General features: G+C 42.2%; 3 protein-coding genes across 7 annotated transcripts; all 3 read left to right on the forward strand.

Moving 5' to 3' along the window:
* The first annotated feature begins 1,912 nt into the window (after positions 1-1,912).
* On the forward strand, positions 1,913-12,315 carry LOC144427273 (uncharacterized). 3 transcript variants are annotated; one of them, XM_078116176.1, is made up of 9 exons: positions 1,913-2,044; positions 2,311-2,439; positions 3,666-3,794; positions 8,617-8,694; positions 9,068-9,142; positions 9,851-9,928; positions 10,506-10,622; positions 11,025-11,060; positions 11,941-12,315. In XM_078116176.1, the coding sequence occupies exons 1-9, from the start codon at positions 1,996-1,998 to the stop codon at positions 12,171-12,173; spliced, it is 924 nt and encodes a 307-aa protein (XP_077972302.1). In that variant the 5' UTR covers positions 1,913-1,995; the 3' UTR covers positions 12,174-12,315. The 3 variants fall into 3 exon arrangements, with proteins under 3 accessions (XP_077972302.1, XP_077972303.1, XP_077972304.1); XM_078116177.1 differs by having other exon boundaries at positions 3,669-3,794; XM_078116178.1 differs by having other exon boundaries at positions 3,681-3,794.
* A 27-nt stretch (positions 12,316-12,342) lies between these two features.
* On the forward strand, positions 12,343-19,499 carry LOC144427272 (uncharacterized). 2 transcript variants are annotated; one of them, XM_078116170.1, is made up of 9 exons: positions 12,343-13,258; positions 13,562-13,869; positions 14,092-14,250; positions 14,477-14,650; positions 15,171-15,344; positions 16,875-17,048; positions 18,431-18,589; positions 18,909-19,069; positions 19,361-19,499. In XM_078116170.1, exons 1-8 carry the CDS (start codon positions 12,475-12,477, stop codon positions 18,987-18,989), a joined length of 2,013 nt encoding a protein of 670 aa, XP_077972296.1. In that variant the 5' UTR covers positions 12,343-12,474; the 3' UTR covers positions 18,990-19,069; positions 19,361-19,499. The 2 variants fall into 2 exon arrangements, with proteins under 2 accessions (XP_077972296.1, XP_077972297.1); XM_078116171.1 differs by lacking the exon at positions 18,431-18,589.
* A 5,959-nt stretch (positions 19,500-25,458) lies between these two features.
* LOC120331124 (lysophosphatidylserine lipase ABHD12-like) lies at positions 25,459-101,616 on the forward strand. 2 transcript variants are annotated; one of them, XM_078116182.1, is made up of 9 exons: positions 25,459-30,772; positions 31,363-31,581; positions 92,627-92,739; positions 93,076-93,358; positions 93,525-93,664; positions 94,951-95,167; positions 95,446-95,625; positions 96,184-96,318; positions 100,186-101,616. In XM_078116182.1, the coding sequence occupies exons 3-6, from the start codon at positions 92,705-92,707 to the stop codon at positions 95,021-95,023; spliced, it is 531 nt and encodes a 176-aa protein (XP_077972308.1). In that variant the 5' UTR covers positions 25,459-30,772; positions 31,363-31,581; positions 92,627-92,704; the 3' UTR covers positions 95,024-95,167; positions 95,446-95,625; positions 96,184-96,318; positions 100,186-101,616. The 2 variants fall into 2 exon arrangements, with proteins under 2 accessions (XP_077972308.1, XP_077972309.1); XM_078116183.1 differs by having other exon boundaries at positions 94,951-95,108.
* Positions 101,617-102,125: the final 509 nt, after the last annotated feature.

Here is a 102,125-nt window from a genome sequence, read left to right on the forward strand (position 1 = left end):
AATGTTTTTCTTCATCCCACACTGGTCTGGTTCACATCCAGGGTTTCACAACTTCCAGGCTGAACTTCAGAATTCCTATGCTCTTTATGAAAAACTTTTTGACTTGTAAAATTCTTTTCATTGATTTTCCTGGCAGTTTTGATTCATATTATTTTATGACCTTTCTGACCTTTATGATAAATTTCATAAATATTTGTGCGGCATTTAATTTTTTTTCATCATTCACTTCAATTAGAATTTACGAAGGCATCCTCTAAGATGTGTTGGGGTGCATTTTTAATTTTAGTTTTATCAACTTACAAGTTGACATTTGAACAGGTGTAATCCAAGTTTTTAATATGGAAAAATGACAAATAAAATATATGAAAACTAGTTGAGCTAGTTGTGATAGAATTTTATATTTGTGGCATCAAAACTATATTACAGACTATATGGTGTAGAGCAGGGATACTCCATTATTGTGACCAAAGATCTGTTAAGAATGCTTCAAAATTGTTGGCGTCCGCTCATTTCAAAAACTTTATTACTCTTTGCACCCGAATATATAATTTTGCGCTTTGGAGGAAAACAAATAACTTGATTCATGGAAAACTGAAAAAAATAAAAAATTTAGAAATAGTAAAGAAGAAATAGTATTATTTGGCCATGTAATGGCAACACACCAAGGGCTAACATTTTGATAATCCCACAGGAGATAGTGATAATTATTATTTATGCTTTGGCGTTATGGTAGATTCCACGCTTGTTTTAAAATTCCACTGTTATTAATATTATTATTATGTTATAGGCCAATTGTCTGCATGTTTTATGGTTTACATATAACGTGTAAATATATCAGAAAGCATGGAGATAGGTTGTGTGTTTAATGTATAACTAACATCGTACACACCATGCTTACATATCAGAACCAAACAAAGCATAAGAAAAAGTAATTACGGTACTTTGAATTTATTAACTATTGAAGATTCATATATGTAGTCTGTAGAAGAAGCCATGACTGTAAATTTTACATATTTATCTCAAGGGAGAGAAAAGACGGCTTTTCATCCGTTTACCAGTTCGTGCCGGGTAAGGAATTGGTTAGGTAAATATTTTTCCAGATGCATGGACTTTATGGTGTAGGAAGTCGGGACTGACCAGCGTTTACGTCCGTGGTTACTAAACAGAGATCGGCGGACCTTTTTGGGTCCGCGAAACAAATATGTAATATGGCATATTACATATATAATATAAATAAATTGAACATGAATATTATGAAAAATTGAGTGCTTACATTCGCTGTGCATACAGAGGGCTTACAGAGCTGTGGACCTGTGATATCACAGAAAGTTCAATTCATGCCACCAGACTGGAAGAACACATGTCATTAGAGTTTCGCTTTATATTCTTTTTTTCGTTTCACTATATGGCGCATTGTTTTTTTGTTGTGATCTTTTAATGTTTTGTTTTAGTGCACAAGGCCGAGAATCATTAAAAATTTTGCAAGGGGTCCGTCATGGAATTTTTTTCAAAAAGTTTGGGAACCACTGGTTTATGTGGAACACTCTACAGCGACGAAGAGTACAACATTTCAGTGGCGAGCGTATTTCTAACGCTTAGTACGATGAGCCACACCATCGAGGCATACTTACATGAAATGCAATCTGATGGAAATATTAATTTCATATAAGGCAAAACAGGATGGCAGTGAATGCAAAAAGTGTTATCTCTCTGTGTAGCTCTGTAATTTATAATGAACTTGTCAGCTTTAAACTGTCATGTGTAGTCTGGCATTAATTTTTGTTAACATGGGGTTGGAATGCATGCTATGTTTATTTTTAATTTGTTTTCCCAGGCTGAGATTTTTTGTTTTCATTGTTTCTGTAAATATATCTTTCTCTGACTTTTTAAAATTTGTTATTTTATGTTCAACAGATATTAAATATTATATATAATTATACTTGAAAGTAGTACTCGGCAGCATATCTCCCACGCTTCGACTTTTGTCTGCAAAAAATGGAAGATCAAGATCAACCACAAGAGGGAGCTAATGTGAACATTACAGGTATGTATTTGTTATTATTAAATCCAAAAATTTCAGAACAAGCTTGTCATTTAGAACAAAAGTTATGTTTATATCTTTCTGATGTTTGATCTCTAGTTGTACTATTGCTAAATATTTTTATTTTCAGTTTAACGACTCAAGCTCTGTTAGAAATTAATTGAATATTATGATGCAAAGGACGCTTATGATAGTTTGAATCATAAACCTATATTTTTGTTATATCAGAAGAATGCATATTATGGGTTCTTGAATAAACTTTGTTCCAGGGGCACACATCGATGAACTGCATGCAGGACATGTAAATCAGATTGTTGCTCAGGCAGACGTAGTTCAAGCTCAAGCAGAAGTGATTCATGTAGACAATGTGAACCTTCACATGCATTTTGGAGATAATGGTAATTATTTTTAATATGAATGAATAAGGTGTGAACGCCATGTTCATACATAGTTGAGACATACGTACATAGTTAATTGAAAATTGAAGTGAAAATATATTTGTCTTTTTTTTCTCACTCAGTTACTGATAAAAGGGACTATTTGAGGTAGATAATCTCAATTGGATTTGTTATTTGTCGCAAACAAATTTTTTAATACTAGCAGTACACTAAGGCAGTTTTTATTTTTTTATTGGATCTCTGCTCTAGGAGACCCTTGTTTTTAGTCTTTTTGTCTGTGTTCAGCTGTAGCGTCTAAACTACTGTGCCGATCTGGTTGAAATTTCTCACATGGGTTATGCTGTCACCCTGGTTATGTGCGCTTCACTGAAAGGTTGAATTGGTGTTTTATTTTCAAGACATCAGTGAAAAAATGCACTGATCCGCCACCCTGCCCACGTCTAGTTTTTTCACAATTTGTCAACATTATCTTGTAAACAACTTCGAAAATTTAAATTTGGAGATTGCTACTACTCGCTGAAGTAAAAACTTTTTTGAACAAGCCATTTTTTGTTTCGGTAATCCCACTGGTGCAGCTTTAGAAAATTTATTGAACATGATTAATTATTAGCCTCAGTACATCACTCATGAATAGGATACCAATGAGACGTGCAGTGCTAAAATGAACTGGCAGTTTTGTTATCCCAGTCTCTGCAGTACGCTGTCGTTATAGGTGCAATTTTGCTAGATGGTAAGGGTTTACTGAAATGCTGGTCACCTCATGAATCAGCGGAGATCTTGGGCGGCTATCAGCTTGTATTTTCTATGGTTGTGTATGTAGTATAAAAATAATTATGCTTGAGATATCTTTCAAAAGGTTTCCGTAAACTAGTGCCTTTGATACTAGAAAGACATGACCTTTGTTGTGGCGAGTGTTATTGGTAGATTTATCGTCACCAGTCGACAAGTGTTTATGAAATATGAACTGGCGCTTGACTGATTAGTTGTTTTGTGACATGAGTAGGGTTTAAGAAAGACAAATTTAGGCAAATAAAGTTCGTTAAGGTGAAATGAAATTTTTTTTATTACGCTTTCCTCAAACCTAATAGGACAGCCCCGAAATACTAAATGAAAAAACGCGGTAATTTTTTAGAGGAAAATCTGGATGGTAGTTTTGGGTTTGAAAAATTGTATTTTTATCACACAACATAATTCCGGTATTGTCTAACTTTATACTTTAATTTCAGCAGCACCACCTGCAGCAGCACCACGAGCTGAACTACAACATGATGCGCCTGCACCACAACATCAAGTGCAGGATGATGCACCATCGGCCAAACCAAAAATGAAAAAAAAGGGAATTTCCTCTTCTTCAGGTATGAACCAAGAATAATATCGAGTATTTTCACACAGAGCAATATTTGACTAATTTATCCCATCTTAGGTGAAGTGGGGAAACCAAATATATTTAACCTGTGGCACTGACATAGTTTCAATGCTCTAATTCAGAGGTTCTTAACTGGGGGTAAATTGGACTTGCAGTTGGGAGACATTTTGTATGCAATAAATTCACACTTATGTTCACTAGGAGAATATAAGTTTCATTACATAATCAAATGTGGCTTTTGAGCATGTAGAGCAAGTGTGGGCAAGTTACTTTTTTGAGTGGGTCAGTTCCAGATAACAGACTTGCTTATTGGGAAAGAGGCTCAATATGAAACTAGGAATTAAAACAGTTTATTTGCAAAAAACTAGCGTAACAGATAATGTACAACAAACTCTATTGTACCAAATGACACAATGATAAATCGGACTAATGTAGGCTACTGCAGGCATCCAAAGGTTTGTTCAAATCAGGCTTGAAGCTGCTTGTGCTGATTTTTTAGACCACTCGTAGGTTTGAATACATTAGAGGAGATTGATTTTTGCCTTAGTTAGTCTTCATACTTCGGAATAATAATTCAAGTTGCGTTTGAGGTATATGTGAGGACGGACTGGAAGTAGGCACTTGAAAATTAGTTACCTTTTTAGGCATTTTAGAAAAAAGGAAAATGGACATAATTAAGATGATGAATTAGTTGGAAATGTAAAATTAAATGTTGATGTCAGGTCCAGTTGGATAATTTGTTTTAACATCCATATTTACGAAGTGGTATTAGCCGGCTTAAGCAAGATTAGAAATTAAATTAACCGAAATACTTTTGTAAAATTTGTCATTTTGGTATGTTAGCAGGAACCATGGGCAAGATCTCCCGGAATTTGAAAAGTTCATTTAGTGACGCCGGACAACATTTCCAAGAAAAACAGCACAGGTCCCGCGATATCAGATACTTGAATAGTGAAGTGGCATTCTGAATATTTAGTATAATGATAAAATCAAAGGTTATCAGATATAACAATGTATGAACACGCCACCGTTTTTTTTTTTTTTGGTCAACGATCCTGGCTCCCAAATAAAAAGAAAATTATGGAAGGTGTCTGCCCATGAGTCTGGGAGCTAGGAGGAAATTACAAATTTTCCAGAACTTCATTTTATCCTCTGATCTGGTTTTCCGGCTTCAATACCATTGAATTTTGTATGTCATGAAATCTTTGCGAAACTGAAACTCAAATTATAATATAAGCGAGGTATATAGTTACAGTAAGTTATAGTTGTTTCATCATTTCAACCCTCTAGCACATTGGTTCCCAACCGCCGGTCCGCGGACCAGTGCCGGTCCGCGAAGCATTTTTGCCGGTCCACGAGAAATTTCGATATTTTGTTGATTTATGCCGCCTAAATTGCTGTAACGAAGGCGAGGTTGCGTTGGTTTATTACGCAATTTCTCTTTCGACGTCATATTGCGACACAACTTGGCGCAGAGTAATCATACTTTTCAATTTTACGGCACCGATTCATCTCGAATGCGCTCCAATCTCTTTACCGAAGACGAGGTTGCGTTGGTTTATTACGCAATTTCTCTTCCGCCGTCATATTGCGACGTCTTCCGCGACATTTTGGCGCCGAGTAATCACACTTTTTGCTTTTTCGGCTTCGATTAAACGTGAATACGCTCCATCAAATCTCGCATGATTCAGAAACCTAAAAATTGGCACGCGTGCTTTTTCTGTTCTGCATGCTTTTCCTGATTAATATGGCCATACAAATAAAACGTTATGCATATTTCTTTGTTCAAACCAGAAAACAGTCAAGAAAAGTATAATACTCCAGTAAAATACGGCAGGTGGTCACGAGGCGCGCAAAAACGCGTGAGCCGCTGACATCTTTTCCAGTATCTTGAGCAGACAAAGTAGGATTTTGAGCCTGGTGCCAAGTTACCGACGACTTTTTCATTGTAATGTAAATTCATTTCGTTTGAAGCATCGATCAATTGCTGAGGGATTAATATGATAAACCAGATGAAAAAGAAAAAGCTTGATTCAAATTGTGATTCTACGTTACAGTCCAGATTTAAAAAAAGAATCACTGTCACAATTTTGGATATCTCTTGATAACGAATACCCATCGCTAAGTAATCGAGCAATCAAACTGTTGTCTGTATTTTCAACGAGTTAATCATATTTTTATTACTTATATATAAAAATATTTTCATCACTAGCTTTAATTAAAGCGAAGCAAGAAAATTGGCTGCCCGCCGCTGCAGAGCTATACATGTTGCAGTAACTTCCTTGAGGCATCGTCTGCAATCCTATATTGGAAACTAAACAGCAGCAAAATTCTCACTAGAGTTAATTGCGTTTGTAAATGATTTGGCATGTACATATTTTTTATGTGAGATGTTTTATGTGTGCCTTTCTTACACATAATGGCTGCCCAGCACTGCATTTCATTATGCAAATATATGGTATTATGTTATGTTTCACCCATTTCAATTTTTGGCCGCCACATTTGATAGCTTTCTTTGTGTGAGCTTTTGATGTGTCTTGATGCATATTGAGTGCCCGACATTGTATTGTATTACGCAAATATATGTTATTCTTTTCTGTTCCAGTCATTTCAATTTTTTGCCGGTCCGCGAGTACATTTAAATTAAATAATATGTACTCGTGGACCGTAAAAATTGAAATGAGTTGAACAGAAAATAATAACATATAATTGCGTAATGTCAAGCAATCACTATGCTTTTAGAAAAAAAGGCCTACTCAAAAACATTTTACATGAGCAAAAACTATCAAATAATGTTTCGACCAAGTATTGAAATGGATGGAATATAAAATATTAACATATATTTGCGTAATAAAATGCAGTTCTGGGCACCCATTATGCGTAAAAAAGGCACATATCTCACATAAAAAACATATACATGCCATATCACGTACAAACATAATTATTTCCAGTGAGAATTTTGCTTCTGTTTCGTTTTCAATACATGATTGCAAACGGGGCATCAAAAAAGCGTTTTGTAACTCTTAGCTCTGCAGCGGCTCACAGTTGATTTATTTGCTTAGGTTTAATTAAAGCTAGAAGTAATAGGTTGAAAATTCGAACATCAGTTTGATTGCTCGATAACTTAGCGATGGTATTCGTTATCAAGATAGCTCAAGTATAGTGACAGTGATTCCTTTATAAATCTGGACTGTAAAGAAGAGGTTTATCGGGTTCATCATATCAATTCTTCTGCAGTTGATCCACGCCCCCCAAAAAAAAGAATGAATATTACAATGATAAAATCGTTGCTAAGTTTCACCAGACTCAAAATCCTGTTGTGCATCCTGTTGGAAAAGATCTCAGCGGCCAGTGCTTTTATTGTGCGTCTTGTGACCACCTTCATGGTCGCAACAAATTCCGGTTTCGCTGGGTGTCAAGGTGAAGCTCTGGAATTTTATACCGTTCTTGACAGTTTTCGGGTTTGAACGAATAAATATTTATAACCTTTTATTTGGATGGTTATATTAATCAAGAAAAGCATGCGGATCGGGAAAAGCACACATGCTAATTTTCAGGTTTCTGAATCTTGCGAGATTTGACGAAGCGCTTTCGCGATGGATCGTAACCGAAAAAGCGAAAATTTTGATTACTCGGCGCCAAGACGTCGCCAGACCATTAATACCGAACTTATTAAACAGCAATATGATGGCGGAAGTGAAATTGCGTAATCAACCAACGTAACTTCGTCTTATTAATCAAGAAAAAAGCACGCATGCTGATTTTCAGGTTTCGGATTCTTGCGAGATTTGACGAAGCGCTTTATGCTGCCTAAATTGCTGTACCGAAGGCGAGGTTGCGTTGGTTTATTACGCAGTTTCTCTTCTGCCGTCATATTGCGACAACTTGGCGCAGAGTAATCATACTTTTCAATTTTTCGGCACCGATTCATCTCGAATGCGCTCCAATCTCTTTACTGAAGACGAGGTTGCGTTGGTTTATTACGCAATTTCTCTTCCGCCGTCATATTGCGACGTCTTCCGCGACATCTTGGTGGAAGTGAAATTACGTAATCAACCAATCAACCAACGTAACTTCGTCTTATTAATCAAGAAAAAAGCGCACATGCTGATTTTCAGATTTCGGATTCTTCCGAGATTTGACGAAGCGCTTTCGCGATGAATCTGAACCGGGAAAGCGAAAAGTGTGATTACATGGCGCCAAGACGTCGCCGGCCCGAACTTATCAAACAGAAATATGATGGCGGAAGAGAAATTGCGTATAATAAATCAACGCAACTTCATCTTTTCGATATCTGTAAATCGATTGAGACGACAGGAAAACAAAACGACGAAATCTCTCGCGGACCGGCAAAAAAGCTTCGCGGACCAGTGCCGGTCCGCGGACCAGCGGTTGGGGACCACTGCCTAGCACGAGGAGGGATTTATCACATACATGCATTAAACAGAGCGAATATGACTCCCAATCCTATGATGTTTCTCTGTGCATGTTCGTATTCATGAAAATTGTTTAAAAAGATATTATTCTGAAAAATTAAAAGAAGTCATTGAATTATAATTTAAAAGTATGTATCGTCAGTACTGTTTAATTATTTCACCCATCATACTGAATAGGTGTAGTAGGATGAAAAATAGTTTTTTTGTTTCATTTTTTTTTTTAAATTTTTTTTTATCAAATTTTAGTTTTTTAATTTTTTTGCTTTTGATATTTTTTTTTCATTTTAAGCGTGACAACGATAGGCAACCATAGAATACCAAATATGGAAATTTTTCTCTCTATCTTTATACAACATTTATCATATTAAAATTCAGGTTTGTCATCGCATATGCAAAGCAGAGAGCAACGCAACGTAAATTTAAAAATAAGCAATGAAGATGTGCTTGTGGCAGGTGAATGTATTTATAGTTTGTTTTCATATAGTGCTATTGGTTTCCAGTTAATCGAAATTCGAAATGCTACATTTAGTCAACATGGAGGCAACACTGAAGCTTTTATAAAATGTGTCAGATCCGCCTTGCAGTATCACATACTATGACTTTTTTTATTACAAATGAAATCGGTGGAAAGTTGACATGGTAGTTTTTGATACAGAGTGTTATCTCACCTATCTGGACTCCGATATGTTTTCATACTCTCTAAGTTGATAGTTCTCTCTAAACAGCTGCGTTGTCTGTATCACGAGATTTGACATGATGCTGCTTTTTCCACTGTCAATAAATTTCATTTTATAAGTTCATCCCTTTTCATCATTCTTCATTTCAGGTTCTGCAACATATTTGCAAGCAGAGCAAGATGCCAATGTTGATATTGCTTCATCGAACATTTACATGACTGCAGGTAAGCACTTGGTAATTAGATTGTTTGTAAGTTCTTGAACAAATTAGTCCAGTGGTGCCCGGACTTTTTTTTATTGATCCATATTTAAAGAATAAATTTTGTAACATTTCACGTTGCAAGAATATGCTCCAATACTAAACGTGTGTAGTTGCGTGATTGTACATAGGCAAAACGTGAGTTGACAAGTTTTAACACTTTGCTATTTCCCACATTTCAATTAATATTGATAACACTTCAATACAAAATAAACAATTAAATTTCCTAGAAAATAAACTGTATAACTTCTAATTCTTTGTTTTAAATGAAGCAACCCAATAATTCTCATATTTATTAGTCATGACTTATGAGTCTTTTAATTTTATTCAGCAAAGTCTGTTTGGATCAGAACATGCTTGTTTCGGGAGAAGCATAATAGTCAAATAAATTTATTGTTAATAAAAGTAGCAAGAGTTCTAAACAATTCATTAACTCAAGCATTGAAAAAATTGCGAGTCAAAGTTGATAAGAATGTTCGGTACATCTGTTAACTGCTGTCGTTGTAACCCCGGGGTGTTTCTCTAACTTTGTACAATTGGCATAAATCACTAAACGGGTATGTGTATTATGGATGGAGATTGGAAATTTCTGATGCTCCATATTCTAAAATAATCTATGTATCATGTATTGGTGGTATATTATACTTGAGGCCTCTCTATATAAATTTTTTAGGTGAAGCAACGATAACTAAAGGGCAAGGAGCAATCACACATTTTCATGGCCCTGTCAACATCCAAATAGAACATACAGGTAATTATTTTTTTATGGGGATTTGGCCAAGATAAATGTCACAATGCTATTGCTTGCTAAATTTGATACAAAATCAAGCATGGGGGTGTGGCGCATTGTACTAAGCGTTAGGAACACACTCACCACCGCACCTCTGGTTAATCTGCGTTGGTTCGTAAGTTTTAATCTCCTGGAGATATTTATCTGCTAGATCTCCAACTAATTCCATACCGACATTAACTGGTAACCGGTCGAGAAGTCATGGTTGATTGAGCGGCCAAACATGTTTATCCTATCCTAGAGTTTAGGCTAGGGTGGTCCAAGGTTTTCGGCTCCGGGGGCCACAAAATTATTTTTGCATTGCTCACGGGCCACAATAATGCCAAGAATAGGTAAACAGTGCAATACAAAACAAACACTTTTATTGTGCAAACACATTGATCAGTATCAGGTTTTTATCAGGCAAACCAATGCAAAAACCAGTGGTATCACAATCACTGTTCTAATACAGTTTTCTAGTTATGCACATAATGCATTTTTACAATTCACACTATACCATATTTCAACTTTCGTATAATATTTTTTTATTTCTCTCCAGATGCAGCCCCTTCACAGCCTTCCACGTCATCAGTCCCAACTGGAACGCCTGTTCAACCATTGTCAGATACAGGCACAGCCATTGCTCCTGTGTATAAAGGAATTTCATCAACAAAAGGTATGTTTTTGCGAATTAAAATTATCAACCTTGCTAGGTCCAACAAACTTCTTACTAATCACTAACTAATTGTGTCTACAAGATCAAGATGAACTTACAAGTGTAACATATGACTTGTAAAATATTGACGAGTCACGTTTTCTTGATTTATTCATTGTTAAACACTGCAATTTAATTTTTGCATAACAAGAGTAATTATCTGAATCACAGCTCTTCCATGTAACCGCCTCACGATCTTAGGAAAGTTGAAATTTTATGGTTAATTAAGACGAACAACATTCATTTATTCATCATCTTTATATGGCTTGGATCTAAAAAAGTCAATACCACACAAATTTTCATGGTTTTGCCTCTACAAACTATTGTAAATCTATCATTACATTGACATATGCTTTTTTTCAGGCTTCTTCCAGCAAGTTACAGAGAAACTTTTTGGAGGTGAACACCTTTAATTTAATGAAAAAATTATTAATAAACAAAAAATGACGACCCAGAAGGATGTGTACCAATATGGCGATAACTACCGTAATTTTGTTTGCCTAATCTACATCAAGTTGTGTAAATGGACTGAAACCTATGGCTGACCCTAACCTGGTACACATACTTCGAGAGTAGCTTACCCAAAAAAATAGTGTTTCTTATGAACATGTCAAAGTGTTAACTTAACCACTGGTTGGTTATTACTCCACCACTACGTCCATGCATCTGACACAAATAACGTGTCAATTATTCTCATTCTTGACATGGACTGGAAACCGAACGCGGGCTAATTTTCGTAATTTGGCGAAGCTTTAAAACTTTTGTATTTTATGATGAATGTTTTCCGACCCTTAACCATAGAATACTCTTCTTATACCTTTACATTAAAAAAATTCTGACGCTTGTTTTGAGTGTTTTTGCCAGTTGACGATTGCAAAATTGGTTTACGTGTTTCATAACCATAATCTGGATAATTAGCTTTTTTCTAATAAAGAGCACTGGCTCTTTTTCAAATATATCACAGCTATTTTGGACTAATTTTTAATTACTGTGACTAAACTAAAACTACTCGCTGTAGGGTGGTTCACGTGATCACTGGTTGGTTGTGGCTTCCTCCACCATAAAGTCCATGCATACAAAAACAAATACCCGGCTATCAAAATTCATACCCGATACTGACTGATAACCGTATGCCATATGGATAAGCTGTCTTATTGATTTTCCGTTCTTCCCTCCAGCATAAATGTGTAAAACCTATTCTATATGTAAATACTATCCTTTTAATATCTAACTTAAAGTCTCCTTTTAATCAAAATCTTAATAGAAATCTTCTGTTCAGGTGTGAGAAGCTTCATTGATTATTTCAATTGGAGAACATGGAAACAAACAACAGTCAATGTTACAGAAAGCTACAAAGATCAAAACTTGGAAGAACCTGAATTTGAGGTCAATCCCAAGTTAAACAAAGTGACTGGTTTTTACAGAGGCCAGATGGCACCTGATGTCACAGAGTACAGGAAGGAACAAGACGACAATGATGAAGCGTACTGCACGAAGCGTTCTCGTCGCTAATGAACTGGATAACGAATCTAAAGCAAAACTGGGATTGTTCGCTCGGTTGCTCAGGAAACAGAAAAATGGATTCAAATTTGTTCATCACTTGAATTTCAGAGACCTTCTTGTTTCTTATGGTTTAACACCAGAAGAAGCTTTAACTCCGTGTACTCTGCTTTTTGGAAACTTTGCACCCAATCTACCAGATCAAACTATAAGAGCGGGATATGAATGGCTTCAGCTACACCAATCAGAAGCAATTTTATTTATTGATGGCCTGGATCAGGCTATATGGAATCTAGAGGGAAATTACAATAAGATGACATATACTGATAAATCAAGTACAGCCACAATCATGTTTAATATCTTATCAGGCAACTTGTTCCCCCATGTAACATTGGTTATTTCGTCACGTGAACACAGGATGGCATCCCTTCCCCTGGAGCTACGACCTCCATTAATTATTGCTCTTGCTGGCCTTGAACGTGATGACACCAAAAAACTATTTACTGCTGTTGTAGGTGAAACAGGGGAAGAATCCTGGAATAAGATGACATTTCAGTCACCTGCACTCGTGCCATTGTCTTCTGTCCCTTTATTCTTGATTTTCAATGCAATCGTTCATAAATCCAACCCAGAGAATCTGCCTAATACAATGACTGATGTAATGACAAATGTACTTCATATTTTCATGCGTTCCTCACACACTCAGGAGAAAAAATTGATTGAAATAATTCTTCACAATTTGATGAAAATGTCATTTGAAGCCACTCGAGAAAAGCGAGTGATTTTCAACAATACCGATCTAAAAAACGCAGGACTTACAAAAAAAATGGTACGTGATCTCATCATAGAAGTACCTGGAGGCAGCTCACTACTTAATCAACATCTTTTGGAAGGTGACACTCTGATGTTCTTTAGTCATCAAATCCTTCAAGAAATGTTAGCTGCTCTGTACATCGCCAACATGGATCTCGCAACTTTCCAAGCATTCGTCACTAACGAGATCCACAAAGATCACTGGTCCGTTGTTCTACGGCTCCTGTGTGGAACTGTTTTCGATCAAAAAATCAAATCTCAATTCATCAAAGATCTTACAACTGGTAAGAGCAATCAGGACGTTGCAATTATTGACTAAATCAAATATTATCATATTGCGCCAAGAGCTAGGAATAATTTTGCCATAGCTACTCTGATTACCCTACCGCATTCAAGATGGCTAAGTGGTCAATGCAACATCCACCACATGTTTATAGAAAGTAACCATTTAATATAACCGTTGTATTGGTAACAGAACGGGGTGCCGGGATTTGTGACATGAATGAGTCATTTTATAGGTGTTATTTCTCCAATGAGAAATGTGTAAACCCGGATTCTAAATATTTAAATTTTTTTTTGTTTGTCAGAGACTGGACTAGAAAAGCAAAATTGTCTTAAACATGCACTCACAACTAAGATAAATCAATGTACGAAATCCTATCAGAAAGTGGAGTTGTTTGGTGCGTTATATGAAGCCAATGATGCCGAGCTCATTAGATCCCATGTTCAAGAAATCAACTTCGAAAACGAGTCTTTCACTGCAGCAGGAATGTCTGCAATGTCATGTGTCATGCGACGATGTGGCCATCTTGAACAAGTTCGCCTCGTCAAATGTGAGCTCAATGCAGAATTATTGAAAAACTTCGAGTTCAACTTGAAAGGTTCTATAGTGAAGGCAAGTGTTTAGTAAAAAATCTAATTTACATATTATCGTTGACGAAAATAATACAAAGAATACACTTAATTTCACATCATGAGATAAAAAATGTATCTCCCATCTGTCAAACTAACGTATATTTAGTCGATTACCTTAAAATGTTAGAATTATCACAGTTATACGAACATATCTTAACTTTATTTTATACTTCTGATATTAATTTGTATTGCATCCTAACAGGTGTCAGAATTTGATATCAGCTTAAATCCGATGTCCGTTGAAGCTTTTGATATCTTTGGTTCAGTTTTAACAAACATTGAAGTGGAAAAACTCGTTATGCGTGGCTGCTCACTTACAGAAGAAAAGTTTCGTGTGCTTGGAAGACATTCCCATTTACAGGTCGAAATATAAATTTTAAGATGGTTCATTATTCCAATTCCTTATTCCTTGGTTTTATTTTGTTAGTAAGTTTGCTCTGTTTTTTTATTTAAATTTGTTAAATTGTACAAACTCTATTAACATTTCAATATTCCCTAGAAAAGATCTTCCAAATTATATTTAATTGGTCTAGTTACTATGAGGAATTATATTTTTATCAACCTAACAGAAGTTTTATATATTTCAGATTCACATTCTGGATGTTCGAAATATCACCAACATGACGTTTGACTTGTATCTTGCGATTGTCAAGTTTGCATCTGAACATGCTGTCAATAAACTTTTGATGGATCCATGGGATTGCTTCATCGCAAGCAACAAGCAGCTGTTGGAACTGAGTAAATGGGAAGTTTGTGGAAAGGTAAACTAAATCTGAAACATTTGAAATGCCCCACATCCTTTTAACTCACTAATCGATCCTAGTGTTGTTTCTCGCCCAACTATGGCTTACAGGAAAGAGAACTCAACTCGCCTTGCAAACGTTGACTGTATACTTTTAAAAAGCCAGGCCAGTGTTGAAACATTATGGCCTGCATGTAGTACTAATATATTGTTGGCAAATTGTTTCTTTCTTATTATTTTTCTCATAAAACGCTATTTCATGGAATCATGGCTTTCACTATGAACGAGGCTCTGAATAAGCAGCTACTGATATGGAAGGGAGCTAGCTACATTGTCTGGAAAAACTGAAGTATATCGTTTTCAGCATTGTCTGCTCCATTCATTTGGACCATGGTTGCGATGGTGATGTGTTTTGTAAATCAGTGTATCTACGAAGAGAATATCTTAGATAAATCTCAAGTCAGGTTTCACCAGTATAGTTATGCAGCTTTGGGGTTTTGTATTTTTATTCACCTAACAAACAATTTTATTTATCTCAGATCCAAGTTCTGGATGTTCGAAATATCACAAACATGACGTTTGATCTGTATCTTGCAATTGCCAAGATTGCATCTAAACATGATGTCAAAGAACTTTTGATAGATCCGTGGGATTGCTTCAAGGCAAGCGAAGAGCAACTGTTGGAACTGAGTAAATGGAAAGTTTGTGGAAAGGTAAACTAAGTCCAAAACCTTTGATATAGTTATATTCAATTGGTAGTGCTTTTATTTTGTTATAGAAGACCGCAATCGTAAGTAATGTTGAACACAATTATATTATTATAGAAAGACTATTATGACTTTTAAGGTACAATAAGTCATCAGCTAAAATAGTCGGCTATAATAATAAGCGGTGAAAGTGTTTGTTCAACGCAAGGTTCTGAATCATAAAAGAGCATAAATTCCTAAAAGTGGGAAGAGTTCTGATAGAAGAGTTGCAAAGTCCCGAGCTCATAACTAGAAGTGTAAAGTGAAGAGTTCTGATCGAAGAGTTGCTAATTTTCCCAAAGCAAGGTCTCAAGTCCTCAACTGAACTTGTAGAGGATTCTAATTGAAGAGTTGCAAGTTTGCTCAAAGCAAGGTCCCGGGCTCTCAATTAAAATTAAAAATAGTACTGATAGAAGCGTTGCAAGTTTGCTCAAAGCAAGGTCCCCGGTCCTCCTGAACTGGGTCTAGTCTCGGGTTCCAACTAAAATCCCGAGGGATTCTGATTGAAGAGTTGTAAGTTTGCTCGAAGTAAGGTCCTGAGCCCTCAACTAAAGGTGAAAAGAGTTTTTATAGAATATTTGCATATTTGCCCAAGTCAAAATCTCGAGCCCCCATCTAAAATTGGAAAGAGTACTTGCAAAAGAGTTGCAAGTTTGCTCGATGCAAGGTCCCAGGTCCTCAACTACTGGTAATAGCAGAAAGAGTTGCAAGTTTGCTCAAAGCAAGGTCCCGGGCCCTCAATTAAAAGTGGAAAGCGTACTGATAAAAGATATCTGAGGTCCCGTGTCCTTAACTTAACGTGGAAAGAGTTGCAAGTTTGCTCAAAGCAAGGTCTTGAGCCCTCAACTAAAGGTGAAAAGAGTACTGATATAAAGATGCATGCTTGCTCTAAGCAAAGTCCCGAGCTTTGACTAAGTCGAAGAGGAAGTTTACGTCAAAAGAAGTTTACGTCAAAAGATATTTTGATTTGAGAATTGAAGTCCCTAATATGAATGTGCTGATATGAATAATATATAAAGCTCTGAGTACGTCAGTGTTGCTTTGAACAAATTTGTAACCCTTCTATCAGAACTCTTTCCACTTTTAATCGAGTTGCTTGGGATGTTGCTTTTAGCAAATTTGAACTTGAGTCTTCAACTAAAATGGAAAGAGTAACGGTTCTGATAGAAAAGTTTCAAGTTTTGCGGTTGCGTGTCAGCAGAACATACCTAATTTCTTACACCCTGGGTGAGGTGGGGGTCATCAGTTGTTTGTTATTTTGTATGTTTATGTGTGCATACTAGTTTCATATCAAATGTAAACATTAATAAGTTTAATAGTGAATAGAAGAAGGCCTGCCATAGGTATTTGCAGTCTCCTTCATAACCTACTGCAATATCACCATTGGCTATTTTTAATGATATTTGATCGGTCTGGGATAAAATGTGATACCCATAAATTTCCATATTCTAGGAACCTTTATACTTGTAGTTTATCAACAGATGCAATAATTTTCAGATCAATGTTCTGGATGTTCAATCCATCACTCAAATGTCATCTGATCTATGTCTCACCATATATGAGTTTGCAAGTCAAAGGGGAGTCAAAAAAATTCTAATGGATTCGTTGAATTTCTCTAAAGCAAATAAAGAGCAATTAAAGAAACTAGACAAATACAAACTTTGTGGGAAGGTCTGTATTATATCACAAAATTTAATGTGACACCACCCTTACATATTTTCTAGTCTCCAATACACACTGCAAAATCTATCACAACTAGTCTTGTGGGGCAACCTCGTTCATTTTGCGCTATTCCATACTGGTCGGCACGCGGAGTAAGGGAACGATAGCAAAACAAGTTAGCAAGATTTTTTGCAAAATACACGATATATATTACAAAAACATATTTCTCACAGAATTGGTTTAAAGTGGGTGTGACAATACATTTAAATAGTAGTTTCTTCAGAAGTTTACGCGTTTTATCTCACTATTTCTGCAAGAATCAATAATAATACTGTAAGATCACTAGCAAATAAAAGGAATTTTTGTGGCTTGCAACTACTAAAAAGTCTGAATTAAATAAATGTGCGGCCCGTAGCTTCACCCAGTTACTTGTATTTGGCCCGCCAATGAAAAAGGTTGCACACCTCTGGTCTAATCCATTACGGAAATTGATATCCAGAGAAGGTCAACCCCAAACCATCGTCTATCCCGAAGACATTTTCAAATAATATTTCGAATATGGAATATATTTTTAGTTTATATTTTCCATTATTTTAGAATGTTTATTTGATATTCTAGTAATCAGAAGTTAAAAAAACCTAGACTGGCATAAGTGAACAGCAGATACTTTCCATAACATCTGGCATAGATTAGGCAGAATAATAAATTGGTAAATGATAAATTCGCAAAAAGAATATTCAACTTATTCATGAATTGAAGGACTACCGTAATTTAATTATTTATTCTTGTTGGATAACCTAAATGTCAGCAACAACAAGAATCTTGCCAAGGTATCAAACAGGTTAACTTACGTACATGGTCATGCATTGGACATTAACATTTCTTACTTTGCTTGTTGAAGATAGTCCTATTAGGGCAGTGGTTCTCAAACGGTGGGGTACAATGGCTTAGACAATTTTTTGAGAGGGAGTGAAGCCAATTAAAAATAAAAATATTTGTTAGATTTGACCTTGCCCGACTTGTTTTGGATATTTACACTTGTTTATTTTAGATATTTACATTCCATCCATGTATTTTCTACGTATTTTTTTGAATAAAAAATATTTTCGCCTAAGGGTCTGTTATTTGTAGCTTATTGTTTAGCTAGTTATTTTTGAGGTGTTGAAATGTTTTTGAAAGCATTATATGGATGGCATATAATTGAGTCTTCTCATTTATTTTTCAGTGTTTTACGATATTTTGATGCGTGATGTTGATATATATCAGAAAATCAACTTGTGTTAGTGGTTCTAAATTCACTCTTCTGTGTTAGTAGGCACCAGCCTTCGAACATTCAAATGCCAAAATACCCGCCCTCTTTGCACGGATGTTTGTTATCTTTATGTTTTTAGATATCCGTTATTGATATCAGTCAAAACCCAATGGACGAAGAAGCTTTTGATGCTCTTGGTGACCTTTTATCAAAATATGAAGTTGACCAACTCATTGCAAAAAATTGCCAGCTAACAAAAGCAAAACTTGATGCTCTTGGAGGTCATTCTGGATTAAAAGTATGACCAAGTTATATTATAATATCATGCCACTGTTGCTCTTTTGTTGAGTTGGATGGAAAATACACACAAAGCAGCTGGTTTTATGATGTTTGATATTGGTAGATTTGGATAGTTTACACCCCCTCAAAAAATTGTCTGCACCCCACTTTTGAGAACCACTGGTCTAGGGTCGATACAAACAACCACTTTTGTACAAGAAACTGCATTTCTTGATTAGCCAGGGTTTATCAGTCATATCTGTTACAATACTTTTGGATAAGATTTAGATATGTAATCTTATTGATACTTGAAATTCAATTACTTATCTATGTTTCAGTTATCCAGGTTTGACATCAGTGAAAATCCAATGGATGAAAAAGACTTCAATGCTCTTGGTTCTGCTTTAACAAAAATATAAAAGTTAATGAACTTGTCATGCAAAATTGCCGACTGAATAAAGAAAAACTAGATGCTCTTGGAAGTCACTCAGGATTACAGGTTTGGTTTTTTATTGCTGTTTGATATATTATTGACTGCATAATCTGCAATGTATATGTTGAAGGGGTTTGCTATTCAGCATTTCTACTAATGCCTGTTATGATTGCCAGGGAAGATATCTAGATCATAGAAAAATACTTTGCAAGTTAGAACTTGTCTAAATTCAAAGCCAACCAATATAGATTGTAAAATTTTCTTAAACTAGATGGTTTCAAATCCCGAGTTCACTACCAAGTGGTTGTCTGCAAATTTGTTTACCACCCTTAATTTTTTGTAATTTTCCAATATTAGATTTCAAAGTTGGATGTCAGTCTAAATTCAATGAATAAAGAAGCTTTTAATGTGCTTGGTTCACTTTCAAATAGTGTTGGAGTTGATGAGCTCATCATGCGGAATTGCCATTTAACAAAAATCAAACTTGATGCTTTTGGGAGTCATTCTGGATTGAAGGTATGATTTAGATCAGGGGTGTCAAACTTGTCGGTTTTCGAAGGCCTTATTGCATTTTGGGAATTGTGCAGAGGGCCGCAAACAGTTTTTGATATATTTTTATAATGTATACGCCAAGCATATTTTTGAATCGGTGTAGTTTGTGACATTTATTGTGATGTAATTTAACTTCCGAATAAAGTTTTGTTATTTCCCTCAAATTTTAAATGCAAATTACAATGCCAATTATTAATTTCTTGCATTTCACTAATATTGTAGTTTACTGTATTTATTACAAAATTTTTATATTTAACCATCCAAAACATTTTTTAACAAACTTTTGATAAAAAAAGAATAATACATACACCAAAATTAATTTTACATACTGAATAGGGAAATTTTAGGTCTATATAGGGACCTCCAGAAGTATGTGCACCAAGATGGCGCACAACCTAAACCCTAACCTGGTACACATATTATGTTGTCAGCAATAGGATAGGAATTGCATCTTTTTCCTGGGAGAGAGGAAAGCCAATGTAGCGGCTTAATCATATGGCGGACCACGAACTATAATCCGCTGACGCGGATGACCCGCTGAAGCTCGACGATGTCACTAATAGACTAATAAATTGTATTAGAGTATGTCACTTTTAATATTGCTTACTAATATTTATTGCAAATTTCAAAATTTAGTTAGAAATATTATATGAAATCTTGAATATAAACACGGACCTGCGACAAAGTTTGTCATTTTAGATTTATTTTGACGAGAGAGTCATAGTGTTCCAGAGTTTGCTGGCATTGATATGAAATTTTTATCTTTTATTTTCATCGATTTTTGAAATTTCCTCTCTATAATCCTATTCGTTTTACTAGATTTGCTCTCTGGATATTCGATCCATAACCGGCATGACATTCGATCTATTTCTCGCAATATCTAAGTTTGCAAGTGAAAGTGAGGTCAAAGAACTACTGATGGACCCATGGGAAAGGTTTGAAGCCACTAAAGATCAAATAATGGAATTGAGTAAATGGAAAGTCTGTGGAAAGGTCTGTAACATATTCATTGAGACTTGGAATATGATAACGAAATTATTGCCTAATCCATTAAATATGTTGTAAACATTTTGTTGATAAACCTTGGATCTCACTTTATTGTACAGAGTGATGTGAATTCAGGCAATTGATATCCAGTGAAGGTCAAACCCAAACCATTGTCTATTCAGAATACATTAGACAATCGCCTTTTATGCTGATTATGGAGTTGAAATAAACTTATCTTACCATGCTTGTATATCTAGGTGATATTCATAACAGATCTCTCATAATTCGAAGTACTCTATTACAAATACATCTTGAAAGATTATTAACATTATTTACTAGCAAGTTTTTGTCTGCTTTAGGCATAGATGGGATTTTCAATATTATTTGAGGGGTTGAGGGGGTTTCCAAGGTAACTTACGCGAGATACCAAGTCAGCAGAACCATTTAAATACACGATTAATATTTAACTTGTAACACTAATTAAAAAATAGTTTTAAAACTACTAAAAATATTTTGATCAAAACAAGTCAGCTTTTTCATTCATTTCCAAAATTTGATTGCCGGTCCATGAGCCAAATTATTTCGTGTTGCCAGTCCACAGGGTTGAAAGGTTGGGAACAACTATTCTATGTTTTATCCATGCAATGACAGCACTGCTTTTATATCTGAATGATGCGGAGGTTTCTGTAGTTAAAGCAATCTATTTCCATTGCCCACTGCAATAACAACTGTATATTTAAGTCAGCATAAACAAAACGCCTCTTAAAAAAGGCAAATATCCTCTTTTCTCTTTTGTAGGTGAATATCATTGCAATAGAACTTAATAAAATTGGTCTCTGCTAATTGAAAAATCTTAATTATTAAGAAACTTTTCCTGCAGTATATATGTCTTGCAGTATGTATGTCTTAATTAACTTGATTTTTTTTCAATCAGCTATCAGATTTTGAATCAGCCATCTGTTGAATTTTAATAAAAAATTTGTCCATTTTGATCAATCAGTTTTTAAAGTTTGCTTTCTCCATTTCTCATACTTTTATCCACTGTCACAATCACATTTTGTGACCGAGTTCATCTACATTAGTTCACTGATCTTCTTTATTTCAGTTGGAAATACTAGATATCAGTTGGAACGATAATCTTGGCACTTCTGGCTTTGGTGAAGTTGGATCAGTTGTTTCAAAATGTCAGGTGAAGGTATTGCAGGCTCGGCATTGCAATCTGACAGATGAAGGAATAAGAGCATTCAAGGAAAACACTAGTAATGCAAAGGTAAAACCAGTTCACATACCTGAACCTATATTTGCCATAATTTGGTAATGTAAAGTCAAGTTTATTTTTTCAACCAGTAAAAAATATCACAATCATAAATTACGACAAAAAAAATAATTTACTTACTGGGGAAGAGAACAGACTTCTGTGATTCAATGGATATTTTTGTTTATTACCGTAACAATGTCCGATCACTAATAAGTCAACAATAACGCAACAATCGCAATTTGTGCAGCCACTCGGACAATTCATTTGCTCAGACAGATGATCTGCATGGCTGTGAACATTGCCCCATTTTCGGGATTTCGCGTGTTATTTGTCAGTTTTTGGTTCTTTCCAAAAACCTCTTCCGGTGAAAATCATTCTCCCACGTAGTCCATTCCAAATTCATCATTGAATGATTGCCAAACCAACAATAGAAACAGAATTTTGTGTAACTCAAGTTTGCTTCATTGTCTTTAATTAACCGCTTATCGTGATTAACGCTGTGGTGAATAATCGGATTTGTTGGTGTTTAATCGGACATTCGCTGCAAAATATTTTGACCGAAACAACACGCCTGTTTCAAAATTTGACTGCTGGTGCTTGAGCCATATTATTGTGTGTTGTCGGTTCACAGGCGTAAAAGATTGGGAACCACTGTTTCTTCTTTATCCATGCAATGACAGTCCTGCTTATATATCTGAGTGACTGTTCATACTTATTTGATGCAGGTTTTCTGTATTGAAGACAATGCATCCATATCGCCCACTGCATTACCAACTGCATATATAAGTCAACTTCAACGAAATTCCATACGAAAAGTCAAATACTCGTTCACTATCTTTCCTCTATTGTGAGCAAATATTTTTACAATATAATTCAACAATATTTTGATATCAGATTTTATTATGTGACATTATCACATGCATTTTGCTAAGAACGAAGCTTTGTGCAAGCAGCCTTCGGTAAGTTTTACGGGACGGAATATCTCAGGCTCAGCATTGCCCATACAACTCATCACACCCTAAGGTGGTGGTGGGCATGGGAGCGGAATCTGAGAATTTTAAACACTATGATGCAATGGATATGCAATATATGCACCCGCTCAGACTGGGTGAATACTCAGACTCAGTATTCAGCATAGTTGCGAGCATTGCCTTGTTTTCATGGTTTTGCACGTTATTTGCAGTTTTCTGTTGTTTCAAAAAAAAACTTAAACTCATATCACTGGTCGTAATATTTGATTTGCCCCTATTTTTTATTCCAAATTTATTCTTGAATGATCGCCAAAGCAACCATGAAAACGAATATCACTCAAGTTTTAGTCATGGTTTTTAATTGACCGCTTGCCGGGATTAACGCTTTGGCGAATAAACCTATTCTTTTAGTGTTTAATCGTATTTTTGGGTGTTCCCAGTCCGCATGGTAATGATTGGTAATCACTGTTCCAGGCTCTATCCATGCAGTGACAGTCTTGCTTATATATCTGAGTGACTGTTCATACTTGTTTGATGCGGAGGTTTCCTGTATTTAAGACAATGCATTGCTATCGCCCACTGCAATAACAACTGTATATGTCAACTTGGATAAAGTTACCCTTCAAAAAGTCAAATACTGTTTTTTTGTATTTTACAAAATTGGTCTCAAAATTGGTATTTTTGAATTTTACAAAATTGGTCTCTGGTATTCCAAAAAGACTTTTTCTCATGTAGTATATATGTCTTAATTAACTAGGAAAATTTTAATCAGCTATCAGATTTTGTTTGGGTTACATTTCCATCAAATAAATAGAAAAAAAATCAGGAGAAATTCAGGGCTTGGGATTGCAATCTGACAGCAGAAGGAATGAAAGCATTCAAGGAAAACACTAATAATGCAGAGGTAAAACCAGTTCACATACCTGAACATATATTTGCCATCATTTAGAAATGTCAAGTCAAGTTTATTTTTTCAACCAGTAAAAAATAACACAATCATAAATTATGAAAAAAAAATAATTTACTTACTGGGGAAGAGAAGTCGTGACGAATCAAACTGGTTATCGAGCAGCTACACCCAAATGTTTTGGAGATTGCTGTATTATACGACATTATGACATGCTTTACACTCGTAATAAAACTCTGTACAAGCAGCCATTGATGAGTTTGATAAACTGGAATATTTCAGGTTCAGCATTGCCCACACTATTTAACAAACCACGAGGTGGAGGGCATAGGAATGGAATCTGAAAATTTTAATCTGTGATGTAATGGATATTTTTCCCGAGCTTCGATTTTCTTGTTTATTTCAGGAACAGTGAATATTTCAAATGTCATTATAACTTCCTACGAGCTCCAATTTAATGCAATAAAAATTATTCCCAGAAAATCTACGATAGACTGGGCATAAATTAGCTAACAACCTGTTTAGAGCCATCCATGCCGCTAACAGGTTCTCAGCTTATTTAATCCCAGTCTATCGTAGATTTTCTCTAAACCAGTTTGTAAGCGCCATATCTTCAAAACAATCCTCAATTATGCATCACAAATTTTGCAATACTGAAGTATAGGAACAATTTTTCAGAAACATCTATATCTATACAGTTATGACCAACGCTTATTAAAATAATTTTCTAAATTAAATAAATATTAAATGGAAATTTTTTTTATACAAATTCAACTCTGAAATTGTGACATAATATCAGAAATTAACTGTTGAAAAAATAAAACTGAAAAATAATGGATTTTATCATTTGTTTAAAGTTTTTAAGAAAATTATGAATGTGAAAAATAATTAATTGGTCCTGAGCTTGAGTCACTAAATTTTGTGAAAGCTCCGCTTCCAGCTAATATGATAGGCTTGGCTCAAGCTCCAACAAGACATTACAGCTTCAACCCCGGTTTGTAGCGCTTGGCACAATTAGCAAATCATTGAACTGAGTAATTACTTGTGTGATCGTGTGGAATATTTCAATTATTTTAGGTGAGTGAGCACGTACCACTTCTTCTTGGCAAAACCTTCCATCTTATATACCGTACGCTTTATACCTTATCTAAGGTTTTGTTTGCTCTCCTGATTTTATATTCAGTTTTTATTTATTTATTTGTACCAATCATTTTATTTTTATGCTGATAATGGAGTCGAAATAAACTTATACTTATAAGTAATTGCTTTATATTCTCCGGAGTTATAATGAGTGTATGAAGGTTTTATTAGATGAACAACTTTTAGCCTGGAAGGCAAGAGAAAATAATACAATTATTATTTTTGCAGTTTCACAAATTACTTGAGGCCGACTATGTGAAAAAATTTATATTTTATTTGCGGTCTATATTTTTGCCATTTTTCTATTCTCTTATAACACTCCGCCCTGTTGATTCTGTTGAAGTTGGATTGCTATTCCACAATGTCAGATGAGCGTTTTTTGTACCTATATATCAACTCATAAATATTATATGATAAGAACATGTATCATTTCAGATCAACAGCTTGGATCTGGGTTGGAACAAAGTCAGCAAACTCGAAGATGAAGGATTATCTACAATCAGTGAAATTGTTCGTAAATGCCAGGTTAAAAAATTGTACATGTGGTTTTGCGACTTCAACGATGATCAGTTGGAAAGATTCAATGAATTGATTGCTGATACTGGGGTTTATTTCCGTCACAGATTTCTTCACTAGTCATAGACGCCGTATCCGAGGATGATTTTATTGGAATATTTGATTTAAAATTATATTAGTTCCACATTTCTTCAGTCTGTCTGTCTGAGATAATCACTTTTCGTTTTGTTTCAAAATTTTTGAGCAATTTGTTTTTATTTATTTTTTTCAATTCTGTCTATAATATTTAGCAAGTATGGTCCGTTTATCGCATTATTTCTTTTGATTTTCATTTATTTCATCAAATATTTCAGTCAGAGATTCCGAATATTTAACTAGTTGCATACAATGAACAATGGAATAACTGTTATCTACAACCTGGCTATTTGACCAGACATTTTTTGCCCACGGATTGCTGTGTTAGACTATTAATGCTTTTATATTTTTATAAGTATGAAAATACGAATTAAAAATTAATTATCGGGCATTTTACGACACTATTTATGTCAATAGATGGCCGTGAAATTAGGCTGGCTAATGCATTTATTTTTAACCATGAGTTATGTTGAAAAAAGCTAAATTAATACGGCAAGGCATTTTAAATGCTGGTATCGGTCATGGATTTGAATATTTTGCTCAACAGAAAATCATCCTAATAAAAAGTCGAAACTTTCAAATATTTGCCAAAAATCGAAAAAAGTATAAATTATATTTCTCAAAAAATCAACTTGTTTTTTCCGACATGGGACAATTTATTGGGTATCGTAACATTTGCAGCTTTATATAATTTTCAAATTTTCGACGTAATGCAAATGAATGCGTAACTAAAAACACTATGTCGCTGGAGAGGCAACTAGCAAAAATTATAAAATACCATTGAGCGCTAAACATGGAGTAGCAACCGAATGCTGGGTGTACGCTTGACATAAATGATATTCTCCAATACATGTACCAATGTCAATAAAAATACTTTAATAGATGGAACCATTTTTGAACAAAGATGTAACATCTCTTCCTCAAGGCTGGTTTCAAGCCGATTTTGCCGCTTTTATCAAATTGGGCCCCGCACCCTGCTCTAGTTTTTTCTGTATTATTTATCTGTATTATGAGGTACAAAATACTGCTGAAAATGTAAAATATAAAGTAAAATAATCTTTCTCATAATATTAATTTGTTATGCATGGTAAATTTAGTAAATCATCGTTATGTCGCGATTAGCAATTAAAAGACTCAACAGTGTGTCAATGCTTCTTCTAGAAAGCAAAATTGCTGAATCTGTTGATTTTAGTTGAATTTTCTAAGAAAATGGCTAGAAAAGTATTTTTCTGAAAGAGTGCTCTGCTCTTTCGTTGTCTACATGAATTCTTTGTCTTTCCGTTATGACTTCAACCCCATATAATTTTGGGAAATTACCCAGACCTCAACTCTGTGCTCAAATCACACAGCTTTTTCTTACATGTTTATACAAAATTTATTTTAATAAGTTCACTTTTCTTCCCAATTTGCAACGGAACTTAACTATACGAAAACCTGCAATTGCCAAACCAACTACGGCTTTGCTCTGTCAAGTTTCAATATTAGTACAATATACATGCATAGCCTTCTATTGTTCATACGCGCTTGCATTTTTTCAAGTACAATTCTGCTTCCCAAAGATAAAATTATGCGTGAGAGGATTGCTGGGCTCCTCGCCACCGTAGGGTGGTTCGCGTAACCGCTGGTCGGTTACGGCTTCCTCCGCCATAGAGTCCATGCATCTGAAACAAATAACTGGCTAACTAATCCCAACATGGACTGGTAAATAGACTAAAGGCTGTATGATCAAGCCATCTCGTCGGCTTCCACCACAGTCCCCCTTGAGAATAAATATCTTATCCATAGGGTGGTTCAGGTAACCGTTGGTCTGTTACAGCAGGGGCGTGCAATCTTTAATACAGGAGGGCCACATACAAATAACTGGGTGAAAGTGCGGGCCACACCCATGGAGGAAACATTTTTTTTATTTAACTTATGGCAATATTAATAGTTTTAGTCCTTACATAAGTGATGAATTAAAACGCATAAATTTCTAAAGAAAATTGCTATTCACACTTAATGTCACACCACCCCGACTTTGGACGAATTCAGTGAGAAATTCTAGGCAAGATTTAGACATAATTGACTGATATGCTGAAACTAAAACTCATTTAGCTTCTGTATCTTTCAATGGTAAAATTTTTCAAACTGCTTTTTCATTTTTTAGGTTAAGTTAGGCTAATTGCCCGTTCTTACTAAATTCTTGGTATCCGTTCTTCACTTTCCTTAAATCGCTCGCTGCTCGGCAAGTGGTAGCTTCGTGAATCGCGATGTTTGCTGAACAGAAGCTAGCTTGTAGGGCATTATAACGTCATAAGTATAGATAATAAGTTGGACTCGGGTATAGTAGGCTTTGCGACGCAAAAGGGATTGGAATTGCTCGAATGTATCAGATTGAACTACATTTTAAAACCTTGTTTCGCGGAACGCCACAATTCCAAAATTGGAACGCACAATTTTTCCTTGAGGACAGCATTTCACCCGCGGGCCGCAGTTTGCACTCCCCTGCTCTAGCCGATAATATGATAATCACTAAATATTCTCTGATTACCCAATGCGGGTTCGCATAACATGCGGGTTAATTATCTGCGAGAGGATTGCTGGCCTCTCGAAGTCGCAGGGTGGTTCATGCGCCCCTAGTCGGTTACGGTTTCCTCTGTAGTCAAGTATTTGCATATGAAACAAATAACATGCCAAATAATCTCTCACCGTTTTGTCTGATAAGGACGAGAATTATTGAGACATCTCATCGGTTTCCATTTCTCCTGGGATAAATATGAAAATACTGTTTAATGAGCGTGTCTGGTGAAATGCCACCAGCGTCAATAAGCGCCATATAAGTCGCAACTTGTATTATTTCGAAGAAATACAATAAATTTAAAAAAAATCGTAATATTCTACGTTAAGCGATAAATTCCGGACACCGAAAACACTAGGTCAAGCGATGATGGAGGAAACTTTAGCCCAGTGATCGGCAACTTTTTCCGAGTGACGCACCGGTAAAGCCTGACCAAAATTTTGGTGGACCACCTGTACACAAACGGATTAAGCCTATGCAATAAATTATACGCATTAGGAAATTTATGTTGACAATATACTAAATACGACGGTGATGCTATTTAGTGCGATATCTGCATTGGCTGGCGATTAACTGTACCAGGCCTTCATTAATAATATTTCGGGAAAGGTGCCATCTGGCCTGGGTAATGATTGATGTTTGTTTTGCCATAACAATTTTTTTTACCCGATGTGCTATATGTGTATAATTATCCGGATTCTGAAGTATAGAATTAGCACCGACTAGGCATGACAGGTTAACTACGAGCTAGTAGTGGACTAGTCACGTTCTTAGCGATAAGTATTTTGTTGGGGATATCTTATACGGACTGATGAAAGACACTCTTATACGGGCGCAGTGGAAACATCTGACCCAGCATTATTGCGACATACTGACATGGTAATTGTTTGTGAAGTCAGACATGCTGCTCAAGTGCGTTGTGTTTGTCTAGTTTGCTGTTTTTGTTCGTAGGGTTTGTGGTTAGATTGTAGATTGCAGAGGTTTTATAATGGCCTTGTCCGTTTTTGTGTCACCTCTCTGCGGACCGGCGATGGGCTGTGGCCCGGTGGTTGCCGACCACTGCCTTAAACGACCGTCGGTTACGTGAACCACCCTATGCTGAACTCTTTGCCATCGTGGGGGGGGGGGGTTCAGATACCGCTGGTCTGTTACGGCTTCTTCCGACATCACGTCCATGCATCGGAAAACAAATAACTGAATAACTATGTCCAACATGGACTGGTAAATGGAATGATAACCGGACGAGAGAGAGTTATATTTATTATTACAAACAATGTCAACATCACGATACATTTGGAGCAACAGAAAATATATTTTAATTTAACAATAATTGGTTGATCATTATTTTGAGGGTCAGTATGCAAGACCGGTTAGGTCACCGAGGCTCCTGGACCGTACTGTACTATATACTATATGAGAAATCAATCAGATATAGCAGGGGTGTGCAAACTGCGGCCCACAAATAAAAATTATGCGTCCCGCGGAAAAGTGCCAATTTTGAATGGTGTGCCGGCGAAAAGAGTTTTTAGTTTTGTTAATCTGGTGTGTGAGAGCAATTCCAATCTCATTGCGTCGCAAAGCCTATAGTAGCGCCTGCGTGCCACTGTCATATTAGCAAAACTAGCTAGCAAAATACCTTTGAAAAAGACACGTTAAAAAAAAGGTTTTTCTCATTCAAATCGTTTAGTCGGTGTGAAAATAAATTTGAAAAGCAGTTTCCAATTTATAAGTTTTAACTAGCCATTTCTGCAAGAACCCCTAACAGTGCCGTAAGATCAATAACGAAAGGAAACAATTTTTTGTGCTTGCAAGTTGCAACTTCAGTAAAAACTTTACCTACGTAATTAATTCGTCCCGGAAGCACCTCCGTCGGTACAAAATTCCATACATAAGTAGGGACGCACACTGCCTGTCAATAACCTATTCCGTTCTAAGCCCCGAAAAAACTGGGACATTATATTTGTTTAAATTATAATAACGGTAAAACCCGTAACGAATACATGTTAGAATTGGATTACTACATGCTAAATAGAAAGGTACACATGGAAAGAAAGAAGAACAGAGAAATAACGAATAAAAACTACGAACTATATACCTATAGACTAGGGTGAGCAACTTTTTTCGGCTCGCGTGCCAAAATCGGCTTAATTTAAAGAAAAAATTGTTCCTCGTGCCAACCAAAATTAAAAACAATGCTTTGCCACTTTCAAAGCAGAGATACGCAATAATAAACCTTTTAAACATGTACAGACAGATTCACTAATTGGGAAAATATCACTCCAACAAATAGATTTGATTACTTTTCTTATTCCATATCAGTGAGACTTCTGCTGCGGCATTACCGCTGATAGAGATTTTACATTGGGTTTATATTTTGAAACTCCCAGAGAAATACACGAACTACTGCTGGTTTCATCTCTCAGGCTACTCTTATCACGAGACTCAATAAAGTTCATAACTGAGAACCAAGATTCACAACCATATATAGATGAAAACATGTAGGGTAATGCAGTTGCAAAGTTTTTAAGACATCAACAATTTTCGGGAATGGCATCCCAATAACGGAATAGTTCATTTTTTGCACTTCTCTATTCAGTTCCTCATGTTATTTTGTGATCTATGGATTCTTGGTTTACGTCACAATTCCGCTGATTTTCAAGATTTACCCAAAAATTGTCTTTGAAGGATTATTCTCAACAGAGTCTGCCCACCTGTATGGTTACTGAAGCTGAACAAACCAGACAAAGTAAGACTTTCTACAAGACGTTTGTATGAGTGAGTGCTTCTGAATGAGTGCCCATAACTTTGCTCAGAGATGAGTCTCCTTATTTGAGTGTGTGCGACTAATTTTGCTCAGAGATGAGTCTTCTTTACTTCTGAGTGATTGCATGTAACTTTGCCCAGAGATAAGTCTTCTTTACTTTTGAGTGAGTACCCGTAATATTGCTCAGAGATAAGTCTTCTTAATTTCTGAGTGACTATATCTGTAACTTAGCTCAGAGATGAGTCTCTTTTACTTATGAGTACCTGTAACATTGCTCAGAGATGAGTCTTCTGTACTTATGAGTACCTGTAACATTGCTCAGAGACGAGTCTCTTTTACTTCTGAGTGAGTGCGTGTTACTTTTCTCAGAGATAAGTCTCCTTTGCTTCTAAGTGAGGGCCCGTAACTTTGTTCAGATATTAGTCTCTTTTACTTCTGAGTAAGTGACCTTAATAACTCCGATCAGTAATATGTCCCTTCACTAATGAGTAATTGCAATAAACCTTGCCTCAACCAGATACCCTTATTATAGTGATCAATTCCTAACTCTGAATTCTCTTCTTTTACTTCAGGCCTACAATCTTAAAGAGAGCAGGAACTGCTATGTGAAGTCTTCGAGTGGAAGTACTTTAGGCGTTTGGCATATTCGCCAGTCACTCAGTACGATACTCCAGAGGTCAAATCAGGGTCATTACAAGACGCTAAGAAAGTCATCATTTATTGTCATGGCAACTCGTTTCATCGTGGTTTCAAGCATCGAAGAGATTTATATTCAGAGCTGCAGAAATCAGGTATGAATAATATGGTCGAATTCTTTTTGTCAAACTCAAAGGTACTCGGAGCCGCAACATTTACTCTAATGTCAGTGGCTATTAAAACTACTGGAAAACCACTTATGATGCAATAATTCAGTTTACGACAAAATAAAAAATAACTTGGAATTAAAAAGAAAAAGTTTGTTTTGACAGATTTGAATCACTTTGATGCGACCTATTGTACCACTCACGACTTATATCTGTTGTCATGTGTAATTAGTGAGTAGTAATAGACTTTATGTCTCCGACTTTCATTGAATCCCCACTGCTTCTAACAAAAACGGCTGTTGCCACTTTGATTCACGAAAGCCAAAGCTCCGAAAACAAAGAGTCGTATGCTGCTGATCGCTGGTTTACCCTAACTAATTGTAAGACAGCGTTGGTAAATTAGTTAGAACTAGAATATGACATCATAAGTGGTTTTTCGATAGTTCTAATAGTATCTGACATTAGAGTACATGTTGCAGCTCGAGTAGGTTTGAGTTTGGCATAGACCGGGGGTGGGCAAGTTTTTTGGACATGGGGCCCAAATTTTGCCCATCTACACTGACGGGCCATGTGGCTCTTTTAATGCCAAATGTTGCCGAATCGTGGCCTAGGCCAGGGCTACTACTCAACTATTTTTTTCAAAATTATTTGAGGTCGGTCTTTACAGAAATTATATTTCGGCATCCTTAAATGTGCACTTGCTCGGCCGGCTGATGATTATTAGCAAATCAAGATTGTTTATTATGATGTTATAGGTATTTTCATATATCGACGCATGAAATCCAAATTGGGCCAAGTCCATTTTTCTAGTTTTGAGAAAAACGCAAAAAACATTTTTTTTTTGTTTCTTTTTTTTGTTTCTCTAATACCTTACATCGAGGATGTCTAGTTTTCATGGTCCACCAAAGTTACAATGAAGGCCATATTTAGATGGTATAAAAAAATTTGTGCTCCGCCCCAATTTTTTTTGGGGGGGGGGTTTGGACTTAACCCTTTTTGGCTCTTAATTTTCTGGACCAAAAACAATTTTATTGGACTTAGGGCCCCTTTATTATGTTATTATAGAGGCTGGTATGGACTTAGCGCTTTGTATTATATTTTTTGAGAGGAGCTATGTCCAAAAAACGGACTTAGCCCCAACTTACAATGCAGTTATCCAGAGCTAAGTCCACTATAGTAGACACAGCTCTGTTTAGTTCTCAAATGCCCTAAAAAAAGCAGGGTTATGTCCATAGCTGTCTTGAGATCTAGAGCACCCAGGGACGGTCGCTGCGCTACCCGCGAGGGAAAATGTATAGAAATATTTTTAGTAAATTAAGAAGCAGATGTTTGTTTGAAGTTTGTTGAAGGACCCGGGTCGTTGCGCCGGACGAATGACGGAAATTCGTCCGGCGCTCTGCCCCCGACACCTCTAGTTCATTAAGAAGTTCAAATACCACGTAATAAACTGATCACCCCTAACCGGAGTCGAATTTTTCCAATTTTAAGGTCCGTGATCACTCAACCGTGACGAAAATTTTTTGACACAAACTAGACCTCAACTACCTTGTATGACCCAAATATGGCATCTCTACCCTTTACCGTTCTCGAGATATAGCGTAAAATCACTGGAGCGTGACTGAGGAGCTGCAGAAAAAAAATTTCTTTTAAAATGGATTAAAATGATTTTTCCAAACATGCCCATGCCTTTACTTTCTTAATAAGTCCCTTCAGAGGCCTGCAATAGGCCAAAATCACTAAAGCGTGACTGGGGAGTAGGAGAAAAAAAATTTCTTCAAAAAAATATTAAACTAATTTTTCCAACCATACCTATCTATTTTATTTCTCAATAGCTCCATTTTTAGGTGCGCAACCTTCTTACGCCACTGGAGGGCGATTGGGAGGGGGAAACACCGATTTTTCGGTAAAGGATATTTCAATTAATTATACTCTTTGAGAATTAGGCAATACTTTACCCAAAATCCCATTCACATGCCTCAGAATTGCCTAAAAACAATGGAACCTAAGTGGGCGTGGCTTTGCGCGAGCTTTCTCACCACAGAGGGCGTGGGGGCACAGCCCCCACCGCCAAAAGTACTTGAAAAAGTTCCCAGAGCTCGGCCAAACGCTTTCTGACCCCGGAAACGCAGCTCAAAGGCCTCTAAACCCCAAAATCATACTAGCGTGACTTGATTGGCAGCTTATTGACCAATAACAAGCCCCGTGCCACTAAAAACCCGTTTTGGCCCACTTCCTTTGGCCCGATCGCTCCCAAAAATTTTCTGTGTCCGTTTGGTAACTGTCCCCCGCTACATGCCAAATTTCGTTCCGATCCGCCCGCCAGTTGTCTGGGAAATGGTAACTCGAGTGGTCTGCCCTACATATCTTCGACTAGCCTTTTCCGACTTACGCGCAAAGTTTTCTGACCATCACTGTGCATACGCACTAAAGTGCTCTTGTGTTGCCTGAGCATCCAGGGTAGACGTCTGCCTGCGGCACACGACGAGGGGGGCCGCGGGCGCACAAACGGTTGGTTCGGACCAGGCCGGGTATGCCCGTGACGCTCTGGCCGCCATCCGTTGCGTCGGACGGATCGCGGCGTGATCCGACCGACGCCATCGGCCCCCCCCTGACATACACAGTTTTCTCCGTATAGACGGTTAATACCAAAATAGGTCGCATTGTCGAAAATTCTAACTTTCCTGATTGAAATATCGACATTGCGACAATTTTGTAGCAATGTCGAAATTTTCGTCCAAGAATGTCACAATGTCAATTTTTCATACCAGATTAGGGTTGTTATGCAAATTATATAGTTTGTCGCAATGTCGATTTTTAGTTTTTGAATTTTCGACAGTGCGACAAAAAAGTATTAGGGTTGTTATGCTAATTAGATAGTTTGTCGCACTGTCGATTTTTAGTTTTTGAATTTTAGTCTGTTTTTATCAATTTTGAGGTCTGTGATCACTCCACCGTGACGAAATTTTATAGGCATAAAGAGTGCCACAACATCTTTCCACTGACCGACTTTGAAGACTCTATCTATCGCAGAAGCTGAGATATAGATTTTTGCGATTTGAACACTAGTGGGTGCTCGGGTTCGGTGGAGGCTTCGAACTGGGAAAGGGGACCAGCAAAGCTTTCGACTGAACGAGTTTGAAGACTCTATCTATCGCAGAACTCGAGATATAGATTTTTGCGATTTGACCACTAGTGGGAGCTCGGGTGCGGTTGGGTCCCCAAACTAAGAAAGAGTAACACTAAAGCTTTCCACTGACCGACTTTGAAGCCTCCATCTATCGTACGAGCCGAGATTTAGCGGTTTAAACATTTGTCCACAAGGTGGCCGGACACGTCCAAGACTTTTTTTGACGGGGTAATTAGTTTAGTTATGCACGTTTTCAAAGTACGAGCCCTCTACCCACACGGGAACCCATATTTCCCATCACAGGCTTCGTAAACACAGAATACACTACCTAAATAGTGTTGCCAGGTTTCACAAAACACGTTTTCGATAATGTAGGCGGGGTGGGGAATCCCCCCCGCCTCAAAAATACTTGAAATAATTTTATCAAAGGCCCACTCGCCTTTCACGGCCCGAAAACCCCGAGAAAACGGCTCTTTTCATAAGAAATCAAAGGATTGCCTTATATGGAACATCATGTGATTGACGAAAATAGGAGAAACGCACTTTGGGAACTTTCGGCCCGTATTTAGGGCCCTTCCCGTGGCCCGATCGTTCTGAAAAATTTTCTTTATTAGTTTGCCCCCGTTCCCCGTCTTTTGACACCTCCGGCTTGTCTCTGCGATTTGCGGTTCTCTCTAACATACCCTAATTGACCGTGCGGATCTACTAACACCTAATCTTCATGGCCGCTGGCTTCTGGTATCTGTTGCAACTACCGTTGCGAGTGGGAAAAGACGGCGGATAGCATCCAGAAGAAAACGTCTGCCTGCGGCACACGACGAGGGGGGCCGCGGGCGCACAAAGGGTCGGCTGGGACCATGCCGGTTGTGTCTACGACGCTCGAGCCGCCATCTGTTGCGTCGGACGGATCGCGGCAAGATCCGACCGACGCCATCGGCCCCCCCCTGACATAAACAGTTTTATCCGTATGGACGGTTCATACCAAAATAGGTCGCATTGTCCAAAATTCTATCTTTCCTGATTGAAATTTCGACATTGCGACAATTTTGTAGCAATGTCGAATTTTCCGTCTAAGAATGTCACATTGTCAATTTTTCATACCAGATTAGGGTTGTTATGCAAATTATATAGTTTGTCGCAATGTCGATTTTTAGTTGTTGAATTTTCGACAGTGCGACAAAAAAGTATTAGGGTTGTTATGCTAATTAGATAGTTTGTCGCAATGTCGATTTTTAGTTTCTGAATTTCAGTCTGTTTTTATCAATTTTAGGGTCTGTGATCATTCGATCGTGACGAAATTTTATAGGCATAAACTACACTCCAACTACCTTCTATAACCCAAATACGAGACCCCTATCTATTACCGTTCTCGAGATATGGCCTAAAATCACTGGACCGTAACTGAAGCATACGGAAAAAAAAATTCCGCTGATACGTGATTGGAATAATTTTTCTGATCATGCCCATGCCTTTAGATTCTCGATAAAACCCTTCATTAGCCGGCAAAAGACCAAAATCACTAGACCGTGACGGAGGCACGGGAGCAAAAAAATTCCTTGAAAAAAGTATTAAACTAAACTTTCTCAACCTACCTATGTATTTTTTTTTCTCAATATCTCAAATCTCAAGCGCAACATTACGAGCTCACTGGACCGTTACGTGGAAGGGGAATCCCCAAAGTTCGGGTGGTAATATATTCTATTAATTAGTCCCTTCCATATTTATACATCACTTTGCCCCAAAACCGATTCCAAGTGCTCCTAATCGCCCAAAAACCATATTTCCTAAGTGGGCGTGGCTTTCTACAAGTTTACTCGTCACTGGGGGGGTGGGGGCACTTCCCCCACCCCAAACACGTTTGGAAAAATTCCCAATAGCCGGGCAAACCGTTTCCCGGCCCGGAAACGCAGCTAAACGGCTTCTAAACCCCAAAATCACTCTTGCGTGACCTGATTGACAGCCTAGAAATGGCAATGTCGCACATCCTTACTTCTGGGCCACTAAAATCCCGTTTTGGCCCACTTCCTCTGGCCCGATTTTTCTGAAAAATTTTCTTTGGAATATTGGGACCCTCAGCTATCTTTTGACACCCCCCGCTTGTCTCTAGGACTTGCGGTTCTCCGTAACATACCCTGTTGGATCGGAGTCTGTGATTGACCTTCCATTAATATCACTGGCCGCTGGCTTTTGTTTTTTGTTGTGGCTATCGCCACCCATCACGAGACGTGGCGGGGTAGCATCCAGTGGTGTCAAAGGTGCGGCCTTTGGCCTCCCAACGAGAGGGAAAAGCGCTCTCGCGCACATTTGTAAAGCTCGACGCTTCTTTAAAAACGTAGCATTCGCGTCTCTATCACCGCCGTGAGTGGCGCCGATCGAATCGCGGAAATTCGATCGGCGCACGCCCCCCAAATTTGAATTGTTCACCACGTTTAATCGATCTATAGGCGTTTTACCACTAGGGGGCGTTGAGGACTCTAGTTCATGAAATAAAGAATAAGTGTCGTTAGTACAACGTGTCGTCCAGGTTTACAGGTTCTACTAACTACAGAACTCCAGATACAGATTTTTGCGTAATGACCACTAGTGGGAGCACGTGTGCGGTAGAGACTTCAAACTAAGAAAGAGTACCACCAAAGCTTTCCACTGACCGAGTTTGAACACTCTATCTATCGCAGAATTCGAGATATATATTTTCGCGATTTGACCACTAGTGGGAGCTCTGGTGCGGTAGAGTCTCCAAACTAAGAAAGAGTAACACAAAAGCTTTCCACTGACCGACTTTGAAGACTCCATCTATTGCAGAAGCCGGAATTTAGCGATTTCAATATTTGACCACAAGGTGGCCGGATCCGTCCCAGATTTTTTTTGAGTGGGTAATTAGTTTAGTTATACACGTTTTCCAAGTATGAGCCCTCTGCCTACACGGGAACCCTTATTTCCGATAACGACACAGACCAGACTGCCGAAATGGTGTTGCCAGGTTTTAAAAACTAAGAAATCCCTTTCTCGTTATCTGGGGCGGGGAGGGGAAACCCCCCCGCCTTGAAAATATTCGAAATAATTTTAGCAAGGTCCCTGTCGCCTCGCGCGGCCCGGTAACCCCGGGAAACAGGAAGAAATCAAAGGATTACCTTATATGGATCGTCATGTGACCAACGTAGTGAAAGAGAAAGGCACTTTCGGTCTTTCGGGCCGTTTTTCGGGCCCTTCCCGTGGCGGGATCGTTCTGAAAAATTTCTCTGCTCATGGGGGGACCGTCAGCTCTCTTCAGACACCTCGGGCGTGTCTCTAGGACTTGCGGTTTTCTCCAAAATACTCGCTGACCCCGACTTTCGAAAGTCACTTCCCAACCACATAGCACGTTACACGTGCACCGAAATCTATCACCTATTCGCGCCTCACGGCGCGGTCGGTTTGACAAACCGTTTTTAGTAAATTAGGAAGCAGATGTTTGTTTGCAGTTTGTTGAAGGACCCGGGTCGTTGCGCCGGACGAATGACGGAAATTCGTCCGGCGCTCTGCCCCCGACACCGCTAGTCCATTGAGAAGTACAAATACCCTGTAATAAACTGATCACCCCTAACCGGAGTCGAATTTTTCCAATTTTAAGGTCCGTGTTCACTCAACCGTGACGAAATTTTTTTGACATAAACTAGACCTCAACTACCTTGTATGACCCAAATATGACATCTCTACCTTTTACCATTCTCGAGATATAACGTAAAATCACTGGAGCGTGACTGAGGTACTGGAGAAAAAAAATTTCTTCCAAAATGGCTTCAAATAATTTTTCTAAACATGCCCATGCCTTTACTTTCTTAATAAGTCCCTTCAGAAGCCTGCAATAAGCCAAAATCACTGAAGCGTGACTGGGGAGTAGGAGAAAAAAAATTTCTTGAAAAAAGCGTTAAACTAAATTTTCCCAACATACCTATCTATTTTATTTCTCGATAGCTTCATTTTTAGGTGCGCAACCTTCTTACGCCACTGGAGGGCGATTGGGAGGGGGAAGTCCCAAAATTCAGGTGGTGAAATATTCTATATATTAGTCCCTTTGAGATTTAAGCATCACTTTGCCCAAAAACCAATTCCAAGTGCTCCTAATAGCCCAAAAACCATATTACCTAAGTGGGCGTGGCTTTCCACACGTTTTCTCACCACTGGGGGGCCACCAATTATACTTGGAAAAATTCCCAATACTCGGGCAAACGCTTCTTGGCCCCGGAAACGGAGCTAAACGGCCTCTAAACCCCAAAATCACATAGCGTGACTTGATTGACAGCTCGATGTCTTGCAACCTCTGAAGGTGCCACTAAAACCCCCGTTTTGGCCCACTTCTTTTGGCCCGTTCCTTCTAAAAAATTTTCTGGGTTCATTTGGCAATAGTCCCCACGTACATGCCAAGTTTCGTCCCGATTGGCCCAACAGTTTCCCGGGAAAGCCAGAATGTTGGGGTCTACTCTAAGTAACTTTGTCCTGGCTACGGGCTTACGCGCAAAGGCTTCTGATCTATGCTGTGCATACGCACTTTCAGTGCTCTCAGGTTGCCTAACCATCCAGAAGAAAACGTCTGCCTGCGGCACACGACGAGGGGGGCCGCGGGCGCACAAAGGGTCGGCTGGGACCATGCCGGTTGTGTCTACGACGCTCGAGCCGCCATCTGTTGCGTCGGACGGATCGCGGCAAGATCCGACCGACGCCATCGGCCCCCCCCTGACATAAACAGTTTTATCCGTATGGACGGTTCATACCAAAATAGGTCGCATTGTCCAAAATTCTATCTTTCCTGATTGAAATTTCGACATTGCGACAATTTTGTAGCAATGTCGAATTTTCCGTCTAAGAATGTCACATTGTCAATTTTTCATACCAGATTAGGGTTGTTATGCAAATTATATAGTTTGTCGCAATGTCGATTTTTAGTTGTTGAATTTTCGACAGTGCGACAAAAAAGTATTAGGGTTGTTATGCTAATTAGATAGTTTGTCGCAATGTCGATTTTTAGTTTCTGAATTTCAGTCTGTTTTTATCAATTTTAGGGTCTGTGATCATTCGATCGTGACGAAATTTTATAGGCATAAACTACACTCCAACTACCTTCTATAACCCAAATACGAGACCCCTATCTATTACCGTTCTCGAGATATGGCCTAAAATCACTGGACCGTAACTGAAGCATACGGAAAAAAAAATTCCGCTGATACGTGATTGGAATAATTTTTCTGATCATGCCCATGCCTTTAGATTCTCGATAAAACCCTTCATTAGCCGGCAAAAGACCAAAATCACTAGACCGTGACGGAGGCACGGGAGCAAAAAAATTCCTTGAAAAAAGTATTAAACTAAACTTTCTCAACCTACCTATGTATTTTTTTTTCTCAATATCTCAAATCTCAAGCGCAACATTACGAGCTCACTGGACCGTTACGTGGAAGGGGAATCCCCAAAGTTCGGGTGGTAATATATTCTATTAATTAGTCCCTTCCATATTTATACATCACTTTGCCCCAAAACCGATTCCAAGTGCTCCTAATCGCCCAAAAACCATATTTCCTAAGTGGGCGTGGCTTTCTACAAGTTTACTCGTCACTGGGGGGGTGGGGGCACTTCCCCCACCCCAAACACGTTTGGAAAAATTCCCAATAGCCGGGCAAACCGTTTCCCGGCCCGGAAACGCAGCTAAACGGCTTCTAAACCCCAAAATCACTCTTGCGTGACCTGATTGACAGCCTAGAAATGGCAATGTCGCACATCCTTACTTCTGGGCCACTAAAATCCCGTTTTGGCCCACTTCCTCTGGCCCGATTTTTCTGAAAAATTTTCTTTGGAATATTGGGACCCTCAGCTATCTTTTGACACCCCCCGCTTGTCTCTAGGACTTGCGGTTCTCCGTAACATACCCTGTTGGATCGGAGTCTGTGATTGACCTTCCATTAATATCACTGGCCGCTGGCTTTTGTTTTTTGTTGTGGCTATCGCCACCCATCACGAGACGTGGCGGGGTAGCATCCAGAAGAAAACGTCTGCCTGCGGCACACGACGAGGAGGGCCGCGGGCGCACAAACGGTCGGTTGGGACCATGACGGTTGTGTCTACGACGCTCGGGCCGCCATCTGTTGCGTCGGACGGATCGCGGCGAGATCCGATCGACGCCATCGGCCCCCCCTGACATAAACAGTTTTATCCGTATGGACGGTTCATACCAAAATAGGTCGCATTGTCCAAAATTCTATCTTTCCTGATTGAAATTTCGACATTGCGACAATTTTGTAGCAATGTCGAATTTTCCGTCTAAGAATGTCACATTGTCAATTTTTCATACCAGATTAGGGTTGTTATGCAAATTATATAGTTTGTCGCAATGTCGATTTTTAGTTGTTGAATTTTCGACAGTGCGACAAAAAAGTATTAATGTTGTTATGCTAATTAGATAGTTTGTCGCAATGTCGATTTTTAGTTTTTGAATTTTAGTCTGTTTTTATCAATTTTAGGGTCTGTGATCACTCGACCGTGACGAAATTTTATAGGCATAAACTACACTCCAACTACCTTCTATAACCCAAATACGAGACCCCTATCTATTACCGTTCTCGAGATATGGCCTAAAATCACTGGACCGTAACTGAAGCCTACGGGAAAAAAAATTCCGCTGATACGTGATTGGAATAATCTTTCTGATCATGCCCATGCCTTTAGATTCTCGATAAAACCCTCCATTAGCCGTCAAAAGGCCAAAATCACTAGACCGTGACGGAGGCACGGGAGCAAAAAAAATCCTTGAAAAAAGTATTAAACTAAACTTTCTCAACCTACCTATGTATTTTTTTTTCTCAATATCTCAAATCTCAAGCGCAACATTACGAGCTCACTGGACCGTTACGGGGAAGGGGAATCCCCAAAGTTCGGGTGGTAATATATTCTATTAATTAGTCCCTTCCATATTTATAACTCACTTTGCCCAAAAATCGATTCCAAGTGCTCCTAATCGCCCAAAAACCATATTACCTAAGTGGGCGTGGCTTTCTACACGTTTTCTCGTTACTGGGGGGGTGGGGGCACTTCCCCCACCCCCAAACACGTTTGGAAAAATTCCCAATACCCGGGCAAACCGTTTCCCGGCCCGGAAACGCAGCTAAACGGCTTCTAAACCCCAAAATCACTCTTGCGTGACCTGATTGACAGCCTAAAAATGGCAATGTCGCACATCCTTACATTTGGGCCACTAAAATCCCGTTTTGGCCCACTTCCTCTGGCCCGATTTTTCTGAAAAATTTTCTTTGGTATATTGGGACCCTCAGCTATCTTTTGACACCCTCCGCTTGTCTCTAGGACTTGCGGTTCTCCGTAACATACCCTGTTGGATCGGAGTCTGTGATTGACCTTCCATTAATATCACTGGCCGCTGGCTTTTGTTTTTTGTTGTGGCTATCGCCACCCATCACGAGACGTGGCGGGGTAGCATCCAGGGTAGACGTCTGCCTGCGGCACACGACGAGGGGGGCCGCGGGCGCACAAACGGTTGGTTGGGACCATGCCGGGTGTGTCTACGACGCTCGGGCCGCCATCCGTTGCGTCGGACGGATCGCGGCGTGATCCGACCGACGCCATCGGCCCCCCCCCCTGACATACACAGTTTTATCCGTATGGACGGTTAATACCAAAATAAGTCGCATTGTCGAAAATTCTAACTTTCCTGATTGAAATATTGACATTGCGACAACTTTGTAGCAATGTCGAAATTTCCGTCCAAGAATGTCACAATGTCAATTTTTCATACCAGATTAGGTTTGTTATGCAAATTATATAGTTTGTCGCAATGTCGATTTTTAGTTGTTGAATTTTCGACAGTGCGACAAAAAAAGTATTAGGGTTGTTATGCTAATTAGATAGTTTGTCGCACTGTCGATTTTTAGTTTTTGAATTTAAGTCTGTTTTTATCAATTTTGAGATCTGTGATCACTCGACCGTGACGAAATTTTATAGGCATAAAGAGTGCCACCAAATCTTTCCACTGACCGACTTTGAAGACTCTATCTATCGCAGAAGCTGAGATATAGATTTTTGCGATTTGACCACTAGTGGGTGCTCGGGTTCAGTGGAGTCTTCGAACTGAGAAAGGGGACCAGCAAAGCATTCGACTGAACGAGTTTGAAGACTCTATCTATCGCAGAACTCGAGATATAGATTTTTGCGATTTGACCACTAGTGGGAGCCCGGGTGCGGTTGGGTCCCCAAACTAAGAAAGTGTAACACTAAAGCTTTCCACTGACCGACTTTGAAGCCTCCATCTATAGTACGAGCCGAGATTTAGCGATTTAAACATTTGTCCACAAGGTGGCCGGACACGTCCAAGACTTTTTTTGACGGGGTAATTAGTTTAGTTATGCACGTTTTCAAAGTACGAGCCCTCTACCCACACGGGAACCCATATTTCCCATCACAGGCTTTGTAAACACAGAATACACTACCTAAATAGTGTTGCCAGGTTTCACAAAACCCGTTTTCGTTAATGTAGGCGGGGTGGGAAATCCCCCCCGCCTTAAAAATACTTGAAATAATTTTATCAAAGGCCCACTCGCCTTTCACGGCCCGAAAACCCCGAGAAAACGGCTCTTTTCATTAGAAATCAAAGGATTGCCTTATATGGAACATCATGTGATTGACGAAAATAGGAGAAACGCACTTTGGGAACTTTCGGCCCGTTTTTAGGGCCCTTCCCGTGGCCCGATCGTTCTGAAAAATTTTCTTTATTAGTTTGCCCCCGTTCCCCGTCTTTTGACACCTCCGGCTTGTCTCTGCCATTTGCGGTTCTCTCTAACATACCCTAATTGACCGCGCGGATCTACTAACACCTAATCTTCCTGGCCGCTGGCTTCTGGTTTCTGTTGCAACTACCGTTGCGAGGGGGAAAAGACGGCGGATAGCATCCAGAATAGACGTCTGCCTGCGGCACACGACGAGGGGGGCCGCGGGCGCACAAACGGTTGGTTCGGCCCAAGCCGGGCATGTCCGTGACGCTCTGGCCGCCATCCGTTGCGTCGGACGGATCGCGGCATGATCCGACCGACGCCATTGACTCCCCCTAACATAAACAGTACTATCTGTATAGACTGGAGTCCTTTTTTATCAATTTTAAGGTCCGTGATCACTCGACCGTGACGAAATTTCATAGGCATAAACTACACTCCAACTACCTTCTATAACCCAAATATGAGACCCCTATTCATTACCGTTCTCGAGATATGGCCTAAAATCACTGGACCGTAACTGAAGGCTACTAGAAAAAAAATTTCGCTGATACGTGATTGAAATAATTTTTCTGATCATGCCCATGCCTTTAGATTCTTGATAGGACCACTCAGAAGCCGGCAAAAGGCCAAAATCACTAGACCGTGACGGAGGCACGGGAGCAAAAAAATTCCTTGAAAAAAGTATTAAACTAAATTTTCTCAACCTACCTATGTATTTTTTTTTCTCAATATCTCAAATCTTAAGTGCAACATTCCGAACTCACTGGACCGTTACGGGGAAGGGGAATCCCCAAAGTTCAGGTGGTAATATATTCTATTAATTAGTCCCTTCCAGATTTAGGCATCACTTTGCCCAAAAACCGATTCCAAGTGCTCCTAATCGCCCAAAAACCATATTACCTAAGTGGGCGTGGCTTTCCACTAGTTTTCTCACCACTGGGGGGGCGGGGGCACATCCCCCACCCCCAAACATGTTATGAAAAATTCCCAATGCCCGGGCAAACCCTTTCCCGGCCCGGAAGCGCAACCAAAGGGCTTCTAAACCCCAAAATCACTCTTGCGTGTCTTGATTGACAGCCTGAAAATGGCAATGTCGCACATCCTCAAATTTGGGCCACTAAAATCCAGTTTTGGCCCACTTCCTCTGGCCCGATTTTTCTGAAAAATTTCTCTGCTGATCGGGGTACCGTCAGCTGTCTTTTGACACCTCCCGCTTGTCTCTGCCACTTCCCGTTCTCCGTAACATACCTTTTGCACCCCAATTATCACTATACTTCATATCAATGTCCTGGCCCGTGGTGCCTGGTTTCTGTTGTGGCTATCGCCACGATAAAAAAGACGGCGGGATCCCATCCAGGGTAGACGTCTGCCGGCGGCACACGACGAGGGGGGCCGCGGGCGCACAAACGGTTGGTTGGGCTCAGGCCGGTTTTGTCTACGACGCTCGAGCCGCCATCCGTTGCGTCGGACGGATCGCGGCGTGATCCGACCGACGCCATCGGCCCCCCCCTGACATACACAGTTTTATACGTATGGACGGTTCATACCAAAATAGGTCGCATTGTCGAAAATTCTAACTTTCCTGATTGAAATATCGACATTGCGACAATTTTGTAGCAATGTCGAAATTTCCGTCCAAGAATGTCACATTGTCAATTTTTCATACCAGATTAGGGTTGTTATGCAAATTATATAGTTTGTCGCAATGTCGATTTTTAGTTGTTGAATTTTCGACAGTGCGACAATAGAGTATTAGGGTTGTTATGCTAATAAGATAGTTTGTCGCAATGTCGATTTTTAGTTTTTGAATTTTAGTCTGTTTTTATCAATTTTGAGGTCTGTGATCATTCGATCGTGACGAAATTTCATAGGCATAAACTAGACTCCAACGACCTTCTATAACCCAAATACGAGACCCCTATCTATTACCGTTCTCGAGATATGGCCTAAAATCACTGGACCGTAACTGGAAGCTACTAGAAAAAAAATTTCGCTAATACGTGATTGAAATAATTTTTCTGATCATGCCCATGCCTTTAGATTCTCGATATGACGTCTCTGAAGCCGGCAAAAGGCCAAAATCACTAGACCGTGACGGAGGCACGGGAGCCAAAAAATTTCTTGAAAAAAGTATTAAACTAAATTTTCTCAACCTACCTATGTCTTTTTTTTTCTCAATATCTCAATTCTTAAGCGCAACGTTCCGAAGTCACTGGACCGTTACGGGTTAGGGGAATCCCCAAAGTTGGAGTGGTAATATATTCTATTAATTAGTCCCTTCGATATTTATGCATCACTTTGCCCGAAAACCGATTCCAAGTGCTCCTAATCGCCCAAAAACCATATTACCTAAGTGGGCGTGGCTTTCTAAACGTTTTTTCGCCACTGGGGGGGTGGGGGCACTTCCCCCACCCCAAACATGTTTGGAAAAATTCCCTACGCCCTGGCAAACCATTTCCCGGCCCGGAAACGCAGCTAAACGGCTTCTAAACCCCAAAATCACTCTTGCGTGACTTGACTGACAGCTTGATTGACAGGTAGCCACGCCAGGGCCACTAAAAGCCAGTTTTGGCCCACTTCCTCTGGCCCGATCGTTCTGAAAAATTTTCTTTGTTAGTTTGCCCCCGTTCCCCATCTTTTGACACCACCCGCTTGTCTCTCGGACTTGCGGTTCTCCGTAACATAGCCGTTGGAGGCCCGAGTCTTTTACTACCCAATCTAACTTCAGGCCGCTGGTGCCTGGTTTCTGTTGCAGCTATCGCTGCGATTAAAAAGACGGCGGATCCCATCCAGGGTAGACGTCTGCCTGCGGCACACGACGAGGGGGGCCGCGGGCGCACAAACGGTTGGTTCGGACCAGGCCGGGTATGCCCGTGACGCTCTGGCCGCCATCCGTTGCGTCGGACGGATCGCGGCGTGATCCGACCGACGCCATCGGCCCCCCCCTGACATACACAGTTTTCTCCGTATAGACGGTTAATACCAAAATAGGTCGCATTGTCGAAAATTCTAACTTTCCTGATTGAAATATCGACATTGCGACAATTTTGTAGCAATGTCGAAATTTTCGTCCAAGAATGTCACAATGTCAATTTTTCATACCAGATTAGGGTTGTTATGCAAATTATATAGTTTGTCGCAATGTCGATTTTTAGTTTTTGAATTTTCGACAGTGCGACAAAAAAGTATTAGGGTTGTTATGCTAATTAGATAGTTTGTCGCACTGTCGATTTTTAGTTTTTGAATTTTAGTCTGTTTTTATCAATTTTGAGGTCTGTGATCACTCCACCGTGACGAAATTTTATAGGCATAAAGAGTGCCACAACATCTTTCCACTGACCGACTTTGAAGACTCTATCTATCGCAGAAGCTGAGATATAGATTTTTGCGATTTGAACACTAGTGGGTGCTCGGGTTCGGTGGAGGCTTCGAACTGGGAAAGGGGACCAGCAAAGCTTTCGACTGAACGAGTTTGAAGACTCTATCTATCGCAGAACTCGAGATATAGATTTTTGCGATTTGACCACTAGTGGGAGCTCGGGTGCGGTTGGGTCCCCAAACTAAGAAAGAGTAACACTAAAGCTTTCCACTGACCGACTTTGAAGCCTCCATCTATCGTACGAGCCGAGATTTAGCGGTTTAAACATTTGTCCACAAGGTGGCCGGACACGTCCAAGACTTTTTTTGACGGGGTAATTAGTTTAGTTATGCACGTTTTCAAAGTACGAGCCCTCTACCCACACGGGAACCCATATTTCCCATCACAGGCTTCGTAAACACAGAATACACTACCTAAATAGTGTTGCCAGGTTTCACAAAACACGTTTTCGATAATGTAGGCGGGGTGGGGAATCCCCCCCGCCTCAAAAATACTTGAAATAATTTTATCAAAGGCCCACTCGCCTTTCACGGCCCGAAAACCCCGAGAAAACGGCTCTTTTCATAAGAAATCAAAGGATTGCCTTATATGGAACATCATGTGATTGACGAAAATAGGAGAAACGCACTTTGGGAACTTTCGGCCCGTATTTAGGGCCCTTCCCGTGGCCCGATCGTTCTGAAAAATTTTCTTTATTAGTTTGCCCCCGTTCCCCGTCTTTTGACACCTCCGGCTTGTCTCTGCGATTTGCGGTTCTCTCTAACATACCCTAATTGACCGTGCGGATCTACTAACACCTAATCTTCATGGCCGCTGGCTTCTGGTATCTGTTGCAACTACCGTTGCGAGTGGGAAAAGACGGCGGATAGCATCCAGAAGAAAACGTCTGCCTGCGGCACACGACGAGGGGGGCCGCGGGCGCACAAATGGTTGGTTCGGCCCAAGCCGGGTATGTCCGTGACGCTCTGGCCGCCATCTGTTGCGTCGGACGTATCGCGGCATGATCCGACCGACGCCATTGACGCCCCCTACCATAAACAGTACTATCTGTATGGACGGGAGTCTATTTTTATCAATTCCAAAGTCCGTGATCACTCGACCGTGACGAAATTTTATAGGCATAAACTACACTCCAACTACCTTCTATAACCCAAATATGAGACCCCTATCTATCACCGTTCTCGAGATATGGCCTAAAATCACTGGACCGTAACTGAAGCCTACGGGAAAAAAAATTCCGCTGATACGTGATTGGAATAATTTTTCTGATCATGCCCATGCCTTTAGATTCTCGATAAAACCCTTCATTAGCCGTCAAAAGGCCGAAATCACTAGACCGTGACGGAGGCACGGGAGCAAAAAAATTCCTTGGAAAAAGTATTAAACTAAACTTTCTCAACCTACCTATGTATTTTTTTTTCTAAATATCTCAAATCTCAAGCGCAACATTCCGAGCTCACTGGACCGTTACGGGGAAGGGGAATCCCCAAAGTTCGGGTGGTAATATATTCTATTAATTAGTCCCTTCCATATTTATACATCACTTTGCCCCAAAACCGATTCCAAGTGCTCCTAATCGCCCAAAAACCATATTACCTAAGTGGGCGTGGCTTTCTACACGTTTACTCGTCACTGGGGGGGTGGGGGCACTTCCCCCACCCCCAAACACGTTTGGAAAAATTCCCAATACCCGGGCAAACCGTTTCCCGGCCCGGAAACGCAGCTAAACGGCTTCTAAACCCCAAAATCACTCTTGCGTGACCTGATTGACAGCCTAGAAATGGCAATGTCGCACATCCTTACTTTTGGGCCACTAAAATCTCGATTTGGCCCACTTCCTCTGGCCCGATTTTTCTGAAAAATTTTCTTTGGTATATTGGGACCCTCAGCTATCTTTTGACACCGCCCGCTTGTCTCTAGGACTTGCGGTTCTCCGTAACATACCCTGTTGGATCGGAGTCTGTGATTGACCTTCCATTAATATCTCTGGCCGCTGGCTTTTGATTTTTGTTGTGGCTATCGCCACCCATCACGAGACGTGGCGGGGTAGCATCCAGAAGAAAACGTCTGCCTGCGGCACACGACGAGGGGGGCCGCGGGCGCACAAAGGGTCGGCTGGGACCATGCCGGTTGTGTCTACGACGCTCGAGCCGCCATCTGTTGCGTCGGACGGATCGCGGCAAGATCCGACCGACGCCATCGGCCCCCCCCTGACATAAACAGTTTTATCCGTATGGACGGTTCATACCAAAATAGGTCGCATTGTCCAAAATTCTATCTTTCCTGATTGAAATTTCGACATTGCGACAATTTTGTAGCAATGTCGAATTTTCCGTCTAAGAATGTCACATTGTCAATTTTTCATACCAGATTAGGGTTGTTATGCAAATTATATAGTTTGTCGCAATGTCGATTTTTAGTTGTTGAATTTTCGACAGTGCGACAAAAAAGTATTAGGGTTGTTATGCTAATTAGATAGTTTGTCGCAATGTCGATTTTTAGTTTCTGAATTTCAGTCTGTTTTTATCAATTTTAGGGTCTGTGATCATTCGATCGTGACGAAATTTTATAGGCATAAACTACACTCCAACTACCTTCTATAACCCAAATACGAGACCCCTATCTATTACCGTTCTCGAGATATGGCCTAAAATCACTGGACCGTAACTGAAGCATACGGAAAAAAAAATTCCGCTGATACGTGATTGGAATAATTTTTCTGATCATGCCCATGCCTTTAGATTCTCGATAAAACCCTTCATTAGCCGGCAAAAGACCAAAATCACTAGACCGTGACGGAGGCACGGGAGCAAAAAAATTCCTTGAAAAAAGTATTAAACTAAACTTTCTCAACCTACCTATGTATTTTTTTTTCTCAATATCTCAAATCTCAAGCGCAACATTACGAGCTCACTGGACCGTTACGTGGAAGGGGAATCCCCAAAGTTCGGGTGGTAATATATTCTATTAATTAGTCCCTTCCATATTTATACATCACTTTGCCCCAAAACCGATTCCAAGTGCTCCTAATCGCCCAAAAACCATATTTCCTAAGTGGGCGTGGCTTTCTACAAGTTTACTCGTCACTGGGGGGGTGGGGGCACTTCCCCCACCCCAAACACGTTTGGAAAAATTCCCAATAGCCGGGCAAACCGTTTCCCGGCCCGGAAACGCAGCTAAACGGCTTCTAAACCCCAAAATCACTCTTGCGTGACCTGATTGACAGCCTAGAAATGGCAATGTCGCACATCCTTACTTCTGGGCCACTAAAATCCCGTTTTGGCCCACTTCCTCTGGCCCGATTTTTCTGAAAAATTTTCTTTGGAATATTGGGACCCTCAGCTATCTTTTGACACCCCCCGCTTGTCTCTAGGACTTGCGGTTCTCCGTAACATACCCTGTTGGATCGGAGTCTGTGATTGACCTTCCATTAATATCACTGGCCGCTGGCTTTTGTTTTTTGTTGTGGCTATCGCCACCCATCACGAGACGTGGCGGGGTAGCATCCAGTGTAGACGTCTGCCTGCGGCACACGACGAGGGGGGCCGCGGGCGCACAAACGGTTGGTTCGGACCAGGCCGGGTATGCCCGTGACGCTCTGGCCGCCATCCGTTGCGTCGGACGGATCGCGACGTGATCCGACCGACGCCATCGGCCCCCCCCTGACATACACAGTTTTCTCCGTATAGACGGTTAATACCAAAATAGGTCGCATTTTCGAAAATTCTAACTTTCCTGATTGGAATATCGACAGTGCGACAATTTTGTAGCAATGTCGAAATTTCCGTCCAAGAATGTCACAATGTCAATTTTTCATACCAGATTAGGGTTGTTGTGCAAATTAAATAGTTTGTCGCAATGTCGATTTTTAGTTGTTGAATTTTAGCCTGTTTTTATCAATTTTGAGGTCTGTGATCACTCGATCGTGACGAAATTTCATAGGCATAAACTAGACTCCAACTGCCTTATATAACCCAAATACGAGACCCCTATCTATTACCGTTCTCGAGATATGGCCTAAAATCACTGGACCGTAACTGAAGGCTACTAGAAAAAAATTTTCGCTGATACGTGATTGAAATAATTTTTCTGATCATGCCCATGCCTTTAGATTCTCGATATGACCTCTCTGAAGCCGGCAAAAGGCCAAAATCACTAGACCGTGACGGAGGCACATGAGCCAAAAAATTCCTTGAAAAAAGTATTAAACCAATTTTTCCCAACCTACCTATGTATTTTTTTTTCCGAATATCTCAATTCTTAAGCGCAACGTTCCGAAGTCACTGGACCGTTACGGGGTAGGGGAATCCCCAAAGTTGGGGTGGTAATATATTCTATTAATTAGTCCCTTCGATATTTATGCATCACTTTGCCCGAAAACCGATTCCAAGTGCTCCTAATCGCCCAAAAACCATATTACCTAAGTGGGCGTGGCTTTCTAAACGTTTTTTTGCCACTGGGGGGGTGGGGGCACTTCCCCCACCCCAAACATGTTTGGAAAAATTCACTACGCCCTGGCAAACCATTTCCCGGCCCGGAAACGCAGCCAAACGGCTTCTAAACCCCAAAATCACTCTTGCGTGACTTGACTGACAGCTTGATTGACAGGTAGCCACGCCAGGGCCACTAAAAGCCAGTTTTGGCCCACTTCCTCTGGCCCGATCGTTCTGAAAAATTTTCTTTGTTAGTTTGCCCCCGTTCCCCATCTTTTGACACCACCCGCTTGTCTCTCGGACTTGCGGTTCTCCGTAACATAGCCGTTGGAGGCCCGAGTCTTTTACTACCCAATATAACTTCAGGCCGCTGTTGCCTGGTTTCTGTTGCAGCTATCGCTGCGATTAAAAAGACGGCGGATCCCATCCAGAAGAAAACGTCTGCCTGCGGCACACGACGAGGGGGGCCGCGGGCGCACAAATGGTCGGTTTGGACCATGCCGGTTGTGTCTACGACGCTCGTGCCGCCATCCGTTGCGTCGGACGGATCGCGGCTTGATCCGACCGACGCCATTGACCCCCCCTAACATAAACAGCTTTATCCGTATGGACGTGAGTCTATTTTTATCAATTTTAAGGTTCGTGATCACTCGACCGTGACGAAATTTTATAGGCATAAACTACATTCCAACTACCTTCTATAACCCAAATACGAGACCCCTATCTATTACCGTTCTCGAGATATGGCCTAAAATCACTGGACCGTAACTGAAGGCTACCAGAAAAAAAATTTTGCTGATACGTGATTGGAATAATTTTTTTGATCACGCCCATGCCTTTAGATTCTCGATAAAACCCTTCATTAGCCGGCAAAAGGCCAAAATCACTAGACCGTGACGGAGGCACGGGAGCAAAAAAATTCCTTGAAAAAAGTATTAAACTAAACTTTCTCAACCTACCTATGTATTTTTTTTTCTCAATATCTCAAATCTCAAGCGCAACATTCCGAGCTCACTGGACCGTTACGGGGAAGGGGAATCCCCAAAGTTCGGGTGGTAATATATTCTATTAATTAGTCCCTTCCATATTTATACATTACTTTGCCCAAAAACCGATTCCAAGTGCTCCTAATCGCCCAAAAACCATATTACCTAAGTGGGCGTGGCTTTCTACACGTTTTCTCGTCACTGGGGGGTGGGGGCACTTCCCCCACCCCCAAACATGTTTGGAAAAAATCCCAATACCCGGGCAAACCGTTTCCCGGCCCGGAAACGCAGCTAAACGGCTTCTAAACCCCAAAATCACTGTTGCGTGACCTGATTGACAGCCTAGAAATGGCAATGTCGCACATCCTTACTTTTGGGCCACTAAAATCTCGATTTGGCCCACTTCCTCTGGCCCGATTTTTCTGAAAAATTTTCTTTGGTATATCGGGACCCTCAGCTATCTTTTGACACCACCCGCTTGTCTCTAGGACTTGCGGTTCTCCATAACATACCCTGTTGGATCGGAGTCTGTGATTGACCTTCCATTAATATCTCTGGCCGCTGGCTTTTGTTTTTTGTTGTGGCTATCGCCACCCATCACGAGACGTGGCGGGGTAGCATCCAGGGTAGACGTCTGCCTGCGGCACACGACGAGGGGGGCCGCGGGCGCACAAACGGTTGGTTCGGACCAGGCCGGGTATGCCCGTGACGCTCTGGCCGCCATCCGTTGCGTCGGACGGATCGCGGCGTGATCCGACCGACGCCATCGGCCCCCCCCTGACATACACAGTTTTCTCCGTATAGACGGTTAATACCAAAATAGGTCGCATTGTCGAAAATTCTAACTTTCCTGATTGAAATATCGACATTGCGACAATTTTGTAGCAATGTCGAAATTTTCGTCCAAGAATGTCACAATGTCAATTTTTCATACCAGATTAGGGTTGTTATGCAAATTATATAGTTTGTCGCAATGTCGATTTTTAGTTTTTGAATTTTCGACAGTGCGACAAAAAAGTATTAGGGTTGTTATGCTAATTAGATAGTTTGTCGCACTGTCGATTTTTAGTTTTTGAATTTTAGTCTGTTTTTATCAATTTTGAGGTCTGTGATCACTCCACCGTGACGAAATTTTATAGGCATAAAGAGTGCCACAACATCTTTCCACTGACCGACTTTGAAGACTCTATCTATCGCAGAAGCTGAGATATAGATTTTTGCGATTTGAACACTAGTGGGTGCTCGGGTTCGGTGGAGGCTTCGAACTGGGAAAGGGGACCAGCAAAGCTTTCGACTGAACGAGTTTGAAGACTCTATCTATCGCAGAACTCGAGATATAGATTTTTGCGATTTGACCACTAGTGGGAGCTCGGGTGCGGTTGGGTCCCCAAACTAAGAAAGAGTAACACTAAAGCTTTCCACTGACCGACTTTGAAGCCTCCATCTATCGTACGAGCCGAGATTTAGCGGTTTAAACATTTGTCCACAAGGTGGCCGGACACGTCCAAGACTTTTTTTGACGGGGTAATTAGTTTAGTTATGCACGTTTTCAAAGTACGAGCCCTCTACCCACACGGGAACCCATATTTCCCATCACAGGCTTCGTAAACACAGAATACACTACCTAAATAGTGTTGCCAGGTTTCACAAAACACGTTTTCGATAATGTAGGCGGGGTGGGGAATCCCCCCCGCCTCAAAAATACTTGAAATAATTTTATCAAAGGCCCACTCGCCTTTCACGGCCCGAAAACCCCGAGAAAACGGCTCTTTTCATAAGAAATCAAAGGATTGCCTTATATGGAACATCATGTGATTGACGAAAATAGGAGAAACGCACTTTGGGAACTTTCGGCCCGTATTTAGGGCCCTTCCCGTGGCCCGATCGTTCTGAAAAATTTTCTTTATTAGTTTGCCCCCGTTCCCCGTCTTTTGACACCTCCGGCTTGTCTCTGCGATTTGCGGTTCTCTCTAACATACCCTAATTGACCGTGCGGATCTACTAACACCTAATCTTCATGGCCGCTGGCTTCTGGTATCTGTTGCAACTACCGTTGCGAGTGGGAAAAGACGGCGGATAGCATCCAGGGGAAGGTCGCTGCGCTACCCGCGAGGGGAAATGTATGGAAATATTTTTAGTAAATTAAGAAGCATATGTTTGTTTGAAGTTTGTTGGAGGACCCGGGTCGTTGCGCCGGACGAATGACGGAAATTCGTCCGGCGCTGGGCCCCCGACTACTCTAGTCCAGTAAGAAGTTCAAATACCCTGTAATAAACTGATCACCCCTAACCGGAGTCGCATTTTTCCAATTTTAAGGTCCGTGATCACTCAACCGTGACGAATTTTTTTTGACATAAACTAGACCTTAACTACCTTGTATGACCCAAATATGACATCTCTACCTTTTACCATTCTCGAGATACAACGTAAAATCACTGGAGCGTGACTGAGGTACTGGAGAAAAAAAATTTCTTCTAAAATGGCTTCAAATAATTTTTCTAAACATGCCCATGCCTTTACTTTCTTAATAAGTCCCTTCAGAAGCCTGCAATAAGCCAAAATCACTAAAGCGTGACTGGGGAGTAGGAGAAAAAAAATTTCTTGAAAAAAGCGTTAAACTAAATTTTCCCAACATACCTATCTATTTTATTTCTCGATAGCTTCATTTTTAGGTGCGCAACCTTCTTACGCCACTGGAGGGCGATTGGGAGGGGGAATTCCCAAAATTCAGGTGGTGAAATATTCTATACATTAGTCCCTTTGAGATTTAAGCATCACTTTGCCCAAAAACCAAATCCAAGTGCTCCTAATAGCCCAAAAACCATATTACCTAAGTGGGCGTGGCTTTCCACACGTTTTCTCACCACTGGGGGGTGGTGGCACTGCCCCCACCCCCAATTATACTTGGAAAAATTCCCAATACTCGGGCAAACGCTTCTTGGCCCCGGAAACGGAGCTAAACGGCCTCTAAACCCCAAAATCACATAGCGTGACTTGATTGACAGCTCGATGTCTTGCAACCTCTGAAGGTGCCACTAAAACCCCCGTTTTGGCCCACTTCTTTTGGCCCGTTCCTTCTGAAAAATTTTCTGGGTTCATTTGGCAATAGTCCCCACGTACATGCCAAGTTTCGTCCCGATTGGCCTAACAGTTTCCCGGGAAAGCCAGAATGTTGGGGTCTACTCTAAGTAACTTTGTCCTGGCTACTGGCTTACGCGCAAAGGCTTCTGATCTATACTGTGCATACGCACTTTCAGTGCTCTCAGGTTGCCTAACCATCCAGAATAGACGTCTGCCTGCGGCACACGACGAGGGGGGCCGCGGGCGCACAAATGGTCGGTTTGGACCATGCCGGTTGTGTCTACGACGCTCGGGCCGCCATCTGTTGCGTCGGACGGATGGCGGCATGATCCGACCGACGCCATCGACCCCCCCTAACATAAACAGTTCCAACGGTACGGACTGGAGTCCATTTCTATCGATTTTAAGGTCCGTGATCACTCGACCGTGACGAAATTTCATAGGCATAAACTACACTCCAACTGCCTTCTATAACCCAAATACGAGACCCCTATCTATTACCGTTCTCGAGATATGGCCTAAAATCACTGGACCGTAACTGAAGCCTACGGGAAAAAAAATTCGCTGATACGTGATTGGAATAATTTTTCTGATCATGCCCATGCCTTTAGATTCTCGATAGGACCTATCTGAAGCCGGCAAAAGGCCAAAATCACTAGACCGTGACGGAGGCACCGGAGATAAAAAATTTCTTGAAAAAAGTGTTAAACTAAATTTTCTCAACCTGCCTATGTATTTTTTTTTCTCAATATCTCAAATCTTAAGCGCAACATTCCGAACTCACTGGACCGTTACGGGGAAGGGGAATCCCCAAAGTTGAGGTGGTAATATATTCTATTAATTAGTCCCTTCCATATTTAAGCATCACTTTGCCCAAAAACCGATTCCAAGTGCTCCTGATAGCCCAAAACCAAATTACCTAAGTGGGCGTGGCTTTCTACACGTTTACTCACCACTGGGGGGGCGGGGGCACATCCCCCACCCCCAAACATGTTTGGAAAAATTCCCAATGCCCGGGCAAACCCTTTCCCGGCCCGGATACGCAGCCAAAGGGCTTCTAAACCCCAAAATCACTCTTGCGTGTCTTGATTGACAGCCTGAAAATGGCAATGTCGCACATCCTCAAATTTGGGCCACTAAAATCCAGTTTTGGCCCACTTCCTCTGGCCCGATTTTTCTGAAAAATTTCTCTGCTGATCGGGGTACCGTCAGCTGTCTTTTGACACCTCCCGCTTGTCTCTGCCACTTCCCGTTCTCCGTAACATACCTTTTGCACCCCAATTATCACTATACTTCATATCAATGTCCTGGCCCGTGGTGCCTGGTTTCTGTTGTGGCTATCGCCACGATTAAAAAGACGGCGGGATCCCATCCAGGGTAGACGTCTGCCTGCGGCACACGACGAGGGGGGCCGCGGGCGCACAAACGGTTGGTTGGGACCATGCCGGGTGTGTCTACGACGCTCGGGCCGCCATCCGTTGCGTCGGACGGATCGCGGCGTGATCCGACCGACGCCATCGGCCCCCCCCCCTGACATACACAGTTTTATCCGTATGGACGGTTAATACCAAAATAAGTCGCATTGTCGAAAATTCTAACTTTCCTGATTGAAATATTGACATTGCGACAACTTTGTAGCAATGTCGAAATTTCCGTCCAAGAATGTCACAATGTCAATTTTTCATACCAGATTAGGTTTGTTATGCAAATTATATAGTTTGTCGCAATGTCGATTTTTAGTTGTTGAATTTTCGACAGTGCGACAAAAAAAGTATTAGGGTTGTTATGCTAATTAGATAGTTTGTCGCACTGTCGATTTTTAGTTTTTGAATTTAAGTCTGTTTTTATCAATTTTGAGATCTGTGATCACTCGACCGTGACGAAATTTTATAGGCATAAAGAGTGCCACCAAATCTTTCCACTGACCGACTTTGAAGACTCTATCTATCGCAGAAGCTGAGATATAGATTTTTGCGATTTGACCACTAGTGGGTGCTCGGGTTCAGTGGAGTCTTCGAACTGAGAAAGGGGACCAGCAAAGCATTCGACTGAACGAGTTTGAAGACTCTATCTATCGCAGAACTCGAGATATAGATTTTTGCGATTTGACCACTAGTGGGAGCCCGGGTGCGGTTGGGTCCCCAAACTAAGAAAGTGTAACACTAAAGCTTTCCACTGACCGACTTTGAAGCCTCCATCTATAGTACGAGCCGAGATTTAGCGATTTAAACATTTGTCCACAAGGTGGCCGGACACGTCCAAGACTTTTTTTGACGGGGTAATTAGTTTAGTTATGCACGTTTTCAAAGTACGAGCCCTCTACCCACACGGGAACCCATATTTCCCATCACAGGCTTTGTAAACACAGAATACACTACCTAAATAGTGTTGCCAGGTTTCACAAAACCCGTTTTCGTTAATGTAGGCGGGGTGGGAAATCCCCCCCGCCTTAAAAATACTTGAAATAATTTTATCAAAGGCCCACTCGCCTTTCACGGCCCGAAAACCCCGAGAAAACGGCTCTTTTCATTAGAAATCAAAGGATTGCCTTATATGGAACATCATGTGATTGACGAAAATAGGAGAAACGCACTTTGGGAACTTTCGGCCCGTTTTTAGGGCCCTTCCCGTGGCCCGATCGTTCTGAAAAATTTTCTTTATTAGTTTGCCCCCGTTCCCCGTCTTTTGACACCTCCGGCTTGTCTCTGCCATTTGCGGTTCTCTCTAACATACCCTAATTGACCGCGCGGATCTACTAACACCTAATCTTCCTGGCCGCTGGCTTCTGGTTTCTGTTGCAACTACCGTTGCGAGGGGGAAAAGACGGCGGATAGCATCCAGAAGAAGACGTCTGCCTGCGGCACACGACGAGGAGGGCCGCGGGCGCACAAATGGTCGGTTGGGACCATGACGGTTGTGTCTACGACGCTCGGGCCGCCATCTGTTGCGTCGGACGGATCGCGGCAAGATCCGACCGACGCCATCGGCCCCCCCCCCTGACATAAACAGTTTTATCCGTATGGACGGTTAATACCAAAATAGGTCGCATTGTCCAAAATTCTATCTTTCCTGATTGAAATTTCGACATTGCGACAACTTTGTAGCAATGTCGAATTTTCCGTCTAAGAATGTCACATTGTCAATTTTTCATACCAGATTAGGGTTGTTATGCAAATTATATAGTTGGTCGCAATGTCGATTTTTAGTTGTTGAATTTTCGACAGTGCGACAAAAAAGTATTAGGGTTGTTATGCTAATTAGATAGTTTGTCGCAATGTCGATTTTTAGTTTCTGAATTTTAGTCTGTTTTTATCAATTTTAGAGTCTGTGATCACTCGATCGTGACGAAATTTTATAGGCATAAACTACACTCCAACTACCTTCTATAACCCAAATACGAGACCCTTATCTATTACCGTTCTCGAGATATGGCCTAAAATCACTGGACCGTAACTGAAGCCTACGGGAAAAAAAAATCCGCTGATACGTGATTGGAATAATTTTTCTGATCATCCCCATGCCTTTAGATTCTCGATAAAACCCTTCATTAGCCGGCAAAAGACCAAAATCACTAGACCGTGACGGAGGCACGGGAGCAAAAAAATTCCTTGAAAAAAGTATTAAACTAAACTTTCTCAACCTACCTATGTATTTTTTTTTCTCAATATCTCAAATCTCAAGCGCAACATTCCGAGCTCACTGGACCGTTACGTGGAAGGGGAATCCCCAAAGTTCGGGTGGTAATATATTCTATTAATTAGTCCCTTCCATATTTATACATCACTTTGCCCCAAAACCGATTCCAAGTGCTCCTAATCGCCCAAAAACCATATTTCCTAAGTGGGCGTGGCTTTCTACACGTTTACTCGTCACTGGGGGGGTGGGGGCACTTCCCCCACCCCCAAACACGTTTGGAAAAATTCCCAATACCCGGGCAAACCGTTTCCCGGCCCGGAAACGCAGCTAAACGGCTTCTAAACCCCAAAATCACTCTTGCGTGACCTGATTGACAGCCTAGAAATGGCAATGTCGCACATCCTTACTTTTGGGCCACTAAAATCCCGTTTTGGCCCACTTCCTCTGGCCCGATTTTTCTGAAAAATTTTCTTTGGAATATTGGGACCCTCAGCTATCTTTCGACACCCCCCGCTTGTCTCTAGGACTTGCGGTTCTCCGTAACATACCCTGTTGGATCGGAGTCTGTGATTGACCTTCCATTAATATCACTGGCCGCTGGCTTTTGTTTTTTGTTGTGGCTATCGCCACCCATCACGAGACGTGGCGGGGTAGCATCCAGGAGAAAACGTCTGCCTGCGGCACACGACGAGGGGGGCCGCGGGCGCACAAACGGTCGGTTGGGACCATGACGGTTGTGTCTACGACGCTCGGGCCGCCATCTGTTGCGTCGGACGGATCGCGGCAAGATCCGACCGACGCCATCGGCCCCCCCTGACATAAACAGTTTTATCCGTATGGACGGTTCATACCAAAATAGGTCGCATTGTCCAAAATTCTATCTTTCCTGATTGAAATTTCGACATTGCGACAATTTTGTAGCAATGTCGAATTTTCCGTCTAAGAATGTCACATTGTCAATTTTTCATACCAGATTAGGGTTGTTATGCAAATTATATAGTTTGTCGCAATGTCGATCTTTAGTTGTTGAATTTTCGACAGTGCGACAAAAAAGTATTAGGGTTGTTATGCTTATTAGATAGTTTGTCGCAATGTCGATTTTTAGTTTCTGAATTTTAGTCTGTTTTTACCAATTTTAGGGTCTGTGATCACTCGACCGTGACGAAATTTCATAGGCATGAACTACACTCCAACTACCTTCTATAACCCAAATACGAGACCCCTATCTATTACCGTTCTCAAGATATGGCCTAAAATCACTGGACCGTAACTGAAACCTACGGGAAAAAAAATTCTGCTGATACGTGATTGGAATAATTTTTCTGATCATGCCCATGCCTTTAGATTCTCGATAAAACCCTTCATTAGCCGGCAAAAGACCAAAATCACTAGACCGTGACGGAGGCACGGGAGCAAAAAAATTTCTTGAAAAAAGTATTAAACTAAACTTTCTCAACCTACCTATGTATTTTTTTTTCTCAATAACTCAAATCTCAAGCGCAACATTCCGAGCTCACTGGACCGTTACGGGGAAGGGGAATCCCCAAAGTTCGGGTGGTAATATATTCTATTAATTAGTCCCTTCCATATTTATACATCACTTTGCCCAAAAACCGATTCCAAGTGCTCCTAATCGCCCAAAAACCATATTACCTAAGTGGGCGTGGCTTTCTACACGTTTTTTCGTCACTGGGGGGGGGTGGGGGCACTTCCCCCACCCCCAAACATGTTTGGAAAAATTCCCAATACCCGGGCAAACCGTTTCCTGGCCCGGAAACGCAGCTAAACGGCTCCTAAACCCCAAAATCACTCTTGCGTGACCTGATTGACAGCCTAGAAATGTCAATGTCGCACATCCTTACATTTGGGCCACTAAAATCTCGATTTGGCCCACTTCCTCTGGCCCGATTTTTCTGAAAAATTTTCTTTGGAATATCGGGACCCTCAGCTATCTTTTGACACCACCCGCTTGTCTCTAGGACTTGCGGTTCTCCGTAACATACCCTGTTGGATCGGAGTCTGTGATTGACCTTCCATTAATATCTCTGGCCGCTGGCTTTTGATTTTTGTTGTGGCTATCGCCACCCATCACGAGACGTGGCGGGGTAGCATCCAGTGGTGTCAAAGGTGCGGCCTTTGGCCTCCCAACGAGAGGGAAAAGCGCTCTCGCGCACATTTGTAAAGCTCGACGCTTCTTTAAAAACGTAGCATTCGCGTCTCTATCACCGCCGTGAGTGGCGCCGATCGAATCGCGGAAATTCGATCGGCGCACGCCCCCCAAATTTGAATTGTTCACCACGTTTAATCGATCTATAGGCGTTTTACCACTAGGGGGCGTTGAGGACTCTAGTTCATGAAATAAAGAATAAGTGTCGTTAGTACAACGTGTCGTCCAGGTTTACAGGTTCTACTAACTACAGAACTCCAGATACAGATTTTTGCGTAATGACCACTAGTGGGAGCACGTGTGCGGTAGAGACTTCAAACTAAGAAAGAGTACCACCAAAGCTTTCCACTGACCGAGTTTGAACACTCTATCTATCGCAGAATTCGAGATATATATTTTCGCGATTTGACCACTAGTGGGAGCTCTGGTGCGGTAGAGTCTCCAAACTAAGAAAGAGTAACACAAAAGCTTTCCACTGACCGACTTTGAAGACTCCATCTATTGCAGAAGCCGGAATTTAGCGATTTCAATATTTGACCACAAGGTGGCCGGATCCGTCCCAGATTTTTTTTGAGTGGGTAATTAGTTTAGTTATACACGTTTTCCAAGTATGAGCCCTCTGCCTACACGGGAACCCTTATTTCCGATAACGACACAGACCAGACTGCCGAAATGGTGTTGCCAGGTTTTAAAAACTAAGAAATCCCTTTCTCGTTATCTGGGGCGGGGAGGGGAAACCCCCCCGCCTTGAAAATATTCGAAATAATTTTAGCAAGGTCCCTGTCGCCTCGCGCGGCCCGGTAACCCCGGGAAACAGGAAGAAATCAAAGGATTACCTTATATGGATCGTCATGTGACCAACGTAGTGAAAGAGAAAGGCACTTTCGGTCTTTCGGGCCGTTTTTCGGGCCCTTCCCGTGGCGGGATCGTTCTGAAAAATTTCTCTGCTCATGGGGGGACCGTCAGCTCTCTTCAGACACCTCGGGCGTGTCTCTAGGACTTGCGGTTTTCTCCAAAATACTCGCTGACCCCGACTTTCGAAAGTCACTTCCCAACCACATAGCACGTTACACGTGCACCGAAATCTATCACCTATTCGCGCCTCACGGCGCGGTCGGTTTGACAAACCGTGCTGCAACATCCAGGGTAGACGTCTGCCTGCGGCATCCGCGAGGGGGGCCGCGGGCGCACAAACGGTTGGTTCGGGACCATGCCGGTTGTGTCTACGACGCTCCGGCCGCCATCCGTTGCGTCGGACGGATCGCGGCGTGATCCGACCGACGCCATCGGCCCCCCCCCCCTGACATACACAGTTTTATCCGTATGGACGGTTAATACCAAAATAAGTCGCATTGTCGAAAATTCTAACTTTCCTGATTGAAATATTGACATTGCGACAACTTTGTAGCAATGTCGAAATTTCCGTCCAAGAATGTCACAATGTCAATTTTTCATACCAGATTAGGGTTGTTATGCAAATTATATAGTTTGTCGCAATGTCGATTTTTAGTTGTTGAATTTTCGACAGTGCGACAAAAAAGTATTAGGGTTGTTATGCTAATTAGATAGTTTGTCGCACTGTCGATTTTGAATTTTAGTCTGTTTTTATCAATTTTGAGATCTGTGATCACTCGACCGTGACGAAATTTTATAGGCATAAAGAGTGCCACCAAATCTTTCCACTGACCGACTTTGAAGACTCTATCTATCGCAGAAGCTGAGATATAGATTTTTGAGATTTGACCACTAGTGGGTGCTCGGGTTCAGTGGAGTCTTCGAACTGAGAAAGGAGACCAGCAAAGCTTTCGACTGAACGACTTTGAAGACTCTATCTATCGCAGAACTCGAGATATAGATTTTTGCGATTTGACCACTAGTGGGAGCTCGGGTGCGTTTGGGTCCCCAAACTAAGAAAGAGTAACACTACAGCTTCCTACTGACTGACTTTGAAGCCTCCATCTATCGTACGAGCCGAGATTTAGCGATTTAAACATTTGTCCACAAGGTGGCCAGACACGTCCAAGACTTTTTTTGACGGGGTAATTAGTTTAGTTATGCACGTTTTCAAAGTACGAGCCCTCTACCCACACGGGAACCCATATTTTCCATCACAGGCTTTGTAAACACAGAATACACTACCTAAATAGTGTTGCCAGGTTTCACAAAACACGTTTTCGCTAATGTAGGCGGGGTGGGAAATCCCCCCCGCCTTAAAAATACTTAAAATAATTTTATCAAAGGCCCACTCGCCTTTCACGGCCCGAAAACCCCGAGAAAACGGCTCTTTTCATAAGAAATCAAAGGATTGCCTTATATGGAACATCATGTGATTGACGAAAATAGGAGAAACGCACTTTGGGAACTTTCGGCCCGTTTTTAGGGCCCTTCCCGTGGCCCGATCGTTCTGAAAAATTTTCTTTATTAGTTTGCCCCCGTTCCCCGTCTTTTGACACCTCCGGCTTGTCTCTGCGATTTGCGGTTCTCTCTAACATACCCTAATTGACCGTGCGGATCTACTAACACCTAATCTTCCTGGCCGCTGGCTTCTGGTTTCTGTTGCAACTACCGTTGCGAGGGAAAAGACGGCGGATATCATCCAGAAGAAAACGTCTGCCTGCGGCACACGACGAGGGGGGCCGCGGGCGCACAAACGGCCGGTTGGGACCATGACGGTTGTGTCTACGACGCTCGGGCCGCCATCTGTTGCGTCGGACGGATCGCGGCAAGATCCGACCGACGCCATCGGCCCCCCCCTGACATAAACAGTTTTATCCGTATGGACGGTTCATACCAAAATAGGTCGCATTGTTTAAAATTCTATCTTTCCTGATTGAAATTTCGACATTGCGACAATTTTGTAGCAATGTCGAATTTTCCGTCTAAGAATGTCACATTGTCAATTTTTCATACCAGATTAGGGTTGTTATGCAAATTATATAGTTTGTCGCAATGTCGATTTTTAGTTGTTGAATTTTCGACAGTGCGACAAAAAAGTATTAGGGTTGTTATGCTAATTAGATAGTTTGTCGCAATGTCGATTTTTAGTTTCTGAATTTTAGTCTGTTTTTATCAATTTTAGGGTCTGTGATCACTCGATCGTGACGAAATTTCATAGGCATAAACTACACTTCAACTACCTTCTATAACCCAAATACGAGACCCCTATCTATTACCGTTCTCGAGATATGGCCTAAAATCGCTGGACCGTAACTGAAGCCTACGGGAAAAAAAATTCCGCTGATACGTGATTGGAATAATTTTTCTGATCATGCCCATGCCTTTAGATTCTCGATAAAACCCTTCATTAGCCGGCAAAAGACCAAAATCACTAGACCGTGACGGAGGCACGGGATCAAAAAAATTCCTTGAAAAAAGTATTAAACTAAACTTTCTCAACCTACCTATGTATTTTTTTTTCTCAATATCTCAAATCTCAAGCGCAACATTCCGAGCTCACTGGACCGTTACGGGGAAGGGGAATCCCCAAAGTTCGGGTGGTAATATATTCTATTAATTAGTCCCTTCCATATTTATACATCACTTTGCCCAAAAACCGATTCCAAGTGCTCCTAATCGCCCAAAAACCATATTACCTAAGTGGGCGTGGCTTTCTACACGTTTTCTCGTCACTGGGGGGGTGGGGGCACTTCCCCCACCCCCAAAAAATGTTTGGAAAAATTCCCAATACCCGGGCAAACCGTTTCCCGGCCCGGAAACGCAGCTAAACGGCTTCTAAACCCCAAAATCACTCTTGCGTGATCTGATTGACAGCCTAGAAATGGCAATGTCGCACATCCTTAAATTTGGGCCACTAAAATCCCGTTTTGGCCCACTTCCTCTGGCCCGATTTTTCTGAAAAATTTTCTTTGGTATATTGGGACCCTCAGCTATCTTTTGACACCGCCCGCTTGTCTCTAGGACTTGCGGTTCTCCGTAACATACCCTGTTGGATCGGAGTCTGTGATTGACCTTCCATTAATATCTCTGGCCGCTGGCTTTTGATTTTTGTTGTGGCTATCGCCACCCATCACGAGACGTGGCGGGGTAGCATCCAGTGGTGGTCAAAGGTGCGGCCTTCGGCCTCCCAACGAGGGGGAAAAGCGCTAAAGCGCACATTTATAACGCTCGACGCTTCTTTAACAACGTAGCACTCGCGTCTCTATCACCGCCGTAGGTCGCGCCGATCGAATCGCGGAAATTCGATCGGCGCACGCCCCCCAAATTTGCATTGTTTACCAAGTTTAATCGAACTATAGGCGTTTTACCACTAGGGGGCGTGTTTAGGACTCCAGATCATGATATAAAGAATGAGTGTTGTTGGTAAAACCTGTCGGCCAGGTTTACAGATTCTACAAACTACAGAACTCGAGATACAGATTTTTTCGATTTGACCACTAGTGGGAACAGGTGTGGGGTAGAGACTTTAAACTAAGAAAGAGTACCACCAAAGCTTCTCACTGACCGAGTTTGAACACTCTATCTATCGCAGAACTCGAGATATAGATTTTTGCGATTTGACCACTAGTGGGAGCTCGGGTGCGTTTGGGTCCCCAAACTAAGAAAGAGTAACACTAGAGCTTTCCACTGACCGACTTTGAAGACTCTATCTATCGCAGAAGCCGGGATTTAGCGATTTCAATATTTGACCACAAGGTGGCCGGATCCGTCCCAGATTTTTTTTGAGTAGTTAATTAGTTTAGTTATACACGTTTTCCGAGTATGAGCCCTCTGCCTACACGGGAACCCTTATTTCCGATAACGACACAGACCAGACTGCCGAAATGGTGTTGCCAGGTTTTAAAAACTAAGAAATCACTTTCTCGTTATCTGGGGCGGGGAGGGGAAACCCCCCCGCCTCGAAAATATTCGAAATAATTTTAGCGAGGTCCCTGTCGCCTCGCGCGGCCCGGAAACCCCGGGAAACGGCAAGAAATCAAAGGATTACCTTATATGGAACGTCATGTGACCAACGTAGTGAAAGAGAAAGGCACTTTCGGTCTTTCGGGCCGTTTTTCGGGCCCTTCCCGTGGCGGGATCGTTCTGAAAAATTTCTCTGCTCATGGGGGACCGTCAGCTCTCTTCAGACACCTCGGGCGTGTCTCTAGGACTTGCGGTTTTCTCCAAAATACTCGCTGACCCCGACTTTCGAAAGTCACTTCCCAACCACATAGCACGTTACACGTGCACCGAAATCTATCACCTATTCGCGCCTCACGGCGCGGTCGGTTTGACAAACCGTGCTGCAACATCCAGTGGTGTCAAAGGTGCGGCCTTCGGCCTCCCAACGAGAGGGAAATACGCTCTCGCGAACATTTGTAAAGCTTGACGCTTGTTTAAAAACGTAGCACTCGCGTCTCTATCACCGCCGTAAGTTGCGCCGATCGAATCGCGGAAATTCGATCGGCGCACGCCCCCCAAATTTGAAATGTTTTTCAAGTTTAATCGACATATAGGCGTTTTACCACTAGGGGGCGTGTGGGGTACTCTAGTTCATGAAATAAAGAAAGAGTGTCGTTAGTACAACGTGTCGGCCAGGTTTACAGGTTCTACTAACTACAGAACTCGAGATACAGATTTTTGCGATTTGACCACTAGTGGGAGCACGTGTGCGGTACAGACTTCAAACTAAGAAAGAGTACCACCAAAGCTTTCCACTGACCGAGTTTGGAGATTCTATCTATCGCAGAACTCGAGATATAGATTTTTGCGATTTGACCACTAGTGGGAGCACGGGTGCGATAGGGTCTCCAAACTAAAAAAGAGTAACACAAAAGCTTTCCACTGACCGACTTTGAAGACTCTATCTATCGCAGGAGCCGAAATTTAGCGATTTCAATATTTGACCACAAGGTGGCCGGATCCGTCCCAAATTTTTTTTGAGTGGTTAATTAGTTTAGTTATACACGTTTTCCGAGTACGAGCCCTCTGCCTACACCGGAACCCTTATTTCCGATAACGACACAGACCAGACTGCCGAAACGGTGTTGCCAGGTTTTAAAAAAACTAAGAAATCCCGTTTTCGTTATCTGGGGCGGGGAGGGGAAACCCCCCCGCCTCGAAAAAATTCGAAATAATTTTAGCGAGGTCCCTGTCGCCTCGCGCGGCCCGGTAACCCCGGGAAACGGCAAGAAATCAAAGGATTACCTTATATGGAACGTCATGTGACCAACGTAGTGAAAGAGAAAGGCACTTTCGGTCTTTCGGGCCGTTTTTCGGGCCCTTCCCGTGGCGGGATCGTTCTGAAAAATTTCTCTGCTCATGGGGGGACCGTCAGCTCTCTTCAGACACCTCGGGCGTGTCTCTAGGACTTGCGGTTTTCTCCAAAATACTCGCTGACCCCGACTTTCGAAAGTCACTTCCCAACCACATAGCACGTTACACGTGCACCGAAATCTATCACCTATTCGCGCCTCACGGCGCGTCTGTTTGACAACAGGGTGCTGCAACATCCAGAAGAAAACGTCTGCCTGCGGCACACGACGAGGGGGGCCGCGGGCGCACAAATGGTTGGTTCGGCCCAAGCCGGGTATGTCCGTGACGCTCTGGCCGCCATCTGTTGCGTCGGACGGATCGCGGCATGATCCGACCGACGCCATTGACGCCCCCTACCATAAACAGTACTATCTGTATGGACGGGAGTCTATTTTTATCAATTCCAAAGTCCGTGATCACTCGACCGTGACGAAATTTTATAGGCATAAACTACACTCCAACTACCTTCTATAACCCAAATATGAGACCCCTATCTATCACCGTTCTCGAGGTATGGCCTAAAATCACTGGACCGTAACTGAAGCCTACGGGAAAAAAAATTCCGCTGATACGTGATTGGAATAATTTTTCTGATCATGCCCATGCCTTTAGATTCTCGATAAAACCCTTCATTAGCCGTCAAAAGGCCAAAATCACTAGACCGTGACGGAGGCACGGGAGCAAAAAAATTCCTTGGAAAAAGTATTAAACTAAACTTTCTCAACCTACCTATGTATTTTTTTTTCTAAATATCTCAAATCTCAAGCGCAACATTCCGAGCTCACTGGACCGTTACGGGGAAGGGGAATCACCAAAGTTCGGGTGGTAATATATTCTATTAATTAGTCCCTTCCATATTTATACATCACTTTGCCCCAAAACCGATTCCAAGTGCTCCTAATCGCCCAAAAACCATATTACCTAAGTGGGCGTGGCTTTCTACACGTTTACTCGTCACTGGGGGGGTAGGGGCACTTCCCCCACCCCCAAACACGTTTGGAAAAATTCCCAATACCCGGGCAAACCGTTTCCCGGCCCGGAAACGCAGCTAAACGGCTTCTAAACCCCAAAATCACTCTTGCGTGACCTGATTGACAGCCTAGAAATGGCAATGTCGCACATCCTTACTTTTGGGCCACTAAAATCTCGATTTGGCCCACTTCCTCTGGCCCGATTTTTCTGAAAAATTTTCTTTGGTTTATTGGGACCCTCAGCTATCTTTTGACACCGCCCGCTTGTCTCTAGGACTTGCGGTTCTCCGTAACATACCCTGTTGGATCGGAGTCTGTGATTGACCTTCCATTAATATCTCTGGCCGCTGGCTTTTGATTTTTGTTGTGGCTATCGCCACCCATCACGAGACGTGGCGGGGTAGCATCCAGTGGTGGTCAAAGGTGCGGCCTTCGGCCTCCCAACGAGGGGGAAAAGCGCTAAAGCGCACATTTGTAACGCTCGACGCTTTTTTAAAAACGTAGCACTCGCGTGTCTATTACCGCCGTAAGTCGCGCCAATCGAATAGCGGAAATTCGATCGGCGCACGCCCCCCAAATTTGAATTGTTTACCAAGTTTAATCGATCTGTAGGCGTTTCACCACTAGGGGGCGTGTGGAGGACTCTAATTCATGAAATAAAGAATTAGGGTCGTTAGTACAACGTGTCGGCCAGGTTTACAGGATCTACTAACTACAGAACTCGAGATAAAGATTTTTGCGATTTGACCACTAGTGGGAGCACGTGTGCGGTAGAGACTTCAAACTAAGAAAGAGTACCACCTAAGCTTTCCACTGACCGAGTTTGAACACTCTATCTATCGCAGAACTCGAGATATAGATTTTCGCGATTTGACCACTAGTGGGAGCTCGGGTGCGGTTGGGTCCCCAAACTAAGAAAGAGTAACACTAGAGCTTCTCAATGACTGACTTTGAAGCCTCTATCTATCGCAGAAGCCGTAATTTAGCGATTTCAATATTTGACCACAAGGTGGCCGGATCCGTCCCAAATTTTTTTTGAGGGGTTAATTAGTTTAGTTATACACGTTTTCCAAGTATGAGCCCTCTGCCTACACGGGAACCCCTATTTCCGATAACGACACAGACCAGACTGCCGAAATGGTGTTGCCAGGTTTTAAAAAACTAAGAAATCCCTTTCTCGTTATCTGGGGCGGGGAGGGGAAACCCCCCCGTCTTGAAAAAATTCAAAATAATTTTAGCGAAGTCCCTCTCGCCTCGCGCGGCCCGGAAACCCCGGGAAACTGCAAGAAATCAAAGGATTACCTTATATGGAACGTCATGTGACCAACGCATTGAAGGAGAAAGGCACTTTTTGGCTTTCGGGCCGTTTTTCGGGCCCTTCCCGTGGCGGGATCGTTCTGAAAAATTTTCTCAGTAATGGGGGGACCATCAGCTCTCTTTAGACACCTCGGGCGACCCTGTAGGACTTGCGGTTTTCTCTATTAGGCTTGTTGACCCCGACTTTTGCACTTCACAACCCAACCACACTTCGCACGTTATACGTGCACCGAAAACTATTACCTATTCGCGCCTCACGGCGCGGTCGGTTTGACAAACCGTGCTGCAACATCCAGGGTAGACGTCTGCCTGCGGCATCCGCGAGGGGGGCCGCGGGCGCACAAACGGTTGGTTCGGGACCATGCCGGTTGTGTCTACGACGCTCCGGCCGCCATCCGTTGCGTCGGACGGATCGCGGCGTGATCCGACCGACGCCATCGGCCCCCCCCCCCTGACATACACAGTTTTATCCGTATGGACGGTTAATACCAAAATAAGTCGCATTGTCGAAAATTCTAACTTTCCTGATTGAAATATTGACATTGCGACAACTTTGTAGCAATGTCGAAATTTCCGTCCAAGAATGTCACAATGTCAATTTTTCATACCAGATTAGGGTTGTTATGCAAATTATATAGTTTGTCGCAATGTCGATTTTTAGTTGTTGAATTTTCGACAGTGCGACAAAAAAGTATTAGGGTTGTTATGCTAATTAGATAGTTTGTCGCACTGTCGATTTTGAATTTTAGTCTGTTTTTATCAATTTTGAGATCTGTGATCACTCGACCGTGACGAAATTTTATAGGCATAAAGAGTGCCACCAAATCTTTCCACTGACCGACTTTGAAGACTCTATCTATCGCAGAAGCTGAGATATAGATTTTTGAGATTTGACCACTAGTGGGTGCTCGGGTTCAGTGGAGTCTTCGAACTGAGAAAGGAGACCAGCAAAGCTTTCGACTGAACGACTTTGAAGACTCTATCTATCGCAGAACTCGAGATATAGATTTTTGCGATTTGACCACTAGTGGGAGCTCGGGTGCGTTTGGGTCCCCAAACTAAGAAAGAGTAACACTACAGCTTCCTACTGACTGACTTTGAAGCCTCCATCTATCGTACGAGCCGAGATTTAGCGATTTAAACATTTGTCCACAAGGTGGCCAGACACGTCCAAGACTTTTTTTGACGGGGTAATTAGTTTAGTTATGCACGTTTTCAAAGTACGAGCCCTCTACCCACACGGGAACCCATATTTTCCATCACAGGCTTTGTAAACACAGAATACACTACCTAAATAGTGTTGCCAGGTTTCACAAAACACGTTTTCGCTAATGTAGGCGGGGTGGGAAATCCCCCCCGCCTTAAAAATACTTAAAATAATTTTATCAAAGGCCCACTCGCCTTTCACGGCCCGAAAACCCCGAGAAAACGGCTCTTTTCATAAGAAATCAAAGGATTGCCTTATATGGAACATCATGTGATTGACGAAAATAGGAGAAACGCACTTTGGGAACTTTCGGCCCGTTTTTAGGGCCCTTCCCGTGGCCCGATCGTTCTGAAAAATTTTCTTTATTAGTTTGCCCCCGTTCCCCGTCTTTTGACACCTCCGGCTTGTCTCTGCGATTTGCGGTTCTCTCTAACATACCCTAATTGACCGTGCGGATCTACTAACACCTAATCTTCCTGGCCGCTGGCTTCTGGTTTCTGTTGCAACTACCGTTGCGAGGGAAAAGACGGCGGATATCATCCAGAAGAAAACGTCTGCCTGCGGCACACGACGAGGGGGGCCGCGGGCGCACAAATGGTCGGTTTGGACCATGCCGGTAGTGTCTACGACGCTCGAGCCGCCATCCGTTGCGTCGGACGGATCGCGGTTTGATCCGACCGACGCCATTAACCCCCCCTAACATAAACAGCTTTATCCGTATGGACGGGAGTGTATTTTTATCAATTTTAAGGTTCGTGATCACTCGACCGTGACAAAATTTCATAGGCATAAACTACACTCCAACTACCTTCTATAACCCAAATACGAGACCCCTATCTATTACCGTTCTCGAGATATGGCCTAAAATCGCTGGACCGTAACTGAAGCCTACGGGAAAAAAAATTCCGCTGATACGTGATTGGAATAATTTTTCTGATCATGCCCATGCCTTTAGATTCTCGATAAAACCCTTCATTAGCCGGCAAAAGACCAAAATCACTAGACCGTGACGGAGGCACGGGAGCAAAAAAATTCCTTGAAAAAAGTATTAAACTAAACTTTCTCAACCTACCTATGTATTTTTTTTTCTCAATATCTCAAATCTCAAGCGCAACATTCCGAGCTCACTGGACCGTTACGGGGAAGGGGAATCCCCAAAGTTCGGGTGGTAATATATTCTATTAATTAGTCCCTTCCATATTTATACATCACTTTGCCCAAAAACCGATTCCAAGTGCTCCTAATCGCCCAAAAACCTTATTACCTAAGTGGGCGTGGCTTTCTACACGTTTACTCATCACTGGGGGGGGTGGGGGCACTTCCCCCACCCCCAAACTCGTTTGGAAAAATTCCCAATACCCGGGCAAACCGTTTCCCGGCCCGGAAACGCAGCTAAACGGCTTCTAAACCCCAAAATCACTCTTGCGTGATCTGATTGACAGCCTAGAAATGGCAATGTCGCACATCCTTACATTTGGGCCACTAAAATCCCGTTTTGGCCCACTTCCTCTGGCCCGAATTTTCTGAAAAATTTTCTTTGGTATATTGGGACCCTCAGCTATCTTTTGACACCGCCCGCTTGTCTCTAGGACTTGCGGTTCTCCGTAACATACCCTGTTGGATCGGAGTCTGTGATTGACCTTCCATTAATATCTCTGGCCGCTGGCTTTTGATTTTTGTTGTGGCTATCGCCACCCATCACGAGACGTGGCGGGGTAGCATCCAGAATAGACGTCTGCCTGCGGCACACGACGAGGGGGGCCGCGGGCGCACAAACGGTTGGTTCGGACTAGGCCGGGTATGCCCGTGACGCTCTGGCCGCCATCAGTTGCGTCGGACGGATCGCGGCGTGATCCGACCGACGCCATCGGCCCCCCCTGACATACACAGTTTTCTCCGTATATACGGTCAATACCAAAATAGGTCGCATTGTCGAAAATTCTAACTTTCCTGATTGAAATATCGACATTGCGACAATTTTGTAGCAATGTCGAAATTTCCGTCCAAGAATGTCACAATGTCAAATTTTTCATACCAGATTAGGGTTGTTATGCAAATTATATAGTTTGTCGCAATGTCGATTTTTAGTTTTTGAATTTTCGACAGTGCGACAAAAAAGTTTTAGGGTTGTTATGCTAATTAGATAGTTTGTCTCAATGTCGATTTTTAGTTTTTGAATTTTAGTCTGTTTTTATCAATTTTGAGGTCTGTGATCACTCGACCGTGACGAAATTTTATAGGCATAAAGAGTGCCACCAAATCTTTCCACTGACCGACTTTGAAGACTCTATCTATCGCAGAAGCTGAGATATAGATTTTTGCGATTTGACCACTAGTGGGTGCTCGGGTTTAGTGGAGTCCTCGGACTGAGAAAGGGGACCAGCAAAGCTTTCGACTGAACGAGTTTGAAGACTCTATCTATCGCAGAACTCGAGATATAGATTTTTGCGATTTGACCACTAGTGGGAGCTCGGGTGCGGTTGGGTCCCCAAACTAAGAAAGAGTAACACTAAAGCTTTCCACTGACCGACTTTGAAGCCTCCATCTATCGTACGAGCCGAGATTTAGCGGTTTAAACATTTGTCCACAAGGTGGCCGGACACGTCCAAGACTTTTTTTGACGGGGTAATTAGTTTAGTTATGCACGTTTTCAAAGTACGAGCCCTCTACCCACACGGGAACCCATATTTCCCATCACAGGCTTCGTAAACACAGAATACACTACCTAAATAGTGTTGCCAGGTTTCACAAAACACGTTTTCGATAATGTAGGCGGGGTGGGGAATCCCCCCCGCCTCAAAAATACTTGAAATAATTTTATCAAAGGCCCACTCGCCTTTCACGGCCCGAAAACCCCGAGAAAACGGCTCTTTTCATAAGAAATCAAAGGATTGCCTTATATGGAACATCATGTGATTGACGAAAATAGGAGAAACGCACTTTGGGAACTTTCGGCCCGTTTCTAGGGCCCTTCCCGTGGCCCGATCGTTCTGAAAAATTTTCTTTATTAGTTTGCCCCCGTTCCCCATCTTTTGACACCTCCGGCTTGTCTCTGCGATTTGCGGTTCTCTCTAACATACCCTAATTGACCGTGCGGATCTACTAACACCTAATCTTCATGGCCGCTGGCTTCTGGTATCTGTTGCAACTACCGTTGCGAGTGGGAAAAGCGGCGGATATCATCCAGAAGAAAACGTCTGCCTGCGGCACACGACGAGGGGGGCCGCGGGCGCACAAACGGTCGGTTGGGACCATGCCGGTTTTGTCTACGACGCTCGGGCCGCCATCCGTTGCGTCGGACGGATCGCGGCGTGATCCGACCGACGCCATTTGCGCCCCCTGACATAGACAGTTTTATCCGTATGGACGGTTAATACCAAAATAGGTCGCATTGTCGAAAATTCTAACTTTCCTGATTGAAATATCGACATTGCGACAATTTTGTAGCAATGTCGAAATTTCCGTCCAAGAATGTCGCAATGTCAATTTTTCATACCAGATTAGGGTTGTTATACGAATTATATAGCTTGACGCAATGTCGATTTTTAGTTGTTGAATTTTCGACAGTGCGACAAAAAAGGATTAGGGTTGTTATGCTAATTAGATAGTTTGTCGCAATGTCGATTTTTAGTTTTTGAATTTTAGACTGTTTTCATCGATTTTAAGGTCCGTGATCACTCGACCGTGACGAAATTTTATAGGCATAAACTACACTCCAACTACCTTCTATAACCCAAATACGAGACCCCTACCTATTACCGTTCTCGAGATATGGCCTAAAATCACTGGACCGTAACTGAAGCCTACGGGGAAAAAAATTCCGCTGATACGTGATTGGATCAATTTTTCTGATCATGCCCATGCCTTTAGATTCTCGATAGGACCTATCTGAAGCCGGCAAAAGGCCAAAATCACTAGACCGTGACGGAGGCACGGGAGCAAAAAAATTCCTCGAAAAAAGGATTAAACTAAACTTTCTCAACCTACCTATGTATTTTTTTTCTCAATATCTCAATTCTTAAGCGCAACGTTCCGAAGTCACTGGACCGTTACGGGGTAGGGGAATCCCCAAAGTTGGGGTGGTAATATATTCTATTAATTAGTCCCTTCGATAAATATGCATCACTTTGCCCAAAAACCGATTCCAAGTGCTCCTAATCGCCCAAAAACCATATTACCTAAGTGGGCGTGGCTTTCTACACGTTTTCTCGTCACTGGGGGGGTGGGGGCACTTCCCCCACCCCCAAACATGTTTGGAAAAATTCCCAATACCCGGGCAAACCGTTTCCCGGCCCGGAAACGCAGCTAAACGGCTTCTAAACCCCAAAATCACTCTTGCGTGATCTGATTGACAGCCTAGAAATGGCAATGTCGCACATCCTTACTTTTGGGCCACTAAAATCTCGATTTGGCCCACTTCCTCTGGCCCGATTTTTCTGAAAAATTTTCTTTGGTATATTGGGACCCTCAGCTATCTTTTGACACCACCCGCTTGTCTCTAGGACTTGCGGTTCTCCGTAACATACCCTGTTGGATCGGAGTCTGTGATTGACCTTCCATTAATATCTCTGGCCGCTGGCTTTTGTTTTTTGTTGTGGCTATCGCCACCCATCACGAGACGTGGCGGGGTAGCATCCAGGGGAGGTCGCTACGCTACCCGCGAGGGTAAATGTATAGAAATATTTTTAGTAAATTAAGAAGCAGATGTTTGTTTGAAGTTTGTTGAAGGGCCCGGGTCGTTGCGCCGGACGAATGGCGGAAATTCGTCCGGCGCTCTGCCCCCGACCCCTTCAGTCCATTAAGAAGTTCAAATACCACGTACTAAACTGATCACCCCTAACCGGAGTCGAATTTTTCCAATTTTAGGTCCGTGATCACTCAACCGTGACGAAATTTTTTTGACACAAACTAGACCTCAACTACCTTGTATGACCCGAATATGGCACCTCTACCTTCTACCATTCTCCAGATATAACGTAAAATCACTGGAGCGTGACTGAGGAGATGGAGAAATAAAATTTTCTCCAAAATAGATTCAAATAATTTTTCTAAACATGCCCATGCCTTCACTTTCTCAACAGATCCTTTCAGAGGCCTGCAATAAGCCAAAATCACTAGACCATGACTGGTGAGTGAGAGAAAAAAAATTTCTTGAAAAAAGCATTAACCTAAATTTTCCCAACATACCTATCTATTTTATTTCTCGATAGCTTCGTTTTTAGGTGCGCAACCTTCTTACGCCACTGGAGGGCGATTGGGAGGGGGAATTCCCAAAGTTGAGGTGGTGAAATATTCTATATATTGGTCCCTTTGAAATTTGAGCACCACTTTGCCCAAAAACCAATTCCAAGTGCTCCTAATAGCCCCAAAACGATATTACCTCAGTGGGCGTGGCTTTCCACACGTTTTCTCACCACTGGGGGGTGGTGGCACTGCCCCCACCCCCAATTATACTTGGAAAAATTCCCAATACTCGGCAAACGCTTTCCGACCCCGGAAACGGAGCTAAACGGCCTCTAAACCCCAAACTCACTCTCGCGTGACTTGACAGACCGCCGATTGACCAATCAGCAGCTCCGGGCCACTAAAATCCCGTTTTGGCCCACTTCCTTTGGCCCGATCGCTCCCAAAAATTTTCTGTGTTCGTTTGGTAACTAGCCCCCGCTACATGCAAAGTTTCGTCCGGATCGGCCCTGTGGTTCTTCAGATAATAGTGATTCACGGTCGCTTAGAGTAGTTAGCTTTAGCTATTGACTTTCGTGCAACGAAATTTGATTCTATACTGTGCATACGCACTTTCAGTGCTCTCGGGTTGCCTAACCATCCAGGGTCGGTCGCTTCGCTACCCGCGAGGGGAAATGTAAGAAAGAGATTTGAGTATGAAAGAGCGGATGTTCCATTATGAGTTTGTTGGATGCACTAGGGTCGTTGCGCCGGACGAATGGCGGAAATTCGTCCGGCGCGTAGCTCCCAGCCACTTTAGTTCATTAAGTAGTTTAAATACCACGTCATAAACTGATCGCTCTCGATGGATGTCGATTTTTATCAATTTTAAGGTCCGTGATCACTCGACCGTGACGAAATTTTTTAGGCATAAACTTCACTCCAACTACCTTGTACACCCCAAATATGAGACCCCCATCTATTACCGTTCTCGAGATATGGCAGAAAATCACTGGACCGTGACTGAAGGCTACTAGAAAAAAAATTCCGCTGATACGTGATTGGAATATTTTTTCTGATCATGCCCATGCCTTTAGATTATTGATAAGACCTCCCAGAAGCCGGCAAAAGGCCAAAGTCACTAGACCGTGACGGAGGCATGGGAGCAAAAAAATTTTCCTAAAAAAGTATTAAACTAAATTTTCTCAACCTACCTATGTATTTTTTTTTCTAAATATCTCAAATCTTAAGCGCAACATTCCGAACTCACTGGACCGTTACGGGGATGGGGAATCCCCAAAGTTCGGGTGGTAATATATTCTATTAATTAGTCCCTTTGATATTTAGGCATCACTTTGCCCCAAAACCAATTCCAAGTGCTCCTAATAGCCCAAAAACCATATTACCTAAGTGGGCGTGGCTTTCCACACGTTTTCTCACCACTGGGGGGGGTGGTGGCACTGCCCCCACCCCCAATTATACTTGGAAAAATTCCCAATACTCGGCCAAACGCTTTCTGGCCCCGGAAACGGAGCTAAACGGCCTCTAAACCCCAAACTCACTCTTGCGTGACTTGATGGACAGCCGATTGACCAATCAGCAGCCTTGGGCCCCTAAAATCCCGTTTTGGCCCACTTCCTTTGGCCCAATCGCTCCCAAAAATTTTCTGTGTTCGTTTGGTAACTACCTCCCGCTACATGCCAAGTTTCGGCCCGATTGGCCCGCCAGTTTTCTGGGAAATGGTGTTTACCAGCGGCGGCTGTTAATGTACTTCCAGCTTTAGTCTTTCGTGCAACGAATTCTGATCCATACTGTGCATACGCACTTTCAGTGCTCTCAGGTTGCCTGACCATCCAGAAGAGGTCGCTGCGCTACCCGCGAGGGAAAAGGGGATGTCTGTTTGAAATTGTTGTTTACTAAGTAATGCTGTCGAGGTGGTTATTTCGAGCGGCACGTCGTCACGCCGGACGAATGGCGGAGATTCGTCCGGCGTAGGGCCCCCGTCCATGTGCGCCAACTCACATAATTTGGAGGTACCCACTTCCGAGTTGCTCAATAGCAACATTGTTTTTTTGGTTTATATACTAGCGATTTATTCTAACCTAACGTTTGTGGTGTGTGGATTGATTGACGGCTTGATTACCTTGCAACCTCTCTCCGTCCCACAAAACCCCCGTTTTAATCCCTTTCCTGGGTTCCGATCGATCTGAATAATTTTCTGGTTCGTTTTGGTAAAAGTCCCTGCACACGTGCAAAGTTTCAGCCCGATCGGCCCGGCGGTTGTCTGGGAAATGCTCGTTCCACGCCCGAATCACAGTATATACTTTCATCTACCATCGCCGAATGGGCGAGGCTTTAAACACGCCATGACTGACAGCTCGATTGGCCAATAACCGATTCGGGCCACTAAGAGCCCGTTTTGAACCCTTTTCCTAAACGCGATCGCTCTGAAAAAGTTTCTGGGTCGATATGGTAAAGGTCCCTGCACCCGTGCAAAGTTTCGGCCCGATCGACCCGGCAGTTGTCTGGAAAATGCTCGTTCTAAGCCCGACTCACAGTATACCTCAGAATTGTACCACTAACGCTCGACGCGCAAAATTTCACGAAATAAAAAATCTTATGCACGAAGTACTTGCTGTTGCCTGACAACCTGCCTCGTCATCTCGGTTGACGCTTTTCAGAGGTACCCACCTCCGACCTCTTCACTAAAAGTTTATTTCTTTTTCGTTTATATAATAGCAATATACTTTTATCCCACCGTTTGTGGTGCGTGACTTGATTGACGGCCTGATTAACTTGCAACCTCTCTCCGTCCCACAAAACCCCCGTTTTGATCCCCTTTCTGCGATCGGATCGATCTGAAAAATTTTCTCGGTCGTTTAGGTAAAGGTCCCCGCACCCGTGCGAAGTTTCGGCCCGATCGGCCCGGCAGTTGTCTGGGATATGGTCGTTCTACGCCCGACTCACAGTATATACTTTCATATACCATCGCCGAATGGGCGAGGCTTCAAACACGCCTTGACTGACAGCTCGATTGGCCAATAACCGATTGGGGCCACTAAAAGCCCGTTTTGACCCCTTTCCCAAAACGCGATCTCTCTGTAAAATTTTCTGGGACGTTTTGGTCAAGGTCCCTGCACCCGTGCAAAGTTTCGGCCCGATCGGCCCGGCAGTTGTCTGGGAAATGCTCGTTTCACGCCCGACTCACATATATACTTTCATATCCCATCGCCGAATGGGCGAGGCTTCAAACACGCCTTGACTGACAGCTCGATTGGCCAATAACCGATTCGGGCCACTAAAAGCCCGTTTTGACCCCTTTCCCAAAACGCGATCGCTCTGTAAAATTTTCTGGGTCGTTTTGGTAAAGGTCCCTGCACCCTTGCAAAGTTTCGGCCCGATCGGCCCGGCAGTTGTCTTGGAAATGCTCGTTTTACGCCCGACTCACAGTATACTTCCAAACTCGCAAAGTGACAACAAATAAAAATGATTGCGCGCAAAGCGCTTTTCGTTTATATACCCATCGATCTATTCTATCCTAACGTTTCTGGTGTTTCCATATGCAAAACTTTCGAAGACTCTGGCGTGCGACCGAGAGGGGTAATTCCCTGTTCGACGGCGATAATACTTTCGTTTCATTATCCTCTCCGAGAAATAAGTGACACTTCGATCGAAAACCCGTTCAAAAGCCTACGAACGGCCGAAAACAAACGAAACTCGAGTGGGCGGGGTCTAGCACACGTTTAACCACCGCAGAGGGCGGGGGGGCCAGCCCCCGCCGCCCAAAGTACCCGAAAAAATTGCCAGGGCTCGGACCGTCGCTCCCCCGTCCCGGAAACGCCGCGAAACGGTCTCGAATTCAAACTGAGCGACTTGATTGATCGACATATTGACAGGTGACCGCGCCCCGATTTTCAACCCCCGTTTTGACCCCCTTCCTCCGACCCGATCGGTCTGTAAAATTTTCTGGGTCGTTTTGGTAACGGTCCCCGCACCCGTGCAAAGTTTCGGCCCGATCGGCCCGGCAGTTGTCTGGGAAATGCTCGTTCTACCCCCGAGCTGTAGATATACTCGAAACTACCAATACTCACGCTAAAAGCGCAACGTTCTCCGACAATAAAATGCTGACGCACCTTCAGTGCTCGCCTTGCCGGACCATCCAGAAGAAAACGTCTGCCTGCGGCACACGACGAGGAGGGCCGCGGGCGCACAAACGGTCGGTTGGGACCATGACGGTTGTGTCTACGACGCTCGGGCCGCCATCTGTTGCGTCGGACGGATCGCGGCGAGATCCGATCGACGCCATCGGCCCCCCCTGACATAAACAGTTTTATCCGTATGGACGGTTCATACCAAAATAGGTCGCATTGTCCAAAATTCTATCTTTCCTGATTGAAATTTCGACATTGCGACAATTTTGTAGCAATGTCGAATTTTCCGTCTAAGAATGTCACATTGTCAATTTTTCATACCAGATTAGGGTTGTTATGCAAATTATATAGTTTGTCGCAATGTCGATTTTTAGTTGTTGAATTTTCGACAGTGCGACAAAAAAGTATTAATGTTGTTATGCTAATTAGATAGTTTGTCGCAATGTCGATTTTTAGTTTTTGAATTTTAGTCTGTTTTTATCAATTTTAGGGTCTGTGATCACTCGACCGTGACGAAATTTTATAGGCATAAACTACACTCCAACTACCTTCTATAACCCAAATACGAGACCCCTATCTATTACCGTTCTCGAGATATGGCCTAAAATCACTGGACCGTAACTGAAGCCTACGGGAAAAAAAATTCCGCTGATACGTGATTGGAATAATCTTTCTGATCATGCCCATGCCTTTAGATTCTCGATAAAACCCTCCATTAGCCGTCAAAAGGCCAAAATCACTAGACCGTGACGGAGGCACGGGAGCAAAAAAAATCCTTGAAAAAAGTATTAAACTAAACTTTCTCAACCTACCTATGTATTTTTTTTTCTCAATATCTCAAATCTCAAGCGCAACATTACGAGCTCACTGGACCGTTACGGGGAAGGGGAATCCCCAAAGTTCGGGTGGTAATATATTCTATTAATTAGTCCCTTCCATATTTATAACTCACTTTGCCCAAAAATCGATTCCAAGTGCTCCTAATCGCCCAAAAACCATATTACCTAAGTGGGCGTGGCTTTCTACACGTTTTCTCGTTACTGGGGGGGTGGGGGCACTTCCCCCACCCCCAAACACGTTTGGAAAAATTCCCAATACCCGGGCAAACCGTTTCCCGGCCCGGAAACGCAGCTAAACGGCTTCTAAACCCCAAAATCACTCTTGCGTGACCTGATTGACAGCCTAAAAATGGCAATGTCGCACATCCTTACATTTGGGCCACTAAAATCCCGTTTTGGCCCACTTCCTCTGGCCCGATTTTTCTGAAAAATTTTCTTTGGTATATTGGGACCCTCAGCTATCTTTTGACACCCTCCGCTTGTCTCTAGGACTTGCGGTTCTCCGTAACATACCCTGTTGGATCGGAGTCTGTGATTGACCTTCCATTAATATCACTGGCCGCTGGCTTTTGTTTTTTGTTGTGGCTATCGCCACCCATCACGAGACGTGGCGGGGTAGCATCCAGGGTAGACGTCTGCCTGCGGCACACGACGAGGGGGGGCCGCGGGCGCACAAACGGTTGGTTCGGACTAGGCCGGGTATGCCCGTGACGCTCTGGCCGCCATCAGTTGCGTCGGACGGATCGCGGCGTGATCCGACCGACGCCATCGGCCCCCCCTGACATACACAGTTTTCTCTGTATATACGGTCAATACCAAAATAGGTCGCATTGTCGAAAATTCTAACTTTCCTGATTGAAATATCGACATTGCGACAATTTTGTAGCAATGTCGAAATTTCCGTCCAAGAATGTCACAATGTCAATTTTTCATACCAGATTAGGGTTGTTATGCAAATTATATAGTTTGTCGCAATGTCGATTTTTAGTTTTTGAATTTTCGACAGTGCGACAAAAAAGTTTTAGGGTTGTTATGCTAATTAGATAGTTTGTCTCAATGTCGATTTTTAGTTTTTGAATTTTAGTCTGTTTTTATCAATTTTGAGGTCTGTGATCACTCGACCGTGACGAAATTTTATAGGCATAAAGAGTGCCACCAAATCTTTCCACTGACCGACTTTGAAGACTCTATCTATCGCAGAAGCTGAGATATAGATTTTTGCGATTTGACCACTAGTGGGTGCTCGGGTTTAGTGGAGTCCTCGGACTGAGAAAGGGGACCAGCAAAGCTTTCGACTGAACGAGTTTGAAGACTCTATCTATCGCAGAACTCGAGATATAGATTTTTGCGATTTGACCACTAGTGGGAGCTCGGGTGCGGTTGGGTCCCCAAACTAAGAAAGAGTAACACTAAAGCTTTCCACTGACCGACTTTGAAGCCTCCATCTATCGTACGAGCCGAGATTTAGCGGTTTAAACATTTGTCCACAAGGTGGCCGGACACGTCCAAGACTTTTTTTGACGGGGTAATTAGTTTAGTTATGCACGTTTTCAAAGTACGAGCCCTCTACCCACACGGGAACCCATATTTCCCATCACAGGCTTCGTAAACACAGAATACACTACCTAAATAGTGTTGCCAGGTTTCACAAAACACGTTTTCGATAATTTAGGCGGGGTGGGGAATCCCCCCCGCCTCAAAAATACTTGAAATAATTTTATCAAAGGCCCACTCGCCTTTCACGGCCCGAAAACCCCGATAAAACGGCTCTTTTCATAAGAAATCAAAGGATTGCCTTATATGGAACATCATGTGATTGACGAAAATAGGAGAAACGCACTTTGGGAACTTTCGGCCCGTTTCTAGGGCCCTTCCCGTGGCCCGATCGTTCTGAAAAATTTTCTTTATTAGTTTGCCCCCGTTCCCCATCTTTTGACACCTCCGGCTTGTCTCTGCGATTTGCGGTTCTCTCTAACATACCCTAATTGACCGTGCGGATCTACTAACACCTAATCTTCATGGCCGCTGGCTTCTGGTATCTGTTGCAACTACCGTTGCGAGTGGGAAAAGCGGCGGATATCATCCAGAATAGACGTCTGCCTGCGGCACACGACGAGGGGGGCCGCGGGCGCACAAACGGTTGGTTCGGCCCAGGCCGGGCATGTCCGTGACGCTCTGGCCGCCATCCGTTGCGTCGGACGGATCGCGGCATGATCCGACCGACGCCATTGACTCCCCCTAACATAAACAGTACTATCTGTATAGACTGGAGTTCTTTTTTATCAATTTTAAGGTCCGTGATCACTCGACCGTGACGAAATTCCATAGGCATAAACTACACTCCAACTACCTTCTATAACCCAAATATGAGACCCCTATTCATTACCGTTCTCGAGATATGGCCTAAAATCACTGGACCGTAACTGAAGGCTACTAGAAAAAAAATTTCGCTGATACGTGATTGAAATAATTTTTCTGATCATGCCCATGCCTTTAGATTCTTGATAGGACCACTCAGAAGCCGGCAAAAGGCCAGAATCACTAGACCGTGACGGAGGCATGGGAGCAAAAAAATTCCTTGAAAAAAGTATTAAACTAAATTTTCTCAACCTACCTATGTATTTTTTTTTCTCAATATCTCAAATCTTAAGTGCAACATTCCGAACTCACTGGACCGTTACGGGGAAGGGGAATCCCCAAAGTTCAGGTGGTAATATATTCTATTAATTAGTCCCTTCCAGATTTAGGCATCACTTTGCCCAAAAACCGATTCCAAGTGCTCCTAATCGCCCAAAAACCATATTACCTAAGTGGGCGTGGCTTTCCACTAGTTTTCTCACCACTGGGGGGGCGGGGGCACATCCCCCACCCCCAAACATGTTTGGAAAAATTCCCAATGCCCGGGCAAACCCTTTCCCGGCCCGGAAGCGCAACCAAAGGGCTTCTAAACCCCAAAATCACTCTTGCGTGTCTTGATTGACAGCATGAAAATGGCAAAGTCGCACATCCTCAAATTTGGGCCACTAAAATCCAGTTTTGGCCCACTTCCTCTGGCCCGATTTTTCTGAAAAATTTCTCTGCTGATCGGGGTACCGTCAGCTGTCTTTTGACACCTCCCGCTTGTCTCTGCCACTTCCCGTTCTCCGTAACATACCTTTTGCACCCCAATTATCACTATACTTCATATCAATGTCCTGGCCCGTGGTGCCTGGTTTCTGTTGTGGCTATCGCCACGATTAAAAAGACGGCGGGATCCCATCCAGAAGAAAACGTCTGCCTGCGGCACACGACGAGGGGGGCCGCGGGCGCACAAATGGTTGGTTCGGCCCAAGCCGGGTATGTCCGTGACGCTCGGGCCGCCATCTGTTGCGTCGGACGGATCGCGGCATGATCCGACCGACGCCATTGACGCCCCCTACCATAAACAGTACTATCTGTATGGACGGGAGTCTATTTTTATCAATTCCAAAGTCCGTGATCACTCGACCGTGACGAAATTTTATAGGCATAAACTACACTCCAACTACCTTCTATAACCCAAATATGAGACCCCTATCTATCACCGTTCTCGAGATATGGCCTAAAATCACTGGACCGTAACTGAAGCCTACGGGAAAAAAAATTCCGCTGATACGTGATTGGAATAATTTTTCTGATCATGCCCATGCCTTTAGATTCTCGATAAAACCCTTCATTAGCCGTCAAAAGGCCAAAATCACTAGACCGTGACGGAGGCACGGGAGCAAAAAAATTCCTTGGAAAAAGTATTAAACTAAACTTTCTCAACCTACCTATGTATTTTTTTTTCTAAATATCTCAAATCTCAAGCGCAACATTCCGAGCTCACTGGACCGTTACGGGGAAGGGGAATCCCCAAAGTTCGGGTGGTAATATATTCTATTAATTAGTCCCTTCCATATTTATACATCACTTTGCCCCAAAACCGATTCCAAGTGCTCCTAATCGCCCAAAAACCATATTACCAAAGTGGGCGTGGCTTTCTACACGTTTACTCGTCACTGGGGGGGTGGGGGCACTTCCCCCACCCCCAAACACGTTTGGAAAAATTCCCAATACCCGGGCAAACCGTTTCCCGGCCCGGAAACGCAGCTAAACGGCTTCTAAACCCCAAAATCACTCTTGCGTGACCTGATTGACAGCCTAGAAATGGCAATGTCGCACATCCTTACTTTTGGGCCACTAAAATCTCGATTTGGCCCACTTCCTCTGGCCCGATTTTTCTGAAAAATTTTCTTTGGTATATTGGGACCCTCAGCTATCTTTTGACAACGCCCGCTTGTCTCTAGGACTTGCGGTTCTCCGTAACATACCCTGTTGGATCGGAGTCTGTGATTGACCTTCCATTAATATCTCTGGCCGCTGGCTTTTGATTTTTGTTGTGGCTATCGCCACCCATCACGAGACGTGGCGGGGTAGCATCCAGGGTAGACGTCTGCCTGCGGCATCCGCGAGGGGGGCCGCGGGCGCACAAACGGTTGGTTCGGGACCATGCCGGTTGTGTCTACGACGCTCCGGCCGCCATCCGTTGCGTCGGACGGATCGCGGCGTGATCCGACCGACGCCATCGGCCCCCCCCCCCTGACATACACAGTTTTATCCGTATGGACGGTTAATACCAAAATAAGTCGCATTGTCGAAAATTCTAACTTTCCTGATTGAAATATTGACATTGCGACAACTTTGTAGCAATGTCGAAATTTCCGTCCAAGAATGTCACAATGTCAATTTTTCATACCAGATTAGGGTTGTTATGCAAATTATATAGTTTGTCGCAATGTCGATTTTTAGTTGTTGAATTTTCGACAGTGCGACAAAAAAGTATTAGGGTTGTTATGCTAATTAGATAGTTTGTCGCACTGTCGATTTTGAATTTTAGTCTGTTTTTATCAATTTTGAGATCTGTGATCACTCGACCGTGACGAAATTTTATAGGCATAAAGAGTGCCACCAAATCTTTCCACTGACCGACTTTGAAGACTCTATCTATCGCAGAAGCTGAGATATAGATTTTTGAGATTTGACCACTAGTGGGTGCTCGGGTTCAGTGGAGTCTTCGAACTGAGAAAGGAGACCAGCAAAGCTTTCGACTGAACGACTTTGAAGACTCTATCTATCGCAGAACTCGAGATATAGATTTTTGCGATTTGACCACTAGTGGGAGCTCGGGTGCGTTTGGGTCCCCAAACTAAGAAAGAGTAACACTACAGCTTCCTACTGACTGACTTTGAAGCCTCCATCTATCGTACGAGCCGAGATTTAGCGATTTAAACATTTGTCCACAAGGTGGCCAGACACGTCCAAGACTTTTTTTGACGGGGTAATTAGTTTAGTTATGCACGTTTTCAAAGTACGAGCCCTCTACCCACACGGGAACCCATATTTTCCATCACAGGCTTTGTAAACACAGAATACACTACCTAAATAGTGTTGCCAGGTTTCACAAAACACGTTTTCGCTAATGTAGGCGGGGTGGGAAATCCCCCCCGCCTTAAAAATACTTAAAATAATTTTATCAAAGGCCCACTCGCCTTTCACGGCCCGAAAACCCCGAGAAAACGGCTCTTTTCATAAGAAATCAAAGGATTGCCTTATATGGAACATCATGTGATTGACGAAAATAGGAGAAACGCACTTTGGGAACTTTCGGCCCGTTTTTAGGGCCCTTCCCGTGGCCCGATCGTTCTGAAAAATTTTCTTTATTAGTTTGCCCCCGTTCCCCGTCTTTTGACACCTCCGGCTTGTCTCTGCGATTTGCGGTTCTCTCTAACATACCCTAATTGACCGTGCGGATCTACTAACACCTAATCTTCCTGGCCGCTGGCTTCTGGTTTCTGTTGCAACTACCGTTGCGAGGGAAAAGACGGCGGATATCATCCAGAAAAAAACGTCTGCCTGCGGCATACGACGAGGGGGGCCGCGGGCGCACAAATGGTCGGTTTGAACCATGCCGGTTGTGTCTACGACGCTCGTGCCGCCATCCGTTGCGTCGGACGAATCGCGGCTTGATCCGACCGACGCCGTTGACCCCCCCTAACATAAACAGCTTTATCCGTATGGACGGGAGTCTATTTTTATCAATTTTAAGGTTCGTGATCACTCGACCGTGACGAAATTTTATAGGCATAAACTACACTCCAACTACCTTCTATAACCCAAATACGAGACCCCTATCTATTACCGTTCTCGAGATATGGCCTAAAATCACTGGACCGTAACTGAAGGCTACCAGAAAAAAAATTTCGCTGATACGTGATTGGAATAATTTTTCTGATCACGCCCATGCCTTTAGATTCTCGATAAAACCCTTCATTAGCCAACAAAAGGCCAAAATCACTAGACCGTGACGGAGGCACGGAGGCAAAAAAATTTCTTGAAAAAAGTATTAAACTAAACTTTCTCAACCTACCTATGTATTTTTTTTTCTCAATATCTCAAATCTCAAGCGCAACATTCCGAGCTCACTGGACCGTTACGGGGAAGGGGAATCCCCAAAGTTCGGGTGGTAATATATTCTATTAATTAGTCCCTTCCATATTTATACATTACTTTGCCCAAAAACCGATTCCAAGTGCTCCTAATCGCCCAAAAACCATATTACCTAAGTGGGCGTGGCTTTCTACACGTTTTCTCGTCACTGGGGGGGTGGGGGCACTTCCCCCACCCCCAAACATGTTTGGAAAAAAACCCAATACCCGGGCAAACCGTTTCCCGGCCCGGAAACGCAGCTAAACGGCTTCTAAACCCCAAAATCACTGTTGCGTGACCTGATTGACAGCCTAGAAATGGCAATGTCGCACATCCTTACTTTTGGGCCACTAAAATCTCGATTTGGCCCACTTCCTCTGGCCCGATTTTTCTGAAAAATTTTCTTTGGTATATTGGGACCCTCAGCTATCTTTTGACACCACCCGCTTGTCTCTAGGACTTGCGGTTCTCCGTAACATACCCTGTTGGATCGGAGTCTGTGATTGACCTTCCATTAATATCTCTGGCCGCTGGCTTTTGTTTTTTGTTGTGGCTATCGCCACCCATCACGAGACGTGGCGGGGTAGCATCCAGAAGAAAACGTCTGCCTGCGGCACACGACGAGGGGGGCCGCGGGCGCACAAAGGGTCGGCTGGGACCATGCCGGTTGTGTCTACGACGCTCGAGCCGCCATCTGTTGCGTCGGACGGATCGCGGCAAGATCCGACCGACGCCATCGGCCCCCCCCTGACATAAACAGTTTTATCCGTATGGACGGTTCATACCAAAATAGGTCGCATTGTCCAAAATTCTATCTTTCCTGATTGAAATTTCGACATTGCGACAATTTTGTAGCAATGTCGAATTTTCCGTCTAAGAATGTCACATTGTCAATTTTTCATACCAGATTAGGGTTGTTATGCAAATTATATAGTTTGTCGCAATGTCGATTTTTAGTTGTTGAATTTTCGACAGTGCGACAAAAAAGTATTAGGGTTGTTATGCTAATTAGATAGTTTGTCGCAATGTCGATTTTTAGTTTCTGAATTTCAGTCTGTTTTTATCAATTTTAGGGTCTGTGATCATTCGATCGTGACGAAATTTTATAGGCATAAACTACACTCCAACTACCTTCTATAACCCAAATACGAGACCCCTATCTATTACCGTTCTCGAGATATGGCCTAAAATCACTGGACCGTAACTGAAGCATACGGAAAAAAAAATTCCGCTGATACGTGATTGGAATAATTTTTCTGATCATGCCCATGCCTTTAGATTCTCGATAAAACCCTTCATTAGCCGGCAAAAGACCAAAATCACTAGACCGTGACGGAGGCACGGGAGCAAAAAAATTCCTTGAAAAAAGTATTAAACTAAACTTTCTCAACCTACCTATGTATTTTTTTTTCTCAATATCTCAAATCTCAAGCGCAACATTACGAGCTCACTGGACCGTTACGTGGAAGGGGAATCCCCAAAGTTCGGGTGGTAATATATTCTATTAATTAGTCCCTTCCATATTTATACATCACTTTGCCCCAAAACCGATTCCAAGTGCTCCTAATCGCCCAAAAACCATATTTCCTAAGTGGGCGTGGCTTTCTACAAGTTTACTCGTCACTGGGGGGGTGGGGGCACTTCCCCCACCCCAAACACGTTTGGAAAAATTCCCAATAGCCGGGCAAACCGTTTCCCGGCCCGGAAACGCAGCTAAACGGCTTCTAAACCCCAAAATCACTCTTGCGTGACCTGATTGACAGCCTAGAAATGGCAATGTCGCACATCCTTACTTCTGGGCCACTAAAATCCCGTTTTGGCCCACTTCCTCTGGCCCGATTTTTCTGAAAAATTTTCTTTGGAATATTGGGACCCTCAGCTATCTTTTGACACCCCCCGCTTGTCTCTAGGACTTGCGGTTCTCCGTAACATACCCTGTTGGATCGGAGTCTGTGATTGACCTTCCATTAATATCACTGGCCGCTGGCTTTTGTTTTTTGTTGTGGCTATCGCCACCCATCACGAGACGTGGCGGGGTAGCATCCAGGGGAGGTCGCTACGCTACCCGCGAGGGGAAATGTATAGAAATATCTTTAGTAAATTAAGAAGAAGATGTTTGTTTGAAGTTTGTTGGAGGACCCGGGTCGTTGCGCCGGACGAATGGCGGAAATTCGTCCGGCGCTCAGCCCCCGACCTCTTCAGTCCATTAGGAAGTTCAAATACCACGTAATAAACTGATCACCCCTAACCGGAGTCGAATTTTTTCAATTTTAATGTCCGTGATCACTCAACCGTGACGAATTTTTTTTGACACAAACTAGACCTCAACTACCTTGTATGACCCAAATATGACATCTCTACCTTCTACCATTCTCGAGATATAACGTAAAATCACTGGAGCGTGAATGAGGAGATGAGGAAATAAAATTTCTTCCAAAATAGATTCATATAATTTTTCTTAACATGCCCATGCCTCTACTTTCTTGATAGGTCCTTTCGGAGGCCTGCAATAGGCCAAAATCACTAGACCATGACTGGGGAGTGAGAGAAAAAAAATTTCTTGAAAAAAGCATTAAACTAAACTTTCCTAACATACCTATCTATTTTATTTCTCGATAGCTTCATTTTTATGTGCGCAACCTGCTTACGCCACTGGAGGGCGATTGGGAGGGGGAAGTCCCAAGATTCAGGTGGTGAAATATTCTATATATTAGTCCCTTTGAGATTTATGCATCACTTTGCCCAAAAACCAATTCCAAGTGCTCCTAATAGCCCAAAAACCCTATTACCTAAGTGGGCGTGGCTTTCCACACGTTTTCTCACCACTGGGGGGGTGGTGGCACTGCCCCCACCCCCAATTATACTTGGAACATTTCCCAATACTCGGGCAAACGCTTTCTGACCCCGGAAACAGAGCTAAACGGCCTCTAAACCCCAAACTCACTCTTGCGTGACTTGATGGACAGCCGATTGACCAATCAGCAGCCTTAGACCCCTAAAATCCCGTTTTGGCCCACTTCCTTTGGCCCGATCGCTCCCAAAAATTTTCTGTGTTTGTTTGGTAACTACCTCCCGCTACATGCCAAGTTTCGTCCCGATTGGCCCGCCAGTTTTCTGGGAAATGGTTTTTACCAGCGACGGCTGTTAATGTACTTCCAGCTTTAGTCTTTCGTGCAACGAATTCTGATCTATACTGTGCATACGCACTTTCAGTGCTCTCGGGTTGCCTGACCATCCAGGGGAGGTCGCTACGCTACCCGCGAGGGTAAATGTATAGAAATATTTTTAGTAAATTAAGAAGCAGATGTTTGTTTGAAGTTTGTTGAAGGGCCCGGGTCGTTGCGCCGGACGAATGGCGGAAATTCGTCCGGCGCTCTGCCCCCGACCCCTTCAGTCCATTAAGAAGTTCAAATACCACGTACTAAACTGATCACCCCTAACCGGAGTCGAATTTTTCCAAATTTGAGGTCTGTGATCACTCAACCGTGACGAATTTTTTTTGACATAAACTAGACCTCAACTACCTTGTATGACCCGAATATGACACCTCTACCTTCTACCATTCTCCAGATATAACGTAAAATCACTGGAGCGTGACTGAGGAGATGGAGAAATAAAATTTTCTCCAAAATAGATTCAAATAATTTTTCTAAACATGCCCATGCCTTTACTTTCTCAACAGATCCTTTCAGAGGCCTGCAATAAGGCAAAATCACTAGACCATGACTGGGGAGTGAGAGAAAAAAAATTTCTTGAAAAAAGCATTAAACTAAATTTTCCCAACATACCTATCTATTTTATTTCTCGATAGCTTCGTTTTTAGGTGCGCGACCTTCTTACGCCACTGGAGGGCGATTGGGAGGGGGAATTCCCAAAGTTGAGGTGGTGAAATATTCTATATATTGGTCCCTTTGAGATTTGAGCATCACTTTGCCCAAAAACCAATTCCAAGTGCTCCTAATAGCCCCAAAACGATATTACCTAAGTGGGCGTGGCTTTCCACACGTTTTCTCACCACTGGGGGGGTGGTGGCACTGCCCCCACCCCCAATTATACTTGGAAAAATTCCCAATACTCGGGCAAACGCTTTCCGACCCCGGAAACGGAGCTAAACGGCCTCTAAACCCCAAACTCACTCTCGCGTGACTTGACAGACAGCTGCTTGACCAATCAGCAGCTCCGGGCCACTAAAATCCCGTTTTGGCCCACTTCCTTTGGCCCGATCGCTCCCAAAAATTTTCTGTGTTTGTTTGGTAACTAGCCCCCGCTACATGCAAAGTTTCGTCCGGATCGGCCCTGTGGTTCTTCAGATAATAGTGATTCACGGTCGCTTAGAGTAGTTAGCTGTAGCTATTGACTTTCGTGCAACGAAATTTGATTCTATACTGTGCATACGCACTTTCAGTGCTCTCGGGTTGCCTAACCATCTAGAGATAAGGCAAATAGACCAAAATGTAGAGCTAAGTCCAGGAAAATCAGCAATCGAAAAATGTCATTTTTTGGAAAATTGGACTTAGCACTGTTTGGTTTTGAGGTGTCGATATATTCAAAACTTTAAAAGTCATTTTATAAAAGAACTTTCAAAAGTGGGGCTAATGATTCAAAATAAAGAATTAGGCACGGTTTGAATCCATCGAAAGGTCCGGATTCGGACCGCGGTCCGCCAGTTGAGTAGCCCTGGCCTAGACATGTCAGTGGACATAACGATCGTTTCAATATTATGTTGTTGTTTTTCGTCATCATTATCATTAGGAAATCGCTTTTCTCTTCGTATACTGGACCAATTGCTTTGAAATTTTCAGTGGTTAAAGATTCGTTTTTTTGCCAGAAGGCTATTACTTTTATTTATTCCTAAATTTTCTATGAATCTTATGAGATCTAATATTTCATCCGAAATTGCGCTGTATTACTTTTTAGTTATGGGAACACGTTTTTTAATCCGCCAAGCGTGACGGCTGACTGAAAATTCTAACGTCAAAGGTAAGGACTGCTTCGCTCTGGTCCACGTGTTCATATATTTGAGCGTTACTCTCTTGTTGTATCAATCTGCTCATTCACACAAATAAAATCTCTTCCATTTTCACCAAGGATTCCACATCATAGCTTTTGACTACAGCGGGTTTGCGGACTCTACCGGCCAGCCGAGTCCAACAAGAGTCGTGGAAGATGCAATTAGCGTGTAAAAGTGGACAGTCAAGCAGGTTGGATTATGTTTCATCATATTTGTCTCAGGGTAGAGAAAAGCCAATAAGACTGCTTAATCATATGGCTAATATCAGCAAAGCAGAGGTAGACCATATATAAATTGTATATAAGCACAGTTTAAACTAAAAAAAAGTTCCCAAACTAAAGGGTTGGCTTATATGCGCCTCACTCTAATCACACTAAATTTCGGCTTTATAAGCGCATAACCCTGATTGTGCGGGGGTCAACTTATACATGTATAACACAGTTGCCTGTCAATAGGGAATTCCCCTTTATGTTATTCCCCTGATTACCAAGTAATAAAAATCAAATCAGTAATTGTCAAATTTCAGACACTCAATGTATTTATTCACCCAGCTCCAGAAAGAAGATGTGACAATCGTGCTTTGGGGTCATTCACTTGGCACTTACATCAGCACGAGGGCGCTATCGCTCATGTACAACCAGAAAGATGACGCTCGACTCCCAGACTGTCTGATACTTGAAGCTCCGTTCACGAATACATACGATGTCGCGGACTGCTTTCCACTATCTAAGATGAAATTTATATTTTTGTTTCATTTTGGTACTCCCGTAGTATGTGAACCAAGATGGCGGACATCTGAACGATTTCAGGTACAAATACTACGAAGTCACTTGGCTAGTCCCTGAACTCGTAATAGAACTAAAATAAGGAAAATTGGACCTCTGTACTTTTCGTTGTAGTGTAGGGTGTAGCCTACAACAAGGCCGTAAATTGAATAACATTTAAAGAATTGTATTTATTACATACCTCTTTCAGTATTTCTATCGGCTCTATCCCTTCATGAGATTGCAAGTTCACAAGAATATCAAACAATATGACGTTGAGCTCAGGACTGAGAAGTATCTGCCCACAATGAAGGCTCCTGTTATGATCCTACATGCTAAAGATGATCAGAGGTATGTAGGCAGAAATATTTGAAAGGTATGGCTTGCCAGTCAGTGTATCGTCCTAAGCGTAATTAACACGCTTACGTGGCGCTCCTCAAGAGTTCACAGGTTCAAAACATGTTATTTATGAGAATATGGCTTGCGGAACTGTTTACTGTCGTAAGATGGTTCATGTAACCTTCATCATCAAGTTATGTCTCGTAAATTCATCATCTAACATTTACAATATTTACCGGTACGGCCTTACAGTATGGTATTTAATATAAGTTTATTTCGACTCCTCAGCATAACAAGCGCTATAATACCCTAATTGTCAGATTGATTAAAACAAAATAAATAACCGATTAGCTCCTTTTTCAGCTTTTATGACATCATAAGTAAACCGCGTATTTGACCCATGCGAGATGCAGTCTGCCCAATTATGAAGTATGTAGGACTACTTGGAAGTATAATATTCACATTTTGAGCGGATTTTCCGCAAGTTGCATAATGATTGCACAACTTTAAAAAAAAAATCGAAAGTCGGGGAAGGGGGAGGAGCGGTCGCCCCGATTTTCATTTCCCCAAAAGTATAATAAAATGTCAGTCCATGCATTGGAAAACAAATAACTGGCTAAACAATCCCATAACTGACAAGGACTGGTAATCGGACGAGAGGCGCGGTTCGCTATATGATTACGCTGTCCTAGCGGCTTTTCTCTCCCCCGGGATAAATATGTAAATCCTACCCTCCACTCTCTATTGATATCTCATCAGAATTTTCCATGCTTGAAGCAAGCCAGGTTCTGTAAAAGGGTACTCCCGTAGTATGTGTACCAGGTTAGGGCACAATTTCATTCTGATTTTCTCACTTTAGTTCTATTACGTGTTCGGGGACTGTTTGTGTCAGCCAAGTAAATATATCCCCTGCCCATAGGTTTCAGTCCCTTTACACAACTTGATGTCAAGTAGATGAACAAAATTAGTTACCTCCATTTTGGTACACATACTTCTGGAGCGCTTCCCAAAGACACACTTATTCATGTCTTAGCTAGCATGGTCAACTTCGTTACACGTCTCTCAAATCAAGTCAAACGATTTCCAATGACTCTGGCTTTGATTACAAGAAAACTGGTCGCCCTGTAACACATTTCTGGATCGCCCTGTAAAAGCAATATTTGCATGATGTTGATGCAACATTAATGCAAAGTTTAGTTGGTAGGTTCTATTAGCTTCGCTTCCTAATCGATTCGGATTCGCTTTCTTTTGAAATAAAAAAATCCAATTCTCAAACCAAAGTATTCCATTCCTTACAGAATCGACATTCATCTCGGTGAGACTCGGCGACATTCATCTCGGTGTACGAAAAGACGACCTCTGACCCCATGACAAAATCTCCTCACATTCGTTTCATTTGAATGCACAAGGATTACGGAGTGAAACACTGCACTGCTAAGCACCCTGAGATAAGGAAGTTAGTGCATGATTTCATGGCTGAGGTAGCAAAGGTCAAAGGTGATCAGGAACAAGGAAGTAAAAATAGATTTGAATTGATCGATATTTAATTTTTCTTTTTTTGCTGTTTAATTAGGCAATGAATATAATTGCTTTGGTCGAGTAGCAAAGATCAAAGGTTATCAGGAACAAAACTGATTAAAGATTTTATTTTTTTATTATTAACCTTTATTATGTTAATGAGACGAATAGAGCTAAATTGAACTTGCATTCCTGGAATTTAGGTAAACTCCCAGCATTGTTTTCTTCTGAAGAAATCTAATTATCAAATTTCTGACGCTTATTTAATTTTCCAGCTCCAGAAAGAAGACGTGACAATCGTGCTCTGGGGTCATTCACTCGGCTCGTACATCAGCACGACGGCGCTATCGCTCATGTACGACCAGAAAGATGGCACTCGACTCCCAGACTGTCTGATACTTGAAGCTCCGTTCACGAATACATACGATGCCGCGGACTGCTTTCCATTGTCTAAGGTGAGATTTTTGTTTCATTTAGGTACTCCCGTAGTATGTGAACCAAGATGGCGGACATCTGAACGTATTATGTGTACCAGGTTAGAATTAGGCAATAAATTCAGATACATATATTACGGGTATCACTTGGCTAGTCTTTGAACTCCGAAACCGAAAGGAAAATTGGAATAAAATTATGGCATAACCCTAACCATGTATACATACTACGTTCTGGTGTCCACCATCTTGGTTCACATACTTGGGAAGTACCTTAATTTCTATGATATGATATAGTATTATACGATGCTTATCAACGCTTTTTCTTACTGTACAAAGCCCGGCATCAGTATCAACTGATATCTAACGATATGTAAGGATATACTATATATTAGAAAGGCTAAAATCTTTCCAGTTCGGCACTTGCTACTTAACAGAATTCTGTTAATTTTTGCTGCACACTTAGCAACTAGTCGTTGATCACTCTTTGGGGACCTATGTACTATGCCATTGTGGTAGTGCGCCAAGACTTTTGAATTGAATTACATTTAAAAAGTTGTAATTATTACATCTCTCTTTCAGTATTTCTATCGGCTCTATCCTTTCATGAGGTCTTCACAAGAATATCAAACAATATGACGTTGAGCTCAGGACTGAGAAGTATCTGCCGACAATAAGGGCTCCTGTTATGATTTTACATGCGAAAGATGATCAGAGGTTTGTAGGCAAGAATATTTGAAAATTATGGCTTGTCAGTTGGTGTATCGTCCTAAGCGTAAGTAACACGATTACGTGGAGCCCTTCAAGAGTTCACAGGTTCAAAACATGTTATTTTTGAGAATATGGCACGCAGAACTGTTTGCTGTCGTAAGGTGGTCCATGTATCTTTCGTCATCGAGTTCATGTCTGTGAAATCCACCATCTAACATTTACCGGTACGGTATTACAGTACAGTGATTAATAATAGTTTCAACTCCTCAATATAACAAATACCATATTTGACAGATTGATAAAAAACAAATGAATAACCGATTAGCAGCATGTCTAAGCATCTGGAAACAAATAACTGGCTAACTATACTCATACCCGACATTGACTGTTAATCGTGTTTCATCATATGATTAATAAGCTGTTTTAGCGGCTTTCTTCCCTCGAGATAAATATGTAAATACAGTGGCGGCGCGTCAATAGGGCCAACCGGGGCAATGCCCCGGTTGTTTTTTCGGTATAATAAAAAATATTCGAAAAATACCTCAATATCGGTTGCACAGACTGTCTACACTAGCCATATTCTCCCGACATGGTTCATTTTTCGCTCGCAAAGCCTTCGTCGACGGGGCGACGCCGATTTTGCCCTGGTTGCTCATTGTATATCGTATTCTCTCTTTTATCTTCCACTCGCCGCGTTTGTCTCGTTTGTTTTCTGTTTCTTTTGCTAAATCATCGGGGCCGATCGGGGCTAGCCCCGAAATTATGACGACCCAATGCCGACGTTTCTTACAACAACGTGTTGACATATTCACGCATTCCTTCTCGTTCCTTGGTTGCTTGAAGAGTTGATAGTTTCCTCACCTTCGTTTTTGTCGCTTGTCTCGCTATTTGAATCAGTTAGAGACCTTTAGTCCATTTGCTTTCGATTTTCCACATTTCTTTTGAGCTCCTCACTTCTTTCCGGCTTCGCATTTCTTAGCCTTAGACCTCATAATGAATAAGGTTGATGCACTACTTCGCACTCCGTTTTCGATGCTGCCGCTGGAACAAAAATTAGAGGTACAACGTCTTGGGCCTTATCAACCAAAAAATTGTTCACTGGAACAATCCCGTGACGGAAGTAAGCGTCGGCGTACATTCTGCGCAGAAACTTGGTATAAAAAACACGAATGGTTGTGTTACAGCGAGGACAAAAATGCACTTTTTTGTTTTTATTGCCTACTTTTTGCTACCGCCCGTGACTCACGTTGGTGTAAATTTGGTTTTAGAGATCTTAAACATCTTTCCGAGCGTGCCAGGGATCATCAATCTTCTATGGAGCATCTGGACAATGCAGTAAAATACCGAACATTTGGAAATGTTAATATTGCAGCACAGTTGGATGAAGGACGCGCGGTTTCTATTCGTCGGCACAACCAAAACGTCGAGAAAAACCGCCATGTTCTCGGTCGATTGATAGATGTTTTGAAGTTCATTGGTTGTCACGAGCTGTCCCTCCGTGGGCACGATGAACGGGGCTGGCTCTTCTAATAGAGGGGTATTTTTGGATATGGTGGAATACACCGCATCCCTAGATACAGTATTGAGAGATCATCTTGATGCCGCAACTGTTTCGAAAGGGACATCTAAGGATATCCAAAATGATTTGCTTGACTCAATGTATAAAATTTATTTACAACATTTGGCTCTGGAAATTGAGAATTGCCAGTTCCTTTCGATTCAGTCTGACGAGACAACTGACATCACGTGCGTTTCCCAACTGGCTGTGATTTTTCGGTTTGTGAAAGATGGTAAACCTACCGAGAGATTTCACAGCTTTGTACCAATCGTTGATCGCACGGCTTGCGGGATATCGGCTGTACTGAAAGAAGTGTTACAGCCTTACAACGCGAAGTCAAAATAGATAGCTCAAACTTATGACGGCGCGGCAGTCATGAGTGGGTCGAAACATGGTGTTCAAGTTTATATAAAAGAAGATTTTCCTCATGCGCATTTTTTACATTGTTATGCACACCAATTTAACCTCGTTATTAAAAATATGTGTCTTGATACCCCTCTCGTCCGTATATTTTTTGCAAATGTTTCGGGGTTTTCTTCATTTTTTTCCGTTTCGCCGAAGCGCTCTGACCTCCTTCGCCAGATATGTAGCCGCCGTTTCCCAGCTTGTGCACCAACACGTTGGAACTTCCAATCACGCGTGGTGCAGGGCGTGTCCGAAATTAGGTCTGAGCTCATTGAGTGTTTCAATGGCATTCAGAGCTCTCCGGTTTGGGACGAACGCTCTGTGAGGGAGGCGGCAGGTCTAAAGCGTCTGCTAGAAGATGGTGAGTTTTCATGTTTTCTCGCTTTTTTCTCCACAATATTCTATCACGTGGATGTATTATACGGCGCATTGCAGTCAAGGCTAATGGATGGAGCGTCTGTGCAGTCGTGTATTTCAGACTTCTGCGATGCTGTATCTCGTATCCGGGAAACAATAAAATACGACGACACATGGAGTGCTTCTTTACGCCGCGGGCAAACAACGCAGCGATTTTGATTTTGTCTGCAAAGGAATGCTGTGACATTCTGGTGAATCAAATCTCTTTGATGAACCCCAAAAATTTTTCAAAATTTGCACGTCAATTTCCAATCCATTTGTTGGCTACTGTCTCCAAATTTTACCCCATGATAAACGTGGGTAAATTGGAAAATGAATTGCGATGTATATACACCAATCTTTTTTGAACATCACATCAACTTGCGCGCTCTATGGGTTCATCATAGATAACACTCTAGTAACTACCTTTGCGGCGTCTGCAAAATTTCTGGACATCATTTTGACGACGCCTATTTCTTCCGCCGACGCAGAGCGAACATTCAGCACGCTGAAGCGTATTAAAACGTATCTCAGAAACACAATGAAGCAAGATAGATTAAATTCCTTGGCTGTTTTATCCATTCACAGAGACGTTATTTCTGGGATGCATGACTTTAATCTGCGCGTTATTGAGCATTTTGCTTCCAAGAAACCGCGGCGTGTTGCATATATGTTCAAGCAGTAGAAGTCTAGCAGCATATATATCTATGAGTGAGCGACGCATGTCCTTATCTTTGCATAACTTTCCTTTCTTCATAGTAACGTTTTAAACCTTATTTTAGGTTTTGTCTGCTTTCCCGCAGTTTCTGTTAATATGTCATTGTATTTATCTGGGTAAATATTGCCTTTCCTTTTGAAAGAGGTTTCAAAATAAACTATGTCTATATTTAATAATCCCTTGACTTGGACCGGTTTTAAAGACACTTTCTTATCGTTAAAAATTGTCGCTTTTGCCGATTGGTTGTTACCGATGAAATGGTTTTTATACTCGTAAAATGATGGGAGAACTTACAGCGCTCATCCTGTCCCCGTAGATGGGGGTGACTTGGTCCCGCAGTAGCTTGCCCCGGTTGTCAAAATGACCACGCGCCGCCACTGTGTAAATCCCATCCTCCGCTTTCTATTGATATCTCTTCAGAATTTCCCACGCTTAAAGCAAGTCTGTAAAATGATATTCTTGTATTGTGTGTACCAAGTTAGGCCATAATTTTATACCAATTTTTCTTATTTTAGTTCTATTACGAGTTCAGAAACTGTTTGTGTTAGCCAAGTCAATATAACCCCCTGCTCATACGTTTGAGTCCCTTTACACAACTTGATGTAGAGTATGTGAAATTAGTTACCTCTGTTTGGTACACACACTGCTGGAGTGTCCTGTAAAAGCTATATTTGCATGGTGTTGATGCAACATGAATGCAAAATCTAGTTAAAAGGCTTTATTAGCTTCGTTTTCTGATCGAATTTGATTTCTTTTAAAATTCAATTCTCAAACTGAAATACTTTATTCTTCACAGAATAGACATTCATCTTGTTGAGACTTTGTACAAGAAGACGACCTCTGACCCCACGACAAAATCTCCTTACATTCGCTTCATTCGAATGCTCGAGGATTACGGAGTGAAGCACTATACTGCTAAGTATCCTGAGATAAGGCAGTAAGTGCGTGATTTCATGGTTGAAGTAGCAAAGGTCAAAGGTGATCAGGAACATGGAAGTAAAAATAGATTTGAATTGATCGATATTTAATTTTCATTTTTGTTATTTAATAAGGCAATGAATATAATTGCTTTGGTCGAGTAGCAAAGATCAAAGGTTAGTAAAGGAAGTAAAACTGATTAAAAATTTAATTTGTTTTATCCTCCATTTATTATGTTAATAAGACAATTAGAGCTAAATTGAACTTGCATTCCTGGAATTTAGGTAAACTCCCAGCATTGATTTCTTCTGAATCACTTAGAATAGGGGTGGGCAAACTGCGGCCCACGGGCCAGTTACGGCTAACCGAAGTGTTTTATCCGGCCCGCTTGTGCCTATATCAATTATGACTATGGTTTTTATGGCTATAAAATTGTGCCACTTGGTACACTATCTGTTTTGTGTTGAAAATTTCAATGAAATAAACGAATCGCTGGCTAAAATATAGATCTTGATATTGACCTCACATATTATCTGCACCTGTTGTGAATATAATTGTGCCACTTGGTACACTGGCTGTTTGTTGTATTTTAGCTGTTATTCTATATATTTGTAAATGAACTGTTTTTTATTTGTAGTTTTGAGCCTCTGGCTCAGTAACCAAATCTATTATCTGTAACTGGCCCACTCAGAAAAATAATTGCCCACGCCTGGCTTAGAATTTCATTCTATATTGGTTCATCTCAAAGTAACTTAATTATTCGTAGACTATTTCCTGTGAATCAAACATTAATTTACAAAGGGCGGAACTATACTACTGTATCGCCCAGCATTGATAACAATCATCTCATTCCAAATTTCACACTGTGTTTTTAGAAATTTTGTAGGCTTTATTTCTATAATTAAAAGTATTTCAACATAACTTATTAATTGATTGTAGTTTATATTTTCATTATTACTGTGCAACTTTGCTTACAAATGAGTCTCCTTCACTTCTGAGTGAGTTTCTGTAACTTTGCTCAGAGATAAGTTTTCTTTACTTCTGAGGGAGTGCCCGTAACTTTGTTCTGAGATGAGTCTCCATTGGAGTTGAAGCGTGTAACCTTCATTAAGCAAATTCACTTAATAAATGAAAGTCTATGCTTTTACGTACTATCAAGCAAGTTTATTTTTTATTTTAATATGTATATTCCTCTATGCACTGTATATTTATGTTTAAATATGCAATTATTTTATCAGACTTGAATTTTTTCATAACAATTCTACTTCAATGCATTTAACCCACTGAGACAAATAAACTTCGCATTACAGTGCAGTATTATTTTCCGAGCTACTGAGCTTAAGAGTGTTTTCGATGTTGAAAACTGACTTCGGAGCTAGGTTTTCAGGGATGTCCAAAATGAAATGAATGGTCGCATACATCGAGATTGGTTGTATTTGATTTAGTAAATTTTAGGAAGAATTTGGAATATTTCACTCGTAAATGTCTTCTACAGCATGCATTATTTTAACGCACAAAAAATTAGTCAAATTCTCACAAAATAAAATGGAGAATACTTATTAAATCAATGTTCATATCCGTTACTTTGCATAACCAAATTCGAAGTATATGAATTTACAATTGTATTGAAGAATTTCTCATGTGAAACAGACCCATTTCATTATACATTTATTATTTCATAATGCATTTGGTTTTGGCCATCCCTTGGTATTTCTAGTCGGAAATAGGGCAAGAGTATGATTTTGAAGTTCCTTTTGAGTCAGACTTTTTATTGGTGGTAATCGAAGTCAAAGTACTTGCCAACTCAAAAAATTGAGA

Source organism: Styela clava, chromosome 9 (genome assembly GCF_964204865.1).
Source record: "Styela clava chromosome 9, kaStyClav1.hap1.2, whole genome shotgun sequence".
Classification (NCBI taxonomy): Eukaryota; Metazoa; Chordata; class Ascidiacea; order Stolidobranchia; family Styelidae; genus Styela; species Styela clava.

Coding starts and splice junctions, on each gene's coding strand:
- LOC120331124 (XM_078116182.1), top strand. CDS start 92,705: ATGCAATTAGCGTGTAAAAGTGGACAGTCAAGCAG. Junction 93,359..93,524: donor GGACATCTGAACGATTTCAG/GTACAAATACTA, acceptor TACCTCTTTCAG/TATTTCTATCGGCTCTATCC. Junction 93,665..94,950: donor CATGCTAAAGATGATCAGAG/GTATGTAGGCAG, acceptor CATTCCTTACAG/AATCGACATTCATCTCGGTG.
- LOC144427273 (XM_078116176.1), top strand. CDS start 1,996: ATGGAAGATCAAGATCAACCACAAGAGGGAGCTAATGTGAACATTACA. Junction 9,143..9,850: donor GAACATTTACATGACTGCAG/GTAAGCACTTGG, acceptor TAAATTTTTTAG/GTGAAGCAACGATAACTAAA. Junction 11,061..11,940: donor TACAGAGAAACTTTTTGGAG/GTGAACACCTTT, acceptor TCTTCTGTTCAG/GTGTGAGAAGCTTCATTGAT.
- LOC144427272 (XM_078116170.1), top strand. CDS start 12,475: ATGACATATACTGATAAATCAAGTACAGCCACAATCATGTTTAATATC. Junction 15,345..16,874: donor AATGGAAAGTTTGTGGAAAG/GTAAACTAAGTC, acceptor AATAATTTTCAG/ATCAATGTTCTGGATGTTCA. Junction 18,590..18,908: donor GAGGTCATTCTGGATTAAAA/GTATGACCAAGT, acceptor TCTATGTTTCAG/TTATCCAGGTTTGACATCAG.